At 43.7% G+C, this 121,896-nt stretch overlaps 2 long non-coding RNA genes and 1 pseudogene across 6 annotated transcripts; all 3 read left to right on the top strand.

Moving 5' to 3' along the window:
• The first annotated feature begins 10,138 nt into the window (after nucleotides 1-10,138).
• On the top strand, nucleotides 10,139-10,758 carry LOC143661731 (nuclear transcription factor Y subunit beta pseudogene; annotated as a pseudogene).
• A 12,136-nt stretch (nucleotides 10,759-22,894) lies between these two features.
• Nucleotides 22,895-25,051, top strand: LOC143661730 (uncharacterized). Its single transcript, XR_013164787.1, has 3 exons — nucleotides 22,895-23,490; nucleotides 23,681-23,794; nucleotides 24,994-25,051. It is a non-coding gene; the product is annotated as an uncharacterized LOC143661730 (long non-coding RNA).
• A 10,528-nt stretch (nucleotides 25,052-35,579) lies between these two features.
• Nucleotides 35,580-97,612, top strand: LOC143661355 (uncharacterized). 5 transcript variants are annotated; one of them, XR_013164529.1, is made up of 7 exons: nucleotides 35,580-36,199; nucleotides 37,893-38,003; nucleotides 50,623-50,709; nucleotides 65,563-65,789; nucleotides 71,298-71,499; nucleotides 96,154-96,264; nucleotides 97,466-97,612. It is a non-coding gene; the product is annotated as an uncharacterized LOC143661355 (long non-coding RNA). The 5 variants fall into 5 exon arrangements; XR_013164527.1 differs by having other exon boundaries at nucleotides 35,582-36,199; nucleotides 96,151-96,264; XR_013164526.1 differs by lacking the exons at nucleotides 65,563-65,789; nucleotides 71,298-71,499 and having other exon boundaries at nucleotides 35,590-36,199; nucleotides 96,151-96,264.
• Nucleotides 97,613-121,896: the final 24,284 nt, after the last annotated feature.

The raw sequence follows: 121,896 nt of genomic DNA, 5'->3' as shown, positions 1-121,896 counted from the left end.
CAGGTTGCTGGACATCTGGAACTCCTGTGTCACAAGGCAAGGCATTTAGTGGTATCTACTGGACTGCCCCTTTTCTCCTGGATTTCTAGCTTCTGGCTAGTCTGTCTGTGGCTTTCTTTTCCTCTGCTTGTATGTCCTTCCCTCTCAGCATCTGTGGATTTTTCTGTCTTCGGTGTCTTTTTATCTGGATTTCACCCTCTATTAAGGACTCTAGTAAGACGAATAAGAGGCCCACTCTAAATGAGGTGGGTCACATCTCAATTCAAGTTAAGATCCTACCTACAGTGGGTCCATACCCACGGTAATGAATTAGCTTTAAGAACATGTTTTTCTGGGGTACATATAGCTCCATACCATCACACCAGCTGTTCTCTTTTTCTTATTGATAGTAACAAGCTCTTTTCATATTTCAGATATTCTCTTATTAAGTGCAAGTGTCTTCTTTTGACCTGTGGCATGCATTTTCAATTTTTATATTGCCTTATAGAGTAAATAAGTTTTCATTTTAATTAGTTCAGTTTATCAAGGTACTTCATTTAAAAATCTTTCTCTCGATCAATTTTATATAAAAATAAGATTTTGGAGGGTCCTTCTTTATGAAAATCTACTTTTCCCTTTGATAATTTTATTAATATGAATAAAACTTTTCATTGAGTACCCACCGTCAGCTATTTTATGTGTATTAAATCAAATTTTCACAAAAAAATTGTAGGTAATTTAAGCCTTCATTGTGGATTAGGAAATCAAGGCTTGACCAGGCTGAATAATTTTCCCATGAATACAAAGCTGGTAAGTGAGGGACCCAAAATACAGACTTGAGTCTCCGTAGTTTGAAAGTCTGATTCATTTTCCTTTATAACCTTTCCACATTGTGTCTGAGGAATTGCTTTCCCATTAAAGGCTACCCCCACTCCCTGTCAGAACTTCCCCTGCATCTCTCTTCAACTCCTATGGCCCTTTTCTCCATCCCTTCCATCCATCTCCTTTCTTTCCCCTAAACAGATTCATTAAGTGTATAGGGTCAGAGTTTGGTGAGCAGTAGGAGAAGAGAAACCATTTAGAAGCTTGTGATACCAGAAAGAGAAATAGATCTTTCTGACATTCAAGAAATTTAACTCTTGTACTGGTTTACTGATAACAGGTTGTGGAGTGTTGAGTTTGTCACCTAAACTTCTGTGGTTCCTCACCTGAAGATCTGTGGAAAAAATTGGTGAGAGTTGCCAAGCAGGAGATTTCTTCTTGTCCCAGGAATGCAGCTAAGGCCCATGACTGAGCAGAAGATAGACTTAGTTCCCCATCTCCTGAGTATAGACAGCTCCAGGCAGAGGCTCACCAAGTGGGCCATTCAGAGGAGCTGGTCCTAATTTTGCACTGCCACCAGCATCTCCCACCCCAGCTCACAATCACTCTGCATCTGGGGAGATTTCATGGGTCACCTTCATAAGAGAGTTTCCTTCACAAAAAGAGTCTATTTCTTCTTCACCCTCCCATTGGGAAGGAGTTCCCAAGAGAATTATTCCTTAAACTGGGTGTACCAGCAACAAAGAGGGACTGGATATCAATTCTGGTTGGGCATCTGCTTCACTGGTAGATTTGCTGAATTGCCTCTGTGACTGTAAATATGATTTGAAAAATAGACTCAATAAGAGGTGGATTGGTGGGAAACTCCGGGTTGAGAGGGATCTTCACACTCATATACATGGGCACACCACCAGAGTTTCAGATTTCTAAGAAGTAAGGAATACGGATTATGCATCTACCTGCAGATCTGAATGTAGACCATGGCTGGACACTAAGGATTGGGCATTTCAGACTAGGAAGGAACCACAAGAGGTGCGAAGAAACCTAAGCATCAGAGGTATGTGGTATGAGACTGCCACTGGCTCAGCCTGAAATACAGCCAGACATCTTCAAGGGTCAACATTTCCAGGAATCTCCTCTTAGGTATGAGTTCCTTTAGGTAGGGAATGATGATGTCATTATCCATCCACATGAAGCCCACAAGCAATGAACTAAGATAGCAGTTGTGGTGCCTCAGAGCAGGGACTGCCACCTTGGCCAGTCAAGTATGGAGAAGTCTTCTATCTCTCACTTCGCTACTAGGTCGGGAAAGAGGGGGGAAGACTAGGTTTGTGGGAGCACCCTATAGCCACCTTCACTCCACCTGGTAGTGTTTCAGCTCTGGACTCCCTAGGACCAGAAGATGAGAAGAAGAGCTCTGAATCAGATGAGAGACTGGAACTTTAAATGGACCAGAGCTGGGTCCTATAAACTCCAAATGATTCTTCAAAACACCCAAAGTGACTGCAGAGTTATGGAATCTAGCTAAAATGTCATTCAGGGAGCTTCTACTGGTGTGAAAGAGGGCTCAGCACTGGGGAAAATAAGAACCAAAATACCCTTTCATGTTTGTAACTCAAGACATTGAGCTCAATCACCTGTCCATACCTCTCTCTTCCTCTGGCCACAACTATCATATGAGGCTGTTGTGGGGATAAAGTGAGATTTCATTTTACACTTATCCACCTTGATGACTTAGAAAAGTCTACCTCAATCACTTGCCCATCCAATCATATAAGGAGCCCAATGCTGTGTGTGTTGTGTCATTTAGAGGTCATTTTTGTGATGCAAGTTCTTGGCCATGTGGTATTCATCACCATAAGTTCTTATGGGTTCCATTAAATCAAGGTTACACATGCTTTCTAGACTCCCTTAAGCAACAAAGGAAATGGGGTGTGATGGTGGCTCAGTGGCAGAGTTCTTGCCTGCCATGCTGGAGACCCCAGTTCTATTCCCAGTGCTTGCCCATGCAAAAAATCAAAATAAAGCAAAGGAAAGAAATAGCAGGGCATGCCTTGCAGGACACTTGGACTGATAGAAAGCAATGCCTGGGGCCCCTGAGACCTCCTCAGGTGAACAGGTTTGTGAACCCCCAGCCCCTCCTCTGCATCCAGCTGAGTGTAATGCAACCAGAGACCACTGGGGTTTTTAAGCCCTGGGCTTGTTACTGAGGTTAAACCAGTAGGTAAAAAAATAAAAGAAGCCAGTGTAGGAGTGACTAAGGAAATAAATTCAGTGTCTGTCACCCTCCCAGGAAAGTGGATAAAGATCACAGCCTGGGGAGAGTACAGTTAGTGGCCCAGCAAGGATGAGGCAGGTAACTAAGCTGGGAGGTAGAAAGCATCTTGAGGACAAGCCATTCTCCCATAGGTTCCACTATCATTAGCCAAGCATGTCTGCCCCCCACTTCCTTCACAACCACCACCCTGCCCCCCACAGACAGCTTGGGGAGACCTCCAAATTTTTGTGTTCATTTTAGTCTGGTTTCTCCCAGGTACTGGTTTTCCCAAGGATGGAGAGAAAAATATTCTAAATTATTTTTATGTACACTCCAAAACGACCTCCAAAATGGACATCTCTGGTGACTTGATTTTAATGTAAATCAAATAACTTGGAAGAAAACAAAATTCTGTTCCAAGCTCCCAGGGGGAACTCTCCCAGGTGGGGGTTGACTTCAGGGGCACCCAGATCCAAAGCATCTGCTGGGATCCCCACACACACACATACACAATCAAACAGACAGCTGACTGGCTGTAGTTTCTGTATTTAGTCAGGATACACATCCTGGCAAGAAACAGGAATTGGGGCCACAATCTCCTTGCGAACATTGCTGCATTTATTTTATATATAGATATAAAATAAGCCATCAGTCAAATGAGTTTTCTCTTCCGTTATCCTTTATCTTAGCTCTTTGAGCTCTAGGTTTTCCCAGTACTCACTGGTGCTCCCCTGCCTTTCCTTGTTGCCACCTCATCTGCCCCCTGGGGATGGGCCATGAGGGCAGAGATCAGGCCACGTTGCTCCTCTTTCTAGCTACCCAGGGGGTCATTGTACCAGCTGAACGCAGGGCAAACACAAGTCAAGGAGGGGGTTGAGGGCATAGCATAACTAAACAGCCACATGGTGCCTTCTCTCACCTCCTGGGGTTCAATAGCAGTGATTTTCACCTTCGGTTTGCAGGGCGAAGCTGGAAGAGTTGTGGCATGGATGTGTGCATGTGCATGTATGTGTGTTTCTGCATACATGTGTGTGTGCGTGCACATGTGTGTATGTGCATTTGAGTGCATGCTCATGTGTGTATGCACTCACACCCATGTGGGATTGGGGCTGAGCATCTGGCTGCCTTTTAGAAGAAGAGGGGTTTTCTGGACCCCAAGTTTTTGGATCCCCTGTCTCAGACCTGGATTCCGCTCAGAGGCGGAACCCCGTGAGCCCAGCTGCACTGGGCCAAGGGCTAAAGGGACATCCAGTGTGCAGCAACTGAACAGAAATCTGCCTCCTGTTTGATATTTATTCTTCGAAGCCCAAGCTTAGATTATGGACATGTATAAAGTCAGCACAGCACCTCCTTACTTTGCTTGGAAGCCATGGTGCATATGTAAGAGGCCATGAGTAGGTCTCAGTGACGCTCTGACCCTCACATCACTCATTTGGCGAGCCTCTGCTGGACCTAGAAGGTGCTGCGCTGTGCCCGGGGCTCTGGGCCCTGCAGCAGTGGCCTGTGCCTCTGGGTACACACTCTCTGCTACTTTCAGAGATGAGAGCTGTGGACACTTTGTTTTCACACAGAATAAGATGTACAGAGCCTCTGTCGCTCAGATGGTCAGAAAAGCTTTGTGGGGATTGAAAGCTAACTGGTGTGACTAAAAGCAGAAAATTGGGAAATGCAAATAGATTTTCAGCCATGAAGTCTAGAGTAATGTTCCTGTTACTGCCACCCCCTCCCCAATAAAGTATTCATTTGTTATTTGCTTACTTATTAAAAAAAATAGAAACAGATCCTGAGTATCTGTCCCAAGCCTCTTTTTAGAAACTCCTTACACTGCAGTCACCTGGGATAAGTGAAATGAAATTACAGAGAGCGACATCAAAGCAGAGCCAGGGACACCTGAAAATTCCAGACTTCTTCTTAGTTTAGGGAATCTCAACCTCTCATATAGGGCTGTATTAGCTAGGGTTCTCTAAAGAAACAGAATCAGCAGGAGATATCTGCAAATGTAAAATTTATAAAAGTGATTCATGTAACTGTGGGGATGTAGAGTCCAAGGTCTGTAGGGCAGGCCACAAACTGGCAGCTCCAGTGAAGTTTCTCCACAAACTCTCAGGAGAGGCTGGCTGGCCTAAGCAAGAAAAATGACTGCCTCTTCTGAATTCTCCTTAAAAGTCTCCCAGTAATTAGATCAATCACCATTCATTGAAGAAGACACTCCCCATAGCTGATTACAAATGCAATCACCCCTTCCTCTGGATCACTTTTGGAAACGTACACAAATATACAAAACAAGGAATGCCCCACTGTTATTACCAAACTGGGAACTCAAACATGAGGCTGAAATTCTTCTCTGGACACCTTGGAATATCTCACTTTACCAGCTCCTTCAACCAACACTTATGAGAGTCACAACACATGCAAACTTTCTGGAGGGTCTTTGGAAGTATGCGCCAAATGTCACAGCCTGGAAATTCCAATTTCAGTAATTTATCCGTGGGAAACCATGTATGTACCATGTTTATGAAAGTAACACATTGGAAACAACCTAAATATCAATAAATTGTGGATTGGTTAAATAAATTATAACATATTTATCCAATGGAATGCTATATAATCATTACCAATGACATAGTTCTATGGTTTGGGGCTTGTAATGATAGAAATGCCATTTGGCATATTGATATATACACACATACAAAATCTGGGGACAGCTAGGTATAAACTGCAAGGTCAAATTTATATAAATATTCATATACATCACAGGCTACTGACTCTTTTTTTTACAATTTCTTATTTTTATCAATTTTTGCAATGAGCTAATAATCAATTGGTGGGAACCATACATATTCTGAAGACAAAACCAACAACAAAAAAAGCCTCTTTCTCTAACTTCATCATACTTTTCAGAATACTCTGGCAGAATGCCCAGTCATACAGGCAAACTTGCTCAAATGTGTGAGGGCTTTTATTAGATTTTTTTAACTACTTTTTTAAAACCATTTTTATAGAGAATTTCAAGCATAACTAAAAACAGAGGCAATAGTACAATGAAAGGCCAATCTAGTTTCATGAATACATCCTTGCACTCTACCTCTCCCTGCAGATTATTTTGAAGGAAATATCAGATATCATAGTATTTCATCCATAAGTGTTTCAGTGTGTAACCTCTAAAATATCAGGAGTCGTAGGACGCATGATTCTATCATTACCATACCTCAAAGCTTTAATGACACTACTATAATTCCATGGTGTACCTCATCAGCGACAAGTTCCCCTGGAGCCAATTCTTAGTTCTGTGTAACCCTGAGTGCATTACCTAATGTTTTACACCCTTCATTTCTTCATTTTTAAAATAGAGAAAGCATAGGGTGGTTGAAGGTTATAAATAATGCACTATATGTAAAATGCAGCATAGCACCTGGCACTTTGCAAATATCCCTAACTAGCCCCATTCTTGGATGATCTGTGGAATGTTGTACACTTTCTTATTCACTATGTATTTGTGAGAATTAGACATTATTTTCTAATTTTCTTGTTCATATCCTTTAGCCCTCTTTCTAATGGACATTGAATGGTATCAACTCTTTATCTGCCATAATTATTGCCCATATTTTTTTTTAGTTTGTACCACACTTCTTTATTTTACCTATGATTTTTTTATTACACTTTTTACATAGTAAAATATGTCAAACATCCCCTCCCTATGCTCTAAGCAAATATAATGTTCATCTATATTTTCTACTGTTTTTATGGTTTCATGTTTTTTATTTATTTCATAAAAAATGTTTTTGAGAGTCATTCTTCAGATGAGCCCCATAAGGTATTATTTTATTGAAAAAGCAAAACTGTAATCAGTTTCTAAACTCATGTACTTAATTTTTATATAATCAGGATATTTTTCCTTTGAAGTAGAACCACTCTATAAATTAACTCAATTATATAATGTAACCCGGGTCCTGCCGTAATCATACTAATATCAATAACCAGGCATTGTGCTAAAATGTTATATTTGTTCTGTAAATTAGTTAATAAAAGAAGTTTAACATCAGATGTGTTAAACACAAGTGGAAATTTGAAACTGATGGATAAACTAGTAAATAGCATTGCTGATCCAGCCTCACCCTGCACTGTTTCCTGAATTTTCCTTACCACTGGTTCAGATGGGCTCAGGACCTCTCAACCAGCCAACCACCATGTGTTCCCATGGGATGCACTTTCACTACTGAGATTTGAGTAAATTTCACCACTTCCACTTAAAACAGATGCACAGAGACCATAGAGGTTTCTTCTCCCTACTACCCCAATAGACCGAAGTCCTTATACCCAATTGTTTATTGTAAACTGTAATATTTGATATAAACCCTAAACTCATTATTTTCTCCTAGAAATTGTTCTTTACTTATTCTGTGGGAGTCTAAATACTGCTTCTACTGACATAACTGTATTGTTTACAGCAATGTCTTTGAAAATTAAAATTCACATCACCTTCATTTTCATATAAATTTTTCTAAGGCATTTTATATAAATCTTTCAAAATAACTCAGTATAAAAAATGGCTTCAAATTCCACTGTGTTTGAATCCCATTGGAGACATTTAATAAAGAGAAACTAATCTGATAATTGGGAATTTAAATGATTATGAACCTACTTCTTTGTAATTATATATAAATTGTTATTCTTTTATATTAGATTCCAACAATAAATGACCACATATCACTAACATCCTAAATTCTGTTTAAGTCTCAAAATATGATTAATGTTTTTCTTCAGGACAATGATCAAGTATAATCTCTTTTAACCATTGGAGAATGCACCAAAACAGTATTCCCAGGATTAATATGAAGTAAAAACACAATTTCTTATTTTATTTTATTTTTAACATTGTATAATTAAAAAAAATCTTCTTAGCAAAGTACCTGACATAAAATTTTCAGCATATGATTAGTCCAGATTTCCCTTTACCCTGACACTGAAACAAAGTGAAATAGAAACTAATGCTACCTAAAATCTAAAATGCAGAAGGCCCTAAGTCTACTCGGCAGGTGAACTCACTGCCCTCACCCCTACATGGGACATGATTCCCAGGGGTGTAAATCTGGAAGCGTGGGATCAGAACTCCCGGGATGAGCCAGGACCCAGCATCATAGGATTGAGAAAGTCTTCTTGACCAAAAGGGGGAAGAGAGAAATGAGACAAAATAAAGTTTTGGTGGTTGAGATATTTCAGAGTCAAGAGGTTAACCTTGAGGTTATTCTTATGCATTATATAGATATCCTTTTTTAGTTTATGGTGTATTGGAATGGCTAGAGGAAAGTACCTGAAAATGTTGAATTGTATTTCAGTAGCCTTGATTCTTTAAGATGATTGTATAATGATATAGCTTTTACAATATGACTGTGTGATTGTGAAAACCTTGTGTCTGATGCTCCTTTTATCCAGGGTATGGACAGATGGGTAAAAAAAAATGCGGAATAAAATAAATAATAAGGGGGAAAAGTGGTAAAACTGAGTAGATTGCAATATTAGTGGTCAATGGGGGTGGCGGTGAGGGGTATGGGTTGTATGCTTTTTTTCCCTTTTTCTCTTTATTTTTCTGGAATGATGCAAATATTCTCAAAACGATTATGGTGATGAATACACAACTATGTGATGATATTGTAAGTTATTGATTCATACTTTGGATGGACTGTATGATGCATGAAGATACTGCAATAAAAATATTTTTAAAAGATAATTTAAAAAAATAAAATCTGGAAGGCCAGTTTCTCTTGTATCTAGTACCTGGTAACTTTACAAGGGATAATGTGTTGTTCAAGCTGTGTTAGGAGGGTGTTTTGGTTTGGTAAAACTGCTAGAATGCAATATACCAGAAGTGTGTTGGCTTTTACAATGAAGATTTATTAACTTACAATTTACAGCTCTTAGGCCATGAAAATGTCCAACTTAAGGCATCAACATGATGATACCTGGACTCTGAAGACAGGCTGCTGACATCCACGACACCTCTGCATATGGGAAGGCACATGGCTGTCATCTACTGGTTCTTCTGTCCCATGTTTTGTTGCTTTCAGCTTCTAATTCCAGTGGCTTCATCTCTGAGTCTCTGTGGGTCCTCTCTAAGCTTTTCCAGGGCTTTTTGTATGAGCCTCTCTTAATTTCATCTCTTAGCATCTATATTTGTTTTATCATCTTATAAAGGACTCCAGCAAGAGAATCAAGACTCACTGTGAATGAGGCATGTGACATCTCCAATGAAAGAACCTAACCAAAAGTACCACCCACAATTGATTTACACCCATAGGAATGGAGTAAAAGAACATGGCCTTTCCTGGGGTACATAACAGCTGCAAACTATGACAGAGGGCACTGCATCCTTTTAACTCAGGTTCAAAGCAATGCTCCTCCACCAGGCTTCTAACTGTAATGCTAGACATGCAAGCAAGCTCTCTTGACTAGGTTGAAGTTTTTCTCCTCCTCTCAGATATGTGGATAAGAATGCATTTCTTCGAGTGACACTAGCAATATGCCACAGTGAGAAATTGGAGGACTCTATCTCCCAACCAGCAATATTGAAAAATCAGTAGGAACTGACAGAACCTACTTTCTCAGAGTTCAGCAAAACACTTAAAGGACTCTGATAAGTGAAAGAGTGCCAAATCAAGAAAGGCACAACTTAAAAATGGTAGTAAAACATCATGGCACCTTTACTGGCCCTTTCTTACCCCCTTCACTGACTCATTGCAAGACCAAACCCCCAGTCTAGGTCTCTGGTCCTATTTTTCTGAGGGAGCAGAGTAACCTTTATGTGCATATTGGGATGCACATATATCCGGGTGAAAGCCTGTGGAACTGATCCAGGACACTCATCTCTGGCTCACTGGTCCCAAAGCTTGCCCTAGACATGGAAGAAGCTGGCAGGGCCACTAACACACTGCAAGAAAGCAATCAAGATTTTCTGTCCAACCAAACAGCCTATTGGAGATGGGAGCCAACCAGGGCTGCATTGGAGGTTGCAACTGAGCAGAGACCGGACATCTTGGAGAGGTGCTCGTAAGCACCACTTGCAGCCCATACTGATAGCATTTCATGACAATGGATGGTGACAGTTCTACAACAGATGCTTCTAAGCTAGGAACTCTGCAGACTATATTGGAGGAAGTCATTATATTATACAGCCCCATGATGATACTGAGGACAGTATGAATGATCATAAGGACACAAATGGCTCAAAAGAAAGTTTCAGAGAACAGGACATATATATTTCTATTGCAAATGTGGCAAGAATAAGGAAAAATGCCATACCTCAGACAGGAAAGATTGCAAAAGATGCCAAAGAATATGTTCAAGAATGTGTGAGTGAGTTCATCAGTTTTATAATATCTGAAGCAAGTGAAAGATGCCATCAAGAGAAACGGAGGACAATCAATAGAGAGGACATTCTCTTTGCCATATCCACCTTAGGCTTTGAGTCACATAGAACCTCTGAAATTATACCTTTAGAAATCAAAGAGGCTATGAAAGGACAGAAAGGAATTGGAGGAATGGTCACAGCTACAGATGGACTAAGTGAAGAGCTTACAGAGGATGCATTTATGAACCAGTTACCAGTTGGCTTAATAACTGCAGTTGGTCAACAACAAAACGTTATGGTTTATACAACTTTGTATCAGCAGATTTCTGGTGTTCAAAAAATTCAGTTTTCATGATTAAAAAATGACAGAATGGGGGTGTAGAGAAGCGGAAGAGGCTACACAATTCTGGAATAGAGATATTAGAAGAAAATGACTGGTTGAAAAAATGTTTCTTTGTATATTAAATAGATGTAATGTGGCTTCCTGATGTTTGACTAACTTAGGTGTTAATTCTGACTTGAGAATCTTTTTCATGAATGATTTTAAAGAAAAATTTGGATTTTAAAGATATTAAAATATTTTTGTTTTGTATGAGAGTTTGTCTTTCTGTATGACTCCTCTCTACATTGTGTATTGCAATTTATTACTGTCAGACATTTGTAGACGGTTTCTTATTTTCATATTGAATAAATTTAAAAATCCTGATTTTCGCATTGAATCGATTTTGTAATTCAAGTAAGCAGCTGGGTTAATTCATGATGTTTGCCCTTTTAGTAAAATATAAGGGTAAAGTCATCTTGAATGCAAGTTGCCTTTATTGTAAATGTGAGTTTGCCTTAGTTATATAATATCTTGCCTGAAAACCTTGCTAGAGTTTTAGCTTTTGATGTATTTGTTAAAATTAAAAAAAAAAATTGTTAGCCATTCATAGCTTAAGCAGCACCATTTTTTAAAAATTCAATTGAAAAATAAAGTGTGAATGCAGAAGCAAATATGGTTTGCCCTATTAAATCCAGTGCCTGCTAACAGTGTTTATACTGTTTATTGTGCCTTTACAACACTCTTAGTTATTGGATCTTTTTGTTAAGACTAGATTTGCTTTTGTTACATTTTTATGAGTACTGAATTCATTTAAGTTTAATGTAATACAGTGCTGTTGAAATGGTGCCACTTTCATTTTGTATACGATTTTTTTCAAAGCATATTTCAAATACTATAATATCCTCTTCCAGAAGAAGGGATTTACAGCTTGATGGTAAATGTTCTCATTTTACCTTTCTCAAAAAAAGGAAACAATCAAACCACAGCTCCCTGGGGCAGAAGATTACGAGTTGAGACAATAGCATTCAGACCTAGAAGAAAGATGGCAAATTTCAAGGTGCAGGTTGGGCAAATTCAAAGATATATTGTAGAGCTGATAAGACCTTGCCCACATGCCCAGGAAGAGATTATCAGAAAAGATCAGTGAGAACCCTATGCCTTTGCCTCAGACTGATTTTAGTCTCAATGTGAGATTGAATTAAAAATGAAAAGAGAGCACCAAAACAGAGACCATTTGCATAGACCAGGGGAGGTGTGGTCAGTGGTCCTGTACCCATTCCCACCCCTTGAGACAAGTAGCTTTGCATTGGCCCAGACACTACTTTGTGAATGGGGCATTGAACTGTGTGGCCCAGAAAGCTGACCAACTGCATGGCTGGTGAGGAAGCACTTGACTTGCATGGGGTCTGATGCTCTTTCATGCAGGGCATGTCCATGGGCAGAGAACGATGTCAAGAACCACCGTCCTGCTGGTTTGGAGTCTCAGCCTGGGAAACCCAGATAAGCATTGGGTCCCAAGTATCTGGCAGCACATCTCACATGTTCCTGCAAGGACTCTACCGAAAAGGCAGCTGTGCTCCTGCTAGGTCCTGGGTGCCGAGAACATCATTGCCACCACCACTCAGAACAAAACTGTGGGAAGAGGAGTGCAAGAAGTTGCTGGAGGCTTCCTGGGGAGCAGGAGGCAGCAGGTTCTTAGGTCCAGTCTGGACCTTCCTTTCACTGCCATTGCTCCCACAACCCAACTGCACCCAAAGACCAAGGGAACTGAAGACTGGTGTGCGATGGTGGATGGGCGATGAGCAGAGATGGTCTTGCGGTGAGACCCAGGCCCAGACATGACAAGGACAAGCTTGTAAAGCACCGAGGACCATGTCTTGATCCAGAATGGTCATCTCCCTGCTGCCCCTACTCACCGTCTTCAAGTCGGAAAACACCCTGTAGAGCTGCAAGTGGGCATGTGGCCTTCGAGTCCAACATCACAATGTAATACATGAGGGGGTGGGGGCCTGGGCAGGGCTGGAGTGCGAGAGGACATGAAGGCTGGGTTGGGGTCAGCCTGAGTGTTGGTGGGCAGAGCAGCAAGTTTGGGGATTCCATCTGGGATTTTCATCCTCTTCAGATTTCCCTAGGTTTAGTGTCTGGCCTCAAACAAAAGCAAGTCCCCCAATGCTTAATCTCGTCCCTTCCTTTAAGGACTAAAACAGTTTTTCCCATCATCTCCCTTCCAGCTTCTCTCAGTTCACAGTGCTTTGAAAATTTTCTGGGGTCATTAATCCCAGTGATTCTATAAAGTCTTGCATATTTGAGACCAATTCTCCCCTCTATTTTGACATATTATGTTGTTTTCCACAATCCTGAAAGAAACCATCAGAAGGTGGAATCTGACTTATGTGTCAGGAAAAAGCTGAGAGAAACAGGAAATGTTCAAGACAACCTGAGGCCCTAGAAATTTTATATAATAGGATCATACTTAATAAAGTAGAAGGAAGAGAACTTGATGAGAACAGAGAAGGAAATTTTTTTATATTTATAAACCATAGAGCACAGAGCCCTGCAGTAGAAGATTCTGATGGCAGCCAAGTTTTCAAATGGAATGACTTCTTTCCTCTGAGCTGATTGGTTTGATGGGAAAAAATATTTAATCCAAGTTCAATGAGAATGGGATTTCAGAAGTGGGAGGCACAACCTGATTCTTTATAAGACCTATGTTTGGGGGGGAGGGGTGGCAGTAGGACCATTCAGTTGGTACCTTGACATTGCGGGATCCAGGCACATCTTCCCAATATGGATTTGACAAGCACTTCAAACCGTAATTTTCCATCAGCTCATTCCATCGTTGATCATGCCAAATACCTTGATAATTTGCCAGAGTTTTGTAAACTTGAGATTGCAATCACAAATGGGGGTACCCCTTGTTGATGGGGCTGCTTTCCTGAGATAAGTTGGGTCAGGGGATTAATGCTGCCTGCAAAATTGGATGCTGGAATGGAAAAGCTAATAGGGTACACGCAAGTCCCAAAAATGGCTACTCGAGTGAAAGTTTTCAGATGAGTTCTTTGCATGGAGATAGACCTACCTTAAAAGACCTCAAGAGTTATAGGCAAGTTTAGGGAAACCTGCTGTTTAGCCGCAAGGACTTACCATTTCAGGGGTTCTTTATTTAAACTTTCTATTTTTTCCTGCCATCCATTTCTCTTGCGTCCTCTTGGGTTGCATTTAATTTTGTGTGTTGGCGTTGAATTTAGGATTCTTTCTCAGAAGCTGTGGAGAGCCGCCACCCGGGTCAGGCCTAGTGGACGCGCTGCAGCCTGCTCCAGAGTTCCCCCCGCCCATCGAGTGAGCCAAGATGGCGCTCACATCCTGCTTCCGTGTATGACGTACATATCCGCCAACCGTGCCCACCTATCACCCCCGTACACGCGGCGTTAGCTTATTGGACCCTGACTATGTATATAAGCTTTACCCGGACGGGGTAAAGCGGAGACGACCCGCAAGGAGCCGTACCTGACGGCCGCATAGAGGTTGTTCCCCCGTGGGGTGTTTTCGCCCACACGGTGCCAGCTATAGAGAATGCAAGCTTAGCCCCAGTAAAGGTTTGTACTCACAACTGCTACGTGTCTTAGATCTGTGTTTCTCACCAGCGCGGATTTGTCTGCGTCTCTCTGTCTCTCCTCATTGTCTCACCCGCCGGCCGGAGACTTGACGTTGAGCGAGAAGTCGCGGACAAGTGGTGGCCCGTACGGGGAATCTCTTCGCTCGACCTGCTGGTGAGGACGCGCTTCTGGAGTTCACGGTAGTCTTTTCGCGCCTGATCACCGCGGAAAGGTGAGTGCCGCTTGTTACGCGAGAGCTAAGGGCCGCGGGTTTTCAGGTAGCCCCGGTGACTCGGGAGAGCTCCCCGAGTGATTAAAAGACAGTGCCGACTGCAATCATGGGGCAGTCAGAAAGTTCGCCTCTGCTAGCTCCTTTAAAAGCAGACGGCTCCTGTAAGAGTGAGCCGCCAACTCATAAGCCGACCGAGCCCAGCAATAGTCCCGACACCTCTGACTCTGAGTCAGATAGTGATGGGACCGAAGGTGCGGATGCGCCCCCGTTAATCGACTGGGAGAGGCCCCCTGTCTCGCCCACGCAGCCCTCCGCCCCGCCAGTGGTCACTGTAGGGGCGCGGCAGTTTCCCAGTGATCCCGGCAAGAAACCTCACCGAGAGCTCCCCCTAGTGTCCGAATCTGGTAATTACGCTGGTCCGCCTTTGCGGAACCCGGAACCCCTTGCAGGCGGGTCGGGGGAGGGGCACCTACAGCTGTATCCCCCACCTGAATACTCAGGCCCTCAAGACCCCATATCATCAACAAGTGGAAGGAGGCATTTCTGGAAATGGGCCCCCTCTTTAACCTTTAGGCCTTTCGGTATACTAGGTGGGTACCAACCGCTTAAGCCAGAGCCAACCCCAGAAATGTACCCGGTTATTATTAATCCCCAAGGTAATAATCAGTACGAAGCATATGATTACAAAGTTTTAAAGGAGTTACGACAAGCTGTCCATCAGTATGGTCCCAATGCTCCTTTCACATTAAATTTAGTTGAAAATCTTTCCGCCCTATGCCATACACCCGCAGACATATACCAACTAGCCCGTGCTTGTCTGCCTCCAGGCCGATATATAGATTGGAAAGCATGGTTTGAGGAGTTAGCTGAAGAGCAAGCCGCAAAAAACGCAGCAAGTAGACGTGGCGGTTGGAATGTAGATATGCTGCTAGGGAAAGGTGCCCACTCCCAAAATCAGACAGGGTTCCCCCCAGAAGTCTACGGACAGATCTTCCGCTGCTTCGTAGGCGCCTGGAAGAAGTTGGTAGGACAGGGAGAGGCTCAAGCTTCACTCAGCAGCATAAACCAGGGCCCCACCGAGCCATTCGTGGAGTTTGTAGCCAAAATGCAAACCGCAGCTGATAGGATCTTTACAGACCCAGGAATAGCAGAGACTGTGGTTAAACAGATGATATTTGAGCAGTGCAATAAAGAATGTAAAACTATCCTAGTACAAAACAAAGCAAAGAGCCTGACAGAGTGGGTACGGCTATGCAGGGACGCTGGCAGCCCGCTAACTAACGCAGGCTTGGCAGCCATGCTAGCCAGCTCCTTACGAGTGAATGCTGAGCAAACAAAAAACTTAGGAACAAAACCAAAAGGGTGCTACCAATGTGGCCAATTGGGACACTTTAAGAGAAACTGTCCCAATAAAAACCAAAACTGTCCCAATAAAAACCAACCAGTCATCACTCAACATTTTGATGAGCCACATACATGCACTAGGCCCTGTGGCCGATGTCATAAAGGACCCCATCGCGCAGAGGACTGTAGATCAGCCTTCGATGCGCAAGGTAAGCACCTTTCTGGCCGTCCTGAGCAAATTCCAAAAAACGGGCAGAGGGGGTCCGCCTTTCCGGTGGGCCCCCTTACTGGCAGTGTGGCGACGCAGTACCCATCCAGCTCCGCGCCTCCCATGGATCAGCAGGACTGGACCTCTGTGCCACCTCCAGGCTCGTACTGACCCCATCTATGGGAGTCCAATCAGTGAGAACCTCCTTTAAAGGGCCCTTACCGCCAGGTACAGTGGGGCTCCTTTTAGGGAGAGCATCTACAGCCCTGAAGGGACTAACAGTGATACCAGGTATTGTGGACCCAGAGTCCACAGATGACACCCGGATTATGATACAATCTCAGCAAGGCACCTTAGTTATTGAAGAGGGTGATAGGATAGCACAGCTTCTACTCCTACCCAGCTTGCATGCACTCCTTCCAAGCAGAAACAAGCAGAGAAAAGATAAGGGAGTTAGGTTTACTGAAGGAGTTTTTGAGGGCCTTCATATGTCCTTAGAGAATCGACCCATGTTGACTCTTAAAGTGCAAGGCCGACCCTTCTTAGGCCTGCTAGATACCGGGGCCGATCGGTCGATTATAAGACAGCAAGAATGGCCCCCTGCCTGGCCGACGTGCAAGGCGGAAGAAACCATTAGAGGAATAGGCCATGTCTCAGCACCCATGCTGAGTGCAACTGCCCTTCATTGGGCAGATGAAGAGGGACATCAAGGTAACTTTCAACCCTATGTACTAGCCTTGCCCGTGTCCCTATGGGGAAGAGATATTCTAGCAAAAATGGACGTTACCTTGACCAGTAACTGTTCTCCAACTTCAAAAAGTCTGTTAAAAGGAATGGGATACGTCCCTGGCAAAGGATTGGGAGTCTCATTGCAAGGGCATACAGCGCCCATACAGGCTGCCCCCAATTCTGATAGACAAGGCCTGGGTTTTTCCTAGGGGCCACTGAGGGGAGACTCCCACCCACGCCTATAAGACTCAGGTGGAAAACCAATACTCCGGTGTGGGTGCCTCAGTGGCCCTTACCAAAGGAAAAACTTTCAGCACTCCATGCTCTAGTATCAGAACAGCTAAAAAAGGGCCACGTCATTCCTTCCACATCACCTTGGAACACTCCCGTATTTGTCATAAAAAAGAAATCAGGTAAATGGAGACTGTTGCATGATTTAAGAGCCATCAACAACTGCATGGAGTCCTTAGGACCTGTTCAAATGGGGTTGCCACTCCTCTCGGCCCTGCCAAAACACTGGCCTGTTTTTATCTTAGATCTTAAGGACTGTTTCTTCTCCATTCCACTTCATCCCGAAGACACTCCAAAATTTGCGTTTACTGTGCCCTCTCTTAACCATGAGGAGCCATGCCACCGCGTCGAGTGGACAGTCCTGCCCCAGGGCATGACTAATAGTCCCACCATGTGCCAGCTATATGTTGCTGCAAAGCTGGCCAACACTCGACAACAGTTCCCCCAAGTAAAAATCATCCATTATATGGATGACATTCTCTTAGCCCATAAAGACACAGATCTTCTTAAAACAGCTTTATCACATTTAGTCCTTAGTCTTAGAGAAGCCAACCTGGAAGTGGCCCCTGAAAAAATCCAGATGACAGAGATTACCACCTTCCTGGGGGCAAAAATCATGCCTCAGCATGTTTCCCCCCAAAAAGTGTCTCTCAGAGTAGATGACATACATACCCTTAATGATCTGCAAAAACTTATGGGAGATATCAATTGGGTTCGTCCGTACTTAAAGATCACCAATGCCAAATTAACACCTTTGTTTGATTTGCTAAAAGGAGATTCAGATCTACACTCGCCCCGGTGTCTCACCCCAGAGGCGAGGCAAGCACTACGTCAAGTAGAACAGGCGCTCAGTAGCGCTGCTTTAAAAAGAATAGACCCCCAAAAGCCCTTCGAAGCCTGCTTGTTGCCGACAGAATTCCAGCCCACGGCAGTGCTATGGCAACAGGGGCCTTTACTCTGGATCCACCCTGGAATTTCACCTAAAAAGAGTTTAGAGCACTATCCTACAGCGATTGCAGGGCTGGCATTAGAGACCGTCAAAAAAGCCGTGCAGCATTTTGGCCAACAACCAAAAAACCTCAGAGTACCTTACTCTACCCAACAACTTGAAATACTTACTGGAGCTATAGATCAATGGGCCATCCTCCGATGTACCTTTTTGGGAGAAATTGATAACCAATACCCAAAAGATCCCCTCTTACAATTCGTCACCCGTCACCCAGTAATCTTTCCTAAGGTGACTTCATCTAAGCCACTAGCGAACGCTCTCACCGTGTACACAGACGGTTCCAGCTCCGGTTCAGGAGCATATTGCGTAGAAGGAGGTTCTCCTAAAACTGTGTTCTTCCAACCACAGAGACCTCAATGGGTAGAGCTGCAAGTTGTTATCACAGTCCTGAAAGAACTTACCGACCCCCTAAACATTGTATCCGATTCCCTTTATGTAGTGAACTCTGTAGCAATTTTAGAAACGGTGGGAATTATAAACCACTCCTCCTCAGTCAGACCATTCTTTCTCAAACTTCAAGAGACAATATATGCCAGACGATGTCCTTTCTTCATAACCCATATTAGAGCCCACACAGGCCTGCCAGGCCCCATGGCACAGGGAAATCACGTAGTGGATGTGGCCACTCGACAGCCACATATCTTCCCTGCGCTGACACCGTATCAACAGGCCCAAGAGTTTCATACTAAATTTCATGTCAATGCAAGCACCTTAGCCAGACGGTTTCACATACCGCGTGCAGCTGCCAGAGATATAGTCAGAGCCTGCAATAATTGTGCAGAACAGAGGGTAGTCCCTTCAGTTGGAGTTAACCCCAAGGGCCTCATCCCGGGGGACATTTGGCAGATGGATGTCACTCATCATCCAGAGTATGGCAAAGCCAAATATCTACATGTGTCAATAGACACATGTTCTCAAATTATATTCGCATCTGCTGAAACAGGAGAGAAAGTCCACCAGGTTATTGCTCATTGCCTCGCCGCTTGGGCGGCTTGGGGCAAGCCAAAAATATTAAAGACAGATAACGGACCTGCTTACACCAGCAAAGCCTTCCAAAGATTTTGTGCAAATATGGAAGTGCAATTAAAACATGGTATCCCCTACAACCCTCAAGGGCAAGGAATCATTGAAAGAGCACACAGGTCTCTTAAAGACTTGCTCAAAAAACAGAAAGGGGGAATAGGCCACGGCCTGTCCCCGAAGGCTCAACTGTCTGTAGCCTTATTTACATATAATTTTCTAAATGAAAACTCACAAGGAATGACACCTGCTCTTCAGCACACTACTCCGAGTCCTCCACATAGAGGTCTAGTCCGTTGGAAGGATGTCCTGTCAGGACAATGGCAAGGCCCTGACCCAGTGCTCAGCTGGGCCAGAGGCTCTGTTTGTGTTTTTCCCCAGGAACCAGGACGTCAACCTGTGTGGGTTCCGGAAAGACTGGTGAGAACCGTGACGTCGCCCGAGGACGCCAAGGAACTGTTGCCCAGAAAATTGATAAGCCTCCAACCAGAGCCACCGGATCCGGTCTCCAACTCTGCTGATGATGGCGACGACCGAAAAGATGACAACAACAGTGCAAGTGACCCTCCGACCGAGTAGAAGAGAGACTAACTTTAACCCCACTTTTCCCACTACGAGCTACTGTGGGACCAAGTCACCTCATGGTTCTCTTGGCCCAGGTTGACCACTTGGATTCTTTTAGCAGTGGGACTCTTAGTAACTCTGCTCATTGTTAAATGTTTGTTAGAACGCTTGTTCCAGACGCAGCAACAGCTACGCGTCACCACTATGTTGGCTATGTCACTTGCCCCTGATGCCCCTGGCGACACCCGCACCGTAGCCCTGTCCTCCCCCCCACTGCGTGGCCCGTCACGGCCACTCAAGGCGGGACGCTCGAAAGTAAGGTCTGCCGCAAAGCCCATGGCTGTATCCCAGGTATAAGTGGCGGCACCAGAAGTCATAATTTTGGTCGAAAGAGGGTCTCTAGGCAAAGTCGCGGTCCTGGCCAGACTAGACTTAAGCCATTGCACAGAGACACCTACGACACTCTCGACTCTGGTTGCCGCTCTCCTGCCCCCCTCATAACCCGGTTGCGAGGCGAAGCACTGCAGGGAGGGTCACGTGGTTTCCGGTTCACGGGCCCTCCGGTCTCTATATGAGGAGGCATTCTGGTTGGTGCCTAGCAAGCCTAGTCCAGACTCCCCAAAGCACCAAAACATGTAGTGGGCCGTTCCGGCCCACGGGAGCTCACTCATCAATGGAGACACTGGGTCAAAATAAATAAAAAAGGGGGAGATGTGGAGAGCCGCCACCCGGGTCAGGCCTAGTGGACGCGCTGCAGCCTGCTCCAGAGTTCCCCCCGCCCATCGAGTGAGCCAAGATGGCGCTCACATCCTGCTTCCGTGTATGACGTACATATCCGCCAACCGTGCCCACCTATCACCCCCGTACACGCGGCGTTAGCTTATTGGACCCTGACTATGTATATAAGCTTTACCCGGACGGGGTAAAGCGGAGACGACCCGCAAGGAGCCGTACCTGACGGCCGCATAGAGGTTGTTCCCCCGTGGGGTGTTTTCGCCCACACGGTGCCAGCTATAGAGAATGCAAGCTTAGCCCCAGTAAAGGTTTGTACTCACAACTGCTACGTGTCTTAGATCTGTGTTTCTCACCAGCGCGGATTTGTCTGCGTCTCTCTGTCTCTCCTCATTGTCTCACCCGCCGGCCGGAGACTTGACGTTGAGCGAGAAGTCGCGGACAAGAAGCAACTGTACACCAACTTTTGCCTAATTATGCATGGCAATAGGTGGATATTTTAAGTAAAATGAAATAGTTTTCATCAGAATTCAAGGCTTTCTACCTGGAATAAATGAGATGCACTTGCTGTCACCCCAGATTTTCATCCATACTTAAACATCGATCAAACTCCTTTCGCCCTTTTCTTTTCATCAGGCACACTGAAAAGCAATGACTGACAAGGCAGGATTGTTTTGAATCTGAGTTAACGGGGTGCCCTGCAGGCATAGGTTGGAAAAAAAAAATCTATGCTTGGCTACCACCAGGAAACACCTGGCCAATGAAATTGGCATTCCAGAGCCATGAATTCAGTTAGGCATTGGTCTTTATTTCATGTCTTTTTAGATTCAAGGGAAAGGGGAAAGCTGGGATAAGCACTTTTGAGGAATTCTCTTAATCATGCAGGGATTATGTTCAGGAGGTTTTCCCTGTTAGTTCACGTAATTTGAAGGTGATATTACAAAACCAAAAACTCCCTTTATATATTTTACCAGTGGTGGAAATATGTGGATTTGACATATTTACCCTTGGGTGGTGGTACAGGGTAAGAAGTCATCCACCCAATGGACAAAGTTGAATTGTACGGCAACACTGTGGGGTGTTTAAGAAATTGATCCACAATAGGACTGGCAGGGTGTCACTTAGTACAGGAACTTAGGCCTGAGAATAAAAACTTAAATATAATTACAGGGAGGCTGGAGTGAGAAACTCGTGTAAATGTGGTTTTCTCAGGTAAGAATATCTCTAGAAAGCATTTCAAGTGTTTCTGCCCCTCTAGTAGCACTGACTTCTTTGAATGGGCCAATTGGTATGCAAGCTCAGCCTATCTGACCTTGTCCATTGATCAGGGTAGAGAGTAAAGTTATGCAGGGTAAAGTGGTATGTAGAGGGACAAGGAAGAGTTAGCAATGAGCACCATATGGTGAATGAGGTCAGGACTTTGCATCAAATGGCATAGTGTTCAATGAGCCATTGCTGAGCAAGGCCACAGTGTGAAGGAATGATGAGGAAAAGAAATATCCCTTGTCTCTTTATGCATCAGTCCCAGTTAAGAGAGACTGTATTTGCTCACATCCCATGAATGTAAGCTCATGCTGTTGGAACCCCTGCTGAAAGGCTGGACGAGAGTCGCCAGTGCATTGGATTGTACTGTAACGAAGGACAGTCTAGTAAACCCTGTAGAATGTGATGGGCTCAGCAATAGTACTCACTGACTGACTCCTCAGTTTCAAATTCCCACCTGTGCTTCAGACCTCTTGTCCGAAAATATTGCAGATATATAAGTGAGTGCGTGGGTGAAACATTTTTACCCCATGCCAGGGTGAGGAGTGCGGACCATCAGATAATGGTTGTCCATTAGAATGAAAGTCTTTTTAGGAGTGATTCAGTTTTCCAAGGAAAACACTCAGAAGTGAATGGAAAATACATATCTATTCTAACATGAGTAACTAGGAACTGTTCTAGTTTCCTAGCTGCCAGAATGCAATATACCAGAAATGGAATGGCTTTTAAAAGGGGGAATTTAACAGGTTGTTAGTTTACAGTTCTAAGGCTGACAAAATGTCCCATCTAAAACCAATCTGTAGAAATGTCCAATCTAAGGCATCCAGGGAAAGATACCTTGGTTCAAGAAGGCCAATGAAATTCAGGGTTTCTCTCTCAACTGGAAGGGCACATGGCGAACACAGTCAGAGTTTCTCTCTCATCTGGAAAGGCACATGGTGAACATGGTCAGGGTTCTTTTCTCATCTGGAAGGGCCCATGGCGAACACGGAATCATCTGCTTCCTTCTTCTCCTGGCTTCCTGTCTCATGAAGCTCCCAGGGAGGCATTTTCCTTCTTCATCTCCAAAGGTTGCTGGCTGGTGGACTCTGCTTCTTATGGGTATGTTGTTCTGCTCTGCTCTCTCTGAATCTCTCTCATTCTCCAAATGTTTCCTCTCTTATAGGACTCAGTAAATCAATCAAGACCCACCCAAATGGGTGGAGACACATCTTCCCTAATCCAGTTTAACAGCTACTCTTGATTGAGTTACATCTCCAAGGAGATAATCTAATCACATACAGTATTGAATAGGGATTATTCTGCCTCTGTGAAATGGGATTGTGATTAAAACATGGCTTTTCTAGGGTACACGCATCCTTTCAAACCAGCACAGGAACTAAGCAGAGAGCTCAGTCAGTTGTATTACTGGCAGTAGGTTCAATACTTGCCATTTGAATCCCCAGGAGTCTCTGAAATGTGTGCCATTTCTGGAATGAAGTGGCTAAGACGGAAATACAGATGAGTAGATGATCTTGGGTTTCATGTGGACAATACTGTGATCTCATTAAAGATTGTTTTTGGAGATCACATCCATGTGTGTTGTATTTGTTGACAGCACTATTAATTCAGAGGGGATGACAGAAGCAAATGAAAGACATTCAGATGTGACCAATCTCTAGATAAGAGAGAGAAAGAAAAAGAGAGATTATGGCTTGGAAAACCAAACACAGTCTATTTCCACAGGGGCTACTGACTCTGATTTCTACTACTCATGGAATGCTAATATGACTAGAGGGTAGGTTATTTGCTATTATGAATTTTACACTAATATTCAGCAATCCTGATATCTTTGCAAGTATAATAACTATTGTCTTAAGGATATTTCCCACATGGTTGGTGTACTGCTTTGAAATACTTGTGGAAATGGTTGTTTGCAGTTATATAGATCGAGTTTCTGACGTTTGTGTCTTCTTTGGTCATTTAAGTACAGCTTAAGAAACAGAGAATAAGATGCCTAAGGGGGAGCCAATGATAGTCTGGATCACTCACAGAAGAAGAGCACATGCAGTGGCAGGAGCAGCCTCAGCCTTGGTATCTAGGTGAGTACACTGCAGACTCAATGCTTTGGCCATATGGATCCCATTCAGTAAAAACGACCACATTTTCTAGGAAGAACATATCAGACACCAATTAATTATGAATTTTTCTGGGTATCGCCATTTGAGAAGTGTACACACTGCTGCTCCATATATCTGATCATATAGTTTTGTAGCAAGAGGCTTTGAACCACCTTCACATGCTCCACCTTGGGTTTAGAAACTCCTCTATTCTATCACCAAGTGGAATCTAATCAAGCATCCTGACTAGTCTATGGACTCCCTCGTGGGGATGGCAGACAGGGTTCTGGGGTCTCTGCAGGGGTCAAGATGCTCAGGATGAGATTCAAACTTTCAGTGTGTGTTGTGAATTTGCATGCTGTTCTGAACTCCCTCCTGTGCTCCTGTGTTCTCCCATGGGTGCTTACCCAAAAAAGACAACTGGAAGAGAACATACTGGGATCTCAAACCAACGTTCTGGTTGAGGCTTTGACTACAACCCATTCCCTGGTTTTATGACAAAGAAAAATTGGCTAAACAAACAGGCCTTCCAGAAACAAGAATTCAGGTAAGTTCTATGTCTCTGCAACCACACTTGTCACAACTGGCAAAGGTATCAATGCCTGAGATCTTTCTCTTATGGCTTATCCCATTGATCTCTTATCTAAACCTAGGAACAAATGGTAAGTATCTGGTATTTAACATGAGTTTTGCAAAAGAGAAAGGTTTCAAATGAAACTACAGAAGCACATGCATATAGAAGAAAGTTCAAGAAGAAAGTGGAAAAAAATGTGAAAGTTGATGCCTGTTTTGAGAACATACTCTTTGCCATGGACTCTCTATCTTGGCAATGCTGTGATTTGAAACTAGATAAATCACTATGAAGAACACTCGGGAGAGCAATGAATTATGACTTGTTCTAGGAAACACCATACTAGAATGTGCACATTGATGCTCTGTTTGGCTGGTCAGGCAGTTTTGTAGCAAGCTGCACCTTGTCTTTGAAAATGACTCGCCTTTATCACAAAGAGGGCTGTATCTCAGAGTCCTTACTGATCTATAGAATCCCTCTGTGGTTGGGATGGGTTTGCAGGGTCACAGTGGGAGTCAAGTTGTTTAGGACGAGATTCAAACTTTTGGTTTGTGCTGTTAATGTGAATAGTGGTCTGAACTCACTCCTGTGCTCCTGTGTTCTCCCATAGGGTGTTAAACAATAAATCCTGCCACAAGTGAACATACATCGTAAGATGTCAAACCACCATCCTGAACACATTCCCTGGTTTTATGACCAGAGAAAACTGGATAAACAAACAGGCCTTCAAGAAGCAACAATTCGGGTAAGTTCTATGACTCTGGCACAGCATTTGTCACACCTGGCACAGGTATCAGTGCCTGAGATGTTTGTCTTTTGGTTGTCCCAGTGATCTCTGATCTAGATCCAGGAATAATATGGTAAACACCTGGCATTGTGACTCTTGAAAATGAGAAAAGTTTCAAATGAAACTATGGGAAGCATATGTATTTAGAAGTAAGTTCAGGAAAAGAGTGGGAAAAAATGTGAAAGTCAATACCTGTTTTGAGAAGATACTCTTTGCAAGGGATTACACCTAGGCAGTGCTATGATTTGTGACCACATAAATCACTGAGGGGCTGTCCATTACGTAGTGGGCCATTTATCAGCATTTCAGGACTCTATGTATAGATGCTAGGAGAGAGCCTCACTGGACCTGTAATCTTGGTTTGATGATCTAGTCAGTCTACAGACATTGCCAAAGACTTGGGTTGGGGCAGGCTGGGAGGAAACTGTCCCACCTCAGTTTATAAATCCTGTGTCAAATAAAACATGGGGCTGATGGTTTAGAATATGTGAAATGTTCATGAATTAGGAATAGGCTGCTAGATTATTAATGATATGTATGTGCTTAAAACAACCTAATTAAAAATTTCTACGGGATAAAAATATTGAAAAAAGAAGTGGTAAATTATCTCTATTCATAGATGTCATGATCTTCTATATTGATAATCCCAAAGAATCCACCCACATAAAAAACACATCAGAGGTAATAATTCATCAAAGTTGTAGGACAAAAGATCAATGCACAGGATCCAATTTTGTTTCTATAAATCAGCAATGAACAGTCTTCAAAAGAAATTATGAAACTGATTGCTGTTAGAATAGCAAGAAAAATGATTATATACATAGTAAGAAATCTAGAAAAGGAGGTGCAAGATGTCTGTACTGAAAGCCATAAAACATTGCTGAAAGCAATTCATGATGAATTAAATAAGTAGGAAAACATCCTGTACTCATGATTTTGAAGACTTCAAAGTGTTAAGAGGCAGTATTTATCCACTTGATGTAGTATAGTCTCATCAAAATCCCAATGGCCCTTTTTAAAGAAATAGGGAAAAAATTCCTAAAATTTACACAGAATTGCAAGGGACACCAAATAACCAATACAATTTTGTAACAGAAGAACAAAGTTGGAGAACCCACACTTCCCTACTTCAAGATTTTTTACAAAGCAACACTTGTCAAAACGAGCTGACACTGGCACAAGGATGGACATAGAATACAGAAAAGAGTTCAGAATTATCCCGTGCATGTATATTCAATTTATTTTTACAAGGTGAACATGCCCATTCAAGAGGGAAAACATAATCTCTTCAGTAAACATTGTTGATACAAATGCATAATCTCAGTCAAAGTAATGTAATTAGACCCCTACATCACACCACATATAAAACAACTCAAAATGGACCAAAGACCTCAATTTATGACCTAAAACTATAAAACTCTTAGGAAAAAAAACACAGGGGTTGATTCTTTATGGCTTTGGATTTGAAATAGATAGATATGCAAGACACAAAAAAACAAAACTTTAACAATAAAATAAACTGCACTTCATCAAGATTTTAAAACTTTTTGTATCAAAAGACACCATCAAGAAAGTATAAAGACGATATATGAAATGGGAGAAGATACTTGCAAATCATGTATTGTTTAAGGGTCTAATCTTTGGAATGTAAAAAGAACACTTTCATCCTTAGAGCAAAAAGATTAACATTCTCATTTTTAAAAAATGGTCAAAAGACCAGAATAGACATTACTCCAAAAAAAAGATACAAATAACCAACAAGCATACGTGATGGTGCTCCATTTCATTAGTCTTTAGAGATATTAAAATGGAAATCACAGTGAGATATCTTTACTGACCGAAAATTTAAAATAAACATAGCAGTATACAACACAAAGAGTGAACCCTAGGATAGTCTATGGACTATTCTTGAAAGTATAATTATAATAATATTTTCTCATGTTATAACAAAGGTGCCAAACTAATGCACAATGTTAAAAATAGGGAGGAGTATACAGGAACTCTGTGCTCTCTGCTTGATTTTTCTAAAAACCTAAAAAAATTTCTAATTAAAAAATAAGAAAAAAGCATGAGATACAGTTCTGGGGACTGGCGGCAACAGAGTCCCCAACGTCTCCCTGACTTGGCTACTAGTTGGAGAGTCAAGAGTGCACCTGGGCAGTGACACCAAGTCCAGGATCAGGGCAGAATTTTGTTGGCCTTGACCATGAGTGCCTCAGGTTTGACCCCAGCCTCTGGCTCCTATGATCTAATATTTCCCTTTTAATCATGGTCAGATATGTATTTCAGTGTTGTTAATTATATTCACAATGTTGTGATAACACCAACTTCATCCATTATGAAAACATCTCCATCATCCCATAAAGGAACCAGGTACATTTTAAGCCTTAACTTCCCAATCCCTATCCTTTCCTGTCTCACGGTAGCCTATGTTCAATATTCTGACTCTATGCATTTGCTTATTCTAATTGCTTCAAAACAGTGAGACCATACGATATTTGTCCTTTTCTATATGGTCTATTTCACTTAACATGATGTCTTCCAGGTTCATTCATACTGTCACATGCATCAGGATGGCATTCCTTTTAATAGCTGAATAATAATTCATTGTAAGCATATAACACGTTTTTTCTCCATTCATCAGTTGGTGGACATTTGAGTTGCTTCAAATTTTTGGCGCTTGTGAATAATGCTGCTGTGAACACTGATGTGCAAATATCTGTTTGAATCCCTGCTTTCAATTATTTTGGATTTATACCTAGTAGGGGGATTGCCATGGCCTATAGTAATTCAATGCTTAGCTTTCCAAGGAACTAACAACCATCTTCCTCAGTGGCTGTCCCATTTGACATTGTCCTCAGCAATAAATGAGTATTCCTATTTTTCTGCATCCTCTCCAGCACTTTTTATTTTCCTTTTTCTAAAAGAAGCTATTCTAATTGGTGTGAGATGGTATCTCATTGTGGTTTTGATTTGCATTTCCTTGAAGGCTTAATGATGTTGAGCATCTTTTTATGATTTCTGGCCATTTGTATATCTTCAATAGAGAGATATCTGTTGAAATCTTTTGCTCATCTTTAATTGGGCTGTTTGTCTTTTTGTTGTTAAATTGAAGGATTGGAAAAAATTTTCACTGGGAGGAACTGACATCCTTAATTTGGTATATTAATATTAATCTGAAAGAAACTGTTTTCTAACTACAAAGGGAAGGTCATGTTATTGAGGACATGACTTTCTCTGGGTTTATAATCCATAAGAAATGGTCAAAAGGATGCTAGCTTCATTTTAGTACCACAGGGTTTGATTTTTCTGAAGTTAATTTAGTGTGATGGAAAGGCAATAAAGAAATATGTTAACTGATAATTGTACTTTGACAAATTAGATGAGTGGCATGAAGGAATACAGGGTCATAATTAAGTCAATGAGGAGGGGAAAGAAGGTCTAACAGGCTGAGGTTCAGGGAAGGGATCTCGGAGGAATTGTCATTTCATGTCTGAATGTAGGAAAATGAGTGTGATGTAAAAAAAGTGTTGGGAAATGGGCTTGGGCAGCTGTGGTGACTGTAGAGTATCGTTGTGGTCTTGTTAATGTCGGGGCTAGACCAGGAGAGGATACCACCCTAGAGCCCGGCCTTGCTGGGAAAGGGACGGAAGGGTACGACGTGGAGATCGGCCAAGTGGGAAGTGATCAGAACAGCTACTAGGGGAGTAGAAACGATACAGAACAGCTCCCGGAGCCACGTCAGAGATCAAAAAGACAGCGTACCCCATCCTGGAACGGCTGACTGGCTGAGAGAACCCGCTCCGGTGAGATCGCCGAGGGGCGTGGGCTTCCACGGGTGGGGAGGCAAGCGGCCGGAGTCCCACCCGTCCTCCTTCCCGGATCAGCTGGCAGAATTGGGCAGGCGGTCCCCTCAAGCCGCGGCGGCTGGCACCCCCACCATGCGCAGCCCCCCGGACCAACTGAGAGAATTGGATCGGAAATCCCCAGGCTGCGGAGAACGGTGACCAGGGGGGTCCCTTCCAAACATGTGACTCCCTGGTCCGGCTGAGAACGGTGCACTCTCCCAGGCTGCGGCGGCTGGTGCCTTCCCGTCACGCTTGGCGCCCCGGGTCGACTAGGAAATTCGGATGGGCGCTCTCCCGGGCTGTGGTGGCCAGCGACCCTCCCCGTGTTCGGACCCCCGGGCCGGCTGGCACTCTTCCAAGCTTCTTCGGCTGGCGAACCTCCCCCACGGCGAGAGTTTTCCAAAGTTAAAGGACCCACAGCACCTTTTACTGGTGGGACCCGCAGACAAACGTGTGCCATGAGCGCCACCTACTGGGCGGGATAAGAAAAACAGAACCCAGAGATTTCACAGAAATATCTTTCAACCTGTGGGGTCCGACACCCAGGGAAATCTGACTAAATGCCCAGACACCAGCAGAAGATAACGGATCACGCTCAGAAAATTGAAAATATGGCCCAGTCAAAGGAACAAGCCAATACTTCAAATGAGATACAGGAGTTGAGACAACTAATGCTGAATATACGAACAGATATGGAAAACCTCTTCAAAAATGAAATCGATAAATTGAGGGAGGACATGAAGAAGACATGGGCTGAACAAAAAGAAGAAATAGAAAAACTGTAAAAAAAAAATCACAGAACTTATGGAAGTGAAGGATAAAGTAGAAAAGATGAAAAATCAATGGATACCTACAATGATAGATTTAAAGAGACAAAAGATAGAATTAGTGATTTGGAGGATGGAACATCTGAATCCCAAAAAGAAACAGAAACTCTCAGGAAAAGAATGGAAAAATTTGAACAGGGTATCAGGGAACTCAAGGACAATATGAAGCGCACAAATATACGTGTTGTGGGTGTCCCAGAAGGAGAAGAGAAGGGAAAAGGAGGAGAAAAACTAATGGAAGAAAATATCACTGAAAATTTCCCAACTCTTATGAAAGACCTAAAATTACAGAACCAAGAAGTGCAGCGCACCCCAAAGAGATTAGACCCAAATCGCCATTCTCTAAGACACTTACTAGTTAGAATGTCAGAGGTCAAAGAGAAAGAGAGGATCTTGAAAGCAGCAAGAGAAAAACAATCCATCACATACAAGGGAAACCCAATAGGACTATGTGTAGATTTCTCAGCAGACCATGGAAGCTAGAAGACAGTGGGATGATATATTTAAATTACTAAAAGAGAAAAACTGCCAACCAAGACTCCTATATCCAGCAAAATTGTCCTTCAAAAATGAGGGAGAAATTAAAACATTCTCAGACAAACAGTCACTGAGAGAATTTGTGACCAAGAGACCAGCTCTGCAAGAAATACTAAAGGGAGCACTAGAGTCAGATATGAAAAGACAGTAGAGAGAGGTATGGAAAAGAGTGTAGAAAGAAGGAAAGTCAGATATGATATATATAATACAAAAGGTAAAATGTTAGAGGAAAATATTATCCAAACAGTAATAACACTAAATGTTAATGGACTGAATTCCACAATCAAAAGACATAGACTGACAGAATGGATTAAAAAACAGGATCCTTCTATATGCTGTCTACAGGAAACACATCTTAGACCCAAAGATAAACATAGGTTGAAAGTGAAAGGTTGGGAAAAGGTATTTCATGCAAATAACAACCAGAAAAGAGCAGGAGTAGCTATACTAATATCCAACAAATTAGACTTCAAATGTAAAACAGTTAAAAGAGACAAAGAAGGACACTATATACTAATAAAAGGAACAATTAAACAAGAAGACATAACAATCATAAATATTTATGCACCGAACCAGAATGCCCCAAAATACGTGAGGAATACACTGAAAACACTGAAAAAGGAAATAGACACATCTACCATAATAGTTGGAGACTTCAATTCCCCACTCTCATCAATGGACAGAACACCTAGACAGAGGATCAATAAAGAAATAGAGAATCTGAATATTCCTATAAATGAGCTAGACTTAACAGACATTTATAGGACATTGCATCCCACAATGGCAGGGTGCACCTTTTTCTCAAGTGCTCATGGATCATTCTCAAAGATAGACCATATGCTGGGTCACAAAGCAAGTCTTAACAAATTTAAAAAGATTGAAATCATACACAACACTTTCTCGGATCATAAAAGAATGAAGTTGGAAATCAATAATAGGCGAAGTGTCAGAAAATTCACAAATTCGTGGAGGCTCAACAACACACTTTTAAACAACGAGTGGGTCAAAGAAGAAATTGCAAGGGGATTAGTAAATACCTCGAAGCGAATGAAAATGAAAACACAACATATGAAAACTTATGGGACACAGCAAAGGCAGTGCTAAGAGGGAAATTTATTGCCCTAAATGCCTATATCAGAAAAGAAGAAAAGGCAAATATTCAGGAACTAACTGTCCACTTGGAAGAACTGGAGAAAGAACAGCAAACTAACAACGAAGTAAGCAAAAGGAAAGAAATAACAAAATTAGAGCAGAAATAAATGAAATTGAAAACATGAAAAAATAGAGGAAATCAATAAGACCAGAAGTTGGTTCTATGAGAAAACCAATAAGATTGATGGGCCCTTAGCAAGATTGACAAAAATAAGAAGAGAGAGGATGCAAATAAATAAGATCAGAAATGGAAGAGGAGACATAACTACTGACCTCACAGAAATAAAGGAGGTAATAACAGGATACTATGAACAACTTTACGCTAATAAATACAACAATTTAGATGAAATAGACGGGTTCCTGGAAAGACATGAACAACCAACTTTGACTCAAGAAGAAATAGATGACCTCAACAAACCAATCACTAGTAAAGAAATTGAATTAGTCATTCAAAAGCTTCCTAAAAAGAAAAGCCCAGGACCAGATGGCTTCACATGTGAATTCTATCAAACATTCCAGAAAGAATTAATACCAACTCTCCTCAAACTCTTCAAAAAAATCGAAGTGGAGGGAAAACTATCTAATTCATTCTATGAAGCCAACATCACCCTCATACCAAAACCAGGCAAAGATATTACAAAAAAAGAAAACTACAGACCAATCTCTCTAATGAACATAGATGCAAAAATCCTCAACAAAATTCTAGCAAATCGAATCCAACAACACATTAAACGAATTATACATTATGACCAAGTAGGATTCAACCCAGTATGCAAGGATGGTTCAACATAAGAAAATCAATTAATGTAATACACCATATCAACAAATCAAAGCAGAAAAATCACATGATCATCTCAATTGATGCAGAGAAGGCATTTGACAAGATTCAACATCCTTTCCTGTTGAAAACACTTCAAAAGATTGGAATACAAGGGAACTTCCTTAAAATGATAGAGGGAATATATGAAAAACCCACAGCTAATATCATCCTCAATGGGGAAAAATTGAAAACTTTCCCCCTAAGATCAGGAACAAGACAAGGATGTCCACTATCACCACTATTATTCAACATTGTGTTGGAGGTTCTAGCCAGCGCAATTAGACAAGAAAAAGAAATACAAGGCATCAAAATTGGAAAGGAAGAAGTAAAACTATCACTGTTTGCAGACGATATGATACTATACGTCGATAACCCGGAAAAATCCACAACAAAACTACTACAGCTAATAAATGAGTACAGCAAAGTAGCAGGTTACAAGATCAACATTCAAAAATCTGTAGCATTTCTATACACTAGTAATGAACAAGCGGAGGGGGAAATCAAGAAACGAATCCCATTTACAATTGCAACTAAAAGAATAAAATACCTAGGAATAAATTTAACTAAAGAGACAAAAAACCTATATAAAGAAAACTACAAAAAACTGTTAAAAGAAATCACAGAAGACCTAAATAGATGGAAGGGCATACCGTGTTCATGGATTGGAAGACTAAATATAGTTAAGATGTCAATCCTACCTAAATTTATTTACAGATTCAATGCAATACCAATCAAAATCCCAACAGCTCATTTTTCAGAAATAGAAAAACCAATAAGCAAATTTATCTGGAAGGGCAGGGTGCCCCGAATTGCTAAAAACATCTTGAGGAAAAAAAACGAAGCTGGAGGTCTCGCGCTGCCTGACTCTAAGGCATATTATGAAGCCACAGTGGTCAAAACAGCATGGTATTGGCATAAAGATAGTTATATCGACCAATGGAATTGAATAGAGTGCTCAGATATAGACCCTCTCATCTATGGACATTTGATCTTTGATAAGGCAGTCAAGCCAATTCACCTGGGACAGAACAGTCTCTTCAATAAATGGTGCCTAAAGAACTGGATATCCATATGCAAATGAATGAAAGAAGACCCATGTCTCACACCCTATACAAAAGTTAACTCAAAATGGATCAAAGATCTAAACATTAGGTCTAAGACCATAAAACAGTTAGAGGAAAATGTTGGGAGATATCTCATGAATCTTACAACTGGAGGCGGTTTTATGGACCTTAAACCTAAAGGAAGAACACTGAAGAAGGAAATAAATAAATGGGAGCTCCTCAAAATTAAACACTTTTGTGCATCAAAGAACTTCATCAAGAAAGTAGAAAGATAGCCTACACAATGGGAGACAATATTTGGAAATGACATATCAGATAAAGGTCTAGTATCAGAATTTATAAAGAGATTGTTCAACTCAACAACAAAAAGACAGCCAACCCAATTACAAAATGGGAAAAAGACTTGAATAGACACCTATCGGAAGAGGAAATACAAATGGCCAAAAGGCACATGAAGAGATGCTCAATGTCCCTGGCCATTAGAGAAATGCAAATCAAAACCACAATGAGATATCATCTCACACCCACCAGAATGGCCATTATCAACAAAACAGAAAATGACAAGTGCTGGAGACGATGCGGAGAAAGAGGCACACTTATCCACTGTTGGTGGGAATGTCAAATGGTGCAACCTCTGTGGAAGGCAGTTTGGCGGTTCCTCAAAAAGCTGAATATAGAATTGCCATATGACCCAGCAATACCATTGCTGGGAATCTACTCAAAGGACTTAAGGGCAAAGACACAAACGGACATTTGCACACCAGTGTTTATAGCAGCGTTATTTACAATTGCAAAGAGATGGAAACAGCCAAAATCTCCATCAACAGAAGAGTGGCTAAACAAACTGTGGTATATACATACGATGGAATATTATGCAACTTTAAGACAGGATGAACTTATGAAGCATGTAATAACATGGATGGACCTAGAGAACATTATGCTGAGTGAGTCTAGCCAAAAACTAAAGGACAAATACTGTATGGTCCCACTGATGTGAATGGACATTCGAGAATAAATGTGGAATATGTCATTGGTAACAGAGTCCAGCAGGAGGTAGAAACAGGGTAAGATAATGGGCAATTGGAGCTGAAGGGATACAGACTGTGCAACAGGACTAGATACAAAAACTCAAAAATGGACAGCACAATAATACCTAATTGTAAAGTATTCATGTTAAAACACTGAATGAAGCTGCATCTGAGCTATAGGTTTTTGTTTTGTTTTGTTTTGTTTTTACTATTATTACTTTTATTTTTTTCTCTATATTAACATTCTATATCTTTTTCAGTTGTGTTGCTAGTTCTTCTAAACCGATGCAAATGTACTAAGAAACTATGATCATGCATCTATGTGATGATGTTAAGAATTACTGATTGCATATGTAGGATGGTATGATTTCTAAATGTTGGGTTAATTTCTTATTTTCCGTTAATTAAAAAAAAAAAAGAGAAGGGGTAATTGGAGCTGAAGGGATACAAACTGTGCAAGAGGACTGGATATAAAAACTCAGAAATGGACAGCACAATACTACCTAATTGTAATGCAATTATGTTAAAACATTGAATGAAGCTGCATGTGAGGTATAGGTTTTTTTTCTCTCTATTATCGTTTTAATTCTTATTCTGTTGTCTTTTTATTTCTTTTTCTAAATTGATGCAAATGCACTAAGAAATGATGAATATGCAACTATGTGATGATATTAAGAATTGCTGATTGTACATGTAGAATGGAATGATTTCTAAATGTTTTGTTAATTTTTTTTAATTAATAAAAAAATGTTAGAACACTGAAAAAAAAAAAAAAGATGAAGAAGTCATTTCATTGTTTTCATCCAAACAGTTAACCATCTCTTCATTCATTCAGTGGACACACTTTGCTGGGTCCTTTGGGTTAAAATATGAATAAATTATCCTTATTTTTAATATAGATTAGAATATATATATTATATTTCATACATAATGAAATAGTAGAAGACCAGGGGCCCAAAAGGAGGAGAATATTTAATGCATAATACATGCTCCCTATGTGTGTGACAGGAGGATAATTAATATATATGCCCCTTTAGATTTCTAGTCCCTACCCATACTGTAATATAATTCAGAAACTTTAGATTAACACTAAAGTTAATCTACTTTATGCCACGGGGCTGCAAACGCATCTAGGCAGAGCAGGCAGCCGGTGTGCGCAGGTGCAGCGCGACCCCCCTCCCCAGGCCTCGGGTCGTGCGCAGGCGCATGGTGTTCGCACCGCTGAGCTTGCAGTCGGATGTGCGCAAGCGCACCAAGAGGACCCTCCTGGCGAACTTGGACATTCACTTGCGGGTCAAACGACCGTTGGCGTCTGTCGTGGCTTGGCGGGCTTTGGCGCTGGGTGTTGACTCTCAGGGAGCTGCGTCGGTCCAGTCAGCCACGGGCCGGCCTGTCCCAGGGTTCCGGCGTTTGCAGCTGCGACCGAGAGCGGAGGCCGGACGGGAGCCGGAGCCAGAGCAGGAGTGGCGCGGGTGGTGCGGGACCAGCCCGCGGCCAGGTGAGTGGGCAGCCAGGCGCGGGACCATAGTAGCACTGTTTCCTGTGCGGGTCCCACGTGCGCCCTGGGGCCGCTGGAACCCTCGGGAGAGGCCTTTCCGGAGACCATGGGAAAATTCTAGCTAAGGAAAGGACTGGACGGCCTGACCACAAGATCGTCCTCGGCCGCGCAGCCGCCGCCGCCGCCCGCGCCACCCGGCAGCCGAGAGGCGGAGATCCCCGAGACGCTGCAGGCGACCACTTGCAGCAATGCAGGGTGAGCCAGACGGACGGGCACGCGGTGGCAGAGCGCCGGGGAGGGGGGTAGCCGGCGCGGGTGGGGGTGGGGGAGCACCCGGTGGGGCGTAGCGCTGGCCGGGCGGCGGGGTGTGGGGCATGGGGAGGAGCGTGCACGTGTGGTGAGGCTCCGGGCCTGGGAGTGGGGTGCCGGGCGCGGAAGTGGAATGATGGGCGCAGGAGAGGGGTGGCAGAGCGGGGTCAGGGAGCAGGGAGCGGGGCTCCGACCTGGGAAGGGGCCTGCTGGCCGGGCCGCAGGATTAGGGTCCTTGTTCTCAGGGCCCTGACCCCGCAGGCGTGGCCTGGAAGCCTTCCATGGGAGCGTTTTTGGCTTAACCCTCAGAATTTAGTTTCCTTTGGAAACGTATCTGGTGAGTATCGCCAACCCAAAGGCCAAACCTGTCCAACTGGATGTTTGATCCAGGTTTTTCTCGTAAAATGTGCAACGATTGTAATTCTGAACATACAAACATTGTTGTACAGAATTTTGGGGGGCTCTGTTATGGCAGAGCTGATGTTAAAATAGGTTTAACAGTTGTAGTTTCTGTGTCTTATTTACGTTTCTTCATGTTGTTTTGTGAGTGGGATTATTGTTTTTATTGATTTGTGTTAGTTTTGTGGCGTTTGTTGGTAATTTCCATAGCATGTGGGTGTCTATATAGTTTGTCATCTCTTTCATGGGTGGTGTATTATTATCAGCAGCTGGATTATTTATTGGTGTATTGTGGTGTCTTCTTGTTTGGTACTTTTGTTCTTTATTTTGTAAATTAAAAAAAATGTGGAATGAGTGGCTGAAAATATGAAATTGCATTATGTTGGGTTAAGAAGTTAGCTGTGATTTTTGCCTGTTGAGGAGGTTGGTGTCATGGTGTGCAAAAGCCCCCTATAGCGCGGTTGGTTTTAGATATTTCTCCATGGGGGTTTGGGCCCCATCTGTCTGCGGGGTCTTCTGAGTTCCTCCAAGCACCTGTTAAAGAGGAGGGGCTGCTGGCCTTATCTGTCGTGGGCCCCTTTGCCTTCTTTTTATTTTTTATAATATTTTTTACTGTGAGTATAACATTCACACACTGAGGAATATATTTTGAAGTACGTTGTAAGAAGTAGATATCAAATAGGAGTTTGATATGGGTTACAGTTTCACAATTTTGGGTTTTCTAGCTGCTCCAAGACCCTAGCGACATAGTAGAAATACCAGTATAGTGGTTTAGCAGTCATGCTCATTTCATACATTCTAAATTCTCTGTTATAACACCTCCTTCTCCTTTGACCCTTCTCCCAATCTTCAGGGATATTTGGACACTGCCCATTCTAACTTTTTCATGTTGTGAAGGGGTATCGGCAATATAAGATAGGGGGATGGAACTAGTTGATGTTCTTGGAGAGGCTGGTCCCTCTGTGTTTCAGGACTTACTTGGCCTAGGAACCATCTGGAGTTTGTAGGTTTCTAGAAGTAATCTTAGTGTGTGAAGCTTGTGTAGACTCTGATAAAGCCGTGGGTGTTCTTTAGGGTTGACAGGAATGGTGTTGGTTGGAGTTGGCAGACCATGGTAATTAGCAGTATCTAGCTGAAGCTTGTGTGAGAGTATCCCCCAGAGCAGCCTCTTGGGTCTACTTGAACTCCCTTAGCCACTGATATCTTATTTTATTCATTTCTTTATCCCCTTTTGATCCAGAAGGCATTGTGGATCCCGTGGTGCCAGGGCTAGACTGAGCCCTTGGAGTCATGTCCCGTTTTCCCAGGGAGACTTTCACCGCTGGATGTCATGTCCTATGGAGAGGGAAAGGTAATGATTTTACTTGTTATGTTGGGCTTAGAGAGAGAGGGGCCACATCTGAGCAACAAAAGAAGTTTTCTTGGGGGTGACTCTTAGGCCTAATTTTAAGTAGGCTTTCCTGTCCTTTGTGGGGGTAAGTTTCATATGAACAAGCCCCCAAACTAGTGGCTCAGCCTATAGCTTTGGTTGTCCAGACTGCTTGTGAGAATATCAAGAATTCACCTTGGGGAAGTTGAATTTTCCCCCGTTCTCACCATTCCCTGAAGTGGACTTTCCAAATAATTTTTTATTCACATGATTCTGGGATTTATTTGGCATCACTCTGGACAAACCAACAAAATCTCCTGTCCTTCTCAAGGTTCCTTGTACTTATGGTGTTCCATTAAGCTGTCTAGATAAGTTGTATTAGGAAATGCAGTAGTCAAAGTATAAATTTTGTACCAAATGAACATTTTTTGCTTTAGTCTCACACATAATTTGAAATTTTAAAATATTAATTACCATCTATTTTCAGCACCCTGCAGTAATGACATTCCTTTGTTCTTCCTCATGCAGAAACATTTAAAAAAATTTGTACATGTAGTCACTATCGTTATACAGTCTAGACATTCCTAGATTATACCACCTCAGTCTTTATTGTCTATCTTTCTTTCTCATTTCATTTGTGCCCCCAGCTCTCCTCCCTCTATTATTCCCACATTCAGCTTCATTCAGTGTTTTAACGTAATTATATTACACTTAGGTAGTATTGTACTGTCCATTTCTGAGTGTTTGCACTCAGTCCTGTTGCACGATCTGTGTCCCTTCAGCTCCAGTTACCCAATGTCTTACCCTATTTCTATCTCCTGATGGTCTCTCTGTTACCAACAGAATTCTCCAGGTTTATTCAGTAATGTCAGTTCATATCAGTGAGACCATGTAATATTTCTCTTTTTTGTTTCTGCCTAATCTCACTCAGCATAATATTCTTAAGGTCCATCCATGTTGTTACATACTTTGTACCTTTATTCTGTCTTACAGCTGCATAATATTCCATTGTATGTATATACCACAGTTTGTTTAGCCACTTGCCAGTTAATGGACATTTTGGCTGTGTTTCCATCTCTTGACAATTGTAAATAATGCTGCTGTGAACAGTGGTGTGCAGATGTCTGCATGTGTCCTTGCCCTCCTGTCCTCTGAGTCGATACCTAGCAGTGGCATTGCCGGGTCATATGACCGTTCTATAGTTAGCTTTTTGAGGAAACAGCCAACTGCCTTCCACAGCACTTGTACCATTTGACAGCCGCACCAATGGTAGATAAGTGTGCCTCTTTCTCCACATCCTCTCCAGCACTGGTCATTTTCTATTTTATTGATAATGGCCATTCTGGTGGGTGTGAGATGATATCTCACTGTGGTTTTGATTTTCATTTCTCTAACAGCCATGGAAGTTGAGCATGTCTTCATGTGCCTTTTGGCCATTTGTCTTTCTTCTTCAGAGACGTGTCTGACCACGTCTTTTGCCCATTTTGTAATTGGGTTGGCTGTCCTTATGTTGTTGAGTTGAACAATCTCTTTGTAAATTCTGGATACTAGACCTTCATCTGATAGGTCGTTTTCAAATATTGTCCCCCATTGGGCAGGCTGTCTTTTTACTTTCTTGATGAAGTTCTTTGATGCGCAAACATGTTTACTTTTGAGGAGTTCCTATTTCTTTCTTTCTTTCTCCAGTGCTCTTGCTTTGGGTGTAAGGTGTAGAAACCCGGCTCCAGGTAGAAGATTTATAAGATATTTCCGTACATTTTCTTCTAACAGTTTTATGGTCTTAGGTCTAATGTTTAGGTCTTGATTCATTTTGAGTTAACTTTTGTATAGGGTGTGGGGTTTGGGTCCTCTTTCATTCTTTTGCATATGGCTATCCAGTTCTCTAGGCACCATTTATTGAAGAGACTCTTCTGTCCCAGGTGAGTTGGCTTGACTGCCTTATCAAAGATCAATTGTCCATAAGTAAGAGGTCTATATCTCAATACTCTGTTCAATTCCGTTGGGCAGTATATCTATCTTTATGCCAGTTCCATGCTGTTTTGATCACTGTAGCTGCATGATATGCCTTAAAATCAGGTAGCGTGAGACCTCCGACTTCATTTTTTTCTCAGGGTACTTTTAGCTATTCGGTCCACGCTGCCTTTCCTGATAAATTTGGTTATTGGTTTTGCTGTTTCTGAAAAGTAAGTTTTTTGGATTTTGATTGGTATATTGCATCGAAGCTGTAAATCAATTTAGGTTGAATTGACATCTTAACTATACTTAGTCTTCCAATCCATGAACACGGTACGCCCTTCCATCTATTTAGGTCTTCTGTGATTTCTTTTAACAATTTCTTGTAGTTTTTCTTTGTATAGGCCTTCTGTCTCTTTAGTTAAATTTATTCCTAAATATTTTATTCTTTTGGTTGCTGTTGTAAATGGAATTCTTTTCTTGATTTCCCCCTTAGTTTGGTCATTGTTAGTATATAGCAATACTATAGATTTTTGAGTGTTAATCTTGTAACCTGCTACTTGGCTGTTTTCATTTATTAGCTCCAGTAGTTTTGCTGTTTATTTTTCAGGGTTTTCGACATAGAGTATCATATCATCTGCAAACAGTGAGAATTTTACTTCTTCCTTTCCAGTGTTGATGCCTTGTGTTTCTTTCTTTTGTCTAATGGCTCTGGCTAGAACTTCCAACACAGTGTTGAATAACAGTGGTGACAGTAGACATCCCTGTCTTGTTGCTCATCTTAGGGGAAAAGTTTTCAGTTTTTCCCCATTGGCGATGTTGTTAGCTGTGGGTATTTCATATATTCCCTTTATCATTTTGAGGAAGTTCCCTTCGATTCCTATCCTTTGAAGTGTTTTGAACAGAAGAGGATGTTGAATTTTGTCAAATGCCTTTTCTGCATCAATCCAGATGATCATGTGGTTTTTCTGCTTTGATTTGTTGATATGGGTTTCTTACGTTGAACCCTCCTTGCATACCTGGGATGCATCCTACTTGGTCATGATGTATAATTCTTCTAATGTGTTGCTGGATTCGATTTGCTAAAATTTTGGTGAGGATTTTTGCATGTGTGTTCATTAGAGAGATTGGTCTGCAGTTTTCCTTTTTTGTAATATCTTTGTCTGGCTTTGGTGTGAGAGTGATGTTGGCTTCGTAGAGAGATTCTGGAATGTTTGGTAAAATTCACGTGTCAAGCTGTCTGGTCCTGGGCTTTTCTTTTTGCGGAGCTTCTTAATGACTGGTTCAATTTCTTTACTTGTGATTGGTTTGTTGGGGTTGTCTGTTCCTTCTCGAGTCCATGTTGGTTGTTCATGCCTTTCTAGAAAGTTGTCCATTTCACCTACATTGTTGTATTTATTTGTGTAAAGTTGTCCGTAGCATCCTGTCGTTACTTCCTTTATTTCTGTGGGGTCCGTGGTTATGTCTTCTCTTCCATTTCTGATCTTATTGATTTGTATCCTCTCTCTTCTTTTTGTCAGTCTTGCTGCTAAGGGTCCATCAGTCTTATTGATTTCCTCATAGAACCAGTTTCTGGTTTTGTTGATTTTCTCAGTTGTTTTCACATTCTCAGTTTCTTTTATTTCTCTCTGATCTTCGTTATTTTGTTCCTTTTGTTTGCTTTGGGGTTAGTTTGCTGTTCTTTCTCTACTTGTTCCAAGTGGACAATCAGTTCCTTGATTTTTGCACTTTCTTCTTTTTTGATATGAGCATTTAGGGCAATAAATTTCCCTCTTAGCACTGCCTTTGCTGTGTCCCATAAGTTTTGATACATTGTGTTTTCATTTTCATTTGCCTGGAGATACTCACTGATTTCTCTTAGAATTTCTTCCTCGACCCACTGGTTGTTTAAGAGTGTGTTGTTGAGCCTCCACATATTTGTGAATTTTCTGACACTGTGCCTATTCATGATTTCCAAGTTCATTCCTTTATGATTTGAGAAAGTGTTTTGTATGATTTCATACTCTTTGAATTTATTGAGACTTGCTTTGTGACCCAGCATATGGTCTATCCTTGAGAATGATCCATGAGCACTTGAGAAAAAGGTGTATCCTGCTGTTGTGGGGTGTAATGTTTTATAAATGTCTGCTAAGTCTTGCTCATTTATTGTATTGTTCAAATTCTCCGTTTCGTTATTGATCCTCTGTCTAGATGTTCTCTCCATTGAACAGAGTGGTGAAAGAAGTCCCTGACTATTATGGTCGATGTGTCTATTTCTCTTTTCATTGTTTGCCTCATGTGTTTTGGTGCGTTCTGGCTCGGTGCAGAAGTATTTATGATTGTTATGTCTTCTTGCTGAATTGTTCCTTTTATTAATACATAGTCTCCTTCTTTGACTCTTTTAACTGTCTTACATTTGAAGTCTAATGGGTTGGATATTAGAATAGCTACTGCTGCTCTTTTCTGATTGTCGTTTGCATAAAATATCTTTTACCAACCTTTCACTTTCAACCTATGTTTATCCTTGGGTCTAAGATGTGTCTCCTGTAGACAGCATATAGATAGGTCCAGTTTTTAAATTCATTCTGCCAGTCTATGTGTTTTCATTGGGGAGTTTAATCCATTGATCTTTAGTGTTATTACTGTATGGGTAGTCTTTTCTTCTACCATTTTGCGTTTTGGATTTTATATGTCCTACCTAATTTTCCTTCTTTTTACCTTTACTCATAGTCTTCCTTTCTCCACTCTTCTCCACACCTCACTTCTCTCTTCTGTCTTTTCGTATCTATCTCTACTGCTCCCTTTAGTATTTCTTGCAGAGCTGGTCTCTTGGTCACAAATTCTCTCTGTGATGTTTTGCCTGAAAACATTTTAATTTCTCCCTCATTTTTGAAGGGCAGTTTTGCTGGATATAGAATTCTTGGTTGGCAGTTTTTCTCTTTTAATATATCATCCCGCTGTCTTCTTGCCGCCATGGTTTCTGCTGAGAAATTGATGTGTAGTTTTATTGGGCTTCCCTTGTATGTGATGGATTGCTTTTCTCTTGCTCCTTTCAAGATTCTGTCTTTCTCTTTGACCTCTGACGTTCTGATTAGTAAGTGTCTTGGAGTGTGTCTGTCTGGATCTGTTCTCTTTGGGGTATGCTGCACTTCTTGGATCTGTAATTTTAAGTCTTTCGTAAGAGTTGGGAAATTTTCAGTGATCGTTTCCCCCATTGGTTTTTCTCCTCCTTTCCCCTTCTCTTCTCCTTCTGGAACTCCCACAACACGTATGTTCATGAACTTCATATTGTCATTCGATTCCCTGAGTCCTTTCTCATATTTTTCCATTTTTTCCCTATGTTTTCATTTGCTTGTTGGATTTCAGATGTCCTGTCCTCCAGTTCGCTAGTCCTATGTTCTGCCTCTCGAAATCTACTGTTGTGGTTTTCCATGATTTTTTTTCATCTCTTCTTCTGTGCCCTTCATTCCCATAAGTTCTGAGATATGTCTTTTCAGAACTTCGATTTGTTCTTTTTGTTCGTTCCTTCCCTTTCTTGTATCCTCCCTCAATTCATTGATTTGATTTTTGATGAGGTTTTTGATGTCTGTTCATATATTCTGAATTAATTGTTTCAACTCCTGTATCTCATTTGAATTGTTGGTTTGTTCCTTTGACTGGGCCATATTTTCAGTTTTCCTGGTGTGATCTGTTATTTTTCCTGGTGTCTAGCTTTTAATTACCTCAATTAGTTTATTCTGGAGATTGTTTTCACTTCTTTTACCTAGGGTTTTCTTACTGGATGAATTTGTTGGCTGTCTGTTCTTTGACATTCCATTCAGCTTTATCTGGACCTTTAGCTTAAGTTTTGTTTGACAGAGGAGAATTTTTCAGTTCTTGTTTTCTTGTTTCTTGGCCTGCTTGTGTGGTGCTTTTGCTGTCCCCCCCCCCCCCACACACACTTAGGAGCGTCTACTTAGATATTATATACCCCAGCCAGATGTTCCCAGACCAAACTGGCCTCCTATCAGGAGGAAAGAGTCACCTGCATTGGTTTTCCCTGAGGGTGAGAACCAGTAGGTTGAAAGACTTTCCTATGAAGTCTCTGGGCACTGTTTTTCTTGTCCTGCACAGTATGTGGCACTTGTCTGCCTGCAGGCCATACCAGCATATGATGATGTGATACCTTTAACTTTGGCAGACTCTCCTTGCTGGGGGCATGGCAGAGACAGAGGAGAGGTTGTAGGCTTTTTTTAATGGCTTCAAATTACCAAGCCATGGGGTCTGAATTCCTTGATGGAGGGATTCCACTTGAGTTGGGCTTTACCCCTCCCCTGGGGAAGGCACAGGCTCCAGACAAACCCCCAAAAGAGCTCACTTCTGCCTATGCCTGGGGCAGTTGCAGTCTGAAAAATCCTGCTGCTGTATCCCGAAGCAGTCAAGCCTTTGTAATGTACACAGCCACAAAAACCTGTGTTTCCTTCTTTTTTTCCCCCCTTTTTCTGTCAGACCTGCCCCCTTGGCACCGGGGCAAAAATGAGTAACCTCCACTTTGATCAGGTTCACCCAAGCTGAGGTCCTATATTTAGTAGTCAGAATTTGTTTATTAGTTCCACCATTGTCATTTGATTGTGCCCAGCCCCTGCTGCTGGTAAAGTCATTTCCTTTCCCCTCTGGGAAACAGCCTGTTGGGGAGGGGCACTGGCTACTGCAGTTTTGGGATCTTACGGTTCTGGGGGGTGCTCACAGCCAGTCCAGCTGGTCCAGACTGGGGTACGCTGTGTGCCTGTTCACTGACATGGCTCCTGGTGCTGTTCTGTACTGCTTCTGGTTTTTTAGTAGTTGTTCTGGAGGACGAACTAAAACGCGCATGTTGTTAAGCCACCATCTTGACCCGGAACTACCTTTTATTCTTAGTCCAATATCAGCAAAGGGTTTTTTTGTTTTTTTTTAACATGGGCGGCACCGGGAATTGAACCCGGGTCCTCGGGCATGGAAGGCAAGCATTCTTACCTGCTGAGCTACCGTGGCTCTCAGCAAAGGGTTTTGGGGGTATCAGTGGTAGCTCAACTGATTTACAAAGTGATTTGGAATTTAGTGTCTGTGTCGATACAGGTTGGTACCCTGGCCTGGGGCCCAGGCATGTCCTCTGCCATATTTGGGGCAGCATTGTTTTTCTTTTGTCCGTCCTTCCCAGGGAAGGGCCTTTGCAAAGTCTGATTCCTGAAGAAACTTTCTAAATACTTTTTATGGTCAGTTGGCTCTGGACCAATTTTGCTTTTATTGCAGTGTGAATAAATAAATAAATAAAATAAATTGAAGAAATAATTTTTCTAATTTATAGATAGGTAGAGAGATTTCACCAAAACAAAGGGGAAAAAATTAAATTAAAAAAAAAGGGACAGGCCATGATGGCTCAACAGGTAGAGTTCTTGCCATGCTGGAGACCCGGGTTCAGTTCCTGGTGCCTTCCCATGAAAAAAAAAAACTGCAACTGAAAGACAGGATTTATGACTTTTATTGAAAGTTCAAATCACTGGGGTCTTTTACACGTGTCCACAGTTTGCTGTAACAGATGGGCACTTTCATATGCTCTAAATTTTGCCTCAGTCCCCTCAACTTCCTGTAACTGGCTCCCTTCACACAGTTTAGATAGAAGCCTGTTCCCTGAGGGTTTGAATGTTGCTCTAAGGTATCCATGTCAGAAGAATGCTCCTTTTCTCTTATGTTTTATATTTCTCTAGGCCTGTTCTTTTCCTATCACCTCCTACTCTTGACTTTCTTCTCCTTTAGCTTGAGCTCCTCATTTTCTTTGTTTCCAGACTTTTCTTGGTTTGCATTTTTCGTCTTCCTTAACCCCTTCTCTTCTTCTCTCCCACCTCTCTTCTCATCACCCACCCTTGTCTCCCCATCCCACCCAACAGAGTAAGTTGCTTAAGTCAGATCTGTTTGGAACTCTGATGTCTGGTTGGTCTGAGCTTCAGCTTTGCATTGGACTTAGGGGAATTTAGGAAATTTTTCTATGCGCTTTGAGAAAGGTAAATGATTGGTGGCCGAGACCTTCATTACTTTCCTGGGAGGCTCTACTTGGGTACAGAGGTTTTTTTATGAAGTCTTTTTTCCCTGAGGCTCCAAATGTGGGCATTGATCTGGCAGCGTAAAGGTTAATCTGGGAAGGGCTCTGTGTGTCTTTTTCCAGATCCCACCCATCCATTGTAATTCACAGTGACACCAGGTGAAAGCAGCAAAGCCTGGGGGCACAGCTCAGTCATTCCTAAGGAGGAAGGTGAGGAGGAGAAGAGGGCCCCTGTGAATGAGTAATGGACAGGTGGGCTCAGTACACTTAGACAGAAGGAACTTGCCTCAGGAGATGAAGGATAAGAGCCAGATGATGTAAAATTCTTTCTCACTGATAAATGGATGCACTATTTTAAAATACCTTTTTCTATGTTGAGTGTTTCAGTGCTTTCTGAGAAATATCTGAGTTTTACAGCAGAATTGTCCAGTGTCTTTGTTCTCTGGAACTTGCTAGTACAGAGATCAGCAAACTTTTCTCTAATGGTTCAGATGGTGAAAAAAATTTTGGCTTTTCAGGCCATAGTGTCTCTTTCACAACTAATCATCTCTTTTGTTGTAATGCAAAAGCAGCCATGGACCATGGACAGTATGTAAATGAGTGAGCTTGTCCAGTAAAACATCATTCGTAGAAACAGGTGGTGGGCAGGTGTGGCCCACCAACTGTAGTTTGCCAGCCCCTATAGGTGTCCCACTGAGAGTGGTGAGCAGCCCAGGTATTAACAAGATACAAGTATTCTGGCTGAGTATGCTACTTATACCTGGCTCTTCCTCTTAAAAGGTCTGTTCAAGAGAGAGATCAGAGGACTCTCTTGCTAGAGATTCATACTGAAGCAGGGGCCACAGAATAAACCCAGCCTGGTAGTGCAGTAGGATGTAACTCTAGCGCACCAGTGCTTCTTTCACGTCCCTACCGTAGCCACACTGACATGTGTTTGTGCCCCCTGTGAACAAAGCACAATGCATGCCTTGATACCGTGCTTGTGCTTGTGTTCTGTTTGTGGCCTGGTGGCATAGAAGTTAAATTATCCTAGATCCCAGCTCTTCTCAGGCCCATCAGTCTGAGTCCATGACTTCCTGGAAGTGAATCTTGCCTCCACTCTTCCATTATTGTGATCCTCTGCTTCAGTTTCCTCATCTACAAGAGTGGGATAAAACTAGTCCCCATCTCATAAAGTTGATGTGGTGACTACATAAATCCACATTTGAGAAGTGCCTAGATTGTCTGGCTCATCATGAGCATACATGAGTATCAGCTGTGGTGATGACTATTCTCAGCTTCTCAGGCAATTTTGTTTCTATACCTGAAGAGTGGCCATAGTGGTTTATATTCTTGTTCTTGGTGTGGATGTCTAGAACTTAGACTTCCCTAAGTGTGAAGGTAAGCAGTATACCACCCCACCCCTCGTCCTGGCTGCCCTTTTTAGTGACTTTCTTAAGGGCATGTGAGATTGAATATTAGGCTTTAGATCCCTGCTTACAGGTGTCTTGAATCTGTAACTGGCCTGGGTAGTCCTTCAAATACTAAGATTTTGTATTCAAAGTCTGTCTTTCCCTATGTCAGATATTGGCTGAAGATGAAAATAACCGTTTGTTGCATAAAAGATGAACTCTCTGAAGCCAGGCTTCAGAAACCAATTCAACAACTTTGGGGTGAAAAATTCAAATATGTAGAGCACACTACCTAAGCTGTGAATAATAACTTCAGCGATTGACCCTTCATGGGATGGAAGTTACTCTTCTATACTACATTCTGTAGGAGCAAGAGCTAGTCTGTCCTTTGAACCCTGACTGGAATGGAGTTGAGCCCAGTCCGAGAGATTCAGTTACCCTGAATCCCTTGATACTGTTAACATTAGCACGATTCCAGATAAGATTTGCAAGGTGGCTATAAATTCCAGTAGGTTCAGTGGTTCTGCTTCATTTAAAGATATTTCCTGCTTTGGTATTAAATTTTATTTTATTTTGCATTAGAAAATATTAACTTTTGGCATTTTCTTCCTCCATATGTAAATTCACTCTTGTAAACTTTTGAAACACATCAAAATATATGATGTAACTTTCCTGATTCTGAATTCTTATTGACATAAAATCTCAAGTAAAGACGTCTAAAATGCCAGAGGTTTTTGAGAAGCTCAGGAAGATAATGTTTGTATTTTAGGATCTGTCAATGGAGTAAAATATGTAATGACAAAAGGTATCTTGAATTCAGTAATGTTAACTGAATCTGTGTTTTGTGAATCTTAGCATCATAGCCCTTTTTTAAAAATATTACATATTGAGGACGAGCCAAGACGGCGGCTTAGTGAGGTGCAGGATTTAGTTCGTCCTTCAGAACAGCTACTAAATAACCAGGAACAGTACAGAACAGCTCCTGGGACCACGTCAGTGACCGGACACACAGCATACCCCAGTCTGGACCAGCTGGACTGGCTGTGAGCCCCCCCAGAACCATGAGTTCCCCAAGCCAAGGCAGCCAGCGCCCCTCCCCAACAGGCTGCTTCCCAGTGGGGAAAGGAAAGGGACTTGACCAGCAGCAGGCGCTGAGCACATCTTAGCTTCAAGTGTGGAATTAATTCACAAATTCTGACTACTAAAAATAGGCCCCCAGTTCAGGTGAACCTGGTCAGAGCAGAGCTGGCTCATTTTTGCCCTGGTGCTAACAGGACAGGGCTGACAGAAAAAGAAAAAAAAAAGAAACAGTGGTTTTTGTGGCTGTGTTTGTATGGAGGCTTGGCTGCCTTTGGATATAGTGGCAGGACTTCCGAGGCTGCAACTGCCCCAGGCATAAGCATAAACAAGCTTCTTTGAGAGCTTGTCTGGAGCTGGTGCCTTCCCCGGGGGAGGGGTGAGGCCCAGTTCTGGTGGAATCCCTCCCTCAAGGAATTCAGACACTAGGGCTTGGTAATTTGAAGCCATTAAAACCAGCCTACAACCTCTCCTCTATCTCTGCCATGCCCCCAGCAGAGAGAGTCTGCCAAAGTTAAAGGTACCACATCATCTTATGCTGGTGGGGCCTGCAGGCAGACAAGTGCCACATACTGTGCAGGACAAGAAAAACAGTGCCCAGAGACTTCATAGGAAAGTCTTTCAACCTACTGGTTCTCACCCTCAGGGAAAACCAATGCAGGTGACTCTTTCCTCCTGATAGGAGGCCAGTTTGGTCTGGGAAAATCCAGCTGGGGTCTATAATACCTAAGTAGACTGTCCTAAGGGTGGGGGGCAAAGGCACTGTACAGGCAGGGCAAGAAACAAGAAAACAAGAACTGAAAAATTCTCCTCTGTTAAACAAAACCTAAGCTAGAGGTCCAGAAAAAGGTGAACTGAAGGTCAGAGAACAGATAGATAGCAAATTCATCCAGCAAGAAGGCCCTAGATAAAAGAAATGAAAACAATCTCCAGAATAAACTGATTAAGGTAGTTAAATGTCTAGACACCAGCAAAAAATAACAAATCACACTAGGAAAATTGAAGATATGGCCCAGTCAGAGGAACAAACCAACAATTCAAATGAGATACAGGAGTTGAAACCAAACCATTAATTCAGAATATATCAACAGGCAATGAAAACCTCATCAAAAACCAAATCAATGAATTGAAGGAGGATATAAAGACGTCAAGGAATGAACGAAAAGAAGAAATCAAAAGTCTGAAAAAACATGTCACAGAACTTATGGGAATGAAAGGCACAATAGAAGAAATAATGAAAAAAAACAATGGAACCCTGCAATGGTAGATTTCGAGAAGCAGAACATAGGATTACTAAACTGGAGGACGGACCCTCTGAAATCCAACAAGAACAAGAAAATATGGGGAAAAAGGATAATTTAATTCCCAGAGACTCAGGAAATGAACAACAATATGAAGCACACAAATATACATGTTTTGGGTGTCCCAGAAGGAGAAGAGAAGGGAAAAGGAGGAGAAAAACTAATGGAGGAAAGTATTACTAAAAATTTCCCAATTCTTATGAAAGACTGAAAATTATACATCCAAGAAGTGCAGCATACCCAAAAGAGAATAGATTCAAATAGATGTACTCCAAGACACTTACTATTCAGAATGTTAGAGGTCAAAGAGAAAGAGAGATTCTTGAAAGCAGCAAGCGAGAAGCAATCCATCACATACAAGGGAAGCCCAATAAGACCATACGTAGATTTTTCAGCAGAAACCACGGAGGCGAGAAGACCTTGTTCACTGCCCTCCCTCATGGCCCCAGGACTATGAGTGTGAAAGTGTGAGTGTGACTACTGCTGCTGGAGCTCTGGTGTCCACATGGAGCCCAGATGTGCACCGTGAGGAGGTACCCAGGCTGCACCCCTGGCAGGGTCCCCCATCTCGGGGCTGTGAGGTGACCGGGAGGGAATGCCATGGCTGCACTCCTGCCAGGGTCTTCCATCTGAGGGCCTGTGGGGTGCTTGGGGGTTTTGCACCCAGCACCCGAACATACACAGGCTTGCCGGCTCCTGTCCCAGCTGTCAGCATCCTTCACTCATCCCTTCCTCTGCCTCGTGGTTATCAGGGTATGAAAGTGTTGGAGCCAGCACCCTTGTGCCCGCAGAACTGTGAGGTGCCTGGGTGGGTTTGCATTAAAGAGTCACCTTTTCTCTTCCAGAGAGTTCCTGTCCAGTGACGTGATGACAGAGTTCAGCACAGCTTGCATCTACCTGCATGAGATTACGAGTCCCAGGAGCAGTTCACAGTAAGCCCTCGTTGGCCTGGGACCCCAGGGTGAGGCCATGGGTGGCTGGAAGCGCATGCTTTCCCTGGTGAAGTCCATCGCCTTGGTCTGAAAGTTCTCTGTCCCTCGCAGAATGTGATGGCACTTTAGGTGAAGACCCAGCTGCATCTCTGCAGCCTTTAAATGGTGGGGTGGAGCCTGCATTGGGAGAAGCCTGCTGTGTAGAAGGACCTGTCATATGTGGTGGAGCCTGCTGTGTGGGTGGAGTCTGTCATATGGGGTGATGCCTGCTGTGTGTAGGGCAGAGCCTACCATGTGGGGTGGAAGGTGGAAAGCCTAGAGGGACAGAGTGCTGCACATAGGTGGCTCTGGAACTTCAGAGGAGTTTGGCACCTTCTGCAAGGCTGTGTATGGCCACTTGCAAGGGGTAGAGTCTGGTGGAGGCCAGCTACAGACAGGCCAGATCCTCTGCTCAGGATAGGTGGAGGCACTTCTGAGCAGGAACCGCTCGAGCAGGATTTTGGAAGCTCTTTGCTGGGTGGGATCATGATCGTCTCAACACCCTGCCTGTAGGGAAGCCCCAGCTTCCCTCACAGTGGACCGTTGCCTCACCTGTCCTCCCTGCCCCCCCATCCTTGCAGTGTGTGCAGCACCCATGTGGGATCTGTCTTCCCCACGAGGCCTGGTCTGTGTCATTGGCTCGTCCTCAAGCCCAGCAGAAGGCTTAACACTGGCAGGAGCATGGCCCCACCTGGGGCTGGATGCAGTAATGGGTGCGAGTGCCTAGGCCAGTGTGGGGTGAAGCATGCCATTGGAGGGTGCACAGGGACAGAGGTGCCACCTTGGGTGCAGGGCCAGTGGGGAGTGGGCCAGGGTTTCTAGTGTTGTTAAATTGGGACATCTGTGCCAGTGAGAGCAAGGAGCTGTCCTCACCCTTCCTGGAGCCCTATCCCAGCCTCACTCAGCCTCTTCACCTCGTCCGGCCTCACCGCTCCCGGTGCTCAGGCACACCCACAGTGCCCTGGCCTCGGGCAGAGTGTGGGAGGTGCACAGGGGTCGGAGTGCATGGACAGAGCAGTGCCCAGGGGTGTTCCACCTCTTCATCTGGAGCTCATCCAAGAGTCCGCCCCTCCGCCTGTTCCCTGCTGGGGTGATGGCACCAGGCCAGCCCGCTGGCTCCCTGCTCTGCCACGCAGCCCTTTCCTGCCAACCTGGCACTGCCTCTCTCGTGCTGGATGTGGTGAAGTAGATCCTGCACTCCAGGGCGTCCGAGAGGGCTGGGCCGCACTGGCCCTGGTGGTCAGCCTACCTACCCCAGTCCCCTGGCCTCTGGCTGTCAGAGGAGGGAAATTGAATTTTTCTAACACTAATAGTGGTGGAGCAATGTTTTTTAGCTGAGTCTGATTCAAAGAATAGGCCATTAATTGAGAGAGGAAATTGAAATGCATTTGTCTTGTATGTAAATGATGTCACAAATGTGAAAGGGGTCAGAGTCCTGGCCTGTTCCCAGAATGAAGTTGACCCTTCAGAGGCAACAGGGGTGGGGACCCTCACATGAGGGTTCTGTCCCTCACCTGAGCCCCCCAAGGCCAGGCCTTCCATGCTGTTGGCCCCTAGTTTGCCAGAAGGTTGCACCAAAGCTGTCCTCTGGCCCCAAGTCCCGGTCATCTCACCTTAAGTGACTGGGCGAGTCTTGCTTCCTCGCGGGTACCTGCCCAGGGCCCCCACTCGGCTCCCTGGCCTGTGAACTCGCCAGGCCCCTGCCAACTGCATGTCCCTGGGAAGCCCGGCACTTGGGGATTCAGGGGGCTTCTGCAGCCGTCCAAACAGTACACCAAAGCCTAGTTGAGACCATGTGGTCAAATGGGAGCCTAGGATGTCCCGGCCCTGGGCAGGGGCCAGGGGTTGCTGCTGGGGAGGGGAGCAGGCCCATCAGCCCTGGCCCCTGAGAGCACCCATAGCCACCCTGTGGTGGGAAACGAGGCAGCACTCACGAGCTGGCATGGAGGGAGGTTTCCCCTACAGGACTCCATGCTGCATGGCCAGCTCAGCCTCAGGAAGATGAGGCTGGGAGGACCAATTTGGGAGAAAAGATGATCTTCTGGTGGTGGTGGGGGGGTGTTGAGGAGGGAATGGGCCCAAGGGGTGGGGAGGTGGGGTGTGGCAGGGTGCCCTGCGTCGCTGGGTCTGCGGAGCTAAGCGGGTCCTCCTGGGGCCGCCGTCCCCTCTGGGTTCAGTCCAGCCTCCAGATACTCACTGGAACCTTCCCTTGCGTGGCTTCTCATCAGATCGTGGAGGGCAGCCAGGCCTCGGGGTGAGACCCTGAGCTCAGCACTGTGACTGTGCTTTGTCAGCCACAGCTTGGGTGGGCTTAGGTGAGGCCATGCATGTGGTGGGCCTGCCCAGGACAGCGCCAGGTGTGGACAGCACCAGGTATGGACAGGGCCAAGTGCTAGAACAGTGCTGAGTGCTCAGGAGAGTATGCTGTGTGAACAGCATTGGGTGCTCAGGACAGCACGGGGTGTGAACAGTGCTGGGTGCTCAGTACAGTGCTGGGTTTTCAGGACAGTGTGGTGTGTGGACATCATCGGGTATGGACAGGGCCAAGTGCTAGGACAGTGCTGGGTGCTCAGGACAGTGTGGTGTTTGGGCAACATTGGGTGCTCAGGACAGCACAGGGTGTATACAGTGCTGGGTGCTAAGGACACCACAGGGTGTGGACAGTGCTGGGTGCTCAGGACAGTGCTGGGTTCTCAGGATGTGTGGGATGTGGACAGTGCTGGCTACTCAGGACAGCGCCGGGTGTGGACAGCACTGCATGTGGATAGTTCTTGCGTGTGGACGGCATCTAAACGTTAGCTGTTGCTGCTGCCTGCCCTCCCCTCCAGGTGGCCTGTTTGAAGGGCTGTGCTTCCAGGCAAAGGGCCCCACAGCAAATGCCACTCCTGCCATAGGGGTGGGCACAGCCAGAGATGCAAACCATAGCCCAGCCAAATAGCGGCTGTGAGGTGCCTACCCACCATCCCTGTGCCGCTGACTGCCGAGGGTCCTGCCCCTGCCTGGGTGCACATTGGGTGGCATGCCTGCCCTCCGGCTCAGTGAGGAATGGGCAGCATGGCAGGACAAATGTCAGACGTCAAAGCCTGAGTTCTGAAAGTCTCACACTTCTCATGGCCTGCTGTCTGGTTGGAGCATCTATTTGTCCAGCCAAGTAGGTTTGCTCATCTGTGGGTGTTCCCAGCTTGAGCTTGTGTGACCTCTTTGTCCTTCGCACTCAGGGGCTGGGAGGACCAATTTGGGAGAAAAGAAGATCTTTTGGTGGGGGGGGGGGGTCTTGAGGAGGGAAGGGGCCCAAGGGGTGGGAAAGTGGGGTGTGGTAGGGTGCCCTGCGTCGCTGGGTCTGCGGAGCTGAGCGGGTCCTCGGGGGGCCGTCGTCCCCTCTGGGTTCAGTCCAGCCTCCAGATACTCACTGGAACCTTCCCTTGCGTGGCTTCTCATCAGATCGTGGAGGGCAGCCAGGCCTCGGGGTGAGACCCTGAGCTCAGCACTGTGACTGTGCTTTGTCAGCCACAGCTTGGGTGGGCTTAGGTGAGGCCATGCATGTGGTGGGCCTGCCCAGGACAGCGCCAGGTGTGGACAGCACCAGGTGTGGACAGGGCCAAGTGCTAGAACAGTGCTGAGTGCTCAGGAGAGTATGCTGTTTGAACAGCACTGGGTGCTCAGGACAGCACGGGGTGTGAACAGTGCTGGGTGCTCAGTACAGTGCTGGGTTTTCAGGACAGTGTGGTGTGTGGACATCATCGGGTATGGACAGGGCCAAGTGCTAGGACAGTGCTGGGTGCTCAGGACAGTGTGGTGTTTGGGCAACATTGGGTGCTCAGGACAGAACAGGGTGTATACAGTGCTGGGTGCTCAGGACACCACAGGGTGTGGACAGTGCTGGGTGCTCAGGACAGTGCTGGGTTCTCAGGATGTGTGGGGTGTGGACAGTGCTGGCTACTCAGGACAGCGCCGGGTGTGGACAGCACTGCATGTGGATAGTTCTTGCGTATGGACGGCATCTAAACGTTAGCTGCTGCTGCTGCCTGCCCTCCCCTCCTGGTGGCCTGTGTTTGCTGAGCCCAGGCCTGTGCAGCCCAAGGTGTCTGTCTCAAGTCACGGGCTGGTGAGCTCCCCAGGTGCTGAGCTTGGTATTGGCCTGTCCTGGGAGGGAGGCATCCTGGAAGGCTCGTGGAGCCGAGGAGGACTTGCAGGAGGAGGGCAGGCTGTGTGTCCCAGTTGGGAATTGCTCTCTGCCCAGCGGCCAGCCGCCCAAGGCCCTGATTCCTTCCTGTGGCTGCCCGAGAGGATGACTGTCCCACAGGATCCTGGTGGAGAGCCAGAGACCACAACCCATCAGGAAGGCTGTGGCCTCTGTGTGGGTCGGCCCAGGGCCAGGGGCTGCACCGTTTGGTTTCTGTGTTGCAACGTTCAGCGTGTTGGATCTCCTGCAAACTTTGGTGAATCAGCACCCCAAGAACATTTCTGTGTGGATTCCATATTGAATCACCAGCGAGTTTTTAAGAGTTTCCAATTCTATCCTCTGACCATGGGACATAGAACATTAGCTTTGTTTCCAGAAGAGAGTCAAAGAGAGGAAATTGCTGCGCCCTAGAGGGCTGCTGAGAACGCGCCGTGCCGCACACCAAGCCCTAACCAACCTCATGGGTCATTCGAGGACTCTCCATGGGGTGAGCTGAGCCTGGGAAGCCCTGCGGTCAGGGAGGAGTGCTCCCCAGAGACACCCATCTTGAAACCTGGGTCCACACCTGCCACAGAGATGGGCACCTACCTGGCCTGGAGTACTGGGGTCTGGCATCAGTGCAGCTCCAGCAGGGGTCAGGCTTTCCGAGGGTCACCACACCTCTGGTCTCAGCATGCACCTCCCCTGGAGGACCTTTCCTACTGTTGCCCTTTGGATGGGCGCGCCTCCATGGATATGATTCAGTTGAGTCCTTCCCCGGCCTCTGGCGCTGAGCGAGTGGTTTGTGGAGTTTTTGACTTCCAAGGGGATTGCCTGGCCCCCTCCGAGACATGAAACCATGCGGCCCACAGAGGAGCATAAAAGACTCATCCCTCCTACCTGAAGCTGGTACGTCGATAGAAGGATGCCATGGCAGTGACTGCCCTGGTCCCTGGCTTCCAAGTGGCTGAATGAGGTAGAAATGGCAAGTTTATTTTGGTATGATTTCTTGCCACCTTCTCTGGCTGCAACAGCATGGCATCACACCAGGAAGCGTCATAAGTGTTCTCTCCTGATTGTCTGACCTAGGAATTTCGAGAGAATGGGAGAAAGGGGCCGTGGGGCCGTTGCAAGCGTCGACATTGGTCAGACGTGACCCTGAAGCCAGGCTGTCCATTGGGCCTCTTTTCCAGGCCTTGTTCCGGGCAGGGCCGAACAGCTGCAGAGAAACCCTCAGATGCCATAGCTGGAAGTAGGGTTTGTGCTGAACTGAGGCATGGAACCCAGGGGGTTTGTGCTGAGCCGAGGCAGGCTAGAACCTGCAGGGTTGCAGCTCCTTCCACTGTCCAGGCCGCGCCGTCCCTACTGCGGCTTCCTCCAGGGGTGTTGCTGGTGGCTTGGCCTGGGACAGCCAGTGCCCTGGCTCTGCTGACCAGCAGGTGGGCATGTCTTTGGCACTGCCAAGAAGCCTCCTTCCCTGGAGGGCCTGACATCTTTTGAGGGCAGACTGAGCCCAGAAGACTCTCCCACTCTCTGCAGACAGCTGGCAAGGAACTGTGGGCCCTGTAAAGTCTGCTCCTGTGCCAGACCCTCCTGGGCAGCCTGGCGGACCTGAGTTGTGGGTGCTTGTGGTTGTTCAGGACCTTGTAGCAGCATGATGGGATGCCAGTCAGTCGTGTTTGTTTTGAGATGCTTTTCATTACTAAGGCGCCCTGAGTTTGGGGCTGAACCCCCAGTGCACCATGCAGCTCCATGCAGCCTGAACTGGGATAGTGCAGGTACTGAGGACAGAGGGAAGGAACACAGGGTTCAGGTGCTGGGACAGAGGGAAGGAGCTAGGGTGCAGGTGCTGGGGCAGAGGGAATGAGTGCAGGGTATAGTTCTTCAGAGGAAAGGCAGCTAACTTTCAACTGAGATTCTGTCTTCCATAGGTAGGCATGGGGAGGGCGTGGGGGTCAGGTATGTCTGCTGGCCTTCTTTCCAGGCCAGTGGGTTCCAACAGCTTTCCCTGGGGTGATTCGTTTCTGCACCTCCAAAGGCCTGTGCTGAGCTGTGAGTGCTGTGATGAGGTATGCTGAGCCGCTTGTATTGAGTGCTCTTATTTAAGCTTCCAGCCAATTAAATGAAACATCATTCATTGCAGCAAACACTCCTCCTTGCCGACTGCAGATGTGATCAGCAACAGATGAGCTTCACATGCCATTGGCTCATGTCCACAGCAACAAAGCTAGGCATCATCACCTGGCCAAGTTGACACCTGGACCTAACTACCACAGCCAGTAACATTCAGGCTTTCTCCCTCAGCTGGACAGGCACATGGCCAACATGGCAGCATCTGCTGGTTTTCTCTCCAGGCCTCTTGCTTATTGAAGCTTCCCAGAAGGCGTTTTCCTTTTTCACCTCCAAAAGTCGCCGGCTGATGGACTCTGTGGTTCTCTCATCCTTCTGTTGTGGTTCTTTGGCTCTCTCCTCATTCTCAAAAGGAACTCTCTCCAAAATGTCTCCTCTTTATAGACTAATTAAGTCCCACATAGAATGGGTGGAGATGCATCTCCATCTAATGAAATTTAAAACCCAGAATTGAGTGAGTCACATATCTGGACATAACCTAATCAAATTTCCAAACGATAGTACTGAATAAGGATTAGAAGAAATGGTTGCTTCCACAAGATTGATTAGGATGAAAAAATGGCTTTTCTAGAGGACATAATCCCTTTTAAACCGGCACAGCCCCCTACACAAGTTCTCAAGCAGAGGTGTGAGCTCCTGCAAGAGAGCTCTCCAGCTGTCTGCCACAGGCTGGCAGTGGGTGGACTGCCCAACAGGGTGGGTAGGGTGCCAAGTGGGGGAGTGGGGTCTGCACACTCCTGGCCATGAGCTCCGACACTGCCATGTCCACACCTTGGATGGGCTCTCCCCATGTGGATCTAGAGATTCAGGGCAAAACCGTTCAAAGTCTGACTTGGTTCCTTGTGAAAATTTGTGGAAACTGAGAAACTGGTTCTGAAACTTATAAGGAAATATCAACAACCTAGAATAGCCTGAACAACTTTGTGAAAGTACAAAACTGGAGGCCTCCATTACCCAACTACGACGTGCCACAGAGCTCAGCTGAGTGAGACAGTGCCAGGCCAGTGCAGCCCAGGTGAGCAGCCAGAGAACAGCCCCAAGAGCTGGGAGCAAACCTGTAAACAGACGGACTTTTGAGAAACTCACCAGAGCAGGTTCACTGGGGAGGGGACAAAGTTCTCAGCAAATGGTGCTGTAGCAGCTCCATGGCCATAGGCAGAAACAGAACCTCGGCCAGCCCTGACAGCAAAACATGTTAAAAAATGAACTCAGGTTGACCATAGGCCTAAATGTAAGCTAAAACTGAAAAACTTCAAGAAAACATTTTATCTCATTACATCATTACATCCTAAAAACATGGGTTTGACAAAGATTCCTTAAATGTTACACTTGAAGCACCAACGAGTGTAAAATTCAAGATCAAATTCAATTAGAGTTCATCAAAATGGAGCCCATTTGCTCTTCAAAAGGCATTTGTAAAAATAAGTAAGCAATTCACAACCTGGGAAGAAAAATTTGCAAACATGTTGAAGAAAAGACTTGTACCTAAACACTGTACAAGTAACAAACTGCCAGATCCCAGTAAGACAACACTCAGTTAAAGAAAGATAGTTCAAAGTCTGAATGGGTCCTGTTCTAATTTGCCAGCTTCCAAATGCAACACCCCAGGGATGGATTGGCTTTTAATAAAAGGGAATTTATTTTGTTAGTTCTCCAGAGGAAAGGCAGCTAACTTTCAACGGAGGTTCTTTCTTACGTGGGAAGACACGAGGCGATCTCTGCTGGCTTTTTCTCCAGGCCTCTAGGTTCCAACGAGTTTCCTCGGGTGTTTCCTTTCTGCATCTCTGAAGGCCTGGGCTGAGCTGCAAGTGCTGAGATGAGGTATGCCGAGGTGCTTGGGCTTTACTATGTTGAGCGCTCTCATTTAAGCACCAGCCAATTAAATCAGACATTGATTGCAACAGGCATGCCTCCTGGAGGAGTGCAGGTGTAATCAGGAACAGATGAAGTTCACATGCCATTGGCTCACAGCCACAGCAGTATAACTAGGGATCTTCACCTGGCCAAGTTGACACCTGAATCTACCTCCCACAGACCCCTCTCCCAGGATTCAGAGGGGCAAACCGTGTGTGCGAGATGCTCGGCCTCACTTGTCATTTGGGAAGTGCAGTCAAGGCTGCAATTTCCCCCTAAACACCGCTGAGTTTCCAAAATTTGTAAAATAGAAAAGACTGATCATGCCAAGTGTGGGCAAAAATATAAGGGAACTGGTACTCTCACAGGCTACAGGTGGAAATGGGCAGTGGAACCCCACCCAGAGAAGCATCCAGCAACCTCTTGGAACGTTAAGATATGCCTCTCCCATGACCCAGCCATTCCACTCTCAGGTATTTCCCTAAGAGACATGGAGGCCCACATGCACAAAACTGTTCATCATTCATTGTTTGGCTTCATTCGTAATCGCTAAACATGGCAAGCTACTCAGATCATACTCAGCAGCGAATGGATAGATGCTGTGGTACATCTGTGCTGTGGGACATGCTCAACAATACACAGGAAAGAGCACCCATACTACCTGGGCATGGATGGATGTCAGCATGATGCGCTGCATGGAAGCAGCCAGGGAAAAACAATATGTCCTTTGGACTCCATGTCATAGTCGTGAAAAGGCAGACTGCTCCCTAGTAACAGAAAGCACGTGGGTGGTTTCTGGGGAGGGTGTGGGGTGGCAGGGGGAGGGTCACAAAGGGGCCAAGGAGACTTCCGGGTGGCAGACTCACCGGGGTGGGTCCTCAGAGGGTCGGTCTTTGGGGGCAGTTCCTTGAGGGTGGGTCCCCAGGGAGTGGGTCCTCGGGGTGAGTCCTGGGGTCCGGGTCCTCAGGGGGTGGGTCCTCGTGGCTGTGTCCTTGGGGCTGGGTCCTCCGAGGTTGGGTACTTGGGGGCAGGTGGGTACTCAGGGGTGGTGGCTGCCCAGACCAGCAGCACTTGGGACCTTGCTGGGCCTATGGATTTCCGGGCCCCACCTGTTCCTGTGGACTCATAACCTGGGGTAGGCCCTCCAGGGACTCCGATGGAATTTGAGCCGGAGTTCTGACCCTCCAACTGCCTCTGCCCCTCGGACAGGTATGGGCTGCAGCCACTGTGGCGTCAGTCCTCCCAGACCACCTGCCTCCCCTTAGTTAGATATATTTTGTATGTCAGCCTCTTTGTTTTTTGTGATTAAGAATTGTTCAGAACTAGAGTGTATTTAGAAAAATCTTGATGTGTAGAGCGGGTCAGTGCCCACAGGTTGCTGGTGCCTGCTCAGCAGATGTGAGCCAGGGGCGTCTCTCTTTCCAAGGAGGCGTGCAGAAGGCTTCACTATTCCAGGTCTGCTTTCACCATCAAAACTTGCTGTTCCTAAATTCTGACGTCTATTCATCGTTTGTCCAGCAGATCTTTCCTGCCACCTTGCTGTCGGGTCACTGGCCTTGGCTGTCCTCACAGAATAATGGGGGTTCCCATGGTATGCTCCAGGGGCTGCGGTCCTGGGGGCCATGCCTGGCAGGGCACTGAGGTTCGGGTCTTCACGGCACCCCATGTCCCTTGCCCCGGGTGCTCTGTCCAGTGCCAGGCACCCAGTAGTGTCCTGGAGATCACAGACCAGTACCACCCTGGAAACCGGATGCCTCGGGAAGCCTTGGGTGCATGGTTGTGTCCAGTGAAGGTTGTCCCATGCCCCCCAGCAGGCCCTTCCCCACAGAATCAGCATGGGTCACTGTTACGATGCACACGGACAGGTGTGCCTCCTTCCATGCGGCCCTGTGATGGCAGTGCACAGGTCAGATTTGGCACCGTGTGGGCTGTAGTTAAAATGTACAGAAATTAAACATGATGCTCCTGCTCTGCCTGAGAGGATGCAGCACCCCTGGATGGGTGTCCACCTGGGCTCTGGGTGCCGCCTGCTGATGCACTCCCATGGGTGTCCTTAATGCCTTGAGTGCTGACAACTGGTAGCTGGGGTGCTCAGCTGTGGTCAGGTGACAGGGAGTGACGGTGGTGCCAGGTTTGCCGTCTCCCCCCGTCCCATCCTCTACTCATCTGCTGCCCGGTCCTGCCTGACAGTTCCCGTTCTGGATGCAATTTGGGGAGCTGGTGGCTGCCTTTTCAAACCAGTTGCCAGGTGCTGACATGTACATACTAAGCGCAGACCATGCCTATCAGGAGACAGGCCCCATACGTCAGGGCTGGATCCTAGGAAGAAATGGGCAGCTGGGATGTGGCAGAGAGGGCGGCACCCCAAGATTGGGGGTTAGCAGGGACAGGGGAGGGTGGTGTCCTGGGGGAGGGGTCAACAGGGACAGGGTAGTGGTGCCCCGGGGGAGGGTGTCAGCAGGGGCGGGGGAGGGTGTCAGCAGGGGCAGGGGAGCGTGGTGGTGTCCCATGGTAGAGGACCAACAGACATAGAGGAAGGGCAACAGGGAGGGAGGAAGATTACCCAGATCTGAGGGTTTCATTTTAAATTGGGGCCTGGTGGGTGGCCTCCTGTCTGGACCTCAGCCAGGCCGCACTTGCTGGGGCAGCCTCCTCCCAACTGCAGCCTCTCTGCAGTGGGCAGGGCCCCCTGTCCTGTCTGAGCTCCTGCCCCAGACCGTTTTGTCCTGAAGCCTGCAGGTCAGGGGTGCTGGAGCGTCGGTCCTTGGGACGCATTCGCCACACAACATCCTTGTTTGCTTGGTTTTTAAGAATCTTCGGTTAGAAAACAACAGAGTTTTTAGCTTGTCTTTTATTTTTTAATTACCTGTTTTCTTAACACGCTGCTCTAATTGGTTTATTTCTCTGTAGGCCGGTGACACTGAACACACATAAATCATTGTATTATATGTTTAATGATAATGACAATTTAGAATTGTAGATTTAAAGGGTTTTTCTTCCAGGCAGTTCAGTTCACTTTATAAGCATTAGCCAGTGTTTCCAGCTGCTGCTGGCTTTGTGTAAAAATAATGATTCCATTTTTATCAAAATGGAATCCTAAAGGTTTCTGGATTTTTTTCCCTCATCTGTCGTGGGACTTGTTCCAGAAACCGGAGGTTTTGATCTACTCCTCATTGAGCATCTGCGTGATGTTCACTAATCTTAATGCCTTTTTCTGTATGTTTTAGCAGTTCATCCTTGATTTTGAATTGCTCCCTCTGTGCCTTAGGGTGGCCTAAGCTTGTGGGTGGTGGGCATGGAGCGGATCCTGGGGCTGTGCTGAGCAGCCGTCCCGGGGATGCTGGCCTCTGCCTGCACTGAGCTTCAGAACCTGAGGCTGTGCCTTGGAAGTCGCATGTGCTGGGAGGGCCTGTTCCTCCCACCAGCCTGGGACTGGGCAGGATGGCCGGGGGGACCGGGTGGTGTCCTCGTGAAGGCCATCGAGCGGGCCCAGGCTAAAGGAAAAGCACGGATGGCACAGGATCCAGCCAGATGCCTGGACAGCATGCTCCGAGGGGGAGCCAGGGCTCTCTTTTACAACATTCCATGGAGTCCTCCATGGTGGGACAGGCCAGGCTGTCCTCGGGTGCCCCAGGCACATGGTGCCTGCCTGCCCTCACCGCTCTATTGTCCCCATGTTCATCTTTTCAGGGCTGGGGCACAGACCAGCCTCGACATGAGATGGAAGGACCTTTATTTCCTGTTGTTTTTCTAGATGAGCAGTTGACAATGAGAGACAAGGAGGGGGCAGGCCTCCTGGGTGCTGACATAACCAGCCCCTCATAACGGCGCTTTCCATGGACTGTGCATCCTTACCCCTCAGGCTCAGGGACAGCTGACCCTTGTCCCCCAGGCCTGCTTGTGCTGACGCAGGCTGTTTCAGACCCAGATTCGGGACCCTTCTCAGCAGCCACAAGTAGGTTTCCCTTCTTCAGGGCCTGAGGCATACCAGAAAGGGCTCTGAGGGAGAGCAGGTCCGAGTCCATGAGAGGAGCACCAGGTAGATGGCTAACTGAGGGCAGTTCATTCCAGCCTCCCTCCTGCAAGCCTTGGGTGATATCCAGTGGAAACCCAGAAAGGGCCCCATCCCATCTCTTGGTTCTTTTGGTTAGTGTCTGTTAGTGACCCTCCTTTCCTACGTCTATCCATCCTCCCTACCCTGAAACCCACACAAAATCCTCACGGTGGGTTTGCATCTTTGGAACAATCCTGGTTGGGTAAAGGTGTTGGATCTGACTCTGCTTTGGTGCTTGCGTGTGCAGCTGGGGCCAGGCTCCCTGTGTCCCTTTGGGAAGACCCCATGTGGCCTCTGCCCTCACCCCCAGCCCCAATGAGGCACCTTCCCTTGAGTTGGTGCTGCAGAGGGTGTGCTGATCTTCGGGTCTGGGAGTCACCAGCTATGCCGGACCTTCATTTCACCAGCTAGGTGCCAGCTGCAGCGTCAGCTTCGCAGAGCTGTGAGGATGCACATTGCTGGGTCGCGACCCCAGCTGGTCTGTGAAAACCATCTCCATCCTGGCTTTCCTCTTGCCACTGCCACACCCCCTTCTCCCATGCCCCCCACCTGCTCCACCGGGGGGTGGCCTGGGGCCTCAGAGCGAACTTGCCTGATGCAGCACCTGCACGGGCACTTCCATGTGATGGGGAAGGATGCAGAAGGCCAGGCCACGGGAGCGCAGGGACCCTGACCATTCCATGCCACCATGCCAGTTCCATCCGAAACAGCATGGCAGATGGCAGGGTTGGACTGCGCTGGCTGTTCTTGGCTGCAGCATCTCTGCAGCCATCTCCTTGGGTGTCCATGTCTCGTCCCACACCTGTGGGGAGCTCATGAATCATGGCGCCAGGGGGCCACCACTGCCACGCACATCTCACGGCCAGCACAACCTCCTGGTGCCCACCCCTGCACTGGGGCTGATGGAGGGTCCAGTGTGGCACCGTCCGCGGGTAGCTGTCCCGCAGACCCACCACCGGAGCCCTGTTTCAGAGCTGCCAGAATGGGGGCCTGCCATTGGTACCTGCAGTCTGCTGCATGAATGTGTCTGCAGGGACATCTGTGGATGGTGGTTACTAGGGACGATGCCCGCTTGGGGCCTGTGCTCCCAAGACTCAGATCAAGTCTGAGTGCCGGAGGTCCATGGGGCGGAGTTTGTTGTTTGGATTTTTCGTGCTCTGGGGTGGCAGCTTCTCAGCGCACTGCTGTGTTCTCTGATGGATCAGTGGGACTCGGCGTTCCTGAGGCATGCTTCTTAGTTCCTGGAGGCAGTTCTGGGCAGCACAACCTGTGAGTCCAGCATAGACGAACAAATCCAGTACAGGAACAGCTGTTTCAGCTAATACTTCTACAGTAAGATCATTATGTTGATTTGATAGTATTCTATATGGAATACAGATTTAGATCTATAGTGAACATTACTGGAGAAGTATTCACAGCACACATCAACATCTTTGTTCTCTAGAGTGAATTCTATTTTCTAGAGTCCTTTGAAAAAACTTAATTTGAAAGGTAATTTTCCAGTAACTGGTTTTAAGGAAAACTCTTGAAAAGGACTCAGGCCTTTCTTTAAAAAACATCTTTTCAAAATCCTTTCGAATCATCTCTTTAATCACTGCTGCGTGAGAAGTGTTATATGGCGCTTTCAGTTGTACACGTTTTTATTTTTAGGCACTTTTATGGCTAGAGTTATTCAAACATTATAGTATTCTAAGATCAGAGCTGAGTTTCTACCTAGTGGGCCTGTGGTCGGTGTTTCAGAAAAGCCATCTTGCATTTTCTAAAGCTCAGGTCCCAGCATTTACAGCATGAACATCAGATTTCTTTGATATTGTAGCAGTGTCCTGGGGAGGAGAGCAGAGCCAGGAAACCTCAGGATTTCAGATCTAAGTCGGGAATGCAGCAGCGTCCACCTCTGCGCAGTCCCCTTTGGGAAGATGCAGTCTCTGTTGGGCTGACACAGTGCCATCCACCTCCATGCGGTCCCTCTCCCAGCACAGTGCCAGGACTCCGGATCTGCTCCCAGAGGCACTATACCCAGAATAAGCATCGGTGACTGGGTTCTTGGGTGCTCATTTTAATCTACTAGCTGATGTGATTAAACTAAGGCCTGTTAGCCACATGAGCAGCCCATTTCAAGACTGAGTAACAGTGAGAGCATGTGTGCTAAGGGGAAGCCGGCTCACATGGGCCAGAGTAGAGCAGGGTGAATGCCGGCCAGGCTAGGAGAAGATGGGTTGAGGCCCCGAGCTGTGGCTGTGGTTAGATGACCCACTGAACCCTGCACAGCAGGTCATTCGTGTGGAGAGGCCAGGCAGCTTTCAGGAGGGTGGGAGATGGTTGACACGGGCTTCCCAGTCACCCACCTTGTTCTGCAAGCAGCCAGGAACTGCCTATAAGCTGGGGGCACAGGCAGGCAGGGTGCAGGGGCCCATCCTGTATGCTTACACTGGGGGCCTTGGGCAGCCTTCGTCCCAATGGCTCTGGCTATCAGAGGCCTGTGCCTTTTGCTCTCTGGGGAGCCCCTGTGTGGATCCTCTCCCTTCAGTCTAGCACGTGCATGGTGAGAGCCCCACACACACCTTGCAGGTTTCCTGGCATGGATTTGCACTTATTTTTTTCCCCTCCTTTTCAGGACACCTTGCTGATAGTGGCACAGGTTTCTATAAATGAGCAAAGCCGTCAGCCATGATGGACTCAGGCCGATGGACAGAGCCATTTTGTAAGCAGCCGTGAGATCCTCAGCTTCTGAGTCGGATTTCAGCTGTGCATGGAGGCGCGTGGACAGGAGGGTGCTGGGACTTCCTAGTACCACGTGGATCCTCTGCTGAGATACATCCCTGACGGGCGTGCCACCTCCAGGTGCTTTGATTCTGAACCACTGCGTATGGCAATTTTCAGGCCCATTTCTTTTGCCGGCTTTTCCTTTGAGTTCAGGAATTGGTTCCCGCACACATCTGCTCTCGGCCCCCATGTGGCGCAACCAGGCCTGGGCCCCACTACCCTCTGTCCATCCCTCAGGCTTTGCTCACTATCTCACTATTGCTAGTGAATCGAAATCACTAGAAATCGATAATGATTTCTCACTATCGGGGCCCTCCTTGTTTTGCATTGTGAAGTTGTCTGAGGGTGGAGGCTCAGAGCAGGGTCACATTTAGAGGGACAGGCATAAAAAATTGGTGAATGCACCTGCAGAGCCACCCACCAGCCCTGCATCCCCAAGGTCAGGTTTGCACACAGCAGTGAGGCTCATGCCACAGCCGGGACTGGCACTGCACTACAGGGTGCCTTGTCTGCGCTTTGGCCACCTTCACTTATCCCTTCAGTGTGTCAGTCAGATGCTCCCAGTCCTGGGTAGAAGTTTGCTTAAGATCCAAGTGCTTTCCTTACAATGGTACCTGTTCCTCTTTGTCAGCCTGAGAAGGAAACCTCTGCATGTTTAAACTCAGTTGTTTAATTCATGCCGTGTCTGTGGCGGCCCTAGAGGTGACAGTTCTGCCTGCGTGCTCTGAGCACCAGGCCTGTCCCTGGTCTGAGCATGGGGTGCGCATGGCTCCCTTCCCCCCAGGGCTGGGCTGCAGGCTCTGGCTGCGCTCGAGTACCAGGAATGTCCAGGCCGAGCCATGGCCACTGGCCTCATGTCAGAGCTGCCACCTCTCCATTTTCTAGCATGTGGATGTCCTAAAATAGACGCTTCTGAATTGTGAGCGTGAGCCCAGGCAGCCGTTCCGGCCACATGGCACCTCATAGCAGCAGCTGATCAGTCCAGGTCCTGGGGAAGGCTGCCCATGCTGCCCTCCTCCCCTCACGGTCAACTCTGGGGCTCCATTCAGTCACACCGACCAAGGACCATTACGGCTCCCGGAGCTCTTCCTGACCCCAAGGCCAGGCACTACTTCTGTTTCTTCATTTGAAGATTCTTTCACTTTCAACTTATGCGATCCAGTGGGGGCAGCCCTCTTCTGTTTGGAGCAATGGCCGCGTCCAGTGTGGGGAGGGGCACCTGCCAGGGAACGTGCATCCTGTGCCCCGAGACTCCACGGCACCTGCTGCCTGTGGGCTCTGCGTGCTGGGGTGTGACCTGCCCTCAATTGGGAGATCCTGTGTCGAGGGAGATGGGTGCATGGGGTCACTTGCTTTTAAAGTGTCTTGAGTTTAGAAAAAGAGTCACTTCCCTTAGCAGCTCCATAAGAAGGTGCTCACATGTTTCCCTTGACAGCTGTTCGCACAGTGTGTATGTGTGGGGGCCACATGGGTTTTGTCTTTCATTTTGATTTCTTTGAACTACTAAAACTTGTGCTTTTGCTCCCCAAATTGGAGGGAGGCAGGTGGTGAGAAGACCCTGTTCTTGAAGAGATAAAGGCATTCTCAGCCCCTGGTTTGCTTTTCTGGAAAGCTCTGTAGATGTCAGAAGCTTGGGCCGTCAGTCGACTGTTCTGACCTGCTCACCCAAAAGTGTGCGTGAGCTCCTCTTCCCCTTTGTGGGGCCCTGAGACAATGGGCTCCTTTCTCCTGAACCCGCCATTGCTCCACAAATGATGAGGCATCTGGGGGACCCAACAGAGGTCTCGGGGTGCTTGGGCCCTGGTGCCCCCACAGCCAGGTTGTATGCCTCCTCATTGTTACTGTTCCTGGATATGGGTGTGCGGAGGGAGGCAGGGCCGGGACTGGGCCTGCTCCTTGGGGGCCACGGGCAAGCAGGACCCCTGGGCCCGGGGTCTCTGGCATCCTGTGGCTGCATCACAAGATGCTGCAGTTGCTGAGTGGCACTGTCCCGTGACCTCTTCCTCACCCTCCTGGACCGCTCCTGGTCTATGACCCTGGACAGGCCTGGGTGGGCCTTCCCATCGCATCCATGGCATCAGCTCAACCTTGTCCCGTGGCACAACAATGAGCCGCAGCGTGTAGGATGTAGGCACAGCCGTCCACAGCCCCTGTCCCGCCCCACCAGGCACCTCCTTGCCCCACCCAGCACCCCCACACCCCCGCCGAGGCTCCCTTTACTGTGCTCCAGGGGTGCTCTGTTCAGCCAGGTCCAGGAGGGCAGGGCCAGTGGCTGCTCGGCTGGGCATGTCCATCCTGGGGCTCTGACTCCCTGCCCACAGCGAAGGCCTCCCTGGGCACCTCTGGGGCTCCCATTCCAAGTAGGTGCTGCCAGAGATGAGCAGACATGTAGCTTTGAAAGCTGCTGGTGGCTGTAGACCGGGAGGCTGTGTTTTCAGTGGAGGGTGCAGCAGCCCTTTCATTTACCACGTAGACCTTTCGCAGGTGAAAGGAGAAAACTTGACAGAGGCGCATGCCTTCCCCACGCTGCAGGCTGCCTTCTTGGTTTTGTCATTCTTAGCAGTAAACACTCTGTTTCTGTGTCTTTCCCTTGACATGCATCTCACACAGGGCACATGTTCCCCACAGAGCTGTGTTGTGTCTGAGTGCCAGACTCCCCCACCCCCGAGCAAGGAGGAGAAGCTCACTTAGGCCCTTGGTTGGCCCTGTCCAGTGGTCCCAGAAGCCAAGCACCCTGGGTGCTGCTTCTAGAAGCTAAAGAGCAACGGTCCTAGGAGATGGAAGGGCTGTGCTTCCAGGCAAAGGGCACCACAGCAAATGCCACTCCTGCCATAGGGGTGGGCACAGCCAGAGATGCAAACCATAGCCCAGCCAAATGGCGGCTGTGAGGTGCCTACCCACCATCCCTGTGCCGCTGACTGCCGAGGGTCCTGCCCCTGCTTAGGTGCACATTGGGTGGCATGCCTGCCCTCCAGCTCAGTGAGGAATGGGCAGCATGGCAGGACAAATGTCAGAGGTCACAGGTGTGGGTTCTGAAAGTCTCACCCACTTCTCATGGCCTGCTGTTTGGTTGGAACATCTATTTGTCCAGCCAAGCAGGTTCGCTCACCTGTGGGTGTTCCCAGCTTGAGCTTGTGTGACCTCTTTGTCCTTCGCACTCAGGGTCTACCATGAGTGCCCTTGTGCCCCTCTTTAGGCCTCAAACAGTCAAAAGTCGCAAAAAAGATCACTCAGAACTCCACGAACAGAGTGGAGAGCCAGTCGCCTCCCATCTGCTGCCTTCTCAAGGGTCTATTCTAGTGAGGCATCCCCGCCGTCCTGGGAGAAATTGTGGAGGTTAAAATGGGCAGGGCCAATCCAGATGAGAGGAGGATGCCAGAGTGGGGCGGGGCCTCCTTCTGGGCGATGCAGGGGCGTGCCCAGATGTGCTTCCCTGGACCCAGCGGGGGTGACCTGTCCTCAGAGGCTTGGGGCCCCCTCGTTCCTCACTGCCCAGATAGCAAGATATTGGGAGCTGCGATGCAGGAAGCAAAGTCTCCAGGGGTTGTATGGGTGCCCTCTGGTGTTGCTGGACAAGTGAAAGCCCCCCTTTTGAGCCATGCAGGGCTGGCCCACTGAGGACGGTTAGCCGAGGTCTTTCCAGCAAGCTGAAGAGGTTGCACCATGCTTCTTACAAAAGCCACTTCTACTTCAGAGGTCCCTTGGTGGGGAAAGACAGGACCTGCAGGCCCGACCAGCCTTGTGTAGTTTGGGCCCTTGACCCCAACTCTCCACCTCTGCTTTATTCATGACGAGTCTGTTCAGTTTTTATCAAAGCCTCTCGTGAAGTGATGCCTTCCTAAGAGTGGAAATTTCCTGTGAACCGTCTCATCTTGGGGGCAGCCCTGTTCTTCCCTTGGCACGTACCTACAAGCCCCTTTTCCAGGGCAGGGCTGGGGTTCTGCACATTGTGACACATGGTGATTTTTATCTGGGAGCAGCCATAGGGACTCTCCCCTGTTTAGTCTGGTGCTTCTTTAAGGGAACAGCGAGAATGGTGCCGAGTGCTTTCCGCACCTTCCCTGAGGTCTGCAGAGCAGTGTGAGGGCGGCCGAGGGGTTGAGGGTCTCCCCATGGTGCAGAGAGCAAGGTCCACAGAGCAACACTGCTACGGTCTGTAAAAACAGAACAAAATGGTCACCTACCCATTCATTCTCTTTAGTAGTAAAAATGAAATGTGGTTCTGGAATTGAATTTTAGAACTGTGTGACTGGAGTAACACGTGGGGGTTTTGGTTTGTGTTGGTTTTGATGTCATTTAGTAGATGCAGCTAAACGTCTTGTTTTCTGTCATGAGGATTTATTTGTGATCCTATCTCCCCTTTCTGGAAACATTTTCCCTTCCTGTGTGACCAACTTTGCATGAAATGCCATGCCCACCCCCACCCCCGAGGGCCAAGCCCCCTTCCAGTGGGCATCCACACATGTTCTCGGCCTTGCTCTGAAACTGCTCCTACCCTACTTGCTTTCTCATCGAACCTGTCTCTTCCTGTCTCCTTCTCCAGCCTGTTTTGTAACCCTGCCCCCCACCTATGCAATTCTTTGCTACTTCTTGGTCTTCGGAAACACTGATTTCTTGGCAGTGACTTTTTTACTGGGAAATAATCGCTACTCATGTGGTTAGCAGCGCCTGGGTGGCAGGAACCAAGCCAACATAGGGGTTGGCCGGATGGATGTCATTTCTCCCTGACCTTTGTCAGTAAGGTCTACTTTGCAACAAGGCCATGAAGGGGAGATGGCTTTCTTTGGAAATCTTCTCCTATAGGGACTCTTCGTGATTTGGCCTCAGAAGAGAGGTAGGGAAGAAAAGGTCTTTCAGATGATAAGCCTGAAGTGGCTGGCTGTCCCCAAGATAAGAGGTGCAGGGGTCACCTCTGTGATGGGCCTCTCCTTTCTGTTGGGACTGGAGGGACCTGGCCCTGGCCCTGGCCCTGAGGGGCTATGGAGACACACCTGGGGAGTGATTTCAAGGCAGCTTCTGCCTCCATGGCACATTGGAAGTAGAAAACCATACTTGACTGGCACACCCCTCCCAGCCATGGCCGTTTCAATTTTAACATCAGCCAAGAACACACTTGCAGCCACATTCTGTTCTTTTTCCAGCATGGTAAGGGTCCCAGCTCTGAGAGGAAGTAATTAGACAATAACATTGTCTAATTGGAATGACTCTTAAGGTACTCTCCTACCTGCTTTACCTATATCCCATTTAGAACTCAAAAACAGTTTGGTGGAGTGGATGGTAGTGTTGTCTTGCCGATTTGACAGATGGCAAAACTGGGATGTACAGAGGTTACGTGACTTGGCTGAGGTCTGTGTTCATTTTAAAATTGTTATTTACCCCTAAATAGCCATGTTCTCTTAAAGATTGATCCAGTCTTGTGGGGGCAGCCATGTTCTTTAATCCTGATTCAGTATTGTAGGGTGGGATCTTTTGATTAGGTTGTTTCCACGGAGATGTGACACACCCAATCGTGGGTGTAGTCTTCTTTGGAGATATGACCCTTCCCATTCAAGGTGGGTCTTGACTAGTTTACCTGGAGTCCTTTAGGGAGAAGCATGCTGTAAGAAGCAGATGCAGATATTTGGAGAGCCAACATGGACACAGACATTTGGAGATGCAGAGCCCAGCCGACATTGCCACGTGCCTTCCCATGAGATACTGAGCAGGCCAGAACCAGAAGGATCTCCAGGGGCTGAGAGCACCATTTGAAACCAGAAGCCAGAAGAGGATGCAGCCATTTTGAGTCAAGGTATAAACCTCTGAGTGCCTTAGTTTGGACATTTTTATGGCCTTAGAACTGTGAACTTGTAACTTAATAAATCCGATTTATAAAAGTCATTTCTGCTGTGTTGCATTCTGGCAGCATTGGCAAGCAGAAACAAAGTCTTCTAGCCAGGAGGAGGCAGGTGAGGGACTTGAACTTGGTGCCCTCACCCCAGAACTTGCCTTCAGCACCACTCTGCCCCGACAATGCTGAGAAAGGGACCAGAGTAAGGAAGTAGGTGTGAACCAGGGTGGAAGTAGTGGAGGGAATGTTCGGTTTTGGATGTGTTGATTTAGGGATGGCTTTGATTGGGTAGTCAGTAATTTGTGGGTTTTAAAGCTTAGAAGACAGGTTTTTGCTAGAAGTTGAGATTCGGGACTAACCAAATATGAGGAATAGTGTAGGACTGTATTTATTGAGTAGATCGAATTTAACGTTGCGTTTTGTATTTATTATTGCATTTAGACCTTCCTGGAGGGAGGATTCGAGATAAAGACTCCATTTTGTAAATGAGGCTTTTCTGACATTGTGTGCTGGCCCAAGGCACTGGCTAGAAACTGGTGGAGCTAAAGGTAGACTTAATGAACTACAGAGAGGCCAGAAAAAATATTTAAAATGAAGCATGGAGTGACAAAAGAAGTGGTGTTTTCATGTACTCATTCTAATGCACAGACCATGCTATGAGCTAGTTGATACAAATGTTTATTGGCTTGTAGTTTTGAGGCCTGGAGAAGTCCAAATGAAGGCTTTACTAAGGTGATGCTTTTTCAGAGAAGACTGTGGTGCTCAGGGCTGGCTGCTGTGGTTCAGGATCCTGGGCTCCTTGGTCACCTGGTGTAGTAGTCAGGGTTCTCCAGAGAAGCAAAACCAACAGGAGATAGCTACAAATTTGAGATTTGTAGACGTATCTCACACACCTATGGGAATGAGAGAGCCCTAAAACCATAGGGCAGGCTGCAGGCTCCAACTCTGAGGAAGGGTCTTGATGAAGTGCACAGTAGGGACTTGCTGGCTGAAGAAGTGAAAATCCTACTACTCCTTAAAGTTTCTCAACTGATTGGATCACATCTAACTGATCGAATTTTCTCCTTTGTGGGAGACATGCTCTTAGTTTATCATATGTGTAATCAGCCACAGCTGCAGTCAACTGACTGATGCCTTAATAAACCAGCCTTCTCATTTATCAGTCAGCCATGAAATGACCTTGCAGTAATGGTTAGGCCAGTGCTTGCCTGACCTAATCCCTAGGTGTCATCACCTGGCCAAGTTGACACGAGAACCTGCCATTACACCTGGTAATGCACGTGGTGGGTTTTCCTTTCTCTTCTGAGTTCTTTTGAGTCCCAGCTCCTGGCTGTTCCCTAGGGCTTACTCTTCCTGTGACCTTCCCTATATAGCCCTTGGTAATAGGATTAAGACCCATCCTGGGCCACACTTATCTGAAGTGACCTCATCCTATTTCCAGTGCAAACATTCTACTCTTAGCGCTGCCTTCCACTAGAGTAGAATTTTAAAAATTTTAATGAAATCCCATGACCACTTTTTCATTTCATGATTCTCTTTATGTATTATACATAAAAACTCATTAACAAACCTAAGGTCACATAGATTTTTCCTTCTGGTGTCTTCTTAAATTTTTATGAGTTTGCATCTTTCACAAAATTCTAAAAACTATTTTGCATGAATCTTTTTGTAAAACTCGATTTGTGTAACGTGTAAAGTTTATGTCTTTGTTTTTTAATATGGTCGTCCAAAACCTCCATCACCATTTGTTGAAAGGCTTATGCTCACTTGACTGTATTTTCATGGTTATACAGGTAGGCTGAATTCACTTCCATTTTTCTGTGTGTAAGGTGGCATGCACTTAATTTATGCAACTTTAATTATACTTATAAAATATTAATTAAAAAATATTTTTTAATTGATTGGAGTCGTGAAAGGTGATTTCATCAACATTGTTCTTAAGCAATTTGAATACAAATCTAGAGCTGAAATCAGCTTGTCAATATGTATAGAATATCTTGGTGGGATTTTTATTAAGATTGCATTGACTCTAGAGATGAGTGGTGAACAATCGATATTATTACCAACAAAAAGGCCGTGGATTCTTCTGCCCCACACACTCAGTAACCAATTCCTGAGACATTGGGGTTTCAAAGAGAGAAAGAGTTTATTACACTACACATGTAGCAGGAGAACAGACATTGGGCCATTTTAGTGGCCCAGAATCTCCCCCCCTGAACAAAGAAGATTCAGGGTTTTAATGTTTCTAGCAGGGGTAGATGAGGTCATTTCAGATAATAAATTCAAGGCAGAAGTTCAAAACAGAAAAGAAAACATTGTTAAACATTGTTAACATGTTAGCATAAATTGAAAGGAAAAGAGGTAGAACTATCTATGTTTCAGTGGCAGACCTTGGCGGATGATTACAAATGTAAGGTGTGCTGGTTTGAAAGGAAGTGTGCCCCCTAAGAACAGCCATGTTTTAATATAAATCCCGTTTCATAAAGGTAGAATAATCTCTACTCAATAATGTATGTTTGAAGCTGTAATGAGATCATCTCCCTGATTGATGAGATTTAGTTAAGAATGGTTGTTAAACTGGATTAGGGGATGACATGTCTCCACCCATTTGAGTGGGTCTTGATTAGTTTCTGAAGTCCTATAAAAGGAAAATGAGAGACTCAGAGAGACTCAGAGAGAGCAGAGAATGCTGCAGTACCATGATGCAGAGAGTACACGAGCCAGCAACCTTTGGAGATGAAGAAGGAAAACGCCTCCCGGGGAGCTTCACGAAATAGGAAGCCAGGAGAGAAAGCTAGCAGATGACGCCGTATTCGACATGTGCCCTTCCAGCCGAGAGAGAAGCCCTGACTGTGTTCACCATGTGCCTTTCTAGATGAAAGAGAAACCTTGAACTTCATCGGCCTTCTTGAACCAAGGTATCTTGCCCTGGATGCCTTAGATTGGAGGTTTCTGTAGACCTGTTTTAACTGGGACATTTTCTCAGCCTTAGAACTGTAAACTTGCAACTTATTAAATTCCCCTTGTTAAAAGCCATTCCGTTTCTGGTATATTGCATTCCAGCAGCTAGCAAACTTGAACATAAGGCATTGAGGCTAGTTACTGCATGCTTTCCTTATCTTCAGGGCCTCATAAGAAAATGGTCAGTTGAAGGGCATAACAGCTTACAGTCACAAAGGCACCAGACAAGAGATAATAATAGTAGGAGACTTCAGTACACCACTCTCCTCTATAGATAGGACAACTAGACAGAGGATGAAACAAAGAAATAGAGAGCTTAAACAGTTTGATAAATGAATTACACATAATAGACACATATAGGTCATTATACTTCAAAATGTCAGGATATACATTCTTCTCTAGTGCTCATTTAAAAAATGCTGACAAAACCGCAACTTAAAACCTAGTTATAGAAAGACCTTTTCTCATGGTGTCCATCTCTTGCATAGGGAAAGCTAAAGTACCTTCAGAGACTGGCTTTTGACTTGGCATGGGTGATTTACTGAGCATAAAGATAATTGGATTCTCTATATTGAAACTTATGTTCACATAATTATGAGAAGGTTCCTATTGAGAGGCATCTGTTTTTAAATGTGTCAGCTATGCCAAGGATGGCTGTGGTAGAAGCTGTGGGTGGGATTAGGACAACAGAGTTTTCTGATAGCAATTCCTAAGGGACGATGGCTAAGTCTTAAAAAAATAGATGAGAGAGAGTTTAAGACAGTCACAGATGAACAGAAACTGAGAGAACTGCCCAACAAGAAATACTAAAGGGAGTCCTGCATGTTGCAAAGAAAAGTCAGGAGAGTCTCACAGGAGAGTTTAGAAATACAGATTATCAATGAAGGTAATGAAAAAGGTAAAAGAGACAAAAATAGGATATGATATAACAGCCAAAGGATGAAATGTTTGAAATAAGTACTGTCATTACAGTAACAACATGGCATGTTAATGGATTAAATTTTGCAATCAAAGGTTACAGATTGGCAGAATGGATAAAAAAGTATGATCCAACTCTCTCCTGCCTAGAAGAGACTCACCCAAGATGTCAGTCATGCAGTGCTTCATCCTGGAGGTTTGGCATTCTCATAGTGGCAATCTTCCATCTCATGGTGATGTCCTAGAATTCTCCTGTGACCATCTCCCTCTGACTGTTGCCGAATTTCTAATGGTTGTAAAGCTCCACCCACGCAGATTCAGGTCCGCCCTGATTCATTCGGGTGAAACCTAAATAGCATCTTAGAAATCCTGTTCATAAAATTTCCACACTTCGACTGATCATACACCTTCAGACTCACAGGAAAAAGAGCAAAGTATAAGCACATGTCTGTTCTGTGGATTTATAATTCGGTGTACCACACATATGTCTTCCCCAAAATGTTACATTTAGCTCTTCAGACTGTAAAGAAATAACTTCAGACAGGGATTAAGATACACAGGGAGAAATGAAGAACACCAGAAATGATAATCATGTGGGTTAATATAAAAGGGCTGTGTAGATAAATCCTTTTCTCATTTCTTGTCTTAATTTCTTCTAAAGGCATGCGATTGTATAACACAATATTTATAAATTACATGGTGGATTTATATCATACATGGTGATAATCTATGACAACAATATAAACAAAAGGGGAAAACATGGAACTACATTGGGACAAAGATTCTATATATTTCTGAAATTAAATATGCATTGATATGTAGAGTGTGTTAAATTGAGATATGTATTCTAATCTTTCAATGACAAATCCTAAAGTATAAAAGAAAATTAAATGAACAAATCAATGTAAACGTTACACTAAAAATATCTAACACCAGTGTTGGCAATCAAATGGAAATGAAGAACCAGAAAGAAAGAAGACATACAAAACAAAGCCCAAAATTGGAAATATTCATCCAGACATGCTAATAACTGCATTCAATGTGAATTGCCTGATCATTCCAATCATAGAGATTGCCAGACTGAATGAATTTATTAGATCCAATATGTACTGTCTAAAAGAGATACACCTTATATTCAGAGACAAAAATAGGTTTAAAAGAAAATGATAGAAAATGATAAACACTTTGAATGGTAAACATTGGAAAACTTGAGTAGTTATATTATTTTCAAAGTAGCACTTACAGCAAGAAATATTATGACTGACAAAGAGGGGCATTTAATAATAATAAAAGATTCAGTACCTCAGGAAAATATGACCATTGTGATTATAGACATAATTCACAACTAAACCATAATGTACATGATGTAAAAACTGATACCTACCTAGAGAAGAAGAAGAGGAAGGTTACTGTCTCCTGATCTCCTCCAACTCGGTTCCTTACGCTGTTTTGCTGCTGAGAAGACAGCTTCAAGCCTGGCTGTTTTAATCATTTATTACCTAGTTTGGTTCACCTAGAGCATGTTCTCCCTCTGAACATCCAGCCTTATATATATCAACCGTGTATTAGTTTCTACTATACAGTTGGTGAATGGTGAGTATTATTGGATGAAGACAAGAATGAATTAAGGAAATCCCAGCCAGAGATGTAGAAGCAAGAGAGCATCGCATACTTTCAGTATTATTATAAGCTGTGCCAAATGCTTTCAGTATAGTTTCCAAATTGAGTTCCTAGACATATTAATAGGTGTTCAGTGAAAAACAGGAGTTTGATACTGAACCTTTTCTGTCTTTATTCTTTTATTGGATCTTCTCAAGGGTTTTTACAGTGTTTAAATTTATTTCCTCCTTTTTGAAAACTTACTTTATAAGCATTTTATTAATTAGAAGAATTATCTTGAGAAACTGCTCCTCAGAATCCTCATGGGACACAGTGTTAAGGTAGTTCTGAGGAGTTGGTGGGAGTGGAGACTGGAGATGTAGATTACAGCCAGTGCATGAGACTGCTGATGTGAAATGGTGAGGAATTTGAACTTTATTGTGCAGACAGTGTGAACCACTGAAATATTTTAGATAAGGGAGCTATAGGGCCTCATTTGCATTTTACGAATATGCCAGCAAGATTGTAGGGGATGAATTGGAGAGCAGCCAGGTAAGAGGCAGAGGAATTTGTGAGAACTTTATGGCAGTGATTCATGTTATAAGTGAGGTACTCATGGAGTCAGTCTATGACAGGAATTGGGAGGAGGGGTGAAATTAAGAAAACCTAGCAAGTAGAAGTGAGGCCTTTCCCTGGCTAATTGCACTGAAGGCTGATAGAGTGGGAAGTATCATGGAGACCTTCCAGCTTCTGACTTAGAAAATTGGGCAGGTGGTGGTGCCATTCATTCTAACAAGGAAGGGTGAGCAAAACTTTGGGGGAAGAGCTTTACTTTAAGGACCCCATGAGCACCCAATCGGAAATTTAGATGTGGGTCTCAGGAGAGTGTTGTGGAGTTGGTGAACAGAGTTTGGGGTCACTGACATATTGATTGTGTTGAAGTCATAGGTTTTGGTGTTGTCACTCAGAGAGAGTGTGCAGAGTGAGAGGGAAGTGGACAGGAGATGGAACCATGTGTAACATCCATATGTACAACCGAGAACAAAGACACAGTGAACGAAGAAACAGGGAGTTAGAGGAAAGCAAAATGATGATATGGGAAGTCAAATTGATAGTAGATGAAAACTATAATCAACTATGTAAATAGAGCTGCTAAGTCAGAAAGAAAAGATGAAGAATGATTAAGGAACATGGCATTTGAGAACTTACCTCATTGGTAATCTTAGGAGAATAATTTCAGTGGAGTGGCTGGCCTGTGTGTGATAAGATCAGTGTGGGTCGAATCAAAGATCAAGGAGTCTGGACAGGTAATGCACATGACTCTTCTAAGAAGCCTTAGCTCAGAGAAGGAGGGATCAAGGGAAGTTCTTAGAGCAGTGGGGACCTTCAGAGAAGCTGTTCTCTTTGTGTTGAATTAGACTTAAGAGAGACAGGTTAGCATGCTTATGTGTCAAGGATGACCAAAGCGAGGGAGCAAGTGACATCTGAGGAAATTGAACATGCTTATTAGGCGGCAGGATGAGAAGTGGCATAGTCAATGCCAACTGCATAAGCCAAGCAGTGTTTTTCTTAATCTAGTCTCTTGTTCATCAATCAATAACTTTCCCAAAGGCACAATATTTAAGATAGACTCAGTAAATTTCTTAGGGACGTCATCTTAGCTGTCCATATATTTCCTACTGTCATGGGTTGGATGTAAGTAGGTGTACACTTGCCCTCAAACATGCCTTGCTCATCCTGCTGCTTCTGCCCTGCCCCAACATTATGAAAATCGCATTCCCCCAGACCCTTTCTGTGAATAAAACCCACATTTATTGAGTCCTACCAAAGCTCCATGTGCCTTCTGAATAACTCTCCAATTGCATGCCCACCACCTTTCTATTCCTTGAATTGATGAAGTGCTTTGCCCCTTATGGATATTTGCCCTTCCTATGACTGCTTCCAGGAATGCTGTGTTCTTAGCACTTTGTCTGACCAACTTGGTATTTTTCAGTTCTCAGCCATGATGATACATTATCTCCTCACATGAAATAGATATGTGTAAGCACCCCATCCTTTATTAGATATTATAATTCTCCTTTTAATGCTTTCAAATTCCTGAGTGCAACAATGACTATCATTTCTTGCTTGAAACTAGGCCTTCTGGGGATAAAAAAAAACAGAGGTACCGTGATCTATCAAAATGTCAGAAAATTTTAAGTGTATAGCATTGCAGATTGTAAAGTGAGTAAGGGAACAAGAGACAAGAATTTTTGCCATACTGTTTCAGGGATAGTTGTGTTGATTTGAAATCGTTACGTATCTCCGAAAAGCCGTGTTCTTTTAATCCAGTCTTGTTGGTGCAGGTCTATTTTGGGTAAGATCTTTTGATTAGAATGTTTCCATGGAGATTTCGAAACTCAATTCAAGGTGGGTCTTGATCCCGTCTTGGAGCCCTTTATGAAAGACATCCATTTGAAACCAGAGCAGGTAAAAACCACAGACAAATAAAACCAAGTGAAGGGCACAGAGGGTCAGAAACTCCCCAGAGATGCTAAGAGCGGTCCTGCTGAACACAGAGAACTCAGAGAAGAGTCCTGGAGGAACAAGAGAGGACCCACAGATGCTCATAGGGAATACTGGAATCAGAAGTTGAAAGCAATGCAGCCTGAAACAAAGAACCATAAGACACCAGCCACATGCCTTCCCAGATAATGGAGGTGTTCCGGACACCATTGGCCTGTCTTCGGTGAAGTTATCCTCTAGTTGATTCCTTAGTTTGGACATTTTACAAACTAAATTTGTGCCTAATAAATCCTTTTTGTAAAAGCCAATCCATTCTTGGTATAGTGCATTTTGGTAGCTTTAAGCCCTCTGGAACAATAGTTTCACATTCACATAAGGGCTGAAATTCAGATATTGATATCATCTCTAGGTGAGAGCATAGATTCCTTAGTTATGTTTGTTAATAAGTCATCTAATGAGCCTTTAAAATGTGCTTTGAAATCCTCCTGCTTTTGGCAGTTTTTATTTTTTTTCTTTTTGTGTGTATGGGTCCCTGCACACCCGCTGTTCCACCACCAGCAGACAGCTGGAAGGAAAGGGCAATTTGACAGAAGGAGGTTTGGGGCGCAGAGATTTCATATGTGGCTGTCAGCATTCTACAATTCAGGTCTTGTATTATGACTGGGACTACAGGGGTCTGTACCCATGGAGGGACCCCAGTAGGGTCCAAGTTCAGTGGTCACTGCCAGACTTCAGACACCTGGTTATATGGGATGGATCCAGGGAGTGGGGTGACCAAAGAAGGAAAAGCTAGGAAATAAGGTGTCTTGTGAAGGGTGGTGTCTGTAGGGAGCTCAGGGCTGGATAGCTGACCATGGCCAAACACTCCTGTGTCAATCAGTGTGGGATGCAGAGATCTGGCTGCCAGCCTCAGGCCGCCCAGCAACTGAAGTGCTCTGCAGGAAGGCTCTTGTGCATCCAGTTCTCATTTCCTTTATTCTCCTTTTATTAGTCTCATCTTGAACCACAGAAGGTACTTGGGCGGAGCAACGAGTCTGCCACCAATGATTGTAGATCTACCAGGGCAGCACTTATTATACCATGGACCTCACCCATTTAAGTAACCACTGGATATGCATATATGAACATATCTCCCAAACATAACACTCTAAGCGTTTACTGTTTAGAAGTTAGTATTTGGAGGGAAGGAATTCACTCTGGTGGGGCGGAGGAAATTCTGGTAGGTGAGTCACAAAGAGAACCCACAGTCTTGATAGGCAGATTGCCCATTTCCTCCATTCCCATGTTAGGAATGTGAGAGGGTGCTTGACTTATGGAATCTGCTGTCTCTGAGCTCTGGAAGCCCAGCTGGGACAGCCTCATGGCCAGGCCACTTTCCCCCAAGGTAAATTCCCACCATCCCGATTTTTGTATCTTGCATCCAAATTGTTCGCTGTGTGATGCTAGGCCTTTCAGGGTTGACTACAAGGCACACAGTCCAACCTCTGGATACAGCCTGGATCCAGTCAATGTGAAGGGGAGGGGACCCTTTCCTTTTTGGGTTTTGTGATTCTGGCCTTTGCAACACTTTACGTAAGAGATTCCAGGATTTGAAGGAGTTGTGACTGATAACATGTATGTTAGGCAGGATAGATGCCTGAAGTGCCTCTGCCCAACCTCGCCTGAGGCAGCAGAAGTCTGGGACATAGGGGCTTTCAGGTGAGCATGCCCTGCTATGGGCATGGAAAATGTCTCAGCCTTACTCTGGAGTGAATTCCTAGACATAAAAAACACAGTCTTATCTGGGGGTCTTCTCTGGAAAATAGATACTTGGAGGAGTAAACTTTGTAAAGTGGGGATGTTTATTTCTGAATTTGTGTTATTTCACATTCAACAACGATCAGTTGTTTTGGGTGGATCTGCTATTGGGGACAGATCATTTGACAAGGTATTCCTCAGCCTGGTTGGTTTCTTAACGGCCACATCCCTGATCTGGACATGTGATGTATTTCTGTAAAGCTTAGAATTCTTCATTGTGAAAGTGAGCATTAACAGTGCTTGATTTTCTTGTGGGCTTTTGTTCAGTTTTGAGTTATATTCAGAAAGAAAATAATTTAAACTCCCTTAGAGTTAGGTCATCCGCCTTGCCCACTGACGTGACCCCAGTATTAGAATATTGTGTGACATGTAATGGACGCTCAAGATGCGGCAGTTGAAAGAAGAAAGCATTTTAAAGGTAAATTTAGAATATTTAATTAAGTGAAAGGGTTTTGTTTTCCAAAAACAAAACAAAAAATAAACATGAAACTAAGACTACCATAAACAAAACAACTGCTAAACCTTGTTTCAACTAAAATACAATAGTGGGACGGTATCTAATTCTAGAGGATTCAATGAAATGGTATTGTTCAAAATGTCTATACTAAATATATATACATTTATATGAAATACTATCCTAGAAACTATAAAAGTAAAGTTCATTAAGAACATCAAATGTAGCATCAATTAAATGACAGCAGTTAAACTAAAATGAAAACAATTATAGTTACTTTTAAAGAGCCAAAGTCCAGGCTGATGTCCGCTGTAGGTTGGGTCAGGTTTTAGTGGCTATGAAGGATGATTTTACATTTAGGTCCCTGAAGGATGCAGTTGTAGCAACAGGAGCAAGTGAACCACCTGGGAGTAAATGGAGATTTAACTCTACTTTCGCCTATATTATCCTGCTGTAATCATTTTTCTTTCTTAGCTCGCTGAGCTTTCTCTTAGTGACCAGTATTTCCAGAGACTTTTCTTGAGCTTTCTTCTTATAGTATTTAATCTGATTATAGTAGAAAGTAGTTGTTTCTTCCAATTCTTTGTCCATATCTTGTGCCATCTTCTTGTAGAGGTTACGCTTCTCATATGCGAAGTTCATGTTTCTGTGTACGTCATAAAGTTTCTTTTCCATTTCTGAACAAGAAGAGTCTTCCTCAGTTGAATATTTCTCAAGTTGCATCATGTGATTTTGATGGATCTCAGGAAGTATTTGAAGTTTCATCTGAAGTCTCACAATTTCATTTTCCAGCGTTGAATTTGCAGACCGCAATGATGCTTCCTCACTTTGGAGACCTTTTATTTGCCCTGTAATCTCTTCATTCATGTACTCTTGTTCACTTAGTTTCTTGAATATTTCTTGCTTTTCTGTTTCCACCCTTTTAGAGGAAATACTTAAGTTCACAATATCAATGAGTTTGTTGCTATCAACTGTCAATTGATAGAATAGAGGATTTCCATTTTCTGATTGGCTGTTATTGTTTAGTCCCAAGTTACTGTCATCCATATAAGCCTCGCTAAATTGATCAGGCAAGTTGATGTTCTTCAGCAGAGTTTCATGCAGAGATTGTATCTGGCACTCTTTATCCTGTACAGCTTGTTTCAATCTTGCATTGGAGTGTTCAAGCAGTTTTATTTGTTCCTTTGATTCATGTATGCTTTGCTCCCATCTTGATATTTCCTGGGCGTACACTTGTAGATTTTCCTGAAGGTGAGTGTTTTCAATCGTACAATCCATTATTTTCTCTTGAGGTTGTTCTCGAATCCTCTCAGATGCGGTTAAGTAATTTCTTGCAGGAGTCATGTGAGATTGAAGTAAGTCACCTGCCTTGTGGGGTAAATGAGCCTGTTCTTGAAGGCAAGCCGTCATCGTTCCATGAGATGAAAGTTTAGGGGTCTCACTTTTATATTCTTTTTCCAAAATGTCTTTGGTATTGTTGAGTGAAGAGTTGATCAGATTTCTATTGAGTGTGACCAAACATAGAGTCTGTAATGTGAGTGGCCTGGTCTGTACCACAGATGGCTCAAGGGCTTTGTCTTCTCGTGTCAACAGTCCAGACTTTTCATGGTCTTTTTGATGTTCTTCAACACAGGTGGAAATAATTTTGGCTAGCCCTGAATTCATCCTTACAGCACGTCGATAATTTACTATGAGAACTATTATAGCAATACATATCAGGATCTCCCAGGGAGACCCAAAAACACCTGAGAGTTGTCTCATGCTTTTGGATATCAGCGACAAAGGCCCAAAAAGCTGCTCAAGGATCACCTGGAAAGACACTATGGTGACCATCAGCAGTCCCTCCATGGCTCTGGAATACACCACAACTCTGCCTCTGAGTACCAGTATACCGTTAGGCCAACTGACTCTCCAGAATGCTGTGGAGGATTCTGTCTCCAATGAAAACATGTTCCGAGCAACCAGGACCCTATCAGTGGGGTAGGGGGAGGGGGAGGCCAGCAAGATTCTATAAAACTGGGCTCTTGAACTTTGCTCCTCCCTCTGTACAAATAGAAAGTGGTGCTAATTATACTGCACATTAAGGAAAGGGGAAATGGCTGATGGTAGCCAGGGGAGACCAGTCCCTGAACTCTGGCCTCACCCTGGTCTATAGCAAACCTAGAGGATTAGACAGTGCCATGCCCTCACCCCTTTTCTGCATAGGAGCATATCAGGACATAAATGTGAGACTCTTGTGCCCTTGTCCTTGAGTGGGCTTATTCTCATAACTTGATTTATCTTCTGACCTTGGGAAGCATGATCCTGCCTATAAGGTTAGAGGGATCACCCTCCCCTTAAGGCTCTCTTTTCCTTGGTGTTTGTTCGTGGCAGGCAGGGGCAAAAGAGTGCAGGGTCTCACAAAAAGTATCAGCTAACAGTCGTGGATCTCGATCACAAGACCTCAGGAGAAATCTGCAAGAACTGAGCAAATCTAAAATTTTCAGGTCTTTTTTTTTTTTTTTGTGGACCTACTTGTTTCTCCCCCTATCCATGTTTTCCTGGATTCTCAAGTCTGTCCTTGAGGGTGACTTTTTGACCCAGGCTCCGTCTCTCATATCCTGCTATCCTCAGCACAAGTCTCTCATGGTGGCCTATAGAAGTAATCTCCAAATTGGTAGTGGTCCTTCTTTGCAGCTGAATTTGACATCTTTTATTTCAGTAAAATGCATCTCACTCTCCTAATATCTCTCTAGCAGACTCACGTTCATAATAGTTTCCAATGACTCATCTCCTTATATTCTGTCAATGTTGTTTGAAAATAATCCCCATTATATATACCGGTATGTTTCCCCAATGAGTTCCCTAATCTATTAACTTCATCCATTTATTTACTCATTCAAAGCAAATTTTTGAGGGTCTCTCTAGGCCTAGTATTGTGTTAGACATCGGGATGCATTGTTTAGCAGAACAGCAGTGATCGTTACAAAGACTGTTCTTTCTCTTTACCAAGTGGCCAGCCTTACTCTGGTGCCATTACCTGCTTTCTCCAATGTCCTGTCTTCAAACCATCTTCAGTCTGTGATTTCTCAGAAAAGCAACCAAGGTTGAAGGGGGAAATAGTTAAACGAGGCAATTTCAGACACTAATTATTCTAAATATCAAACTATCCGGAGTCTCCCCCTTTTTTTCTCCCTCTCCCCCTGGCTACTCAGGGACATGAGAGGATCCTGAATGGGTAACTTCTCATGTCCCTACACTTACATCTTAAGACTGTTTTTTTCAATCAACTAGTTTGAATATACTCAACAGTAATGTGAAATATATTCCTTGATATCTAAATCCTGTGCCGTGTCTATACTGACCAGGTTTTTGAGAATGACAAAACGACACAGCAAAATCAAAACATAAAGAAACCAACTATAATATAACATGTAATAAGTATACACAAATGCATTGATAATCAAACATAACATACATAACAGACTTTTTTTGATAACATATATTATCCTGGATTATTTTCTCTCATGAATAATATTTATAAAACAATAGGACTTGTTAACAGTGGGAATTACTAATAATAGGAATGATTATAGAAAAATGATGTGTTAGGAAAAATGTAACAATGTTGTTTAGTAAGTTTTTACCCTTGAATATTTCAGGTTTACAGAAAATCATCCAGATCATGTAACCACGATCCAGTTTTTCATCTTCTCATTTTTTGTCTTATGCTCCATTTCGTATGATTTGTGAGCCAATATAGATACATTAGTATTATCTACAGTGTATTCTTTCTCCAGATTTCCTTAGTGTTATATTTTTCTGTTCCACATTCCATTCCAGTATACCACCTTGCCTTTAGTTCACATCTCTGCTTAAACTCACCTTGGCTGTGACAGTTTCTTAGCCAATTCTTGTTAATGATGAGCGTGACAATATTCGGGAATGCTGGTCATGAAATCTGTGGACTGTCCACCGATTGAGCTTTACCTGATGTTTTTCTCATGGTTATGCTGTGATGATTTTTTGTGAGGAAGACCACAGTGATAGAGTGCCTTTCTCGTCACTCCATATAAAGGGTTCATACTCTCAGGATGAATTATCGCTGTTGATGTTTAACTTCATCACCTGGCTGAGGTTTTATTTATCATGTTTCTCCAAGGAAAAATTACTCTTTTTCCACTGACAACCTGTATGTGCTTTTTGAAAGGAAGTCACTATACATTGCCACCCTTAAGGAGTGGGGGGTTATTCTCCAACTCACTGATGAATTCATCAGTAAATTGAATTAAATTGAATTTATCAATAAGTTGAAGATTTTTTGGATGGTATGGTGGTTTGAAGCTGTGTTTATCCAGAAAACCCTCTTCTTAAACCATTCCTGCTGTTGTGAACCCATTGTAAGTAGTTCATTGTGATGAGGCTATTTTATTTCAGTTGTGACCCACCTCATGCTCAATGGGTTTGAATCCTTCCACTAGAGTCTTTATAAACAGAGTGAATACTGAGAAAGAAAAAGAAAGCCATGGAAGCCAGAAGCTGAAATTAGTGAAACCCAGAAGAGAAGGGAGAGACCAGCAGACGCTACCATAGACCTTACCATGTCAGTAGGAGCCAGGATTGTTGGCATCTGGTCTCTGGGAAGAAAGCATTACCTTGATGACACCTTCATGTGGACTCTCTTTTAGCCTCAAAACCATAAGCTGATAAATTCCCATTGCTCAAGCCAATTCATTTCATAGACTCTGCTTCATCAGTCTGAGAAACTCAAACAGATAGTATATTTCTGTTCTTCCCCATGTACTCATCAATGCAATCATTTAAATCAGTCTGGTTGCTGTATAGTTATGGTATGCTTTGGGTTATGATATAATGGCTAATGACTTATTTTCTTATTAAAATTGTTTCAGCTTTGTCCATCGGGACACCTTTCAGTTGGCTCCTGTTTTATAGATACTTGCAAATGTGTGTGAGTGTGCGTGTTTGTTGTCATTCCTTTCTGAATTCTTTGCTTTTTTCACTCTAGAAAATTCTATAGGACTGTCTTGTGTATTTCCTTTCTCAGACATAGAATTAACCAATTCTGGAGGAAGAACTGGTTCCTTTAAAGAATAGCATTAAAAAATCTAGATCTATATCCATTTCCAAAGATGATGGTAGGAAGGTACTTTTGAATATAATTAAGATTGCTGAGTTATGTGTATGAGTGTGGGTGAAAGGGGTAGCTTTAGGTAGTGTATGTTGCTAGAAGGATGCTAGATGATACAACAGAGGACTGTATAACATATTGAACCATGTGGTGGATGATGCCTGTAGTGAATAGTACAAGTGTAAAAATGTTCCTTCATTCACTATAACATATGTACTCAGTTATACAAGGCAATAATAGGGTGGCTTATGAGAAAAACACAGCTGAAGCAAAATATACTTAGTAATATTTCAGTATTCATTAAGTATAAATAAATCTATAGAGATATAATTAGATTAATTTTAATATAGGGCTAGGGAAAGGTAGAAGGATTGAGAGGTGACTGCAAAGGGTATGAGTTTTTTCTTTTAGGAATTAGAAAAGGTTTTAAAATTGTGGTGACGAATGCACAACTCTATGATTATGCTAAAAGCCATTGATTGTACATCTTGGATGAATTGTATGGTATGTGAATATATCTCAAAATTGCTTTGTATAAAACATATTCGGGGAACTCACCAGGGTGTCATTGCATCGCTACCCTCTCATCTGGTAGTGTCGGGAAACATGGTTATTCCAAGCTGGGGATGTACACCTAGGTTTTATAAATATTTCTGAATAGAACAGTCCTGTATTAAGCTAATCTTTAGTTCGTATACATGTCTCCAACCTTAACACATTACCAAATGGATCATTCTCGCTTTCTACCATGATTTATCTGTTACCTCCCACTCCAACAGTGAGAAACCTGCCCCTTGCCATCTTCTATCTATTTAATAGATTGTGTGATTTCAATATACTTGTATAGTAGCTTCACAGTTGTTAACCAGCACACCCATGGGCAGAAGTTTTATCAGTGTTCACCGCTTATTCCAAGTTACTTTTGCCCATAGTCTTACACATTTCACTTATTTCAAAGTTAATTACTTTGTTCCCTTCCCACTTGCAGTAATTTTGCTTCATACATTTGTAATTCAGTTAGATTCTTTAAGTTGCATGTGAATTAAACTACCTCACATGATTTTAATTTGTATACATTAAAACTTACCCTTTGTGATGTTTGGAGATGCAGAAAGAAAACACCCATGGGGAATCTGTTTCAAACCAGAAGCCAAAGCACCAGCAGATACGAGCCGTGTGCCTTCCCAGTTGAAAAAGGTGTTTATGACTTTTTCTTTACTTGAGTCAAGGTATCACTCTCTGTATGCCTTAGTTTGGACATTTTTATGGCATTACGACTGTAAACTTATAACTTAATAAATTCCCTTTATGAAGTCCCCCCCCCCAAATTACCCTTTGTGGTGTAAAATTCTACTGGTGGAGAATTTTTAAATTCATAATGGTAGATATCCACCATTAAATATAATACAGAATACTTCACCTCTTCAGTCCTCCACCCTTCCACCATGAATCCCTAGCAACCATCCATCTGTTTATAATGACTATAATTTGCCTCTTGCAGAATGCAATAGATGGAACCTTATCATGCAGTATGTAGCCTTTTCTGATTGGCTTCTTTCTCTCAGAAATATGAATTTATATGCATTCATGTCTTCATGTGACAAGATATTTCCTTTTCATTGCTGAGTAGTATTGCATGGTATGATCTGGGTTTTCCATTCACCACATGAAGAACACTTGGTTTCTTCTAGTTTCTGGTCATTATAGTGAAAACTTGCTATAAGTATGCGTGTGGTTTTTAAAAATGTCATTAACTATCAAAATTGGGTAAATATTTTACAAATGTGAATGGTGAGTCACATGCTGAGCTATGTTTGTCTTCATAAGAAATGCCAAAATGTTTTCCAGAGTAACTGTATTATGCATCTCCTCTGCAGTGAAGAAGAGGTCCTGTTTTTCTACATCATTGCTAGCCATTGGTATTGTCTGTTCTATGGATTTTAGCCATTTCAGTGGGTATGTAGTGAGTGTCTCTTGCTTTTAGTTGCTTTTCTTCAATAACAAGTGATATTAAGCATCTTTAAATGTGTTTATTTTCCAACTGTATACCTAATTTGATGTGGTGTCTGTTCAGTCCATTGCCCATTTTTCAATTGGGTGATTTGTTTTCTTATTTTGATTAGTGGGTCTTTTGCATATTTTCTTACAAGTCATGTTTAGTTATTGTGGTTGGCAAAACTTTGTTCCACTGCAAACATTCTGTTCTTAGCACTGCCTTCCACTAGAGTAGAATTTTAAAAATTTTAATGAAATCCCATTACCACTTTTTCCTTTCATGATTCTCTTTATGTATTATGCATAAAAACTCATTAACAAACCTAAGGTCACATAGATTTTTCCTTCTGGTGTCTTCTAAAATTTTTATAAGTTTACATCTTTCACAAAAATCTAAAAACTATTCTGTATGAATCTTTGTGTAAAACTCAATTTGTGTAACATGTAAAGTTGATGTCTGTTTTTTTAATATGGTCGTCCAACACTTCCATCACCATTTGTTGAAAGGCTTATGCTCACTTGACTGTATTTTCATGGTTCTATAGGTAGGCTGAATTCATTTCTTTTTTTCTGTGTGTAAGGTGGCATGGACTCAATTTTTGCAACTTTAATTATAAAATATTTTTTAAGTTATTAGAATCATGAAAAGTGATTTCATCAACATTGTTCTCAAGCAATTTGTATACAAATCTAGGGCTGAATTCAGCTTGTCAGTATCTGCAGAATAGCTTGGTGGGATTTTTATTGAGATTGCATTGACTCTAGAGATGCGTGGCGAACAGTGGATATTGCCAGGAAAAGGCCGTGGATTCTTCTGCCCCACACACTCAGTAACCAATTCCTGAGACACTGGGGTTTCAAAGAGAGAAAGAGTTTATTACACTACACATGTAGCAGGAGAACAGACATTGGGCCATTTTAGTGGCCCAAAATCTCCCTCCCTGAACAAAGAAGATTCAGGGTTTTAATGTTTCTAGCAGGGGGAGATGAGGTCATTTCAGATAATAAATTCAAGGCAGAAGTTCAAAACAGAAAAGAAAACATTGTTAGACATTGAAACCAATAACAATTTACTGTTAACATGTTACCATAAATTGAAAGGAAAGGAGGTAGAGCTATCTATCTTTCAGTGGCAGACCTTAGCGGATGATTTACAAATGTATGAGATTGAGGCTAGTTACTGTACGCTTTCCTTATCATCAGGGCCTCCTAAGAAAATGACCAGTTAAAGGGCATAACAGTTTACAGTCACAAAGGCACCGGACAAGAGATAAGGGCTTTTACAATACTTCACATGTCCACACAGCTTAATACAGTTCAGGGCTTCCAGATACCCTCCTTTGTCCCTTCTAAAATCCCAAAACTAAAAGGAACATTTATGTAAAGATTTGGTAATCAAAATCATCCCTAAATCCTGATTTCTAGCTTATAATTTGCCCCTATCTTTGAAAATTATCTCTCAATCTTGACAGATATCTGGACAGCGACTCTTCTGACTGCTTCAAGGCTTAAGAAGGCCTTATTAAGGGGCAAAGGGATGAACAGTGAAATTAGTTGTTATTCTTGGAGAGTCCAGCATCTTTGGGTTTTAGAGCTTCTCAGGCACTGGAATAATCTGGAGGTTTCAAGTCTCTGAAAGGCAAATTTAAGAAGTAAAGTTTTATCGAGCACTGGATATCTTTTAGGGTTTCCAGGAACACTGTTGGTAGGGGTTTGCCATATTGCGGCAGTTTGCAGTTTCTGGAAACTGCAGAATTAGTTAGTTTTAGTTTTGGAAACTGCAGAATTAGTTATCATTAGTTTTTCTCCTCCTTTTCCCTTCTCTTCTCCTTCTGGGACACCCACAACACGTATATTTGTGCGCTTCATATTATCATTCAGTTCCCTCAGCCCCTGCTCAAATTTTTCCATTCTTTTCCCTATAGTTTCTGTTTCTTTTTGGCTTTCAGATGTTCCATCCTCCAGTTCACTAATTCTATCCTCTGTCTCTTTAAGTCTACCATTGTAGGTTTCCATTGTTTTTTTTCATCTCTTCTACTGTGTTTTTCAATCCCGTAAGTTCTGTAATTTGTTTTTTCAGGCTTTCCATTTCTTCTTTTTGTTGATCCCATGCCTTCTTCATGTCCTCCCTCAATTTATCGATTTGGTTTTTGAAGAGGTTTTCCATTTCTGTTTGCATATTCAGAATTAGTTGTCTCAGCCCCTGTATCTCATTTGAGCTATTGATTTGTTCCTTTGACTGGGCCATATCTTCAATTTTCCTGGTGTGATTTGCTATTTTTTGCTGGCGTCTGGGCATTTAATCAGATTTCCCTGAGTGTGGGACCCAGCAGGTTGAAAGACTTTCCTGTGAAGTCTCTGGGCTCTGTTTTTCTTATCCTGCCCAGTGCGTGGTGCTTGTCTGTCTGTGGGTCCTACCAGCAAAAGATGTTGTGGCTCCTTTAACTTTGGAAGACTCTCGCTGCTGGGTGTGTGGTGGAGACAGAGGAAAGGTTGTGGGTTGGTTTTAATGGCTTCAAATTGTGAAGTCCTGGGATCTGAATTCCTTGAGAGAGGGATTCCACCTGAGTTGCATTTCACCCCTCCCGTGGGGAAGGTTCAGGTGGTAGAGAGCCCTAAAAGCAGCCTGTTTCTGCGTTTGTGACTGTTGTAACCTATGTAATCCCAGCGCTGAGCCCAGAGGCAACAAAGCCTCCATAGAAACAGCCGCAGAAGGCTCTGTTTCGCCCCCTTTCCTCTTTTTCAATTAGCCCAATCGGTGACTTCCGCCTTGATCAGTTTCGCCTGAGCTGAGGGCCTATTTTTAGTAGTCAGAAGTTGTTCCTTAATGCCACTATTGATGTTAGGTCGGGCTCAGTCTCTACTACTGTTGGAGAGTCTTTCCTTTCCCTTCGGGAAGTCGCCTGTGGGGGAGGGTCACCAGCCACCGCGACTTGGGGAACCGCTGTTCCGATGCTCCCAGCTGGCCTGGAAAGCTGCGTGTGTGGAAGTGGCTGCGATCACTGGAATCCGTGGCTTGGGGGACCACTGTTCCGAGGCTACCAGCCGGCCCGGGAAGCCACGTGTGTGGAAAGGGCTGCGGTTGCCGGAAACTGCGGCTTGGGGACCGCTGTTCCGAGGCTACCAGATGGCCTGGAAAGCCGTGCGTGGGGGAGGGTCGCCGGCTGCTGCGGCTTTGGGAACAGCCACTCCAAAGCTCCCAGCCGGCCCGGGAAGCCGCGTGTGTGGAAGGGGCTCCAGTCGCCACGGCTTGGGGACCTGATCCAAAGCTCCCAGCCGGCCCAGGAAGGAGGGAGGGAGGGGCTCCGGCCGCCAGCCACCTCGGCCCAAGGAAGCGTGCGCCTCTCGGGGACCTCACCGCAGCGAAGTCTCTTAGCTGGTCCAGCCGGTCCTGAATGGGGTGCGCTGTGTGTTTGCTCTCTCTCGTGGCTCCGGGAGCTGTTCTGTACTGTTTCTAGTTCTTTAGTAGTTGCTCTGGAGGAGGAACTAAGACCTGCGTTCCTTACTAAGCCACCATCTTCTCACTCTCCCCTCTATTTTGACATATTATGTTGTTTTCCATAATCCTGAAAGAAACCATCAGATGGTGGAATCTCACTTATGTGTCAGGAAAAAGCTGAGAGAAACAGGAAATGTTCAAGACAACCTGAGGCCCTAGAAATTTTATATAATAGGGTCATACTTAATAAAGTAGAAGGAAGAGTACTTGCTGAGAACAGAGAAGGAAATGTTTTTATATTTATAAACCATAGAGCACAGAGCCCTGCAGTAGAAGTTTCTGATGGCAGCCAAGTTTTCAAATGGAATGACTTCTTTCCTCTGAGCTGATTGGTTTGATGGGAAAAAAAATTTAATCCAAGTTCAATGAGAATGGGATTTCAGAAGTGGGAGGGACAACCTGATTCTTTATAAGACCAATGTTTGGGGGGGAGGGGTGGCAGCAGGACCATTCAGTTGGTACCTTGACATTGCGGGATCCAGGCACATCTTCCCAATATGGATTTGACCAGCACTTCAAACCATAATTTTCCATCAGCTCATTCCATCGTTGATCATGCCAAATACCTTGTTAATTTGCCAGAGTTTTGTAAACTTGAGATTGCAATCACAAATGGGGGTACCCCTTGTTGATGGATCTGCTTTCCTGAGATAAGTTGGGTCAGGGGATTAATGCTGCCTGCAAAATTGGATGCTGGAATGGAAAAGCTAATAAGGTAGACACAGGTCCCACAAATGGCTACTCGAGTGAAAGTTTTCAGATGAGTTCTTTGCATGGAGATAGACCTACCTTAAAAGACCTCAAGAGTTATAGGCAAGTTTAGGGAAACCTGCTGTTTAGCTGCAAGGACGTACCACTTCAGGGGTTCTTTATTTAAACTTTCTATTTTTTCCTGCCATCCATTTCTCTGGCTTCCTCTTGGGTTGCATTTAATTTTGTGTGTTGTTGTTGAATTTAGGATTCTTTCTCAGAAGCAAATGTATACCAACTTTTGCCTAATTATGCATGGCAATAGCTGGATATTTTAAGTAAAATGAGATAGTTTTCATCAGAATTCAAGGCTTTCTACCTGGAATAAATGAGATGCACTTGGTGTCACCCCGGATTTTCATCCATACTTAAACATCGATCAAACTCCTTTCGCCCTTTTCTTTTCATCAGGCACACTGAAAAGCAATGACTGACAAGGCAGGATTGTTTTGAATCTGAGTCATCGGGGTGACCTGCAGGCATAGGTTGGAAAAAAAAAAATCTATGCTTGGCTAGCACCAGGAAACACCTGGCCAATGAAATTGTCATTCCAGAGCCATGAATTCAGTTAAGCATTGGTCTTTACTTCACGCAGTTTTAGGTTCAAGGGAAAGGGGAAAGCTGGGATAGGCACTTTCGAGGAATTCTCTTAATCATGTAGGGATTATGTTCAGGAGGTTTTCCCTGTTAGTTCATGTAATTTGAAGGTGAAATTACAAAACCAAAAACTCCCTTTATATATTTTACCAGTGGTGGAAATATGTGGGTTTGACATATTTACCCTTGGGTGGTGGTACAGGGTTAGAAGTCATCCACACACTGGGCAAAGTTGAATTGTACGACAGCACTGTGGGGTGTTTAAGAAATTGATACACAATAGGACTGGCAGGGTGTCACTTAGTACAGGAACTTAGGCCTGAGAATAACAACTTAAATATAATTACGGGGAGGCTGGACTGAGAAACTCATGTAAATGTAGTTTTCTCAAGTAAGAATATCTCTAGAAAGCATTTCAAGTGTTTCTGCCCCTCTAGTAGCACTGACTTCTTTGAATGGGCCAATTGGTATGCAAGCTCAGCCTATCTGACCTTGTCCATTGATCAGGGCAGAGAGTAAAGTTATGCAGGGTAAAGTGGTATGTAGAGGGACGAGGAAGAGTTAGCAATGAGCACCATATGGTGAATGAGGTCAGGATTTTGCATCAAATGGCATAGTGTTCAATGAGCCATTGGTGAGCGAGGCCACAGTGTGAAGGAATGGTGAGGAAAAGAAATATCCCTTGTCTCTTTATGCATCAGTCCCAGTTAAGAGAGACTGTATTTGTTCACATCCCATGAATGTAAGCTCATGCTGTTGGCACCCCTGCTGAAAGGCTGGACGAGAGTCGCCAGTGCATTGGATTGTACTGTAAGGAAGGACAGTCTAATAAACCCTGTAGAATGTGATGGGCTCAGCAATGGTACTCACTGATTGACTCCTTAGTTTCAAATTCCCACCTGTGCTTCAGACCTCTTGTCTGAAAATATTGCAGATATCTAAGTGAGAGTGTGGGTGAAACATTTTTACCCCATGCCAGGGTGAGGAGTGCGGACCATCACATAATGCTTGTCCATTAGAATGAAAATCTTTTTAGGAGTGATTCAGTTTTCCAAGGAAAACACTCAGAAGTGAATGAAAAATACATATCTATTCTAACATGAGTAATGAGGAACTGTTCTAGTTTGCTAGCTGCCAGAATACAATATACCAGAAACGGAATGGCTTTTAAAAGGGGGAATTTATCAAGTTGTTAGTTTACAGTTCTAAGGCCGAGGAAATGTCCCAATTAAAACATATCTGTAGAAATGTCCAATCTAAGGCATCTAGGGAAAGATACCTTGGTTCAAGAAGGCCAATGAAGTTGAGGGTTTCTCTCTCAACTGGAAGGGCACATGGCAAATACAGTCAGAGTTTCTCTCTCATCTGGAAAGGCACATGGTGAACATGGTCAGGGTTCCTCTCTCATCTGGAAGGGCACATGGCGAACACAGAGTCATCTGCTTCCTTCTTCTCCTGGCTTCCTGTCTCATGAAGCTCCCAGGAAGACATTTTCCTTCTTCATCTCTAAAGGTTGCTGGCTGGTGGACTCTGCTTCTCGTGACTATGTCCTTCTGCTCTGTTCTCTCTGAATCTCTCTCATTCTCCAAATGTTTCCTCTCTTATACGACTCAGTAAATCAATCAAGACCCACCCAAATGGGTGGAGACACATCTTCCCTAATCCAGTTTAACAGCTACTCTTGATTGGGTTACATCTTCAGGGAGATGATCTAATCGCATACAATATTGAATAGGGATTATTCTGCCTCTGTGAAATGGGATTGTGATTAAAACATGGCTTTTCTAGGGTACACGCATCCTTTCAAACCAGCACAGGAACTAAGCAGAGAGCTCAGTCAGTTGTATTACTGGCAGTAGGTTCAATACTTGCCATTTGAATCCCCAGGAGTCTCTGAAATGTGTGCCATTTCTGGAATGAAGTGGCTAAGACGGAAATACAGATGAGTAGATGATCTTGGGTTTCATGTGGACAATACTGTGATCTCATTAAAGATTGTTTTTGGAGATCACATCCATGTGTGTTGTATTTGTTGACAGCATTAGTAACTCTGAGGGGATGACAGAAGCAAATGAAAGACATTCAGATGTGACCAATCTCTAGATAAGAGAGAGAAAGAAAAAGAGAGATTATGGCTTGGAAAACCAAACACAGTCTGTTTCCACAGGGGCTACTGGCTCTGATTTCTACTACTCATGGAATGCTAATATGACTAGAGGGTAGGTTATTTGATATTATGAATTTTACACTAATATTCAGCAATCCTGACATCTTTGCAAGTATAATAACTATTGTCTTAAGGATATTTCCCACATGGTTGGTGTACTGCTTTGAAATACTTGTGGAAATGGTTGTTTGCAATTATATAGATTGAGTTGCTGACGTTTGTGTATTATTTGGTCATTTAAGTAGAGCTTAAGAATCAGAGAATAAGATGCCTAAGGGGGAGCCAATGATAGTCTGGATCACTCACAGAAGAAGAGCACATGCAGTGGCAGGAGCAGCCTCAGCCTTGGTATCTAGGTGAGTACACTGCAGACTCAATGCTTTGGCCATATGGATCCCATTCAGTAAAAACGACCACATTTTCTAGGAAGAACATATCAGACACCAATTAATTATGAATTTTTCTGGGTATCGCCATTTGAGAAGTGTACACACTGCTGCTCCATATATCTGATCATATAGTTTTGTAGCAAGAGGCTTTGAACCACCTTCACATGCTCCACCTTGGGTTTAGAAATTCCTCTATTCTATCACCAAGTGAAATCTAATCAAGCATCCTGACTAGTCTATGGACTCCCTCGTGGGGATGGGAGACAGGATTCTGGGGTCTCTGCAGGGGTCAATGTGCTCAGGATGAGATTCAAACTTTCAGTGTGTGTTGTGAATTTGCATGCTGTTCTGAACTCCCTCCTGTGCTCCTGTGTTCTCCCATGGGTGCTTACCCAAAAAAGACAACTGGAAGAGAACATACTGGGATCTCAAACCAACGTTCTGGTTGAGGCTTTGACTACAACCCATTCCCTGGTTTTATGACCAGAGAAAAACTGGCTAAACAAACAGGCCTTCCAGAAACAAGAATTCAGGTAAGTTCTATGTCTCTGCAACCACATTTCTCACAACTGGCAGAGGTATCAATGCCTGAGATCTTTCTCTTATGGCTTATCCCATTGATCTCTTATCTAAACCTAGGAACAAATGGTAAGTATCTGGTATTTAACATGACTTTTGCAAAAGAGAAAGATTTCAAATGAAACTACAGAAGCACATGCATTTGGAAGAAAGTTCAAGAAGAGAGTGGAAGAAAAATGTGAAAGTTGATGCCTGTTTTGAGAACATACTCTTTGCCATGGACTCTCTATCTTGGCAATGCTGTGATTTGAAACTAGATAAATCACTATGAAGAACACTCGGGAGAGCAATGAATTATGACTTGTTCTAGGAAACACCATACTAGAATGTGCACATTGATGCTCTGTTTGGCTGGTCAGGCAGTTTTGTAGCAAGCTGCACCTTGTCTTTGAAAACGACTCACCTATATCACAAAGAGGGCTGTATCTCAGAGTCCTTACTGATCTGTGGAATCTCTCTGTGGTTGGGATGGGTTTGCAGGGTCACAGTGGGAGTCAAGTTGTTTAGGACGAGATTCAAAGTTTTGGTTTGTGCTGTTAATGTGAATAGTGGTCTGAACTCACTCCTGTGCTCCTGTGTTCTCCCATAGGGTGTTAAACAATAAATCCTGCCACAAGTGAACATACATCGTAAGATGTCAAACCACCATCCTGGTTGAGGCCTTTCAGCTGAACACATTCCCTGGTTTTATGACCAGAGAGAACTGGATAAACAAACAGGCCTTCAAGAAGCAACAATTCGGGTAAGTTCTATGATTCTGGCAAAGCATTTGTCACACCTGGCACAGGTATCAGTGCCTGGGATGTTTGTCTTTTGGTTGTCCCAGTGATCTCTGATCTAGATCCAGGAATAATATGGTAAACACCTGGCATTGTGACTCTTGAAAATGAGAAAAGTTTCAAATGAAACTACTGGAAGCATATGTATTTAGAAGTAAGTTCAGGAAAAGAGTGGGAAAAAATGTGAAAGTCAATACCTGTTTTGAGAAGATACTCTTTGCTAGGGACTATACCTAGGCAGTGCTATGATTTGTGACCACATAAATCACTGAGGGGCTGGCTGTCCATTACGTAGTGGGCCATTTACCAGCATTTCAGCACTCTATGTATAGATGCTAGGAGAGAGCCTCACTGGACCTGTAATCTTGGTTTGATGATCTAGTCAGTCTACAGACATTGCCAAAGACTTGGGTTGGGGCAGGCTGGGAGGAAATTGTCCCACCTCAGTTTATAAATCCTGTGTCAAATAAAACATGGGGCTGATGGTTTGGAATATGTGAAATGTTCATGAATTAGGAATAGGCTGCTAGATTATTAATGATATGTATGTGTTTAAAACAACCTAATTAAAAATTTCTACAGGATAAAAATATTGAAAAAAGAAGTGGTAAATTATCTCTATTCATAGATGTCATGATCTTCTATATTGATAATCCCAAAGAATCCACCCACATAAAAAACACATCAGAGGTAATAATTCATCAAAGTTGTAGGACAAAAGATCAATGCACAGGATCCAATTTTGTTTCTATAAATCAGCAATGAACAGTCTTCAAAAGAAATTATGAAACTGATTGCTGTTAGAATAGCAAGAAAAATGATTATATACATAGTAAGAAATCTAGAAAAGGAGGTGCAAGATGTCTATACTGAAAGCCATAAAACATTGCTGAAAGCAATTCATGATGAATTAAATAAGTAGGAAAACATCCTGTACTCATGATTTTGAAGACTTCAAAGTGTTAAGAGGCAGTATTTATCCACTTGATGTAGTATAGTCTCATCAAAATCCCAATGGCCCTTTTTAAAGAAATAGGGAAAAAATTCCTAAAATTTACACAGAATTGCAAGGGACACCAAATAACCAATACAATTTTGTAACAGAAGAACAAAGTTGGAGAACCCACACTTCCCTACTTCAAGATTTTTTACAAAGCAACACTTGTCAAAACGAGCTGACACTGGCACAAGGATGGACATAGAATACAGAAAAGAGTTCAGAATTATCCCGTGCATGTATATTCAATTTATTTTTACAAGGTGAACATGCCCATTCAAGAGGGAAAACATAATCTCTTCAGTAAACATTGTTGATACAAATGCATAATCTCAGTCAAAGTAATGTAATTAGACCCCTACATCACACCACATATAAAACAACTCAAAATGGACCAAAGACCTCAATTTATGACCTAAAACTATAAAACTCTTAGGAAAAAAAACACAGGGGTTGATTCTTTATGGCTTTGGATTTGAAATAGATAGATATGCAAGACACAAAAAAACAAAACTTTAACAATAAAATAAACTGCACTTCATCAAGATTTTAAAACTTTTTGTATCAAAAGACACCATCAAGAAAGTATAAAGACGATATATGAAATGGGAGAAGATACTTGCAAATCATGTATTGTTTAAGGGTCTAATCTTTGGAATGTAAAAAGAACACTTTCATCCTTAGAGCAAAAAGATTAACATTCTCATTTTTAAAAAATGGTCAAAAGACCAGAATAGACATTACTCCAAAAAAAAGATACAAATAACCAACAAGCATACGTGATGGTGCTCCATTTCATTAGTCTTTAGAGATATTAAAATGGAAATCACAGTGAGATATCTTTACTGACCGAAAATTTAAAATAAACATAGCAGTATACAACACAAAGAGTGAACCCTAGGATAGTCTATGGACTATTCTTGAAAGTATAATTATAATAATATTTTCTCATGTTATAACAAAGGTGCCAAACTAATGCACAATGTTAAAAATAGGGAGGAGTATACAGGAACTCTGTGCTCTCTGCTTGATTTTTCTAAAAACCTAAAAAAATTTCTAATTAAAAAATAAGAAAAAAGCATGAGATACAGTTCTGGGGACTGGCGGCAACAGAGTCCCCAACGTCTCCCTGACTTGGCTACTAGTTGGAGAGTCAAGAGTGCACCTGGGCAGTGACACCAAGTCCAGGATCAGGGCAGAATTTTGTTGGCCTTGACCATGAGTGCCTCAGGTTTGGCCCCAGCCTCTGGCTCCTATGATCTAATATTTCCCTTTTAATCATGGTCAGATATGTATTTCAGTGTTGTTAATTATATTCACAATGTTGTGATAACACCAACTTCATCCATTATGAAAACATCTCCATCATCCCATAAAGGAACCAGGTACATTTTAAGCCTTAACTTCCCAATCCCTATCCTTTCCTGTCTCACGGTAGCCTATGTTCAATATTCTGACTCTATGCATTTGCTTATTCTAATTGCTTCAAAACAGTGAGACCATACGATATTTGTCCTTTTCTATATGGTCTATTTCACTTAACATGATGTCTTCCAGGTTCATTCATACTGTCACATGCATCAGGATGGCATTCCTTTTAATAGCTGAATAATAATTCATTGTAAGCATATAACACGTTTTTTCTCCATTCATCAGTTGGTGGACATTTGAGTTGCTTCAAATTTTTGGCGCTTGTGAATAATGCTGCTGTGAACACTGATGTGCAAATATCTGTTTGAATCCCTGCTTTCAATTATTTTGGATTTATACCTAGTAGGGGGATTGCCATGGCCTATAGTAATTCAATGCTTAGCTTTCCAAGGAACTAACAACCATCTTCCTCAGTGGCTGTCCCATTTGACATTGTCCTCAGCAATAAATGAGTATTCCTATTTTTCTGCATCCTCTCCAGCACTTTTTATTTTCCTTTTTCTAAAAGAAGCTATTCTAATTGGTGTGAGATGGTATCTCATTGTGGTTTTGATTTGCATTTCCTTGAAGGCTTAATGATGTTGAGCATCTTTTTATGATTTCTGGCCATTTGTATATCTTCAATAGAGAGATATCTGTTGAAATCTTTTGCTCATCTTTAATTGGGCTGTTTGTCTTTTTGTTGTTAAATTGAAGGATTGGAAAAAATTTTCACTGGGAGGAACTGACATCCTTAATTTGGTATATTAATATTAATCTGAAAGAAACTGTTTTCTAACTACAAAGGGAAGGTCATGTTATTGAGGACATGACTTTCTCTGGGTTTATAATCCATAAGAAATGGTCAAAAGGATGCTAGCTTCATTTTAGTACCACAGGGTTTGATTTTTCTGAAGTTAATTTAGTGTGATGGAAAGGCAATAAAGAAATATGTTAACTGATAATTGTACTTTGACAAATTAGATGAGTGGCATGAAGGAATACAGGGTCATAATTAAGTCAATGAGGAGGGGAAAGAAGGTCTAACAGGCTGAGGTTCAGGGAAGGGATCTCGGAGGAATTGTCATTTCATGTCTGAATGTAGGAAAATGAGTGTAATGTAAAAAAAGTGTTGGGAAATGGGCTTGGGCAGCTGTGGTGACTGTAGAGTATCGTTGTGGTCTTGTTAATGTCGGGGCTAGACCAGGAGAGGATACCACCCTAGAGCCCGGCCTTGCTAGGAAAGGGACGGAAGGGTACGACGTGGAGATCGGCCAAGTGGGAAGTGATCAGAACAGCTATAGGGGAGTAGAAACGATACAGAACAGCTCCCGGAGCCACGTCAGAGATCAAAAAGACAGCGTACCCCATCCTGGAACGGCTGACTGGCTGAGAGAACCCGCTCCGGTGAGATCGCCGAGGGGCGTGGGCTTCCACGGGTGGGGAGGCAAGCGGCCGGAGTCCCACCCGTCCTCCTTCCCGGATCAGCTGGCAGAATTGGGCAGGCGGTCCCCTCAAGCCGCGGCGGCTGGCACCCCCACCATGCGCAGCCCCCCGGACCAACTGAGAGAATTGGATCGGAAATCCCCAGGCTGCGGAGAACGGTGACCAGGGGGGTCCCTTCCAAACATGTGACTCCCTGGTCCGGCTGAGAACGGTGCACTCTCCCAGGCTGCGGCGGCTGGTGCCTTCCCGTCACGCTTGGCGCCCCGGGTCGACTAGGAAATTCGGATGGGCGCTCTCCCGGGCTGTGGCGGCCAGCGACCCTCCCCGTGTTCGGACCCCCGGGCCGACTGGCACTCTTCCAAGCTTCTTCGGCTGGCGAACCTCCCCCACGGCGAGAGTTTTCCAAAGTTAAAGGACCCACAGCACCTTTTACTGGTGGGACCCACAGACAAACGTGTGCCATGAGCGCCACCTACTGGGCGGGATAAGAAAAACAGAACCCAGAGATTTCACAGAAATATCTTTCAACCTGTGGGGTCCGACACCCAGGGAAATCTGACTAAATGCCCAGACACCAGCAGAAGATAACGGATCACGCTCAGAAAATTGAAAATATGGCCCAGTCAAAGGAACAAACCAATACTTCAAATGAGATACAGGAGTTGAGACAACTAATGCTGAATATACGAACAGATATGGAAAACCTCTTCAAAAATGAAATCGAGTGGCGGGCCGCGGTGGCTCAGCGGGCAAGAGTGCTTGCCTGCCATGCCGGAGGACCCCGGTTCGATTCCCGGCCCCAGCCCATGTAAAAAACAAACAAACAAACAAAATATAATAAAACAAGAAAATGTTTAAAAGATGTTTCCCTTTCTTCCTCCCTTCCTTCCTTCCATTCTTCCTTCCTTCTCTCTGTCTTTCCTTCCCTTCTTCCCTCTCTCTTTAAAAAAAAAAAAAAAAAAAAATGAAATCGATAAATTGAGGGAGGACATGAAGACATGGGCTGAACAAAAAGAAGGAATAGAAAAACTGTAAAAAAAAATCACAGAACTTATGGAAGTGAAGGATAAAGTAGAAAAGAGGAAAAAAAATGGATAACTACAATGATAGATTTAAAGAGACAGAAGATAGAATTAGTGATTTGGAGGATGGAACATCTGAATCCCAAAAAGAAACAGAAACTCTCAGGAAAAGAATGGAAAAATTTGAACAGGGTATCAGGGAACTCAAGGACAATATGAAGCGCACAAATATACGTGTTGTGTGTGTCCCAGAAGGAGAAGAGAAGGGAAAAGGAGGAGAAAAACTAATGGAAGAAAATATCACTGAAAATTTCCCAACCCTTATGAAAGACCTAAAATTACAGAACCAAGAAGTACAGCGCACCCCAAAGAGATTAGACCCAAATAGGCATTCTCTAAGACACTTACTAGTTAGAATGTCAGAGGTCAAAGAGAAAGAGAGGATCTTGAAAGCAGCAAGAGAAAAACAATCCATCACATACAAGGGAAACCCAATAAGGCTATGCGTAGATTTCTCAGCAGACCATGGAAGCTAGAAGACAGTGGGATGATATATTTAAATTACTAAAAGAGGGGCGGGCCGCGGTGGCTCAGCGGGCAAGAGTGCTTGCCTGCCATGCCGGAGGACCCCGGTTCGATTCCCGGCCCCAGCCCATGTAAAAACAAACAAACAAAACAAAATATAATAAAAAAAAACAAGAAAATGTTTGAAAGATGTTTCCCTTTCTTCCTCCCTTCCTTCCTTCTATCCTTCCTTCCTTCTCTCTGTCTTTAAAAAAAAAAAAAAAAAAAAAAATTACTAAAAGAGAAAAACTGCCAACCAAGACTCCTATATCCAGCAAAATTGTCCTTCAAAAATGAGGGAGAAATTAAAACATTCTCAGACAAAAAGTCACTGAGAGAATTTGTGACCAAGAGACCAGCTCTGCAAGAAATACTAAAGGGAGCACTAGAGTCAGATACGAAAAGACAGTAGAGAGAGGTATGGAGAAGAGTGTAGAAAGAAGGAAAGTCAGATATGATATATATAATAAAAAAGGTAAAATGTTAGAGGAAAATATTATCCAAACAGTAATAACACTAAATGTTAATGGACTGAATTCCACAATCAAAAGACATAGACTGACAGAATGAATTAAAAAACAGGATCCTTCTATATGCTGTCTACAGGAAACACATCTTAGACCCAAAGATAAACATAGGTTGAAAGTGAAAGGTTGGGAAAAGGTATTTCATGCAAATAACAACCAGAAAAGAGCAGGGTTAGCTATACTAATATCCAACAAATTAGACTTCAAATGTAAAACAGTTAAAAGAGACAAAGAAGGACACTATATACTAATAAAAGGAACAATTAAACAAGAAGACATAACAATCATAAATATTTATGCACCGAACCAGAATGCCCCAAAATACGTGAGGAATACACTGCAAACACTGAAAAAGGAAATAGACACATCTACCAAAATAGTTGGAGACTTCAATTCCCCACTCTCATCAGTGGACAGAACTTCTAGACAGAGGATCAATAAAGAAATAGAGAATCTGAATATTCCTATAAATGAGCTAGACTTAACAGATATTTATAGGACATTACATCCCACAATGGCAGGGTACACCTTTTTCTCAAGTGTTCATGGATCATTCTCAAAGATAGACCATATGCTGGGTCACAAAGCAAGTCTTCACAAATTTAAAAAGATTGAAATCATACACAACACTTTCTCGGATCATAAAAGAATGAAGTTGGAAATCAATAATAGGCGAAGTGCCAGAAAATTCACAAATACGTGGAGGCTCAACAACACACTTTTAAACAACGAGTGGGTCAAAGAAGAAATTGCAAGGGGATTAGTAAATACCTCGAAGCGAATGAAAATGAAAACACAACATATGAAAACTTATGGGATGCAGCAAAGGCAGTGCTAAGAGGGAAATTTATTGCCCTAAATGCCTATATCAGAAAAGAAGAAAAGGCAAAAATTCAGGAACTAACTGTCCACTTGGAAGAACTGGAGAAAGAACAGCAAACTATCCCCAAAGCAAGCAAAAGGAAAGAAATAACAAAGATTAGAGCAGAAATAAATGAAACTGAGAACATGAAAACAACAGAGAAAATCAATAAGACCAGAAGTTGGTTCTATGAGAAAATCAATAAGATTGATGGGCCCTTAGCAAGATTGACAAAAATAAGAAGAGAGAGGATGCAAATGAATAAGATCAGAAATGGAAGAGGAGACATAATCCCTGACCTCACAGAAATAAAGGAGGTAATAACAGGATACTATGAACAGCTTTATGCTAATAAATACAACAATTTAGATGAAATGGACGGGTTCCTGGAAAGACATGAACAACCAACTTTGACTGAAGAAGAAATAGATGACCTCAACAAACCAATCACAAGTAAAGAAATTGAATTAGTCATTCAAAAGCTTCCTAAAAAGAAAAGCCCAGGACCAGATGGCTTCACATGTGAATTCTTTCAAACATTCCAGAAAGAATTAATACCAACTCTCCTCAAACTCTTCAAAAAATCGAAGTGGAGGGAAAACTATCTAATTCATTCTATGAAGCCAACATCACCCTCATACCAAAACCAGGCAAAGATATTACAAAAAAAGAAAACTACAGACAAATCTCTCTAATGAACATAGATGCAAAAATCCTCAACAAAATTCTAGCAAATCGAATCCAACAACACATTAAAAGAATTATACATTATGACCAAGTAGGATTCATCCCAGTATGCAAGGATGGTTCAACATAAGAAAATCAATTAATGTAATACGCCATATCAACAAATCAAAGCAGAGAAATCATATGATCATCTCAATTGATGCAGAGAAGGCATTTGACAAGATTCAACATCCTTTCCTGTTGAAAACACTTCAAAAGATAGGAATACAAGGGAACTTCCTTAAAATGATAGGGGGAGTATATGAAAAACCCACAGCTAATATCTTCCTCAATGGGGAAAAATTGAAAACTTTCCCCCTAAGATCAGGAACAAGACAAGGATGTCCACTATCACCACTATTATTCAACATCGTGTTGGAGGTTCTAGCCAGAGCAATTAGATAACAAAAAGAAATACACGGCATCATAATTGGAAAGGAAGAAGTAAAACTATCACTGTTTGCAGATGATGTGATACTATATGTCAAAAACCCGGAAAAATCCACAACAAAACTACTAGAGCTAATAAATGAGTACAGCAAAGTAGCAGGTTACAAGATCAACATTCAAAAATCTGTAGCATTTCTATACTAGTAATGAACAAGCGGAGGGGGAAATCAAGAAATGAATCCCAATCACAATTGCAACTAAAAGAATAAAATACCTAGGAATAAATTTAACTAAAGAGACAAAAAACCTGTATAAAAAAAACTAGAAAAAAATGTTAAAAGAAATCACAGAAGACCTAAATAGATGGAAGGGCATACCGTGTTCATGGATTGGAAGACTAAATATAGTTAAGATGTCAATCCTACCTAAATTGATTTACAGATTCAATGCAATACCAATCAAAATCCCAACAACTTATTTTTCAGAAATAGAAAAACCAATAATCAAATTTATCTGGAAGGGCAGGGTGCCCCGAATTGCTAAAAACATCTTGAGGAAAAAAAACGAAGCTGGAGGTCTCGCGCTGCCTGACTCTAAGGCATATTATGAAGTCACAGTGGTCAAAACTACATGGTATTGGCATAAAGATAGTTATATCGACCAATGGAATCGAATAGAGTGCTCAGATATAGACCCTCTCATCTATGGACATTTGATCTTTGATAAGGCAGTCAAGCCAACTCACCTGGGACAGAACAGTCTCCTCAATAAATGGTGCCTAGAGAACTGGATATCCATATGCAAAAGAATGAAAGAAGACCCATGTCTCACACCCTATACAAAAGTTAACTCAAAATGGATCAAAGATCTAAACATTAGGTCTAAGACCATAAAACAGGTAGAGGAAAATGTTGGGAGATATCTTATGAATCTTACAACTGGAGGCGGTTTTATGGACCTTAAACCTAAAGGAAGAACACTGAAGAAGGAAATAAATAAATGGGAGCTCCTCAAAATTAAACACTTTTGTGCATCAAAGAACTTCATCAAGAAAGTAGAAAGATAGCCTACACACTGGGAGACAATATTTGGAAATGACATATCAGATAAAGGTCTAGTATCAGAATTTATAAAGAGATTGTTCAACTCAACAACAAAAAGACAGCCAACCCAATTACAAAATGGGAAAAAGACTTGAACAGACACCTATCGGAAGAGGAAATACAAATGGCCAAAAGGCACATGAAGAGATGCTCAATGTCCCTGGCCATTAGAGAAATGCAAATCAAGACCACAATGAGATATCATCTCACACCCACCAGAATGGCCATTATCAACAAAACAGAAAATGACAAGTGCTGGAGAGGATGCGGAGAAAGAGGCACACTTATCCACTGTTGGTGGGAATGTCAAATGGTGCAACCACTGTGGAAGGCAGTTTGGTGGTTCCTCAAAAAGCTGAATATAGAATTGCCATACGACCCAGCAATACCATTCCTGGGAATCTACTCAAAGGACTTAAGGGCAAAGACACAAATGGACATTTGCACACCAATGTTTATAGCAGTGTTATTTACAATTGCAAAGAGATGGAAACAGCCAAAATCTCCATCAACAGAAGAGTGGCTAAACAAACTGTGGTATATACATACGATGGAATATTATGCAGCTTTAAGACAGGATAAACTTATGAAGCATGTAATAACATGGATGGACCTAGAGAACATTATGCTGAGTGAGTCTAGCCAAAAACTAAAGGACAAATACTGTATGGTCCCACTGATGTGAACGGACATTCGAGAATAAATGTGGAATATGTCATTGGTAACAGAGTCCAGCAGGAGGTAGAAACAGGGTAAGATAATGGGCAATTGGAGCTGAAGGGATACAGACTGTTCAACAGGACTAGATACAAAAACTCAAAAATGGACAGCACAATAATACCTAATTGTAAAGTATTCATGTTAAAACACTGAATGAAGCTGCATCTGAGCTATAGGTTTTTGTTTTGTTTTGTTTTGTTTTTACTATTATTACTTTTATTTTTTTCTCTATATTAACATTCTATATCTTTTTCAGTTGTGTTGCTAGTTCTTCTAAACCGATGCAAATGTACTAAGAAACTATGATCATGCATCTATGTGATGATGTTAAGAATTACTGATTGCATATGTAGGATGGTATGATTTCTAAATGTTGGGTTAATTTCTTATTTTCCGTTAATTAAAAAAAAAAGAGAGAGAAGGGGTAATTGGAGCTGAAGGGATACAAACTGTGCAAGAGGACTGGATATAAAAACTCAGAAATGGACAGCACAATACTACCTAATTGTAATGCAATTATGTTAAAACATTGAATGAAGCTGCATGTGAGGTATAGGTTTTTTTTTCTCTCTATTATCGTTTTAATTCTTATTCTGTTGTCTTTTTATTTCTTTTTCTAAATTGATGCAAATGTACTAAGAAATGATGAATATGCATCTATGTGATGATATTAAGAATTACTGATTGTACATGTAGAATGGAATGATTTCTAAATGTTTTGTTAATTTTTTTTAATTAATAAAAAAAAATGTTAGAACACTGAAAAAAAAAAAAAAGATGAAGAAGTCATTTCATTGTTTTCATCCAAACAGTTAACCATCTCTTCATTCATTCAGTGAACACACTTTGCTGGGTCCTTTGGGTTAAAATATGAATAAATTATCCTTATTTTCAATATAGTTTAGAAAATATATATTATATTTCATACATAATGAAATAGTAGAAGACCAGGGGCCCAAAAGGAGGAGAATATTTAATGCATAATACATGCTCCCTATGTGTGTGAGAGGAGGATAATTAATATACATGCCCCTTTAGATTTCTAATCCCTACCCATACTGTAATATAATTCAGAAACGTTAGATTAACACTAAAGTTAATCTACTTTACGCCACGGGGCTGCAAACGTGTCTAGGCAGAGCAGGCAGCCGGTGTGCGCAGGTGCGGGGCGAACCCCCTCCCCAGGCCTCGGGTCGTGCGCAGGTGCATGGTGTTCGCACCGCTGAGTTTGCAGTCGGGTGTGCTCAAGCGCACCAAGAGGACCCTCGTGGCGAACTTGGACATGTACTTGCGGGTCAAACGACCGTTGGCGTCTGTCGTGGCTTGGCGGGCTTTGGCGCTGGGTGCTGACTCTCAGGGAGCTGCGTCGGTCCAGTCAACCACGGGCCAGCCTGTCCCGGGGTTCCGGGCGTTTGCAGCTGCGACCGAGAGCGGAGGCCGGACGGGAGCCGGAGCCAGAGCTGGAGTGGCGCGGGTGGTGCGGGGCCCGCCCGCGGCCAGGTTAGTGGGCAGCCGGGCGCGGGCCGCAGTCGCAGTGTTTCCTGTGCAGGTCCCACGTGCGCCCTGGGGCCGCTGGAACCCTCGGGAGGGGGCTTACCCGAGACCATGGGGAAATTCTAGCTCAGGAAAGGGCTGGACGGCCTGACCACCGGATCGTCCTCGGCCGCGCAGCCGCCGCCGTCTCCCGCGCCACCCGGCAGCCGGGAGCCGGAGATCCCCGAGACGCTGCAGGCGACCACTTCCAGCAATGCAAGGTGAGCCAGCCGGGGCGGGCACACGGTGGCAGAGCGCCGGGGAGGGGGGTAGCAGGCGCGGGTGGGGGTGGGGGAGCACCCGGTGGGGCATAGCGCTGGCCAGGCGGCAGGGTGTGGGGCATGGGGAGTAGCGTGCACGTGTGGTGAGGCTCCGGGCCTGGGAGTGGGGTGCCGGGCGCGAAGTGGAATGATGGGCGCAGGAGAGGGGTGGCAGAGCGGGATCAGGGAGCGGGGAGCAGGGCTCCCGCCTGGGAAGGGGCCTGCTGACCGGGCCGCAGGGTTAGGGTCCTTGTTCTCAGGGCCCTGACCCCGCAGGCATGGCCTGGAAGCCTTCAATGGAAGCGTTTTTGGCTTAACCCTCCGAATTTAGTTCCTTTGGAAACGTATCTGGTGAGTATCGCCAACCCAAAGGCCAAAACTGTCCAACTGGATGTTTGATCCAGGTTTTTCTCGTAAAATGTGCAACGGTTGTAATTCTGAACATACAAATATTCTTGTACAGAATTTTGGGGGGCTCTGTTATGGCAGAGCTGATGTTAAAATAGGTTTAACAGTTGTTGTAGTTTCTGTGTCTTATTTACATTTCTTCATGTTGTTTTGTGAGTGGAATTATTGTTTTTATTGATTTGTGTTAGTTTTGTGGCGTTTGTTGGTAATTTCCATCGCATGTGGGTGTCTATGTAGTTTGTCATCTCTTTCATGGGTGGTGTATTATTATCAGCAGCTGGATTATTTATTGGTGTATTGTGGTGTCTTCTTTTTTGGTACTTTTGTTCTTTATTTTGTAAATTAAAAAAAATGTGGAATGAGTGGCTGAAAATATGAAATTGCATTATGTTGGGTTAAGAAGTTAGCTGTGATTTTTGCCTGTTGAGGAGGTTGGTGCCATGGTGTGCAAAAGCCCCCTGTAGCGCGGTTGGTTTTAGATATTTCTCCATGGGGGTTTGGGCCCCATCTGTCTGCGGGGTCTTCTGAGTTCCTCCAAGCACCTGTTAAAGAGGAGGGGGTGCTGGCCTCATCTGTCGTGGGCCCCTTTGCCTTCTTTTTATTTTTTATAATATTTTTTACTGTGAATATAACATTCATACAATGAGGAATATATTTTGAAGTACATTGTAACAAGTAGATATCAAATAAGAGTTTGATATGGGTTACAGTTTCACAATTTTGGGTTTTCTAGCTGCTCCAAGACCCTAGCGACATAGTAGAAATACCAGTATAGTGGTTTAGCAGTCATGCTCATTTCATACATTCTAAATTCTCTGTTATAACACCTCCTTCTCCTTTGACCCTTCTCCCAATCTTCAGGGATATTTGGACACTGCCCAATCTAACTTTTTCATGTTGTGAAGGGGTATCGGCAATATAAAATAGGGGGATGGAACTAGTTGATGTTCTTGGAGAGGCTGGTCCCTCTGTGTTTCAGGACTTACTTGGCCTAGGAACCATCTGGAGTTTGTAGGTTTCTAGAAGTAATCTTAGTGTGTGAAGCTTGTGTAGACTCTGATAAAGCCGTGGGTGTTCTTTAGGGTTGACAGGAATGGTGTTGGTTGGAGTTGGCAGACCATGGTAATTAGCAGTATCTAGCTGAAGCTTGTGTGAGAGTATCCCCCAGAGCAGCCTCTTGGGTCTACTTGAACTCCCTTAGCCACTGATATCTTATTTTATTCATTTCTTTATCCCCTTTTGATCCAGAAGGCATTGTGGATCCCGTGGTGCCAGGGCTAGACTGAGCCCTTGGAGTCATGTCCCGTTTTCCCAGGGAGACTTTCACCGCTGGATGTCATGTCCTATGGAGAGGGAAAGGTAATGATTTTACTTGTTATGTTGGGCTTAGAGAGAGAGGGGCCACATCTGAGCAACAAAAGAAGTTTTCTTGGGGGTGACTCTTAGGCCTAATTTTAAGTAGGCTTTCCTGTCCTTTGTGGGGGTAAGTTTCATATGAACAAGCCCCCAAACTAGTGGCTCAGCCTATAGCTTTGGTTGTCCAGACCCCTTGTGAGAAAATCAAGAATTCACCTTGGGAAAGTTGAATTTTCCCCCGTTCTCACCATTCCCTGAAGTGGACTTTCCAAATAATTTTTTATTCACTGTTCACATGATTCTGGGATTTACTGGGGCATCACTGTGGACAAACCAACAGAATCTCCTGTCCTTCTCAAGGTTCCTTGTACTTATGGTGCTCCATTAAGCTGTCTACATAAGTTGTATTAGGAAATGCGGTAGTCAAAGTATAAATTTTGTACCAAATGAACATTTTTTGCTTTAGTCTCACACATAATTTGAAATTTTAAAATATTAATTACCATCTATTTTCAGCACCCTGCAGTAATGACATTCCTTTGTTCTTCCTCATGCAGAAACATTTAAAAAATTTGTACATGTAGTCACTATCGTTATACAGTCTAGACATTCCTAGATTATACCACCTCAGTCTTTATTGTCTATCTTTCTTTCTCATTTCATTTGTGCCCCCAGCTCTCCTCCCTCTATTATTCCCACATTCAGCTTCATTCAGTGTTTTAACGTAATTATATTACACTTAGGTAGTATTGTACTGTCCATTTCTGAGTGTTTGCACTCAGTCCTGTTGCACGATCTGTGTCCCTTCAGCTCCAGTTACCCAATGTCTTACCCTATTTCTATCTCCTGATGGTCTCTCTGTTACCAACAGAATTCTCCAGGTTTATTCAGTAATGTCAGTTCATATCAGTGAGACCATGTAATATTTCTCTTTTTTGTTTCTGCCTAATCTCACTCAGCATAATATTCTTAAGGTCCATCCATGTTGTTACATACTTTGTAACTTTATTCTGTCATACAGCTGCATAATATTCCATTGTATGTATATACCACAGTTTGTTTAGCCACTTGCCAGTTAATGGACATTTTGGCTGTGTTTCCATCTCTTGACAATTGTAAATAATGCTGCTGTGAACAGTGGTGTGCAGATGTCTGCATGTGTCCTTGCCCTCCTGTCCTCTGAGTCGATACCTAGCAGTGGCATTGCCGGGTCATATGGCAGTTCTATAGTTAGCTTTTTGAGGAAACAGCCAACTGCCTTCCACAGCAGTTGTACCATTTGACAGCCGCACCAACGGTAGATAAGTGTGCCTCTTTCTCCACATCCTCTCCAGCACTGGTCATTTTCTATTTTATTGATAATGGCCATTCTGGTGGGTGTGAGATGATATCTCACTGTGGTTTTCATTTACATTTCTCTAACAGCCATGGAAGTTGAGCATGTCTTCATGTGCCTTTTGGCCATTTGTCTTTCTTGTTCTGAGACGTGTCTGACCATGTCTTTGCCCGTTTTGTAATTGGGTTGGCTGTCCTTATGTTGTTGAGTTGAACAATCTCTTTGTAAATTCTGGATACTAGACCTTCATCTGATAGGTCGTTTTCAAATATTGTCTCCCATTGGGCAGGCTGTCTTTTTACTTTCTTGATGAAGTTCTTTGACACACAAACGTGTTTACTTTTGAGGAGTTCCCATTTCTTTCTTTCTTTCTTCAGTGCTCTTGCTTTGGGTGTAAGGTCTAGAAACCCGGCTCCAGGTAGAAGATTTACAAGATATTTCCGTACATTTTCTTCTAACAGTTTTATGGTCTTAGGTCTAATGTTTAGGTCTTTGATCCATTTTGAGTTAACTTTTGTATAGGGTGTGGGGTTTGGGTCCTCTTTCATTCTTTTGCATATGGCTATCCAGTTCTCTAGGCACCATTTATTGAAGAGACTCTTCTTTCCCAGGTGAGTTGGCTTGACTGCCTTATCAAAGATCAATTGTCCATAAGTAAGAGGGTCTATATCTCAATACTCTGTTCAATTCCGTTGGGCAGTATATCTATCTTTATGCCAGTACCATGCTGTTTTGATCAGTGTAGCTGCATAATATGCCTTAAAATCAGGTAGCGTGAGACCTCCGACTTCATTTTTTTCTCAGGGTACTTTTAGCTATTCGGTCCACGCTGCCTTTCCTGATAAATTTGGTTATTGGTTTTGCTGTTTCTGAAAAGTAAGTTTTTTGGATTTTGATTGGTATATTGCATCGAAGCTGTAAATCAATTTAGGTTGAATTGACATCTTAACTATACTTAGTCTTCCAATCCATGAACACGGTACGCCCTTCCATCTATTTAGGTCTTCTGTGATTTCTTTTAACAATTTCTTGTAGTTTTTCTTTGTATAGGCCTTCTGTCTCTTTAGTTAAATTTATTCCTAAATATTTTATTCTTTTGGTTGCTGTTGTAAATGGAATTCTTTTCTTGATTTCCCCCTTAGTTTGTTCATTACTAGTGTATATCAATACTACAGATTTTTTAGTGTTAATCTTGTAACCTGTCACTTGGCTGTACTCATTTATTAGCTCCAGTAGTTTTACTGTGGATTTTTCAGGGTTTTCGACATAGAGTATCATATCATCTGCAAACAGTGAGAATTTTACTTCTTCCTTTCCAGTGTTGATGCCTTGTGTTTCTTTCATTTGTCTAATGGCTCTGGCTAGAACTTCCAACACAGTGTTGAATAACAGTGGTGACAGTAGACATCCCTGTCTTGTTGCTCATCTTAGGGGGAAAGTTTTCAGTTTTTCCCCATTGGCAATGTTGTTAGCTGTGGGTATTTCATATATTCCCTTTATCATTTTGAGGAAGTTCCCTTCGATTCCTATCCTTTGAAGTGTTTTGAACAGAAGAGGATGTTGAATTTTGTCAAATGCCTTTTCCGCATCAATCCAGATGATCATGTGGTTTTTCTGCTTTGATTTGTTGATATGGGTTTCTTACGTTGAACCCTCCTTGCATACCTGGGATGCATCCTACTTGGTCATGATGTATAATTCTTCTAATGTGTTGCTGGATTCGATTTGCTAAAGTTTTGGTGAGGATCTTTGCATGTGTGTTCATTAGAGAGATTGGTCTGCAGTTTTCCTTTTTTGTAATATCTTTGTCTGGCTTTGGTGTGAGGGTGATGTTGGCTTCGTAGAGAGATTCTGGAATGTTTGGTAAAATTCACGTGTCAAGCTGTCTGGTCCTGGGCTTTTCTTTTTGCGGAGCTTCTTTATGACTGATTCAATTTCTTTACTTGTGATTGGTTTGTTAGGGTTGTCTGTTTCTTCTCGAGTCCATGTTGGTTGTTCATGCCTTTCTAGAAAGTTGTCCATTTCACCTACATTGTTGTATTTATTTGCGTAAGGTTGTTCGTAGCATCCTGTCATTACTTCCTTTATTTCTGTGGGGTCCGTGGTTATGTCTTCTCTTCCATTTCTGATCTTATTCATTTGTATCCTCTCTCTTCTTTTTGTCAGTCTTGCTAAGGGTCCATCAGTCTTATTGATTTCCTCATAGAACCAGTTTCTGGTTTTGTTGATTTTCTCAGTTGTTTTCACATTCTCAGTTTCTTTTATTTCTCTCTGATCTTCGTTATTTTGTTCCTTTTGTTTGCTTTGGGGTTAGTTTGCTGTTCTTTCTCTACTTCTTCCAAGTGGACAATCAGTTCCTCGATTTTTGCACTTTCTTCTATTTTGATATGAGCATTTAGGGCAATAAATTTCCCTCTTAGCTCTGCCTTTGCTGCATCCCAAAAGTTTTGATATGTTGTGTTTTCATTTTCATTTGCCTCGAGATACTCACTGATTTCTCTTAGAATTTCTTCCTCGACCCACTGGTTGTTTAAGAGTGTGTTGTTGAGCCTCCACAGATTTGTGGATTTTCTGACACTGTGCCTATTCATGATTTCCAAGTTCATTCCTTTATGATCTGAGAAAGTGGTTTGTATGATTTCAAACTCTTTGAATTTATTGAGACTTACTTTGTGACCCAGCATATGGTCTGTCCTCGAGAATGATCCATGAGCACTTGAGAAAAAGGTGTATCCTGCTGTTGTGGGGTGTAATGTTTTATAAATGTCTGCTAAGTCTTGCTCATTTATTGTATTGTTCAAATTCTCCGTTTCGTTATTGATCCTCTGTCTAGATGTTCTCTCCATTGAACAGAGTTGTCAATTGAAGTCCCCGACTATTATGGTCAACGTGTCTATTTCTCTTTTCATTGTTTGCCTCATGTGTTTTGGTGCGTTCTGGCTCGGTGCATAAGTATTTATGATTGTTATGTCTTCTTGCTGAATTGTTCCTTTTATTAATACATAGTCTCCTTCTTTGACTCTTTTAACTGTTTTACTTTTGAAGTCTAATGGGTTGGATATTAGAATAGCTACTGCTGCTCTTTTCTGATTGTCGTTTGCATAAAATATCTTTTCCCAACCTTTCACTTTCAACCTATGTTTATCCTTGGGTCTAAGATGTGTCTCCTGTAGACAGCATATAGATAGGTCCAGTTTTTAAATTCATTCTGCCAGTCTATGTGTTTTCATTGGGGAGTTTAATCCATTGATCTTTAGTGTTATTACTGTATGGGTAGTCTTTTCTTCTACCATTTTGCGTTTTGGATTTTATATGTCCTACCTAATTTTCCTTCTTTTTACCTTTACTCATAGTCTTCCTTTCTCCACTCTTCTCCACACCTCACCTCTCTCTTCTGTCTTTTCGTATCTATCTCTACTGCTCCCTTTAGTATTTCTTGCAGAGCTGGTCTCTTGGTCACAAATTCTCTCTGTGATGTTTTGCCTGAAAATATTTTAATTTCTCCCTCATTTTTGAAGGGCAGTTTTGCTTGATATAGAATTCTTGGTTGGCCATTTTTCTCTTTTAATATATCATCCCGCTGTCTTCTTGCCGCCATGGTTTCTGCTGAGAAATTGATGCATAGTCTTATTCGGCTTCCCTTGTCTGTGATGGATTGCTTTTCTCTTGCTCCTTTCAAGATTCTGTCTTTCTCTTTGATCTCTGACGTTCTGATTAGTAAGTGTCTTGGAGTGTGTTTGTCTGGATTTGTTCTCTTTGGGGTATGCTGCACTTCTTGGATCTGTAATTTTAAGTCTTTCGTAAGAGTTGGGAAATTTTCAATGATCGTTTCCTCCATTGGTTTTTCTCCTCCTTTCCCCTTCTCTTCTCCTTCTGGGACACCCACAACACGTATGTTCATGAACTTCATATTGTCATTCGATTCCCTGAATCCTTTCTCATATTTTTCCATTTTTTCCCTATGTTTTCTTTTGCTTGTTGGGTTTCAGATGTCCTGTCCTCCACTTCGCTAGTCCTGTGTTCTGCCTCTTGAAATCTACTGTTGTTGTTTTCCATGATTTTTTTCATCTCTTCTTCTGTGCCCTTCATTCCCATAAGTTCTGAGATATGTCTTTTCAGAACTTCGATTTCTTCTTTTTGTTCATTCCTTGCCTTTCTTGTATCCTCCCTCAATTCATTGATTTGATTTTTGATGAGGTTTTTGATGTCTGTTCATATATTCTGAATTAATTGTTTCAGCTCCTGTATCTCATTTGAATTGTTGGTTTGTTCCTTTGACTGGGCCATATTTTCAGTTTTCCTGGTGTGATTTGTTATTTTTTCCTGGTGTCTAGGCTTTTAATTACCTTAATTAGTTTATTCTGGAGATTGTTTTCACTTCTTTTACCTAGGGTTTTCTTGCTGGATGAATTTGTTGTCTATCTGTTCTTTGACATTCCATTCAGCTTTATCCTGACCTTTAGTTTAAGTTTTGTTTGACAGAGTAAAATTTTTCAGTTCTTGTTTTCTTGTTTCTTGCCCTGCTTGTGTGGTGCCTTCCCTGCCCGCCTCTCCGCCCTTAGTAGGGTCTTAGATATTATATACCCCATCCAGATTTTCCCAGACCAAACTGGCCTCCTATCAGGAGGAAAGAATCACTTGTGTTGGTTTTCCCTGAGGGTGAGACCCAGCCGGATGAAAGACTTTCCTGTGAAATCTCTGGGCACTGTTTTTCTGGTCCTGCCCAGTATGTGGCACTTGTCTGCCTACAGGCCCCACCAGCATAAGATGATGTGGTACCTTTAACTTTGGCAGACTCTCCTTGCTGGGGGCATGGCAGACACAGAGGAGAGATTGTAGGCTGGTTTTAACGGCTCCAAATTACCAAGCCCTGGGGTCTGAATTCCTTGATGGAGGGATTCCACCTGAGTTGGACTTCACCCCTCCCCTTTGGGAAGGCGCAGTCTCCTGACAAACCCCCAAAAGAGCTCACTTCTGCCTTTGCCTGCGGCAGTTGCAGCTTGAAAAGTCCTGCCCCTGTATCCCGAGGCAGTCAAGCCTTTGTAGATACACAGCCACAAAAACTTCTGTTTCCTTCTTTTTTTCCCCCTTTTCTGTCAATCATGCCCCCTTGGCACCAGGGCAAAAATGAGCACCCACTGCTTTGATCAGGTTCACCTAAGCTGAGGGCCTATATTTAGTAGTCAGAATTTGTTTATTAGTTTCACAATTGGGATTTGATTGTGCCCAGCCCCTGCTGCTGGTAAAGTCATTTCCTTTCCCCTCTGGGAAACAGCCTGTTGGGGAGTGGCGCTAGCTACTGCAGCTTTGGGATCTTACGGTTCTGGGGGGTGCTCACAGCCGGTCCAGCTGGTCCAGACTGGGGTACGCTGTGTGTCTGTTCACTATCATGGCTCCTGGAGCTGTTCTGTACTGCTTCTGGTTATTTAGTAGTTGTTCTGGAGGACAAACTAAAACGCGCATGTTGTTAAGCCACCATCTTGACCCGGAACTACCTTTTATTCTTAGTCCAATATCAGCAAAGGGTTTTTTGGTTTTTTTTTTTAACATGGGCAGGCACTGGGAATTGAACCCGGGTCCTCGCGCATGGCTGGCAAGCATTCTTACCTGCTGAGCCACCGTGGCTCTCAGCAAAGGGTTTTGGGGGTATCAGTGGTAGCTCAACTGATTTACAAAGTGATTTGGAATTTAGTGTCTGTGTCGATACAGGTTGGTTCCCTGGCCTGGGGCCCAGGCATGTCCTCTGCCATATTTGTGGCAGCATTGTTTTTCTTTTGTCCGTCCTTCCCAGGGAAGGGCCTTTGCAAAGTCTGAGTCCTGAAGAAACTTGCTAAATACTTTTTATGGTCAGCTGGATCTGGACCAATTTTGCTTTTATTGCAGTGTGAATAAATAAATAAATAAAATAAATTAAAGAAATAATTTTTCTAATTTATACATAGGTAGAGAGATTTCACCAAAACAAAGGGGAAAAAATTAAATTAAAAAAAAAGGGACAGACCGTGATGGCTCAACAGGTAGAGTTCTTGCCTGCCATGCTGGAGACCCGGGTTCAGTTCCTGGTGTCTTCCCATGCAAAAAAAAAAAAAAAACTGCAACTAAAAAACAGGATTTATGACTTTTATTGAAAGTTCAAATCACTGGGGTCTTTTACACGTGTCCACAGTTTGCTGTAACAGATGGGCACTTTCATATGCTCTAAATTTTGCCTCAGTCCCCTCAACTTCCTGTAACTGGCCCCCTTCACACAGTTTAAATAGGAGCCTGGTCCCTGAGGGTTTGACTGTTGCTCTAAGGTATCCATGTCGGAATAATGCTCGTTTTCTCTTATGTTTTATATTTCTCTAGGCCTGTTCTTTTCCCATCACCTCCTACTCTTGACTTTCTTCTCCTTTAGCTTGAGCTCCTCATTTTCTCTGTTTCCAGACCTTTCTTGTTTTGCATTTTTCATCTTCCTTAACCCCTTCTCTTCTTCTCTCCCACCTCTCTTCTCATCACCCACCCTTGTCTCCCCATCCCACCCAACAGAGTAAGTTGCTTAAGTCAGATCTGTTTGGAACTCTGATGTCTGGTTGGTCTGAGCTTCAGCTTTGCATTGGACTTAGGGGAATTTAGGAAATTTTTCTATGCGCTTTGAGAAAGGTAAATGATTGGTGGCCGAGACCTTCATTACTTTCCTGGGAGGCTCTACTTGGGTACAGAGGTTTTTTTATGAAGTCTTTTTTCCCTGAGGCTCCAAATGTGGGCATTGATCTGGCAGAGTAAAGGTTAATCTGGGAAGGGCTCTGTGTGTCTTTTTCCAGATCCCACCCATCCATTGTAATTCACAGTGACACCAGGTGAAAGCAGCAAAACCTGGGTGCACAGCTCAGTCATTCCTAAGGAGGAAGGTGAGGAGGAGAAGAGGGCCCCTGTGAATGAGTAATGGACAGGTGGGCCCAGTACACTTGGACAGAAGGAACTTGCCTCAGGAGATGAAGGATAAGAGCCAGATGATGTAAAATTCTTTCTCACTGATAAATGGATGCACTATTTTAAAATACCTTTTTCTATGTTGAGTGTTTCAGTGCTTTCTGAGAAATATCTGAGTTTTACAGCAGAATTGTCCAGTGTCTTTGTTCTCTGGAACTTGCTAGTACAGAGATCAGCAAACTTTTCTCTAATGGTCCAGATGGTAAAAAATTTTTGGCTTTTCAGGCCATAGTGTCTCTTTCACAACTAATCATCTCTTTTGTTGTAATGCAAAAGCAGCCATGGACCATGGACAGTATGTAAATGAGTGAGCTTGTCCAGTAAAACATCATTCATAGAAACAGGTGGTGGGCAGGTGTGGCCCACCAACTGTAGTTTGCCAGCCCCTATAGGTGTCCCACTGAAAGTGGTGAGCAGCCCAGGTATTAACAAGATACAAGTATTCTGGCTGAGTATGCTACTTATACCTGGCTCTTCCTCTTAAAAGGTCTGTTCAAGAGAGAGTTCAGAGGACTCTCTTGCTAGAGATTCATACTGAAGCAGGGGCCACTGAATAAACCCAGGCTGGTAGTGCAGTAGGATGTAACTCTAGCGCACCAGTGCTTCTTTCACGTCCCTACCGTAGCCACACTGACATGTGTTTGTGCCCCCTCTGAACAAAGCACAATGCATGCCTTGATACCGTGCTTGTGCTTGTGTTCTGTTTGTGGCCTTGTGGCATTGAAGTTAAATTATCCTAGATCCCAGCTCTTCTCAGGCCCATCAGTCTGAGTCCATGACTTCCTGGAAGTGAATCTTGCCTCCACTCTTCCATTATTGTGATCCTCTGCTTCAGTTTCCTCATCTACAAGAGTGGGATAAAACTAGTCCCCATCTTATAAAGTTGATGTGGTGACTACATAAATCCACATTTGAGAAGTGCCTAGATTGTCTGGCTCATCATGAGCATACATGAGTATCAGCTGTGGTGATGACTATTCTCAGCTTCTCAGGCAATTTTGTTTCTATACCTGAAGAGTGGCCATAGTGGTTTATATTCTTGTTCTTGGTGTGAGTGTCTAGGACTTAGACTTCCCTGAGTGTGAAGGTAAGCAGCACACCACCCCACCCCTCGCCCTGGCTGCCCTTTTTAGTGACTTTCTTAAGGCATGTGAGATTGAATATTAGGCTTTAGATCCCTGCTTACAGGTGCCTTGAATCTGTAACTGGCCTGGGTAGTCCTTCAAATACTAAGATTTTGTATTCAAAGTCTGTCTTTCCCTATGTCAGATACTGGCTGAAGATGAAAATAACCGTTTGTTGCATAAAAGATGAACTCCCTGAAGCCAGGCTTCAGAAACCAATTCAATAACTTTGGGGTGGAAAATTCAAATATGTAGAACACACTACCTACGCTGTGAATAATAACTTCAGCGATTGACCCTTCATGGGATGGAAGTTACTCTTCTATACTACATTCTGTAGGAGCAAGAGCTAGTCTGTCCTTTGAACCCTGACTGGGATGGAGTTGAGCCCAGTCCGAGAAACTCAGTTACCCTGAATCCCTTGATACTGTTAACATTAGCACGATTCCAGATAAGATTTGCAAGGTGGCTATAAATTCCAGTAGGTTCAGTGGTTCTGCTTCATTTAAAGATATTTCCTGCTTTGGTATTAAATTTTATTTTATTTTGCATTAGAAAATATTAACTTTTGGCATTTTCTTCCTCCATATGTAAATTCACTCTTGTAAACTTTTGAAACACATCAAAATATATGATGTAACTTTCCTGATTCTGAATTCTTATTGACATAAAATCTCAAGTAAAGACGTCTAAAATGCCGGAGGTTTTTGAGAAGCTCAGGAAGATAATGTTTGTATTTTAGGATCTGTCAATGGAGTAAAATATGTAATGACAAAAGGTATCTTGAATTCAGTAATGCTAACTGAATCTGTGTTTTGTGAATCTTAGCATCATAGCCCTTTTTTAAAAATAGTACATATTGAGTATGAGCCACGACGGCGGCTTAGTGAGGTGCAGGATTTAGTTCGTCCTCCAGAACAGCTACTAAATAACCAGGAACAGTACAGAACAGCTCCTGGGACCACGTCAGTGACCGGACACACAGCATACCCCAGTCTGGACCAGCTGGACTGGCTGTGAGCCCCCCCAGAACCATGAGTTCCCCAAGCCAAGGCAGCCAGCGCCCCTCCCCAACAGGCTGCTTCCCAGTGGGGAAAGGAAAGGGACTTGACCAGCAGCAGGCGCTGAGCACATCTTAGCTTCAAGTGTGGAATTAATTCACAAATTCTGACTACTAAAAATAGGCCCCCAGTTCAGGTGAACCTGGTCAGAGCAGAGCTGGCTCATTTTTGCCCTGGTGCTAACAGGACAGGGCTGACAGAAAAAGAAAAAAAAAAGAAACAGTGGTTTTTGTGGCTGTGTTTGTATGGAGGCTTGGCTGCCTTTGGATATAGTGGCAGGACTTCCGAGGCTGCAACTGCCCCAGGCATAAGCATAAACAAGCTTCTTTGAGAGCTTGTCTGGAGCTGGTGCCTTCCCCGGGGGAGGGGTGAGGCCCAGTTCTGGTGGAATCCCTCCCTCAAGGAATTCAGACACTAGGGCTTG

Source organism: Tamandua tetradactyla, chromosome 17 (genome assembly GCF_023851605.1).
Source record: "Tamandua tetradactyla isolate mTamTet1 chromosome 17, mTamTet1.pri, whole genome shotgun sequence".
In the NCBI taxonomy this organism is placed as follows: Eukaryota; Metazoa; Chordata; class Mammalia; order Pilosa; family Myrmecophagidae; genus Tamandua; species Tamandua tetradactyla.
The sequence above is the reverse complement of the archived record's forward strand: the minus strand, read 5'-3'. Positions and strand labels throughout refer to the sequence as shown.